The sequence below is a fragment of the Eupeodes corollae genome, chromosome 2 (genome assembly GCF_945859685.1).
Source record: "Eupeodes corollae chromosome 2, idEupCoro1.1, whole genome shotgun sequence".
Taxonomy (NCBI): domain Eukaryota; kingdom Metazoa; phylum Arthropoda; class Insecta; order Diptera; family Syrphidae; genus Eupeodes; species Eupeodes corollae.
The window spans coordinates 103,899,311-104,043,489 of record NC_079148.1 but is presented as its reverse complement, the minus strand read 5'-3'; the positions used below and the strand labels follow the sequence as shown (position 1 = coordinate 104,043,489).

At 34.6% G+C, this 144,179-nt stretch overlaps 4 protein-coding genes across 4 annotated transcripts in view; 2 read left to right on the top strand and 2 right to left on the bottom strand.

The window, feature by feature from the left end:
- Positions 1–25,768: 25,768 nt before the first annotated feature.
- LOC129945518 (neurotactin) lies at positions 25,769–105,747 on the top strand. The gene is made up of 4 exons (XM_056055304.1): positions 25,769–26,346; positions 102,222–102,841; positions 102,909–103,180; positions 103,253–105,747. The coding sequence occupies exons 2-4, from the start codon at positions 102,274–102,276 to the stop codon at positions 104,879–104,881; spliced, it is 2,469 nt and encodes an 822-aa protein (XP_055911279.1). The 5' UTR covers positions 25,769–26,346; positions 102,222–102,273; the 3' UTR covers positions 104,882–105,747.
- Positions 105,748–117,736: 11,989 nt separating this feature from the next.
- On the top strand, positions 117,737–118,782 carry LOC129946590 (collagenase-like). The gene is made up of 3 exons (XM_056056838.1): positions 117,737–118,010; positions 118,078–118,334; positions 118,410–118,782. Exons 1-3 carry the CDS (start codon positions 117,790–117,792, stop codon positions 118,700–118,702), a joined length of 771 nt encoding a protein of 256 aa, XP_055912813.1. The 5' UTR covers positions 117,737–117,789; the 3' UTR covers positions 118,703–118,782.
- An 8,557-nt stretch (positions 118,783–127,339) lies between these two features.
- LOC129947438 (serine protease 3-like) lies at positions 127,340–128,422 on the bottom strand. The gene is made up of 3 exons (XM_056057993.1): positions 128,059–128,422; positions 127,739–127,995; positions 127,340–127,680 (listed from the first exon to the last, which is right to left on the bottom strand). Exons 1-3 carry the CDS (start codon positions 128,298–128,300, stop codon positions 127,379–127,381), a joined length of 801 nt encoding a protein of 266 aa, XP_055913968.1. The 5' UTR covers positions 128,301–128,422; the 3' UTR covers positions 127,340–127,378.
- A 9,720-nt stretch (positions 128,423–138,142) lies between these two features.
- Positions 138,143–144,179, bottom strand: part of LOC129945152 (uncharacterized) — a 12,248-nt gene continuing 6,211 nt past the window's right edge. The window contains exons 5-7 of the mRNA XM_056054812.1: positions 139,013–139,296; positions 138,678–138,934; positions 138,143–138,520 (exon numbers count right to left, since the gene is read on the bottom strand). Coding sequence (XP_055910787.1) covers positions 138,228–138,520; positions 138,678–138,934; positions 139,013–139,296 — 834 coding nt within the window. The 3' untranslated portion in view covers positions 138,143–138,227. The remainder of the gene's footprint in view (positions 138,521–138,677; positions 138,935–139,012; positions 139,297–144,179) is intronic.

Sequence of the window (144,179 nt, the reverse complement as noted above, 5' to 3'; positions counted from 1 at the left end):
TTAGTCTTAGTCTTAGTCTTAGTCTTAGTCTTAGTCTTAGTCTTAGTCTTAGTCTTAGTCTTAGTCTTAGTCTTAGTCTTAGTCTTAGTCTTAGTCTTAGTCTTAGTCTTAGTCTTAGTCTTAGTCTTAGTCTTAGTCTTAGTCTTAGTCTTAGTCTTAGTCTTAGTCTTAGTCTTAGTCTTAGTCTTAGTCTTAGTCTTAGTCTTTTTAGTCTTAGTCTTAGTCTTAGTCTTAGTCTTAGTCTTAGTCTTAGTCTTAGTCTTAGTCTTAGTCTTAGTCTTAGTCTTAGTCTTAGTCTTAGTCTTAGTCTTAGTCTTAGTCTTAGTCTTAGTCTTAGTCTTAGTCTTAGTCTTAGTCTTAGTCTTTAGTCTTAGTCTTAGTCTTAGTCTTAGTCTTAGTCTTAGTCTTAGTCTTAGTCTTAGTCTTAGTCTTAGTCTTAGTCTTAGTCTTAGTCTTAGTCCTTAGTCTTAGTCTTAGTCTTAGTCTTAGTCTTAGTCTTAGTCTTAGTCTTAGTCTTAGTCTTAGTCTTAGTCTTAGTCTTAGTCTTAGTCTTAGTCTTAGTCTTAGTCTTAGTCTTAGTCTTAGTCTTAGTCTTAGTCTTAGTCTTAGTCTTAGTCTTAGTCTTAGTCTTAGTCTTAGTCTTAGTCTTAGTCTTAGTCTTAGTCTTAGTCTTAGTCTTAGTCTTAGTCTTAGTCTTAGTCTTAGTCCTTAGTCTTAGTCTTAGTCTTAGTCTTAGTCTTAGTCTTAGTCTTAGTCTTAGTCTTAGTCTTAGTCTTAGTCTTAGTCTTAGTCTTAGTCTTAGTCTTAGTCTTAGTCTTTAGTCTTAGTCTTAGTCTTAGTCTTAGTCTTAGTCTTAGTCTTAGTCTTAGTCTTAGTCTTAGTCTTAGTCTTAGTCTTAGTCTTAGTCTTAGTCTTAGTCTTAGTCTTAGTCTTAGTCTTAGTCTTAGTCTTAGTCTTAGTCTTAGTCTTAGTCTTAGTCTTAGTCTTAGTCTTAGTCTTAGTCTTAGTCTTAGTCTTAGTCTTTGTCTTAGTCTTAGTCTTAGTCTTAGTCTTAGTCTTAGTCTTAGTCTTAGTCTTAGTCTTAGTCTTAGTCTTAGTCTTAGTCTTAGTCTTAGTCTTAGTCTTAGTCTTAGTCTTAGTCTTAGTCTTAGTCTTAGTCTTAGTCTTAGTCTTAGTCTTAGTCTTAGTCTTAGTCTTAGTCTTAGTCTAGTCTTAGTCTTAGTCTTAGTCTTAGTCTTAGTCTTAGTCTTAGTCTTAGTCTTAGTCTTAGTCTTAGTCTTAGTCTTAGTCTTAGTCTTAGTCTTAGTCTTAGTCTTAGTCTTAGTCTTAGTCTTAGTCTTAGTCTTAGTCTTAGTCTTAGTCTTAGTCTTAGTCTTAGTCTTAGTCTTAGTCTTAGTCTTAGTCTTAGTCTTAGTCTTAGTCTAGTCTTAGTCTTAGTCTTAGTCTTAGTCTTAGTCTTAGTCTTAGTCTTAGTCTTAGTCTTAGTCTTAGTCTTAGTCTTAGTCTTAGTCTTAGTCTTAGTCTTAGTCTTAGTCTTAGTCTTAGTCTTTGTCTTAGTCTTAGTCTTAGTCTTAGTCATAGTCTTAGTCTTAGTCTTAGTCTTAGTCTTAGTCTTAGTCTTAGTCTTAGTCTTAGTCTTAGTCTTAGTTTAGTCTAGTCTTAGTCTTAGTCTTAGTCTTAGTCTTAGTCTTAGTCTAGTCTAGTCTTAGTCTTAGTCTTAGTCTTAGTCTTAGTCTTAGTCTTAGTCTTAGTCTTAGTCTTAGTCTTAGTCTTAGTCTTGTCTTAGTCTTAGTCTTAGTCTTAGTCTTAGTCTTAGTCTTAGTCTTAGTCTTAGTCTTAGTCTTAGTCTTAGTCTTAGTCTTAGTCTTAGTCTTAGTCTTAGTCTAGTCTTAGTCTTAGTCTTAGTCTTAGTCTTAGTCTTAGTCCTTAGTCTTAGTCTTAGTCTTAGTCTTAGTCTTAGTCTTAGTCTAGTCTTAGTCTTAGTCTTAGTCTTAGTCTTAGTCTTAGTCTTAGTCTTAGTTAGTCTTAGTCTTAGTCTTAGTCTTAGTCTTAGTCTTAGTCTTAGTCTTAGCTTAGTCTTAGTCTTAGTCTTAGTCTTCTTAGTCTTAGTCTTAGTCTTAGTCTTAGTCTTAGTCTTAGTCTTAGTCTAGTCTTAGTCTTAGTCTTAGTCTTAGTCTTAGTCTTAGTCTTAGTCTTAGTCTAGTCTTAGTCTTAGTCTTAGTCTTAGTCTTAGTCTTAGTCTTAGTCTTAGTCTTAGTCTAGTCTTAGTCTTAGTCTTAGTCTTAGTCTTAGTCTTAGTCTTAGTCTTTTTACTTAGTCTTTTACTACTTTTCAATTCAATCCAATACTCGATCCCTTAAACCAATACAAAATAGGCCACAGAATTGAGTGTTTTTCACAGATTTTGGATTTGCTTTTTCGCTAAATTGGGTCCTCAGGCACGGGACATATCTGCTGAATGTTTTTAATACTAAATACTTTTTGTCGAATTTATTTCCACAAGATTAACTATTGGATACAATTAATTGGGGAATTGGGTAAGGTGTTTAACAGCACTCTGATTAAGTGTACGAATAGCGCTTCCGTAACTGAATAATTTAAGTAACTATTAACCTTTTAAAAACTGCACAAAACTTATGTCAAATCGGTGACATGTTAGATATTAAGTTTTCTGATTGAGTTTGTATTTAAAGGGAAACTTTTCAAGTGAGTACAAAGCTTAGCCTGAGCCATTTTTGGCTTCATTATCTGGATCGTAAAAATATCAAGTTAAATAAAATGTTAAACAGATTCTTTTAAATTTTTTAGCTTAACGCCATTATTGACGCTTGAGTTCAAGAACCCTTATCCATAAAGTGCAACACAATCTTATTTTTGTACAACAATACAATGGTATTCCTTTTTATATGTTAATATTCTATTGAATGTATGTAGATACAGAACCAACCCTTTTTTGATATTTTGACAATGGAAGGGCGCATGTTGTTGAAATGTGCTACTTTAAAGAATAGGTATAGTTATACATTATAAAAGAACCCATGGCTATGGTGAAGAAAAGTTTTATGACCTGCTCTGGAATCCTTTTGATGCCAAAAGATTTATGATTCAGGAATGTGGTTAAATGAGTGAGCATTAGAAGTCCTTCAAGGAATAAACCTTTTCTTATTTTTTTTTTCTTTTTGTTTGAAAAAGTTTTGGAAAACATGTTAAATAAGAAACACATGCCGTGGGATAATTTCTACAGCTGCTTTTAAAAAGGGTTAACAAGCAATTATAGAAGATGATTTAGAAGATTAAAGCCTTGAAATATATTATTTGAATCGATTACACTTAATTTGTTTTTGTTTTTTAGTTTAATAAGTTCAACATCGTATATCTAGGTTTTTCAAGGTTAATAACACTTAGACATTTGACTGAAAACTAGTTTGGTTATCGAATCTTCAACCTACTGATAGAAAGACTTACTTACTTGTTTATTTGACAATTCGAAAGCCTTCTGAACTGAATGGATTCATTTAACAAAAAATTACATTTAAGATTCTGAAAAAAGAGATCTTTGTTTTTGTAATTTAAATCAAAAACTAAATCATAACTTTTTAAAAAAATGTATGGTATAACTTCCTTTCTTCTTTTTTTTTAATTAAAGGCAAAATTTAAACTTTTTCAAACTTGGTAAATAAATGCATTTTAAAAAGTGCCACCATTTAGAAATTCAACAATCCGATGAGCGTTTATAGCAATCCGAAAGTAGCATAAATCACGTTAAAATTCTCTTGAAACATTGGCTGCGGTCAATCTCAGACAGATAGGGTATCCGGATACCTTTTTGCAAGTGTTTTACGTATAAAATAACAGCTGATAAAAAACAACTGAGATGTCAAAAAAGGAATCCAAAGATACCGAAGAATTTCTAGGGTATGTATGTATGTAGGTATCTGACAGAACATCTGAACATCAAGAAACTTGAAAATTGATTTCAGTTTTTTGTATTTGTTGGTAAAAAACATACAAAATGTTAGTTGAAGTTGTATTTGAGGATGTGCTGTACATAATGGACGATGAAGAAGTGATTTGCCTCCGAATTTTAGAAGGTAATTATGATCTATTTTTTTAAACTTCAAAATTGACTTATTTTGTTCTCGCTTTGTTGATGACCAATTTGCTAAGTTGTTTTTATTTTTTGACAGCTTTCTCAATACAAATATCCAACTCGTTCAACAAGGTATCTAAAAATCCACCTATCCAACACGAGATTGAACGCAGCCATTGAAAGAATTTTGAAAATTAACAAAAGGAAAATTACAATGGGCAGGTTCAGACGACATAAGGGACTTGAAAGTTAGGCAAATTTCTAGTATCTGTTTGGCCAGCTGCCAAAAAATTAAATTCCAACTAAGACAATTTCAATGGAAAGCTGATTGGAAAGTTAGTGAAAAAAAAATCTCCCTAACTATCAAGTCAAGTCTACTTCTATCAAAATGACAGTTTATAATGTTTTTCCATTCAACTGAAAGCTGAACTTTTTTTATTTTCTGCCAAACTTTATTTAAATATTTCTGTAAAAGGGTTCCTCGTCAATTTGGAAAAGAAAAAAGAGGCTGGGTTGCGACCCACACTGATAACTTCCCATCCCGTCTGTCGATTTGTCTTGCTTAAAAGTTTGTCTATATGTACTCGTATCAATTTTTACCAAATTTGCGTACCATTTTTTGTAGATTTTATTTTTTATGAAAAAACGGACTGTTGGATTTTTATATAAAAATTACTGAATATCGAAACAATATTTTCTGTGAAATAAAAAAGTTTGAAGACAATATTTTTAATTTTTGAAAAGCTATTTAAATCGTAAGTAAATTTTTACCAAGTTTTAGTATTGTTTTTTTTTTTACAGTTTTATTTTTTGTAAAAAACTGTCAATTCGAATTTTTTTAAAAAATTTATTAAATGTTGAAAACAATATTTCTTATAAGATAAAATTAGTTTGAAGCCAATATTTAAAATTTTTGAAGAGATATTTGAGTCGCAAATCAATTTTTACCAACTTTTATTAATTTTTTTAGGTTTTTATTTGTTGTAAGAAAACTGTCAATTTGATTTTTCTCAAAATTTGTCCTAAAGTGGAAAACAATATTTCTTATAAGAAAAAATTAGTAAGAAGCTATTATCTCAAAGTTTTTAAAAGATGTTTGAGTCGAAAATCATTTTTTACCAACTTTTGTTAATTTTTTTTTGGGTTTTTAATTTTTTGTAAAAAAAACTGTCAGTTCGTTTTTTTTTCAAACTTTAACTGAATGTTGTAGTACCCGTGGCATGATGGTTAGTGCGTTGGACTGTCATGCAAGGGGTCTTGGGTTCAATCCCTGCCTGTGCCACCTTAATTTAAAAAAAAATAATTTTCGCGGGTACTGCCTCTTGCGAGGAATTGACAAATCCTTCAAGAGTAATTCTTGTCATGAAAAAGTGCTTTCTCAAACTAGCCGTTCGGATTCGGCCTAAAATTGTAGGTCCCTTCCATTCCTGACAACAGTACTCGCACACAGGAATGGTTGAGGTTGGTTCACAACGGACTGTTGCGCCACCCCATTTGATTTGATTTTTTGAACTGAATGTTGACAACAAGATTTTTTGAAAGATAAAAGTAAATTAAAACCAATATCTCAAAGTTTTGAAAAGATATTTGAGTCGAAAATCAATTTTTACCAACTTTTATACATTTTTTTTTAGGTTTTTATTTTTTGTAAAAAAACTGTCAATTCGATTTTTCTCAACATTTTTCAAAATGTTGAAAACAATATTGCTTATAAGATAAAATAAGCTTGAAGCCTAAATTTCAAGTTTTTGAAAAGATATTTGAATCGATATTCAATTTTTACGAACTTTGAGTAATGTTTTTTTAGATTTTTATTTTTTATAAAAAAAAACTGTCAATTAGATTTTTTTCAAAATTTTATCAGATGAAATCATATTTAAGTCGTAAAATTTTGGAGGTGACAAATTTTTTTTTTCAGTTTTATTGATTTATAAAAAAAACGTTATATTGATTTTTTTTCAAAAAATATACCTGTTTGGTATCACGTTACAGTATATTATATAAAATTTATTTCAAGTCTTTAGCGTTTTTTGTTCGTAAGATATTTAGGGTTAACCAAAATTTTCACCTTTTTTCAAACTGCTATGGTAAAAAAACCACACACGCAATTTTCTTGAGAGCCCTTTCTGCATCTTTCTGTCTTATTATCTGTATAACAAAATTTATTTGAAGTTGATATCTCTTCTGGTTCTTGAGCTATGGACGACGAAAAAACGTCGCGAACGTACGTACACACGCACGCACAGACATCTTTCTAAAAATCTTTTATTTCGACTCTAGGGACCTTGAAACGTCGAGAAATGTCAAAATTTACAATAACTTCCTATGGGAAGTTAAAACTAATATTTCTTTACAATACAAAATACAAATCGTAGTGGACTTCTAGCTTGCCTGAGGAGTGTTTTGAAGACAGTAATTGTGTTGGTACTTTTTGTACTATGAACTTAAAGTAGAGATTTGCGAAGTAAAGTTCTGAATTTGAAATTCATGACACTTGAAAGCCTAACTAGTTGCCTTGGTCAAAATTTACGTTCAGAGAATGAAGTTGACTGCAAATGAAGTCCCTTATGTTGGCTGAACCTGCCCAATCAGTTTAATTTGTGCTATTGTTTCTTAATGCCATTTTTAATAGATCGATTTGTAGCCTAATTACCTACAAAATGACAAGCCTTTGCCTAATAGACTATAAAATTCCATCATTTTACCTTTCATTAATTTTTTTTATTTGTGTTTCCTTTCCTGACTTTTTCTTACTACCGAATATGAACGAGATAAAATATTGAAACTTTACAATGAGTCGCTTTTGAAAAAAGTACAACGTACAAACCGTTAAAAGACAAAAGAGAAATTTCTTCGGATTTTAAATTCAGAATCAACAACAATTTTGCAAAATTAACAATATTTTACTATTTACAAAGTTAACATTAAAAATATAGGAATTTTACATTTCGTTCTTTAGAAAAATGTCAGACACTTTTTCTATCATAAAAAATAAGCTGTCACTTTTGCTTGACGTTCGTACACATAATTGCCTATTGCTTTGCTACAAGGAGTTTAGTTGTACAATCATGGTTCAATGCTTGTGATTTATCTACTTTAACTCACTGATGAATAAATTGTTCAGTGTAATACTACGTTTCCACCGGGCACTAAACCGAGATTTAGCTAGATTTGTCCAAAATCTCCATGAAATCTCACAGATTTACAATAGAAATTTTAATCTCCTCAAATGAAGATTTCAAATAAAACTCATTAAAATCTACTTGGAAACATTAGTTTGTCAAATCAAACAAACTTTTGTTTCGGAGAATAAAGGCCCAACTATAATAGGCATAAGCTAGCATATGCGTGCATAAGTAAACGTGCGAATACAAAGAATCTCAGTACGAGTGACCATAATGGAGTCCAAAAATACTCCATTTACCAAGATCGGAATCTTTCGTACGTTTCACTCTCCCAAACCTTTTGTTTACATTGTTGTGTTTGTAATTTTGACAATTAGTCCATGAATAGATGTGAAAACAAACAAAAAAAAACGATGCCGTGGGCTAGCGGCACTTTGCAAAGCAAAAAACAAAATGGGGAGGCTAATAAGTTTTTTCTTTTTACTTTTTTCGATGATAAAGTCAGTTTTAAGCTGTAATTTTGCAGTCATTTTGTTGATAGCAAACCAATATACATGTTTGCTTGAAAAAATCATGTTCAACATCATTTTATTGTAATTAATTCACTAATTTAGAGTAATCACTACGAAATTCTTTAAATTTCATAATTAACCTCGAATTATTGTATCAAAGATGCGTTCGAAGAACCATCAAATTAAGGGTGCGAGTGCAATTTTTTTGTATTGAATTCTAATAAATTTTCGTTAATGAACAGCTCAAATATTTTGTTTGCAAGTAATCAAAATCTGTATTAATTTAACTAATCCAAGTATATTTATAGTTTGTTTTTAATGATTTAAGCTTGCAAATATTCTTCAATTCCATTTTGATTAATAAATATTAAGTTTAAAAAAAGAGTTATAATCGAAAGATACCTTATCCATAACATTCTTGATTGATGGATGCATACATTTGTCTGCTATAAAAAAAACTTTGCATCAAAGGAACACCAATGTTTTAAAAAACTAATCAGAACCATTATATCGAACCTGTTGAATAAATGCAGAACAAATAAAATGAAAATTTTGACACATATCACAAAATGAAAACGTGAAAAAATCGTTCTAAATTAATGTACAACTCTTTCAATAGATCAAATAATCGACATCAATGTTTATTGTTGACGTAAAGAAGTTTTTTTTAGTGAATTCCCAGTTTTACGCAAAATATAATTTTCATTCATTCCGTAAAAATGTTTAGTTACCAAAGTTCATGTTAACTTATTATTGTTTAAAGGGTAGGTTTAATGAAAGTGCTGCTAATAATAACAAAATTAATGAGTTACGTAAATATTAAAAATGCTTTACACAAAGCAACTTATATTTAAAACATGGTTACCTCAAACTTGTATTTCAAAATTTAACTACAAACGAAATTCTTACTCTAACATAGTCCCTCAAAAAAAATTTTTCAGAAATATTCCTGCAACAAATTTGGTCATGCAATTAACGAACTGCTTAAATGATGAAAATACTAATCTAATTAAGGAATCTGAACTAGCTAAAGTTGGCAATGGAACTTCACAAGTATGCTTCTCGAAGCATTGTTTGTACAAAGAAATACGGAGGCATCCGCCTATTGTTTCCACCTGAACTTCTAATGTCGCCAAAAAAATGCTCTAAGCCAACTTCACCTGAAAAATTGTCTGTTTTGTTGTTTTACAAAGTATTGTGTTACACTTTTGTCCATTTCCAATTATACTTAACCAGTTGCAGCTCATATTGCGTTCGCAAATAATTTAAGTAAATAAAAACCAGCACTAATAAATCATTAAATATGTATTTGGTCAATTTTATTTAATTTTCTATACATTAACAACATTTATTTGGATTGAAATTAAAAAGCTATACAAATCTTCCAATTTAAGACCATGTCAGCACTTCAGATTCTGTTGGTTAGGATTGTTTAGTTTTTGAACGAGGCCATAAAACATTCAAAATAAAGCATTTATATGTGCCTGCAGACTATAATGCAGCATTTTGATGAGCCGGAACACTAAATGTGAGAATGTGTTTGGTTTTTGCATCATTTCACGCACACATTCTCACATTTCGTGTGTACTTAGCTTGTAGGCAAACCGAAATGTCAATCTGAGATTCCGATCTTGGTAATGGAGTATTTTTGATGGAGTCTAGCTCCGTTTCGTTCAATTTTTCTCAGTTTCGTTAACTTAAGCACACTTAAGCAAGAGCGACCCCAGTCGCTCGCCGCATAAGTAAAATCTGACATTTAGATACGTGAGCAAAATTGCATTATGGCTATGCAGTAATTTCGCTAACTTAAGTGAATTATCGTTGGGTTTTTGACATAAGCTTATGTTTGCTTATGCCTATTATAGTTGGGCCTTAAGACTATTATTGACTTTGAATCATTGTCGGGAATTAGTGAACAGACCGAATTTGGTAAAGTAACATAACTAAACCACCGTAGCTAAAAAAGGGTTGAGTTGAAGTCAGTTTCAATTTGACATTTACAGCTTAGAAAAATTTTAATGGATCCTTCTTAATTTCACGAAAATTAAGTTAGTGACAAATATGACTCCTCCTTCACTTAAGGTGACTCAAGCTTGCCTAAAGACCTCTTTGGAACATCTTCTCATTAGGGAAATATTAAAAATTCTTTAAGATTTATCATAGTAGCATATGTTAAGCTATTTATAAATTTTACACCCTCATTTTTTTGCATGAATAACGACATTCGAATTGGTATCATTTTTTCGTTTGACGTCTAAAAACATCACGTTTTTGCTAAGGATTGTGTGTCAATACCCATGAGGATTCAATTTCACACACACGTAATTCTTAAAGTTGAGTGACACCGGCAACCGGCAATCGGCAACCGGCATTTTGGTTTTTAGCTCTTCTGTAGCTCTATCTACATATTATTTTGTTATTATTTTTTTTGTTGGAGTTTCAACCCCTTGCGTTCTTTGCAACATAAATAATACCTTATATTCGCATTCATGATTCAGCAAGTCAGCACGCGGCGTATTTCTTAAATCTATGCTGTAGTGTAGAATATTATTCCAGGAATATAATCCGCTACGCACATTGTGACATTTTAAAGGAGAGTCTACATAGGAGGTGTATGACGACATGGTTTGGCGTTATGGTGACGGCTGTTCTTGAAAAAATCAATTTAGATACGAGTAGGTATTATGTATAATCAGCGGTGTCGTATTAGACCGATATAAATGGCATATATAAGGTCGATATAAAACTCTTATATGTAGGTTGGTAATTTATGTAAATTTAAATTCAAAATACTATCGAATTTAATCTTTTTTTTTGTGTCTGAGTCATTTTGTGAGGATTTTTGAAGGCGAAAGGATATACTAGACTATTTGACATTGGAAGAAATTTGTGTGTTTGAAAATGATTATTATGTTAATGAGGATATTTTTGACGTCATCCTCTAACGTGAAAACTGGTTACGATGAATCATAAGTTAAAGAAGCACTTCAAGGCAACTTGACAAAAATAATAAAAAAGATGTTAATGAGAAATTATTTTTCTTTTATCCAAAAATAGGTACCCAATTTGATTACAAAAACTTGAAGTTTTTGACAGTTGCAAGTATTCATTTAAGCTGATTTCGTCTTAGTTTGAATTTGAAAGTAAAATTTTACTAATCAAGCGATCGTTTAGTAAACAAAATCGTTTGTGTTAATAATAACTTTAAAAAAGCGTAAGAAACTGAAATAAAAAACCAAAATATATCTACTAAACGCAAGACGTCAAATAACATATAAACACTATTTCAACTCAACTTAAACTTGTGTTATCAACTTAAATGACCAAAAACTTGGATCGAAAATCCAATCGCATTTCAACTTGAGCTTTTTGTAAACGTGGAGTAACAGATTTGTTAACTTTGGATTTTAATAAAGCCAAATGGAGTGTCTAATAGTCTTTTCACCCCAAACCCTAAACCGTGTTTGCGGCAAAAAGTTTTCGAAAGAAAATCGTTCACACCGAACATTTACACGTTTTCATTTGACATTTAAATTTGTTTAACACCGGCTGTCAAATTTGTATTTATAATTAAAACAATTCAGAATGAGCCGCCGAACTTTCGATATACTCTGCAATGGACTAATCAAGCGATCGTTTAGTAAACAAAATCGTTTTTGTTAATAATAAGTTTAAAAAAGCGTAAAAAACTGAAATAGAAAACCAAAATATACTAAAAATATGACTGCAAATAACATCTAAACACCATTTCAACTCAGCTCAAACTTGTGTTATCAACTTAAATGACGAAAAACTTGGATCCAAAAACCAATCCCATTTCAACTTGAGCTGTTGTAAACGTGGAGTAACAGATTTGTTTACTGTGGATTTTAATAAAGCCGAATGGAGTGTCTAATGGCTGAAACACAAACACGCTTTAGCTTCGGCTTCGCCTGACGTTTACGAGTTCAGCCATAGGAATACAATGCATGCTATCACAATGAAGCTTCGACCTCACGTTTCGTTTGACAATCGTAAGAAAAAGAACGTAATGTAACATAATGTGACTCCAAACGGAAGCTCTAGTTCAATCATCTGTACAAAAATGTCAACAAACAAAATATTTGCTCTTTGGAGGGATGAAATAATAGAAATGTCATTCAAAGCAACCTCGAAGGAGGCCTAACGTAACGCAAACGAAGCCGAAGCTGAAGCGTGTATGTGTTTCAACCATAATAGCCTTGGCCAACGGACGCCTTAAACGTTATTTTGGATCTTCTACCAATCGACCTTTTTATTAAATACATAGTTTCCTACAGCACTATTAGGCTGAAGGAATCAAATAGCTGGTTGTCAAAACCTTATGGTCACACCAACACTACGAAATTGATTCCCTCAGATATTATCTCGGTAGACACTGATTACTGCACGCCTACTTTGAACCTTAGTAAGGGTTTTAAGGTTATTTTCCCATCGAGAGAAGATTGGGAGGATGACATCGTGTCGATAGGTTTCGACACAACCATCTTTACTGAGAGCTCAAAGATGGAGTGCGGAGTTGGTTCTGGGATCTTTTCTGAGTCCCTAAATGTAGCTAAATCCTTTAGGCTTCCTGACTTTGCTAGTGTTTTTCAGGCTCAATTGCTGGCAATAAGGGAGGCATGTAAGATACTTAAACCAAAACCGAAATGCGGCTATCTTTGCAGACAGTCAAGCAGCTGTCAAAGCCATTAACTCGGCCACATCCTCATCTAAATTGGTCCAGCAATGTCGCGATGAGCTTGCGAACCTGAATGGAACAATTTACCCAACTGCATTATATCTAGGAAGATATGGCCCACCTATAACAAAACCCGTACAAACGATCTTCTATGCAGGCCAAAGCAAGACATAGCCAGGATTGTTGCGGTTTGTACCGGACATTGGCCTATAGGAGTTCATGCACAGGAGTTAGGTATCTCTTACAACACCTTTTGCCGTAGCTGTAGTGACCAAAGAGAAAGTGAAACCATAATCCATTTCCTCTGCAAATGTCCTGCTTTGGCAAACATCAGAATAAAATGCTTGGAAAAACATTCTTTCAAGAACTTGATGAGCTATCTGAGACAAAGATAAGAGACCTAATCTTTTTTCTCAATGCGACAAAATGGCTCTAACATAATCGCTATGAAGCTTCTCTATCAATCTATCCCTTTCAATCAAAGATCAAACGAGTTTTTGGTATCAAAACGGCGCGGCGCACTACAACGCCAATTAAATCTCAGGCTAGGTTGCCTTGAGATCGCCATTTCTACCTACCTACCTCTAATAGCCTTTACACGCCAAACCCAAACCCGGGTTTTCGGCAAAAAGTTTTCGAAAGAAAATCGTTCACACCGAACATTTACACGTTTTCATTTGACATTTAAATTTTTTAACACCGGCTGTTAAATTTTGTATTGATGAAAAAGTTATGAGTAGTGTGACTATTTCTTCTTCGCAAATTATTTGTGAAAATAAAATTAATTCTAACAATATTCTCCTAAGGATTTGACTTTGCCGCCCACACTTTTCTGTGCTGTGATAGAGCAGCATATCAGCGCAGACAAGGCCGTAACATTAGCCCGTCGCGGAGAAAAGTTTAAACTGAAGTTCTGGGGTCGGGTGAATGGGTTCACGACATGAACCAACAAGAACTACAAGCTCGCTTGACTGCTGATATCCTCTTTGTTCACTTCAACCCGTCCAAAACAATTCACTAAGGACAAGCTTATTGTCTAGAAAATATATCATATATTCAACAATAAACAAAACTATTACAATAAAAATTAATTTTATTTAAAACATTTTCTTCTTCATTCACAACACATTTAATCCAAAACACTGGGCTTACTGCTTCTGTTGGCCAAATGGGCCTTCAGAATTGACATACATTGTTTAGGTCCCTATGACCGGAGCAGAAAAGGTCAATTCCTAGTTCCAGATTCGTAACAAAATTTTACTCATCCAGAGCGATCACTGAAGCTGTTATGATGGTCTGCAATTTCTCCATGACTATCTCTTTGGTTTTTTCCTGTGAGGACTCACCTGGCTTGTTCAAAGGACTGTGGATCTTCTTGATGTTGGTATCGCTGTCCATCAAGGAGCCCCCTGTTGTGGTTTTATTTACTGGGACAACGATTCCCATATTGCCTCCACCAGAGATTGTCTTTCATACTTATTCTCCTCCACAAAAATGAACTTATCGCCTTTCTCAAATCTCCCAAACAATCTCCCAAACCATTGTAATTGAACGGAGTTACCGAAAAGTCTTTCTCCAGGTAGTAAGCGAAAGCGTCGAACATATTTGTGGCAACGAGTCCGAAGACGCATCCCTTGGAAACGTTATTACCAACTATGAGCAAGTCTTCCTCTTACTTGGGGTATTTCAAAATGAAATATTTGTTTTGACAGCAGCCATCAGCTGTTTTGTTTACATTAATTTGAGCGCTGGATGTTTCGAAAGGTTTGTTTGTTTAGTTCAACTTTGAATTGCTACTAGTTTTCGAGAGGTTTTATATAAAACTTGTGGTTTACCAAAAATGTATGGGAAAACTTGAGTTTTCGATGTAGGTTTTCGGGCAAAACCTATTATTTTGCGAAAGCCGGATCTTGGAGTTGGTGTAAAAAGCCTATAAAACAAAACAAAAAACCTATGGGCCACAAATGCTGTTCGGTACACAATGGCCACCTATCACAGTCAACATGCAAATATGATTTTTGAAGAGATTAGCATATTGTTCTGAATCTTTAATAGTAGTTATTCACGTATATAACAATTACTAGACATGTTCTCTTATGAAAACATAAAACATTAATTCGGTTTAGCCCTTTCCTATACCATATTTAAAAACACGGTAGGAATAGGTCCCTCAATACTTTTTTTTCCCATAAGCGCAAGTGATGGACAAGTTTTTAATGCCTTTAATCCCAAGAAGCCAAATGCATGTTAAGACAAAAAAAAAGTTATAAACTTTACACTGCACAAACAGTGAAATTATTCATTATACCAACCCAAGTCATACCTTTTTAAATGACACAAAAAGGGGTTGCTGGATAGCAGCAAGCGCCCTCTTTCATCTTTATTTCATTGCAAAGTAAACACTAGTTAGTACGTCAAATTTGAATGACGAGAAAACAGGAAGGAATACCAACAGAAAAAAAAGAGAAAATACTCACCTTCCTACGTCAAATGTTTTCATTTCCCACCATGTTTCAGTGAAAATTCACTGTCACGGTTGTGTTCTCATCATTTTGATATTTTTTTCTTACAAACAGTGTAAAGAATAAAAATTCAACAACAATTGCAGCTTTTTAGGGGTTAAATCTCGTCACCGTTGCTTATATTTTAACTCTTCTTATTTTCATTCCATAAAAGAAACATTTTCCATGCTTCTATTTCTTTTATGTAAAGGTTGAAAGTCATTTTGAAAAGGAAGGCTGACATGGCTTCAATTTTTGAATGCATAGTATATATTGGTGGCGGCAATATAATAGAACTAATGTAGTGGAGAGCCTTGGGCCAAAAGTCTTTATATTCGTTGTATTTTTACAGAGACAAGAAGGTTGCACTGTATCCCTCTATCACACAAGTGCCTAGTGAGAGTCCTTAACATTTTGTATGTTATTCTTCTGGAATTGTGGCGGTGGTGGCTCTGATGTGAAAGCCTGGCATCCTTAGGCCTAGTTTTGGAATAGATAACTATACCTACATGGTATCGGTTTGCCAGAAGAAAATCCTCAATCCTTATGCAAGCTTTGAGCCTTGACAACACAAAAATATAATGATTCTTTTGGCTACTTAAAGTGCAACAAAAAAGCTTCCACGGTTTTTCGTCTGAATTTTGTTTGTTTTCCGCTAAGGTTAGTGAACTCATTCCCTCTTCTTTTTCTGGTCTGGTGTGTCTCGGTATTATTTGGTTCTTTTTTCTTCATAAAGAAGCTCAAAAGATTGGGGGAATATGCAAATTTAAAAGATATATTTTTGTTGATATTCTTGTCAGGATTTTGTACTTGCAAACGATTGCACATGATTGTGCACGTTCAATTGGAAGGGACTGTAATAAAGTTGGTTATTTTATTTTGCGATCGGGACTAGGTAGGTAGGTTTGCTTGATGATGATGATGATGATGATGAGTTTGGTATAAGGAAGGTAGGTACTTGAGTTATACACACAAGGACTTACGACTTGAGGTAGGTTCGATAGGAGAAAATAAAGTTTATCTCTTCACTATGATTTTCAATTAGAAGAATTTTTATACATCGTAGGTTAATACATGTATTAAGTTTCTCAAGGAAAATTAAAGATGGGGTAATCTGTCTGTTGTGTGTCGGTTTGCTTATGAGGATAGGTCAATTTATTTACGTGTTTTCAACCCTGAAATAGAAATGGTAACTAATATTTTATAAATCATGAACGTCAAAACTCGTCTTCAGCTTGACTCTCTGGGCTACTCTTTTTGACGTTTCACCATTTTACCCACACCTATTCATTTTTAGTTAAATTACAGAATTTCTACCAGGCATCCCAAAATCTTTCAAATCATACCAATAGTACTTACTTACTTACTTAAGATGGCGCTACAGTCCGGGGCGAACCTGGGCCTCAACCAACAAGCGTCTCCAGCCAGCTCGGTCCCTAGATAGCTGTCTCCAGTTTCGCACGCCAAGTTGGTTGAGGTCCTCTTCCACCTGCGTGCGCCACCTGAGTCACGGTCTTCCTCTACTGCGCCGTCCCTCGGGATTGGATTCGAAGACCTTCCGGGCTGGAGCGTTGATGTCCATCCGCTCTACATAACCTAGCCATCTAAGCCGTTGGGCTTTAATTCTGCTAACTAGGTCATTGTCGCTGTAAAGCCCGTACAGTTCGTCGTTATATCTTCTCCTCCATTCTCCATCTATGCGCACGGGACCAGAAATCACCCGAAGAATTTTTCTCTGGAAGCATCCTAAGACGCTCTCATCTTTCTTTGACAGGGTCATGGCCTCAGCGCCATTAATAACAATCGGGATAATGAGTGTCTTATAAGTGGTGAGATGGTCTAGAGAGGACTTTACTTCTCAATTGCCTTCTAAGTCCAAAGAAGCAGCGATTTGCAAGAGTTATTCTTCGTTTGATTTCAGCGCTGGTGTCGTTGTCTGTATTAATAGCGGTGCCAAGGTAGACAAAGTCCTTAACTACCTCAAAGTTATAGCAGTCCATGGTGACGTTTTGTCCAAGACGTCGTCGTTCAGTGTCCTTTTTTGATGACAGCATTTACTTGGTCTTGCCCTCATTGACCACTAAACCCATCTTCTTCGCTTCCCTCGCAATGCTCAAAAACGCTCCACTGACATCACGCTTTGATCTTCCAATTATGTCAATATCATCTGCGTATCCGAGTAATTGGATGGATCTTTGGAAGATTGTGCCTCTAGTGTTGACGGTTGAGTTTTGCACAATTCTTTCCAGAACGATGTTGAAGTAGTCGCATGACAGTGCATCGCCTTGTCTAAAACCTTTTTTGACATCAAATGCATCGGTAAGATCTTTTCCGACCTTGATAGAGCAGCGTGCATTCTCCATCGTCATTCTGCACAAACGGATAAGTTTGACAGGGATGCCAAAACTAGACATTGCTCGGTAGAGCTCTTAATTATAGATGCTGTCATACGCGGCTTTAAAATCGATAAAGAGATGGTGGGTATCGATTTGAAGCTCCTGGGTTTTTTCCAAGATCTGCCGTAGTGTGAATATTTGGTCGATAGTGGACTTTCCTGGTCTGAAGCCACACTGATAAGGACCAATCAGGTTGTTGACGAATGGCTTCAGACGTTCACATAATACGGCAGAGAGGATCTTATACGCAATGTTAAGGAGACTGATGCCTCTGTAGTTGGCGCAGTTTAGACGGTCTCCTTTCTTATGTATCGGGCAGACTATGCTGAGATTCCACTCATCGGAATCCAGCAACTTTGTTTGACTTAAGTTTAGATATAGCTATCTTCACTTCGTCAAGGTCGGGTAGGCGGAATTGTTGATCTGCGTCGCCGAGGTTGAGTGGTTCTATCTCCCTTAAAGCGGAATTCGGTTCGTCATCGCCGTTATATAATTTGGAGAAGTGATCTTTCCATATTCTCAGCATCGACAGTGGTTCTACTACGATGTTCCCCTGATCGTCTTTACAGGCTTCGGTTCGTGGGTGGTACCCTTGGGAGGTTTTTTTACCTTTTAGTAAAATTTACGAACCTCATTCCTGTTGTGACATCCCTCTATCTGCTCAATCGCGCGCTTCTCATGCTCTCTTTTTTTTCCATCTAAGAAGCCGGTGTTCCTCTCTTCTCTTCTGCTCGTAGAGCTCGCGAGCAGCTCTAGTCCTTTTGTGCAGTGCCGTTTTGTATGCCTCTTGTTTCGCTGCGTGCGCTTGCCGGCATTCGTCGTCAAACCAGGGGTTTCGCTGTGGTGGCCATGTGAAACCTAGCACTTCAGAGGCGGCATCTCTGATGGCTGCAAGGCAATGTTGCCACTGGTTTTCAATGCTTAATGCAGGAAGCATAGGACTCCTTAAGAGGTTATTAGAGACTCGATCGGAAAAGGACATGGCAGTCTCTTGCGATTGTAGCCCTCTAACGTCGAATCTTCTCACAGTACTTCCTTGTTTTGGCTTGGATCGGGATATCCGTAGCCGTTCCTTGGCTACAACGAGGTAGTGGTCCGAGTTAATGTTGGCCTCTCGGAATGTTCGGATATCCTGGATACTGGAGAAGTGTCGTGCGTCGATCGCAATGTGGTTAATCTGGTTGACGATTGATTGATCAGGAGATTTCCATATCCCCTTGTGGATATTGAGATGCGTGAACTGCGTACTAGCTACCAGAACGTCTCGCCCCGCAGCGAAATCGACCAGCCTGAATCCGTTGTCGGAGGTAGTGTCGTGCAGGCTGTATCTCCCGATTATCCCACCAAAGATGTCTTCTCTTCCTAGCTTGGCATTAAAATCTCCTAAGACAATTTTAATGTCATAGCCAGGGCACTGCTCATATGTCTTGTCCAAGAGCTCGAAGAATATGTCTTTGGTGTCTTCATCTTTCTCCTCTGTTGGGGCATGCGCGCATATTAGGCTTATGTTGGCAAATTTAGCCTTGATGAGGATTGTCGTGATGCGCTCGCTCACACTGTTGAAACTCAAGACTTTTTGCCTGAGCCTAGTTCCAACAACAAATCCACACCCAAATAGACGCTGTCTTTGCTCTCGGTAGCAGTCGCCGTAGTAGATATCGCAGTCTTTTAGTTTGCGTTTGCCCGGTCCATCCCATCGCACTTCTTGGATGGTTGTAATATCTGGGCTTCCGCTAATTGTTCGGCTGCACGTGGTCTGTTAAGGGACCTAACATTCCACGTACATATCCGAAGTTCGTTGTCCTTATTTCGTTTGCGTGGGTTGTCAACAGTGAATCCGTTCGTATCCGAGGCTTGTTGGTGCTTCGAAACTTAAGGTACCAATACTGGGTTCATCAAATGTCAAATATGCTGGATGGATATCTAAATATTTTGCTGTTTCGACAAGCTTATTTGTGTTTATGTAAGGAAAAAATCAGGATAACTATCACTATAATGAACAAATTATTATTTAAGGAAAACATTTGTAGACTTCTATTTGTCAAAAATATCGATAATGTGAACCCTTTCAATGTAAACATTGCCTTAAATAGGTCTGTTTGTTTAGTTCTCGTAACTAAATATTTCATTCCAAAGTTTCATGAACTCAAAAAAGTGCGTACCTAATTATAAAAAAATCTGAGTTTTAAAATGTATAAGTACACCATTCTTAACCCATTTTAAGTGTTGCTTAAAGATGTAATATTTCATGTTTTTGACCAAAAATATTGATGAAAAGGCTAAAACGACTCGGGATTTGGTTTAAGGCACCTTTTTACTTCACTATTCTCTGTTAGTTGGTTGGTGTGGAACTTCTCATTTGAACCAGATTTCTAGCCTTTTCTCACCGAAAATCGTTCACACCGATTATGTACACGTTTTCATTTGACATTTAAATTTGTTTAACATCGGCTGTCAAATTTTGTATTGATGAAAAAAATTGTGCGTAAAAAGGTTTGCTCTTTTCAAATTATTTGTAAAAATAAAATGAATTCTTACCTATTCAAAAAGATTTTAACGTAACACTAGCTCGTCTAGAAAAAGGACTAAAGTTCTGGGTTTGTTTGCTTTAAAGCAAGTTCTTACTCCGCTGTACTCCCGTAGTGTTGTTTATTATAAGCTCAAAGATAATTATGTTTATTTTGTACAATTTGGAGAAACGAGAACCTTACGTTCAAAAACTTGAATTTTCTTCATGTAGGTTACACTTGTTGTATACCATATAGGGAAATAGTAGGTTAGAATAGGACGAATGAGTTGCTTGTACAGCGAGCAAGAGCAAGAGGATTCCAAGATATTTCAAGCTTTGTTTGGGTCTTACTATAGTATTGTCAGGGAGGGTCAATGATAGTAGATTACATTTTGTTTGCTAAACCATTCTTTGATGCTGTTCTGAGACACGTTAGTTCCGTTTTGGAGGGGTTGATCTTAATTCCCCATTGGAGGTAATACTCCCAGAGTCTAAAAATGTGTTTTTTGATTCTACGTAGAACTAATTGAGAACTCCTAGAGGTACTGTACGTTACTGAGTCGTCACTGTACTCCCGTAGTTCATTGGTGTCGAACTTCTCACTTGAACTAGAATTATATAGGTCCATCGAATTAAAGGAAAGTCCTATGTGCCTATAATTTATGGCATCATTTCATGTTCAAATACTGAAATATGTGTTATTTCTTACTTCAAACTCAAGTAAGTTTTAAGCGCATGAACATTCCTATTTACATTATTCTTTATACAGCCTTCATGAAAGTTTTTGTCTCATTACAATAATACAAATACCACACACTCAGTGATGCTAATCCCCTAATTGTTTTCTTCCAAATGATTTACTAGACCACAACTGCTTCCTCCTTAATCTTTCTTTTTTTGTTCAATAAACGATATTAGAGAATTTCCAAAAATAACATAAAAAACCACATCTGTCAAACAAAAATTATGTGGCATCTGACTTAAGAATGGCACGATCACATCCATGCTATGGCATAAATGTGACATTTATTTCAAAGAAGTGTCAATAATTAAATTCCAAAAATTTTGAAGGGTGTTTATGTTTGTGAGAATAAGAGAGAGTGTGCCAGTCAATGGTTAAAAATAAAATGACACACGTCGCAATTAAAAGCAAATAATATAATTTTATAACACATTTTATATAAATTCCACACGTCCTTTAGACAAAAAAAATTACTATCAATTTCTTTGAAATGATCGAACAATCAATACACATACAGATGCACATTGACATTTCACTGATTCATTAATAGTGATTGTTATCGAAATATGTAATATCAATCGATTATCATAAATCAAAATTGTAATATGATGGCGTATCGAGTAAGGAGTAAGAAAATCACGGTTTATGTTGGTATACCTAATTGCATATATAATCCTCCTCTCTTCCCTTTTGCAAGGATGGGGGTTATAATTAAGCAAGGCCATTTTTTTTAACGAACTTACATTTTGATGCTTTATAAGATGATGTCGATAACGTCAACACTATTAATCAAAAAGATGTGCGTGACAGCGTGCGGCGTTAAATTGTTAATTGGCATTCAGAGAACCATTTATATTTTTGATGCCTATGATGACTCCGACGGAGACATCGACACACGGAGCGCCCGTTCGGAGACTGTGGGCTGTGGCAATGGCAACTGCATGAACATCAGCATCACCTAACCCAAACCCGGTATCAATAGAATTAGATGACTTTTTTATGGCCCCTACATCAAACATCGGATCGGACATGAGAAATTATAACGACATCAAAATAATCGGTCAGCCCCGGAGAAAATTTCTAATATTATTAATTGAGATTGTGCATCTCTAATAAATGTAATAGAGATGGTTTGAGTAATCGTTATCATAATTTGAAAAGTATATTGTAAGATGATTGCATATATTTTTGGTTTGGTTTTATGATACAAGCTTCTATACTTGGACTCAGAAAAGGCGCTGCGAGCATCGACTACTTTTGTTCAACTTGATAATCAAATATGTACATTGTACAAAGTATGGGGGCAGAGACAGAAGAAGTCTGAATGCCAATGCACACGACAGGCACTATTATTCAAAAAACAAAATTGAATTGAATACGTGAAGAAAATTTGATTTGATTAAGCGAAAACGAAAAAGGAAATTGGACAACAAAGATGTTCAGAGTTTTGGTTTATTTTGTTGTATGATTTGTTATTGTTATTTTTGATGGTTGCCCTTCTTAAGTTCGGGGAGGATGGGAGGAAGTGCATTTTATAAAGATTATTTTTTGAATTAACCCAAAATAGCTGTCATTGATTATTATTATTCATATTAATATTTGGGGCTTGAACTTTGAAGATTTTTTTATTTAAAAGCAAATGTTTAAAAAGATCAAAATATTCAGTCAAAGTGAAATTACATTGAAGTCCTTCAGAACTCTTTTTTAAAGAACAATTTACGTGTCATATTTCAATAGATTTACCATCGTCGCCTGGGGATGACATAAACAGCTATTCTTAGTTTTTGAAAATTTCAATTTTGACAACCTGTGCAAATCTTAGATTTGTTTGAAGTAAATATTTTGTATAACCTTTGACAGAACAAGAATTCTAATTGGTTGCGTGTTGGATAGCATATCCAACCCTTCTTAAGTTCAGAGAGGACGGGAGGAAGTGCATTTTATAAAGATTACTTTATATTATTTATATTAATATTTGGGGTTTGCACTTTGAAGATTTTTGTATTCAAAAGCAAATGTTAGAAAATACTATAGCGTCGATCAAAACATTCAGTCATAGTGAAATTACATTGAAGTCCTTCAGAACTCAATGTTCTTTTTTAAATCAATCCTTTACATGTCATATTTTAATAGATTTACCATCGCCTGGGGATGACATAAGCAGCAATTCTTAAGGCCCAACTATAATAGGCATAAGCAAACATAAGCTTATGTCAAGAACCCAACGATAATTCACTTAAGTTAGCGAAATTACTGCATAGCCATAATGCAATTTTGCTCACGTATCTAAATGTCAGATTTTACTTATGCGGCGAGCGACTGGGATCGCTCTTGCTTAAGTTAACAAAATTGAGAAAAATTGAACGAAACGGAGCTAGACTCCATTATGTTCACTCGTATTGAGATTCTTTGTATTCGCACGTTTACTTATGCGCGCATATGCTAGCTTATGCCTATTATAGTTGGGCCTTTAGATCTGTACCTTCGAACTTTGACAGAGCATGAATTGTAATTGGCTGCGTTCAATATCGTTTTGGATGGGCTATCCTGGATACCTTATGGAACGAGTTGGATATTTTTATTAAGATAGCTGACAAGAAATAAAAACAGATTTCAACTGTTCATAAAAGTGAGACAAACATTTAGATTCCTACGTACTAAATGATTTTACAATAAAATTTGCAATGGATAACTTTGATAATTCACTGGATTTTTAACTAAAAACTTACAATTTTGAAATCAATTTTATGGTTTCTTCAAATTCGCAATCATAATGTTGAATCAGCTATTCTGTCAGATAATCACACATAACAGTCATCCAAGATAACTTTTTTGACATATCAACTGTTTTGGGTCAGCTGTTCTTTTACACGTATTACACTAACAAAAAGGTATCCGGATACCCTATCTATCAGAGGTTGAACGCAGTTGGCAATAAAATTTGAAACTTTAGGTAGATAGGTTCGTGTCTCATTCTAGTTCCGTAAAAGCAGGTCATAAACTTACAAGGTCCTAAGGAAAAAAGAATAGGTTCAAAATAATATGATGCATAAGTTGAGTAACAGTAAAAATTAGGATGTAAGATTTTGAACTTTCAAACTCAATATTTTCTTCTTTTGTGAAAGTTTAGTTTAGGTACAGTTTACAGTTGTAAAGAAATTAAATTACTGACTATAGTAAGTAAAGCCAAAGTCAATTAACTAAAATGTTTAAGTAAAACTTAAAACACGGAATTTGACTTTGACTTTTTACATAAAAGTCGTTTTCATGATTTGCGCTTGAAGAAGTTTTAAATGTCAATTTACTCAAAGACAATTTTACTACGGTCCCTTTGACATAGAAAAATTAAATAAATTAGGTGGCGCATCAGTAAGTTATGAACCAAGGCCTAATGACTTACAACTCTTAACCATTCCTGTGTGCGAGTACTGTTGTCGGGAATGGAAGGGACCTACAATTTTAGGCCGAATCCGAACGGCTAATTTGAGAAAGCACTTTTTCATGACAAGAATGACTCTTGAAGGATTTGTCAATTCCTCGCAAGAGGCAGTATCCGCGAAAATTATTCATTTTTTTTAAATTAAGGTGGCACAGGTGAACCCAGGACCCCTTGCATGACAGTCCAACGCACTAACCATCATGCCACGGGTACTAGATTTTGAACTGTGAAACTCAATATTTTCTTCTTTTGTGAAAGTTTAGTTTAGGCACAGTTGTATAGAAATTAAATTACTGACTGCAGTAAGTAAAGTCAAACAACTAAAATATTTAAGTAAAACTTAAAACATGTGATTGGACTTTGACTTTTTACATAAAAGTCGTTTTCATGATTTTCGCTTGAAGCCGTTTTAAATGTCAATTTACTCAAAGACAATTTTACTACAGCCCCTTTGACTTAGAGTCAAAGTCAAATTTTAGAGTCAGTAAGTGATTCAAGTGCCATCTTCTTACTTAAATTAATTGCTTTGAGTTAAGGAATTTATGTTGATTAACATTATGCCTGTACAATTGTGCATTTTGTAGACAACTTTATTAAAAAGCTAAATTCAAATATACCACCAATTACCATTAAGTGTTTTTTTTGGGTAGGAATTAAATAAAAATTAGACATTCAAATGACTTACTGGCTTCAAAAACTCAAAAAACGGAATTTAAATGACCTACTGACATTAAAAAATGTCTTGCATTTAAAATTGACTTTTTAATGACATTAAAGAGTCAAAGAGACTGCTGTCAAATTGACTTTCCACTTGTCAGTTATTTTGGAAGTGAAAAGACTAAAAAGAATTCAAAGTCAAAGGTTATAGTTTTTGCAACTGTTTCTTAGTTTAGATGAAGATGTCGAATTTCCAGAGCTCGGAAAAAAAGATCAAGCATTTTTAACGTAGCGAGTTAAATTAGTTGCTCTCAAAAATAAGGTAAACTTTTTGATCATAAAACAATTTTATGTAGTTTAATATTTTATTTATTTAGTAAATACTAATTTTTAGTATTCAAATGAATATGATTTTTATGACAGTATTTTTGTTTTCGAAAATTAAAGACATTTAAGTGCTTAATTATATTTAAAGCAGTCTTTGTTCAAAGCGTGTTGAACATGGTCGAATTCAGAAGAAAAAAAGAAAACCGCCTTTATTTCTGTATGATTTACCACTGTATCGGATTAATATCCACAACCGCAATCCACATCCATCTTCTCCAATCCCAATCAAAACTTAAATTTATTTCTCTTTAATTTTCTTGTAGCTTGTAGGTAGGCATATAAAATATAAATCTAGAAAAAGTGCAATGCACTGCACTCCCAGTTCCATGTTCTCTCTTTAATTTCCCAAGATACAGAATCAGAAAACAGAACGAACAACGAGGAATAAAAATGAAATCCAAACAAAGCGCCCATGGCCCATCGCATCACCCAAACCAAACAAACTAACAAACCTTCATTCCACTTCCAGCGAACCAGCAACATAAATTGCGGCATTATTCCCTTTATCCTTTGTGGAAAACACAAAAAAAACACACAATTTCTTGTTTCTCCTGCTACGCTTCCAACAGCACGAATTCCAGTTTATTTTCATCCCAACAAAATGCACTCACTGGAACCAAACACAGACAAAACTGGAATGTGGATTGGAAATACTGGAATCCGATGGCGACAAACAAAACGGCATCATGTGAAATTTATTCCATTTCTCCTTTCATTGCTTCGTAGATTCTTTGCGGTCTCGCGTGTGACTTCGCCTTGTGCTCAGTGCTTATTTTTATATGGAAGAAAATAATAAATAAAAGAAATAGTTAGACCAGTGAGTGGGATAATATTTTGTTTTCAAAATATTAATAAAATAACCGCTTCGATTACATTCGAATTCAACATCGACAGAAATAACCCAACTTGGACGTTAAACGAAAAATATTAAAGTTGAAAATTTAAATTTTCTCTAACAACAAACGAGGATATCCGAGAGAAAGAAAAAATCAGTTAAAGTGCAGTTTCGAATAATTTCCAAGTGAAACAAAACCTAAAGTAGTATTTTGTGAGTGCGGAAGAGTGATTGGGAAATTTTTAGGTATTTTCCTTTTGAAAATTTAAAAAGCCTGATAAAGTTGAGATAAACGAAACCCTTGTGAGAGGAGACACAAAGTAGTTGCACACACTTTTTTCTAAACAAATTTTGGATATAGTTTTTTTTTAACTCTAAAATTTTACATCGAATTTTTTTCGAAATTAAAAGAAACAAAATAAAAGGAAGTTTATAACGTCTTTTGACCAATAAGGTAAGTTTTCTAAACATACAAAATATTTTCTGATTCTCAATTCAATTCGATTCATAGCGTTTTTAAGTTTTGGTTTTGGGCATTTAGAAAATGTGAGATACGAGTACAGTTGTTGTTAAGTAAATCACCCCTGTTTTGTTGGGAAGAAAATGAGCGAGCCGCCAACAACCCTCAGCTTTAAGGGATAACCATAAATTACACATATTATGCATACATACTGTACCTACCTACTAAACATAAAAAAGAAGAAAACAGTTCTAGGTGTCGTTTTTATTGTTCGGCTAACTGGACATGCATTTTAAGGAAGAAAAAACTACCTACCAATTCAATATCAACCCTTGGCTGGTCGTTGTCGCCACTCGCCGGTGTACGGTACGACGACGGGTGGTGGTGTAGAGCCAGAGCGCTGATTTGCACTTTTTTGTTTTTGTCTTCATCCCTTTAAGTTTGTTGTTGTGATATCAGGAATGAAGAAGAGGGTAGCTAAGTTACATTGTTTTTGTTTTTTTCCGCTTTGAATAACCCATACGCTGGAATTGAGTAAAATTGCCTCCTGTCCTTTTTTTCGATTTTCAATGGGCGACTAGACGACGACGCCGGTTTTCTGCTAGGATTGATTTTTTTTCTTCTTTTTTTTTTTGAAAAATTTTAAATGAGCTGCTATTGCATTTTCCCAGTTTCCCATGGTGATTCTATTTCCCCTACAAATCCAAATTGTAAGGACGGAGAAAGGAAAGAGTGGTTAGGATTGAAAAAGTGTTGCCGAGGGAGAGCTCTGTTTGATTTTAGTGATTTTCTGATTGTTTACTAGATTTGGAGGCAAATACATTTTTTTGATTTTGAAGCTTTGCTATTTGCAAATAAATAATTATTATCGCAATTTAAGGGCATTTCTTATTAATTTTCAAAGTTGACTTTTTCACTTAAAAACCTAAAAATGGTTTATTGTTATTATTTTTTTGTTTCAGTGATGCCAAACTTGGGCTCAACTTTCCATTACCGCAGCACGAATTTCGACTCCCGGTTTTTTTTATTCGATAGATATGTGCAAATAAATCATAACTATTGCAATTTTAGAGCGAGGAAACATTTATTTCTATTTTTAATTAATTTTTAAAGTTCACTTTTTTCCATACAAAACACTCAAAAATGGTTGATTTTGACATTTCTTCCCTGTTTTTTGTTCAGTGTTGCCATACTTGTTTTTTTTTCTTGGTAATTTCTTTTATTTTAGTGATCAAATGGAAAAGTACTTTGCATATACCCAAACTCGCACCCACCACAAATCCTATAGTGACCCCAAGCAGGGGGGCAGCATGCCCCCCCTTACATACCTAGCTCTTAGTACGCCGTGCTATCAATTAAAAAAAACTTGTTTTAGGCTCAAAAAATGCAATACAAAAAAGTAGGGTTAAGTCCGAAAAAGAAAATATTTTTTTTTATGACTTAAAGTTGTTTCCTCGCCCTAATATTTAAAACATGTTCTATTGACACCCCTACCTAACTGTAAAAAAAAAATCAGAAGGAAATTCGTGCTGCGGTAATGGAAAGTCGCCCCCAAACTTGATTTATTATATTTACAAATTATTCATACATTTGCAGAAAAAATTTAACTCAGGCGCTTCTAGTAATTCTTGTATTCAAATGCCAAAGAAACTTTGCACATACCCAAAAACCTATAGGGTGCCCAAGCGAGGTTCCATACCTCTCTGTTTGTACGTTATGCTATAAATTTAAGAAAAATGTAGGGTTACCTCCGAAAAATGAGTTTTCTTGCCTTAGGCGCCAGTTATACTAGCTATCATTGAAATATGTAGATCCGGAAAAATGTTTGAATCGATATTTGACGGTATTTCCCTCTAATTAGAAATGCAAATTATATACTGATTGATCGGAAATCACACAAAGTGTAGCTGCACGTTTATTTTTCTTCAAAAATGTATTTTAATGTTTTCCGAACGGAAATTAATTTTTCTGAACAGCTGATAGGTACTTTTATGTTCAAAGATGAAACGAATCGTTCCACTGATTTGGATTCATATTTCACACAATTCCAATGACAGATTTTTGTGAGTAAACATTTTTCGATGAATTTCAATCAGGAATTTTTTTTCAATGACAAACATTTTTAGGAATAGCTATAAACGACCTGTCAAAAAAAATTCTAATGTTTGTTCTTAATGATTAAAACTAATGATAGTTATAACTGGCGCCTTAATATCTTAAACCTGCCAATGCTGACAACAGAAAGTGCCAATTTTGATCACTGGGCGCCTCCAATAAAAAGTAAACAAAGTTCTAAAAATTGTATACCTTAATCATAAACATGTAATTTTTATTTATTGCGCCTTAAAACTTAGAAAATGTTAAAAATTAAATAATAAGAAAAACCTAAAATTAATAAATAATAAAATGATAGATGAAATAAAATCACTTATTTACCAAAATTAACGAAACAGAAAAAAAAAAATAAAACCATCAAGCAATTTGTCGATTAAATCTTTGGGTGGTATGAATTGCTTCAATGTTTCATCTTTTTACTATTTTAGTAAACGACAAAAGCAATTTTATTACTTAATAACAGATTCAATTTTTTTTAATGGATTTTAATGTTATTTAAGCGTAAAAAATTCCTTTTAGCTCATGCACCAACATGTAGTAAAAGTATGAATATGAATTTTGATACATATTTAAAACCATTAGTTCTTGGATAACATGTCTTATTCTTCCTAAATGTTTCCAAAACTTTGTTGAACCTTTTGAAACTTTGACTGGGTTTTTATTTTATTGCAACTTCCCAGAGTTCAATTTAAATAATGTTGAGTTCCATAGTATTACTCAAATTAAGAAGTGCGAAAAGTGAATGATGGTGCAGTTTCTCCAAAACATAAATTTGGTGAAAAAGTTTATACAAATCACTTTTTAACTTTCAAAATTACCATCAAAAACTCAATTTTGTCTCTGGCCATGAATTCAAACATTTGAATGTAAAATGTAGGTTTAGGCTTGTCAGAAATCGTTCTCTTTATATCACCAATTTGTTCTGTGGCAAAAAAAAAACATAGAAGCATACATTATATTTCAAATAATCGAGACGAATAACTATGACAAAGGTAAAGGCACCAGAACTCGGAATTCTTAAGCATTTTCTTACTTTGAAATTAAATATAAATTCAGAGCAACCCATTATCCCGTATCCAAACAGTCTGTTTAAAATTTAAAAATGTACCTGCAAAAAAATGTTTGCTTTCAAAAATTTGAAAATCGATTGTGTATTTCTAATTGGGGCATATTCATAGTCATATTTTAAACCCGAGTCTAATTGAACTGGAGTCTAAATTTAATACATAGGTTAGACACAGCTGATATTCATAAAGAATTTGCCAGCTCTGTTTAGTTAGGAGCAAGTTTAAGGCATATTCTACTACAATTTTGAAAATTTTCACTAGAAAATGGATTATAAAAGGTAACAGAAAAATTTGCGTTAGCTGAAGAGCCAAAATCTTTGAAACGTTGTAAACTATTTTGTTTGCTGTTAGTTGAGAAATTTTATGAAGTCGGGCAGGTGGTTTTAATACTTGGAAGAATATTTCATTGAATTTCGATCTATAATATTTAGAAGGTCAATCATAAACATGACATTTCATACAAATAGTCTTCATCTATTTCAAAGGGGTCTAATAGGGTTAAGTAGAGCTTTCGTTTTTTGTTACTTGGTACCATTACAACATTCAGCAAAATATCGAAATATTAATATACGGTTAAGTCTTTTGACATTTTAATTTTGTTTTTAAATTAACAAATAAAATGTCTCGTAACTTACTTTACTCAATCAGATTGTTTATTTTTGATGTTTAACGGATTTAGAAACAGCTTAAACATAGGTTCCGTCTTGTTTATTTTTAGACTCCAGATTATCGTTTAAAAATGGTCTAAAATTGTCTATCAGTAACATTAACTGAAGTTTAATTTAGCAAAGACAAAATCAGAACTTATCCAGTAACCATGAATCTTACCCTTTTGTATATTTAGTATTTATGTATAGTATACTTACAGTGACGAGCAAAATTGGTCAAGTGTTTACAATTATTTGACTATAACTAAGCGGTTGAAATAAAATTTAAATCTTTTTTTTTTATTATTTAGATTTATTAATCCTACGTTTATCAATAATAATATTTTTTTTCGAAAAAGCATATTTTTTACAAAACAAAAATTATTCAATTAATTTTTCGACTTGTCCAATTGTGTACGTTTAAAAAATGTTTCTTTCTTTTAGTAGTAGTAGTTGTCCATACTTCCTTATTGTTTATTACTTGTGAGCAGTGCTTATAGGCATAATTTCCACAAATTATGAAAAAATTCTATTGGAATACGACTCCATTCCAGATCCATTCGTTGTCAAAGCTCCTGAATATTCGATGGGTGATTTTTATACTGCCCTAACTTTCGTTTCACAATTTACTATGAATTTTTAAATGGATTGATGCCAGGTCTTTGTGCCGGCCATGTCATCGTTATAACAAGTTGATTTCTTAACTATTCTGTCACAACTTTCGAATTGTGTTTGGGATCTCCGTTCTGCTGAAAAAAGTTATTTCACACTCATTGTACACTATGCAGTAAAAGTTGGTAAATTTGTCTTCAAAATATCGAAATAATTATACGTGTTCATGATTTTTACTTAAGTTACGATAAATTTACACTAGAAACAGCTTCAAGCCATCACCGAGCCTCCTTCATGTTTCACGGTCTTCTTAAGATGATGTTGTTGAAGTCCTTCTGCAGGACGTGATAAAAAGATCTACCATCCGTTCATATTCTATTGACCTTCGTCTCGTCGGACTAAATCACTTTTTTTTCTATTGGTCTATGGTCCATTGTCTGTGCTTTTAAGCAAAAGCTACCTTAACCTTAAAATTTTTTACTTAAAGGAGAGGCTTATTTTATTTCTCTTTAACCACTAATCCAATTCTTTTGAGCGGCCGGCGTGTAGTCCATTTACTAACTGACTTGTCTATGTTTTTAATTGCCTACTTAGGTGTTTTGGATTCACAACTTCTTAACTATTAATGGTACATCGATATTTTTTTTTAATTTGAAGTCAGTTGACCCAATGGTTTGGGTTGTTGGGCCGAGGACAAATTGACAGACGGACAGAATCGGGGTACCCACTTTTTTCGACTTATCTACCATCGCAATGTTATGTGTGATTAAAATCTCGAGATCGAAATTTATTACGAATAAATTCCTTGCCATTAGTTCCTGTATTGAAGTAAGTAAAAATTAATGGATGCTCAATATTTCAAATATTATCAAAAGAATCTTGGAACTAACCTCATTATGTCTCAGATTATAACGTTACCTTCCGAATTATGATGCAACGTGAAGTCCGTTTTCTTGCAAAAAAAGATAAAAAAAAGGAAGGGGAAGGAGGAGGAGAAAGTCCCACTGGAAGCTGATAACGTTATAGAAATACCTACGTAGGTACCTATACAAAATTATTAAATGCGCAATATTTCATCATATTTTTATCAACGTTGCCGGTTTTAAATTTAAAACTCTCCAGACTCCAAGAACTAAGTATCTACCTGCATACATATGAAGGTATACCTTTCTTCTCAAACAAAAATAATTTTCCTAAAGATTATGTAGAATTCCAATATGGATTGCAAAATGCGATGTGCTGCTGCATGCCGTTGCATTTTCCATCGGTTCCTTTTCTAGAGGCTCTTGCTGCTCTTACACTTCAAAGCGCATGTCTTTTTAAATGAATACCTACAAAAAGAGAAAACAACAAAAACAAGTAATAAAATACGAATTTGTGAAAAGGATATTTGGTAAAGAGGAAAATTGTCTGCGAACAAGGAGATAATGTCCTTTTTTCTGTCTCCTTTTTGTAATTCTTTTTTTTTTTTATATATAAATATGTATAGGCACATATACCTAAATACTTACATACCGGCTAGGTATGTATGTATGTACTTCCCTATACATCATTCCTATGTATTTACCTATGTAGAATGATCCATGCAAAAAGTAGGGTCATTTTTTATTTGTTCATCAAATCCAATAAAATAAATCACATTTTTTTATTTTACGATTCAGGGTGTAAATAATGTAAATATGCGAATACTATATTTCATTTTTTTTTTTATCGGAAAAAAGGACCAACGGAATTCGTGTGTAACTGGATTAAAAATCATTCCATGTCGTAAGTCATTGAAAATATCCTGTAGTCATAGAGTAGCCAGACCATACCCAATTTATATTTGAATAAAGAAATTAGGTAGAGGTTACATTTCGATTTTTCATCTTTTTTTTTTGTAATGTAAATAATTTTTGGCAACGGCAACAATCGGATTGGGATTATGTGGGCTTTTATTTTTTTTTTCCTATTTTCAATATTTATTGGATTTCCGAATGGCTTGTTTTTCTTTCTTTTCGTTGTTTGCTGTGAGTGAGACTAGATGGAAAAAATAGGGCGTATGAATTTGATGTCTTTTTTAAGTGATTTTGTTAGATTTTGTAAGGATCATGTGATAATACTTTTGAATATTTCAGAAACCAATGTCGTGAAATGTTCAGAGATGAAGATATAAAAATTCTACCTATTACCTAACCTATTGGATAATCTTGTTATCTAAGTTCTTTTTCTATAGGTTATTGACTTAATACCTAGAAGATTCTTGAAGGAAATATGTAGGTACAGTGTTGGCAAAAACAAAAGCAACTTTAATTGCCTCGATTATTAAATAATTAAAAAACACATTTAGGATGAAATTATTGTATATTTTTGTTTTTATTTTTTTTACAATTTCTAATGGAAAATAAAATATAGTTCATTGAATATAGCTCAATTAATTCAATATTAGGCTGGTCAAAACAAAAGCAAATTTAAAAAAAATAAATATACGATCGTATTTTCTTTAGTCTTAGTTATTTATAAATATTGCTAGTATTTGGTAGCAATCTCCTTGTTTTTAATCACTTTAGCATATCTTCGAGGCATGGAGTCAATTAAATTGCTTATTAAGCTGTTTTGGATATTTTTGCAAGCCAATTTAATTTGATTAAACAGATCATTTTTTTATTTTTACAATTAGTCCTAACAATTCATCGATCTACAATGTCCAATAGATTTTTTATGGGGTTGAGATCTGGGGACCGTCCTGACCATTGTAACACGGCAATCAGTTTATCTTGAAACCACGTCTTAACCGTATTGGAGGTGTGCTTTGGGTCGTTGTCCTGCTAAAATATCGATTTCTGAGGCGACTGATCCTCAACGTGTGACGGATTTATATTTCGCAAAAATGTCACGGTACGTACAACGATCCATTGTTCCATCTTTTGGTGAATCGGTTCCCTGAAAAACATCCTCACACCATTACGTTACCTCCTCCGTGTTTCACAGCAGCTTTGGTGTAACGTGGGTTTAGTGCCTCTTTGGCTGCTCTGCGAGCAAGACTGAAACCATCGGAACCCTTGAAATTGAATTTCGACTCGCCCGAAAAGAGTTCGTCCCTCCATTTTCTAACTATCTAGTTAATGTGATCATGAGCAAAATTTAATCTGCCCAGCTTGTTGTTGGTTGAATTATAAAAGGCTTTTTTTACAGCTTTGAAAGATTTTAGTCCACCATTAACAGCTCGTCTCCAAATTGTTCTCGCGCTTACGTTCAGGTCGAGTTGGCTTCGTATTTCCCTCGATAATATAAAAACGTCTTTTTTAAATGATTTTTTTATTGCAGAACACCCTCGCTTTGCATTTCTCCGATGTTTTAATTGGACTCATTTCACTGTTATATTCTTTTATTTCGTAAGTGTAATTGTTTCGTCGATTTTACAAAAGTTAGCAAAGAACACTGACTAACTTGCCCGTGAACTGAATAACTCCTAACAAATAGATTCAACTGCACTCGCTTGCCAACAGCTTTAATATGAGCAATGGACTTTGTAGTTAACGGACTAACTTTTCTCTATCAATAAGAAAAAGAGAGATAGTAATAAAAAGTTGCTTTTGTTTTGACAAACATAACATTGGGTTAACTGTGCTATTTATGTCATATTCAATGAACCGTTATGAAAACTATTTTCTTTTGTGGTTTATTTAGATGTAATGTATTAAATTTTGGAAATAAATGAACATGATTAGTTTGAGTTATTTATTTTTTAATGACATAAAAATGGAGGTAGTTTCTATTGCTAATTTTTTGGCCAACACTGTAAGTTCTTGGATGAAACTTTAAGCCATATGATTCTTTCGAGATAAGATGGTTGCTTTAGCCAACAGGGCTAGTTGAATATTACAGGTGATTTATGTTTAATGCATAAAGCATTATATACAGGTTTTTACCCTGCGCTTCAAATATCAGATTTATTATCATGCCAATGGAAATGTTAGCAAAGCACTTTAATTGCAACTATTCGAAATTTGATGTTAAATTCTGTTCGCGCATTTTCAAATGCTTTTGATTTGTGTCTGAATTTGATTACTTAATAATTAATGTAAAAATATTTTCATTTAGATACATTGTCCAATCAAATTTAACTGCATTTCAAATAACGCTTTACGTATGTTCAGTATGACATGTTGTGTCCTTGAAAACGCCAAGTGGCACATCTGCAAAAATTTCAAATAAATTAACTAAAAAAAGGCCGGTAGTTTTTTTTTTTTAAATTTAAGATTTTAAATTACTTCTAGCTATTGCAATGGAAACAATTGGGTACGAGCATTTGTGCCATTGTTTTTTTTTGTATTTAAAAAAAAAACTAAAAAAAACTGGTTCTTTGAATAGTAAATGCAGGTAAAAGGCACTGTGACTCAAAAAATAACGATTGATTTCTCGTAACATTAGTTCTCAAGAAACGGGTTCCCTTAAAAGAGAATTATGGAAATGCGAAATATTTGAATACCATCCAAAACATAAAAAAAGACATCTTAAAAATTCGGTATTGAAAATGTGCAGTTCAATAAAATATGTCATTTTCGCCAGCTGCCACATACAAGTTACGGATGCTTTTTAGAAGTAGGTAGGTACATACATTACTTTATTTTAAATGGTTTGGAATTTCAACATCAATAGACTTACGCTTTAACAAGGCGATGAAGCTCAATTTTGGTTGAATGGATACATCCATAAGCAAAACTGCATTATTTGCATATGTTGAGATACCGTTTTATCCTCAAAAACTGACTGTTTTTTGGTGTGCTTTAAGGAATAATTGGTCCGTACTCTTTTAAAAACTATGTGTGTTATTACACTCAGACTTTCTGTATGCTGCGTGTTTCGCATATTTTTCTTTTAAACACCCATCCTATCAATCTCTCATTATTACACTAGGATGTTTTTCAGTTGCGTGCTTTTGACACTTCTCTTTCATTTTTTGTTCTCATCCACAAAGTCAAAGTGTGAAAATAATTGAAGAAAACTGCACCTTTTACTCAAATCAAAAATCAAATGGGGTGGCGCAACAGTCCGTTGTGAACCAGGGCCTAGTGACTTACAACTCTCAACCATTCCTGTGTGCGAGTACTGTTGTCACCTTTTACTACATCAATGATTATTGACTGATTAATAATTTCGAATAATGTTTGATGTGTTAGAAATTTGTGAGGATGAATTGAAAATTCCCAAGCAAAAGAAAAGAGGGAATTGGATTGAAATCTGGAGAGATCCTTCACTTTCTTGACAAAAGAACTAAAATCAAAATAAAAACCATCGTTTTTAAGTTATATAAGGATGAATGAAGAAACTTTTAACCTGCTTTTGTCGTTCATTGAAAACGACATTTAAAAGATTACAACAGAAAAGTTAACGTGTGAAACATTCCAAAGCTTAAACTACCAAGCTAGACTCATTCTTTCTTTATTTAATCAATCATTCCTTTATTTAATTCGCTTATAAGGTCTTTGCTCCATTTGAATTTGTCCGGCCGAATATTTCTTGTTTTTGGGAAACATTAAAAGCAAAAATGAAGCAACGCCAAGAATCAAAGAAACGTCAAAAACCATCAAAGACAATCCTGTACACACAACTCTGTGGGTTGAGACTTTAAAGTATTTCTATTTCACCTACTTTTTCTTTCTCACTTATTTGCGCCTTCTAAGAACTTCCAAGTGTAATAACACACTATGCTGCAAAGAACATAACAGTCAATGGTGATTGTATGGTTTTAAAGCCATGATGATTGATTTTTTTGACAACCATGATATGCAGTTTCAACAGGATTGTGCAACATGTCAAACAGCTCGTAACGCAGTTGATTTATTGAAAAAAGCCACATAGTTTCACGTTACAGACCCTTAGGCCCTGATTGCGAAAAGCGAATCGAAATTTCTACTTTAAGCGAACGTTTAAAAAAGCCAATATAGAGCAAAATAAAGATGGGTGAATTTCGATGTTCAAATGGGTTAACATCTTTTTTCCCAAAAAAGTTGGATTTTGAAGTACATATTGAAATGATAACTAAAAAATGAGCGGTTTTAAAAACGTTCGCTTTCAGGGGAAACGTTCGATTTGCTTCTCGTAATAAGGGCCTTAAACTCCAAGATCGTGCGACTTAACGCCGCTTGACTATTTTCTGTTGGGATATGTGAAGTAACCATTCTACCCTGATAAGGCAGAAACGATTGCCGATATACCGCCACTAATGTTGAAAAAAGTATTCGAAAATAAGACCTCCAGACTAAGTATATAAAGGGTGATTTTTTAAAAGCTAGAGAAAAGCTTTTCAAAAAATGGTCCGTATGCATATAATTTAATGTTTCAAGATTATTTCATTCAAATATTGACCTTGACTGCGCCTCAAATGGTCCATCCGCTTGGTCTATTTTGGCACACTCTTTCCAACATTTCGGCTGGGATCTCACGAATAAATGCTTCAATGTTGTCTTTCAATGCGTCAATTGAAGCGGGCTTGTCTGTAAAGACATGAGCTTTACCATAGCCCCACAAAAAATAGTCTAAAGGCGTTAAATCGCACGATCTAGGCGGCCAATTGACCGGTCCCGAACGTGAAATAAAATGTTCAAAGAACTCGCCTCTCATTATGTCATGTATGTCATGTGTGACATGGGGCACCGTCTTGTTATCATCTTGATATCATCTCACATCAGCGCTCACCATTCACAGTTTCGTTACGATTAACATCATCTTTAAAGAATTACGGTCCAATAATGCCACCAGCCCATAAACCGTACCAAACTGTGACTTTTTCTGGATGCATTAGTAGCTCTTGCAATGCTTCTGGCTGATATTCACTCCAAAATCGACAATTTTGCTTATTTGCGTACCCATTGAGACAAAAATGAGCTTCGTCGCTGAACACACTTTTTCGCGCGTTGAACTTTCTTAACAGAGCACACATTTTGATAATAAAATTCAATAATTTGCAGGCGCTTTTCGTTTGTAAGACGATTCATAGTTAAATCATAGACCAAACTGTAGATGTTTGACAGTGAAATAAAACACGAAACGTGCGTCAGTGTTTAAACCAGTGTTGCCAAAAAGATAATAGCTAAAAAACACCCTTCACGCAATCGTTTGAATAAAGTACCTTACCTTACAGACATAAAAACGCTAATGATATTACCATAATTATGTATATGTATGTACTAATGAAGTAGCTTACTTACTTTCTTGTTTTTTGTTTATAAAATTTCTAAATTTTCAGTTAAACAAAAGAAAAGGAATTTCAAATTAGGCGGTTTTAAGTAGGTTTGACAGTACAATAATTATGATTAATACATATCAGATTCAGATTATTGTTCCCTTTATATAAAATACAAAATTAGGGACTCTGTAGGTAGGTATGTAGGTACTACATCAAAAAATAAATGTTCTGGTTGACGAGCCATGCATAAACGTGTAAACAAAGTGTGCAGGTCATTCTGTGTAATGTAAATTTCGGGTTCATAAAGAACATTCAAGTCGTAAATTTAAATTTATTCAATCAACACAAAAAAAAATACATAATTTTGAACCCCAATTTCAATGAACACACAAGTGAATAAAAAAAATATTGTGCATTCGTTGAAACAAAGAAGAAACAAGAACAACAGAACCCTCGATATAAGCATACCCAAAATTTATAGACCATACAATTTAGAAGACACGAATCAAAGTTATACCTACATAAAATTCAAAAAAGCATACCTACCTATGGATAGTTAACATAAAACTCACTATATGGAATACACGTCACATCCCACGAGCCTTTTGCTACAGGTACCTACCATAAAACATTATCACGTTTCAGAGAGAAACAAAATCAAGTTGCCTCAACCGTCAAGAAGGTTCTTATAATTTTATCTAAAACATCATAAAGTTGGTATGCACATGCACTTGCATTTTTAGATAATTAAACTACAAGTAGTACATGCCCGTAACGTGATGGTTAGTGGGTAGGACTGTCGTGCAAGAGGTCTTGGGTTCAATCTGTGCCTGTATCACCTAAAGTTTTTTTTTCATGGGTACTGCCTCTTACGAGGAATTAACAAATCCTCCAAGAGTAATTTTTATGAAAAGTGCTTTCTCAAATAAGCCGTTCGGATTCGGCTTAAAACTGTAGGTCCCCTCCATCCCTGACAACAGTACTCGTACACAGGAATAATTGAGAATTATAAGTCACTAGGACTCGTTTCTACGAGCTGTTGAACCACTTAATTTATACATACAATGACGGACAAAACAATAAGACCAGTAGGGATGCCTTAACAGTTAGCTATCTCTTCTTAAGATGAAGACGTTATACTTTTTTTGTGTGTAGATCACCGTTGATAAACGGTAAAGTTTTGATTCAAGCAAAAGAAATTGTTTATTATTGTGAAAAAATCAACCTTAAAAAAACATTCATTGGAGCTGGACGAAACAATAAGATCAGGTGACTTCTCTTTGAATTTATGTTGAAATTATTGTGATTTTAATAAAATATTTCATAGAACACCATTGTTGGATTAAAATTCTTTTAATTATAAAGAGAATTCATGAGGGAAATTATCCTCAACTGGTGCAAGATGGAAAGTCGCAGCGGGAAGTGGCCAAAATAATTGGGAGATCTAAGATTTGTGTATAATGCACTACAGCCCCAAAAAACAACAACGCAAAAACATGCAGACCACGGAAAACATCCCAAAAACTTGATGATCAAATGAAACGTTTATCTGGGAAGGACCCGTTTAAGTTTTTTGGGGATATTAAAAAGGAGCTAGACTTGATTATCTGCGAAAGAACAGTTAGAAGACGTCTTGAGGAGCAGCCTAAATAGAAGTCCTATAGGGAAGTACCACTTCTTACCAAAATACACCGCCAAAATAGAATTAAACTCGCCAAAGACCATTTAAATTGGGTAGACCCAGTTAATGGACAAAATTGGCGAAACATTCTATTGTCTGACTAAAAAAAAGTAAATTTAGTTGGATCAGACGGTAAGAGATGGGTACGACCGACGTCCAAAAAATACTGCACATCAACCACAGTATACTACAAAAACAGTAAAGCACGGAGTTGGAAATATCATGGTGTGGGGATGTTTTACGTGGTATGGAGAAGGTCCAACTTATCGGATCGAGAACAAAATGGACCAGCATCAGTACACAAAAATACTGGAGGAGGTAATGCTTTCGTATGCCGAGTATGAAATACCGTTGAGGTGAAAATTCATGCAAGACAACAACCCGAAGCATACATCTTGAAAAGTCATAAGCTGGACTGAAGAGAAAATGATCGATGTAATGGCCTAGCCTTCTCAATCTCCAGATTTAAATCCATTGGAAACTTATGGCGGATTGTAAAAAACACTCTGGTAAAAAATCAAGAAACAAGGAAGATTTGTGGAACAACTTTTAAAAAGCTTGGTATGCAATACCACAAAGTACCTGCAACAAATTTGTGGAGTCAATATAAAAAAGAGTCCAAGATGTGATATAAAATAAGGGTTGTAGTACAAAATACTAATTCCCAAGTGTGAAAAGTGTAAAAATACAAACAAAATAATGTATTAACTTAATGGTCCTATTGTTTTGTCCATTCAAACATAAGCCTTTTTTCTTTATTTTATGTTTTACTAATTAAGTATAAGCTTTGGAAAAAATTAATGAATTAATACATATACTCTTCACTCTTATACACACAAATTCTTGACGAAAAACAAAACATTTAAGTTTTTAGCGTGTTACTAAGAACTATAAAAATGGTGTCTTATTGTAGGAGCGGGAAACAGCTGTGAGTGTCAGACTTATTATAGAAAAAGAAACAACTTAAGGACCCACCCTTTACTAATGCAAAGAAAAAATCCATCAAGCTCAAGAAGTTGGCACCAAGAAGTTTCCAATATGTCAACAAGTCAACAAAGAAACTATTTGCTGCCTATGATCACTGTAATAGGTGCCATTCTAATTGGATAGCTGTGTGAGGTATGCCATCATAATCGATAAGCCTGAACTACCCCCAGACAATTTGAATCTTCCCAATCACATAGTGAAAACAATGATTTTCATCGAATAAACATGACATGGGCCTCGAAATGAATGCTATTAAACATCAACTTGCCTCGAAAAACCGCTCAAAAATATTTTTTGTTTTAATGAAGTGATACTTGGCTGAAACAAGTGTAAAAGGGATTTAAGCTTATTTCTATCGAATTAAGGTATAAATAAAGTATTTTGGATAAATGTGGTTCATAGTTTATTAATTTCTTCAATAAGGATGAAATGAATAGATGGAACTTAAAGTTATTCAGTGAAATCTTCCCGGGATTCTTCGTCATCAAAACATTACTCAACTGTTTCTTCATCTTCACTATCATTAGATGTATTATTAAAATTGTTTCATGTTGATGAATCAGGAATCCGAAAAATAAGCATTTCAAGGGATTATTTTGAAAATTGCTTATATGTTTTAACAGGCAAACATCTTAAACTGGCTATTAGAGGATCTGAACTTAAAAGTAACTCACAGATAGTATGAAAAATGGAATTATATATTATTTAACATTTCTAATAAAGTTTTAAAAACCTGTTAACTTAATATCAAAATTTAACCGGTATAACCTATAATGCTTGTTACGTGCTTCTTCGGATAGCTGCCCAATAGGTTAAAGAACATTTTGAATAACTTCCGGCCCATGTACAATAATCTAGTGCATCGTTGGAGTCATGGGATAAAGCTTAACATACAACCTTGCCGTATCAAAAGCAAATGCTTCAAATTTTGAACATCTATTTCAAATCCACTAGAAAGAACTTCCAATATCTAACTATGAGTTGCAAATCAACACCAGTTATTTCAGCAACTAGTTCTGGATTGCTAAAATGCCTTCGGCTTGTATTACCATCATAAGTACTCCCGAAACCAGATTTGGGTACATCAACAATAAGTCTGAGTTTTGATTTAATCTTTGGTATATCAGTTTTTCTTTCTTTTTTCAATTTTTCTATAGAGTTCTTAGCTGTCATTTCTTCAACGGAATCTTGTAAGCAAGATAAAGAATGCTCTCAAAAAAACGTATCCTCGCATGCTATATTGACAATTCAAGTTTTATCGCATCTTTATCAACTTGTTTTGAAGTAATTCCAGAAATATAACACTTCATTGTAGATTTTTTGTTAGTTGCATACTTTTGCATCGACCATTGTAAAAGCTAACGTGTGTTTTACTTCCAATGTTCTATCGCCTTCTATCACTGTTTTGTTCAATGTTCTTATCGTGGATTCAATATCAGCTATTTTACTTTGCGTTTTATCAAGAGATTCTTTCACAAAGCTAACTTTTCTTGGACGGCAATATCGTGGCGAGGATAGCGTTGGATTTTGCCAAATAGTTTTGTGGTTTGGACGCTTTATTGAATATATAGCTCTGAAGATGATCTAATTTGGCATCAAAATCTTCTTACTTTTCAACTCTATATTTTGAAAAACTGAGTTTTGAGCGGTTTTTCGAGTCAAATACCACAATGTGAGACCTCCAAGTTTCGTATCAAGCAAATATTTCTTCGGAACAATACAAATCTCACCCTATGATCATTGAACTTGGTAAAATCTAAAATCTATCAAAATTGAAGAAAATCCATTGAACTCTTTGCATCGGATGACGTACATTTTGTAGACATGGAAGCGATGACGAACGACGGTGATTGGCGTTGTTGGTGCCGTTGAGTGGGTTGTCTGCCGCCATCATAATATTATTTTACATTAATTCAAATATTCCGCCACGTAATAAAGTTTCAATTCAGGAATGTTAATTGTAAATTATAAAATGGTTTATATGTATATTTGTAGTAATCAGCACAATAGCCTAATGGGCAGATGTTAAACAGAAATAATAATCATAATTATTAATATAACCTCATCTGAAGATTTTATATTGGATAAAAAGCGGCAGCAGCGCTATTGAGAGTGCATAATGCCAATGCACTCATTTCAGACAAATTTTCCAATCGATCGTAATTATTTGTAAGCAATAAAGATATCCAAAGAGATCCAATGGTACTTTCGTTGTTGCTGCGGTGTCTTCAATTGTATCGATCATTAGCAACTTGATCGTCTTTGTAAAAATGAAAAAAAAAAAGAAACAAAAGCCAATTTTATGCCAACGATATATATTTACAGCGTGGGGAAAAAAAATTCTATACATAGAGGCTCCGGAGCTGATCGAGATTTTTCTTATCTCGAATTGAATTTTCAACTCTCCAACGGCCACTACCTCGCACTTGAAATAATAAAAATTATATCTTAAAAGTTAAATTTACTGGAAATTTTCAGCACCATCATCATGGTCATAGATTGTATATGTACAAACCTATGTATGTACATTGTACATAACATAAATACACGTCACGTATAGTAATGGTATAGATTGTATATCTCTGAGATTGTTTTGGCCTTCTTGTGAACTCTGTGATGGCTTTGCGGGGTCAAACGAATTTATCCGACTATTTTCTACCCTCAATATAGTCCAATTTTTATAATTTTTTGATTTTTTTCTTTAGTGTTTAATTAGGAAAATTTGTTGAAGATTTTCTTTGTTTTTGTTTTTTTTTCCTTTCCTGGAGTTCTTTTTCTCGGTCGAGTGGAGGAAGATTGGCGGCGGCGGCCGACATCTTAAAAGTTAGGTTGAAAGAATTACAACAATTTATGGAGTTTGTTGTTGTGGCTTGTGAGATGGATGGATGGTCGAATGAATAAACGTGAAGGGACAAAGAGATCTTAATCGGTTGGTTTTTCACGTCAAGCATTGTTGGATATGCCAAGACAAGACAAGACTAGTGTAATACTATAAGACGATTGTATAGAATATTACTTTGTTGTTCTTATTATATTTTGTGTGTTTTTTGTATATTTTTTTTTCTGTCTTTGTCATGTTATGTGTTTTACTTTTACATCTATGGGTCAAAATGGATGTAGGATACTAAAAAAAAGTTCAAGTTGTGAAATAAAAAAATGTTATAGGAAGAACAAGAAAATGTTACATGTTATTCAAACTTACGGTTTTGTTGTATATAAAGGTCAATAGGATAATTGAATGCTGTGTACTTACTAAAAGAATCATTTGGTTTTATTTAATAATTCTAGGTTTTTTGAAGTCAATTTTTGAGGAGCCTTGATCACAAATCAAGTTGTAGGAATTCATAAGTAGTTTGAACCTTCAGAAACTCCATCCACGAAAAAAAGCTAACGAGGCATCCAGAACCTAAAACTCTTCTACACAAGTAGAAGTCCATTGTAGCTGTGAAGTGTGACATGTAACGTGACTTGGAAGAACTTTATGTCCTTCATACAGTTTATCAATAGAGATTGCAGTGATATGATAGATTTGTTGAAAAATCTTTCGATATCGATAAAGCTATTTCGTCAAATCAAGCTTATGGTTTTCATTTCAGAAAGCCAATAAAGAATGACAAGTTTTTTCTGCCTTAATCTGGACCAATTAGTAAATTTGTGGAGAAAACGAATCATTGTTTCCTTTTTCTATTAATGTTGAAAAATGTAGAAATGGATATAATGAGGAATTCCTCCAACTTTGTTGCTTGCTTTCCTATGGAGCAATATCCTGGTACGCATTCATAAGAACGGGATTTATAGTTGCCATATACAGTACGTTCTCGATTAACGCAACTCCTCGATTTTAGCAACAGCTGAATTTTGTGTCGGCAGATATTTTACCGCTACTTTTTATGAAGTTGTATGAATGTAAATTTATGTATCTACAATGCAAAATGTTCTTCTAATTTTAATGAATTTTGCTAGTGTTTCGAAAAAAAATTTCCAGCGAGGTCCTTAAAGCAAAAGCGTGCCCATTGCATGAAAAAATTAAAGAGATGCCAAGATCTTTTAATGCGAGCAATGGTTGGATGACAATTTTTAAGAAAAGACACAGAATGCGCCTGTTAAAAAATTTTATAGAAAAACTTTACCGCCATCCATTCTTGATTAAATTTAAGGAAAAAGTCAGAGAGCTCGATTTGACTCCCAATTAAATTTATAACGGAGATGAGTCTGAGTTATTCTACCAACTTATGCCCAACAAAACCCTTGTAGATTGTAAGGAATGGACAGCTCCTGGACGAAAGACAAGCACAGAAAGAGAATCACGTTTCCCGATATACACAAAGTTAATCTATTCGTCATCGATAAATCTGTATACCCAAGATCATTTAAAAATGTTGGCCACATGCCCGTTGTATACAAGTCAAATAAGATTGCTGGATGACATTAGAATTTTTTCTAAAATGGTTCCATTCGACATTTGTGCCTGAGGTAATAAAATTAAACCGGCCACAGGTATGTCTTTTTAATACGTTTTTTTGTGTCTTTCAGGTACGAACAGAACAGAATTTAGCCCCTATTGTACAAATTTTGAGTCTTCAAAAACTTCGAAAAATGGCGTTTTAAAAAAATCTAAAAATCCAAAAAGTCCAATTTTTTACAAAAATAATAATTATGTTAACATATTATGTATCTACTTTTATATCTTATAATGAGTTAACTTATTTTAGTTTTGTTTCTTATTATTTATGTTGTCGTTATATAATTTTATATGTATTTTACTTACTTACTTAGGTCCTCAGACCTGTTAAGTCCGTTGGGAACCCCTTAAGGGACATATGACCTCTACTACGCCTACACGCCATCGTGTACGGTTTCCGGTGATGTGTGTCAGCTCCCTCCAACTTTTGCCTAGTGATGTTGATTCCGCCTCGACTGTCCTGCGCCATGTGCTTCTCGGTCGTCCAGCTCTTCTTCCTGCTTGTGTGAGCGGATTCCACTGCATTGCTTGGCCTACAATGCAGTCACTACATTTTCGAAGCGTACATATGCCGAATTCATTGCCACTTACGCCTTCGTATAATAGAGTCTATAGGTTCCTGGCCTGCCTTCTATGAAGAACCTCATTTAATATACGGTTTGGCAGAAAATCCTTAGGATGTTACGAAGACATCTATTCACGAAGGTTTGCAGTTTTATTGTAATGGCTGATGTAACCTTTCAAGTGCTGCATCCATAAAGAAGCACAGATTCGACATATGTGCGAAACAGTCATAGCTTTGTTCATAAGCTGATAGTTATTCCTCCAAATTTTCGACAACATACCGAACGCCGATTTTGCTTTACCGATGCGCCATGTGACGTCTTGTTCGGTTCCGTCTTCAATGGAAACGATACTTCCAAGGTATTGAAAGCTCTTCACTTTTTCCACCGGTTGCGAGGAAATATTTATTTGAGAGGATGGTCGGGTTCCGAGGCTGTTCATTTTTGTTTTGCAAGAATTGATTCTCAGCCCCACAACTTCGGCTTCTCTCTCCACACTTGTTGTCATTCGATGTAGATCCATGATCCTATGAGAGAGTAAGCAAACATCGTCCGCGTAATCCAAGTGCTTTAAATAGGATGTCGAAGTCCATTGGATACCTCCGCTACCTGTCAAAGCTGAGCGCAGAACATCGCTTATCGCCACCAAACACAATATTTGCGACAGAATACAGCCCTGTATGGTTCCGCTACGGATTTCAAAATCATCTGACAACCTACCATCGGATTTGCGCTTAAAATTTGTATTTAAAGGGAATTGAAACAAGGACAGATTGCTTCATTTCAAAAAGCCCTTATAGAGGATAAAGAAAAAAAAAACGAACAATCTGCACTAAAGAATGAATAATACAATTTCTTACAAATAATGTTTTATTCTCCGAAAATAAGTTTATAAAATAACAAAATGAAATAGCAATTATCTAGTTCCGATGAAAAAATTCTTATTTTTTCCCTTAGAGTCTATTTATATAGCCCTTGTTGTAATGCAACGCAGAATAAAGATAAAAATTACTGTCTAGATCAAATCACATTCAACAGCAATGTTTCTACAACAAAAAACACAAAAAAAAGCAACAAGACTGTAAAACAATTATGTTTTAATAGTTTTCTCAACTTAAGTACTACATATTGGGAAGCAGAGCAGCTGAAATTTACATGCATAGAGCAAACTTCTGTCATTCACTCAATTCATTATTCCTGCCACTGACTTGACTGTGCGCTGAGTCGGCCCAGCCGCGCCACCGCGCCGGACGGACACAAAGTCCAAAGTCAGGAATGACATAATGACAAAGTCATTATTATTCTTCCATCATAATTACACTGGCACAACCTAGTGTTCCGCACGCAGCTATCACACCGCGTCCCACCGCACTATACAATCACCATCACCACCACCACTACCACCTTCTTGTTCGTTTTTTGGTATCAAGATTATGGGCTGCGAACGTTCGCTTTATGTTCTTATGGTGATTCTTTTTCGTATTCACATGACGTCCTCTCTGTGGGCTGAGATGTGAGAAGTTTCTAGCGCCAATGATAGAAAAATCAACGGTGTGGTCAAGCTCTGGCCTATGCGATCGACCAACAATATATTCTTCTACCAAAGTCCGATGATGATGACGACAACAACAAGAAGAACAGAACACAGCCTACGGAAATTGCTTCTTAAATAGCGTGCGATGAGCTTCACAAGCAGCAGATTTCCTCTTTGGCCAACAACGTTTGTAGTTCTTGTTGTTATTGTTTTTCTTCTGATATTATTCTGTATGGCTGTGCAAACGTCCGGCAATCCCACGAAAAAGGGGTTCAATATATCTTTCTTTTTGTATGTTGTTCAAAAAGGTAGAAGTTGTACACTCTGCAGATGTGCGATACGAATGGGGCATTAAATGTATCTTCGACGGCTACTTCGGCTGCTGTAGAATTAGATTAGAAATTGATGTGCATGCGCTACTGCATGCTTTTTATCGCTGTCGCATTGTACAGTAGAACATTTTATGGTTAAATAAAGAAGAAGCTTTAAAAATACAAAATGCAATTAAAAAAATGGATTAAGTCGATATTATCGGCAGACATGAGAGAAAACATATAATTTTTCTACGTTATATTGGAACGATTGATTCTGGATTAGAACTGAAAAATCTAGTGTTGTTCCTGACTCATATCTGACTTTCACCAAAAATTAATCAGCTCTAAAAACAGACAACAAGTTATAATTATCCCACTGTTGTACGTCTGCCGCCGTCGCCAGGAGCTATCCTATAAAGATTGTCTATTTCAAAGCTTGTTATTGCGAACCGGAAATATGGAGTTCGTTTTATGTTACGATTATATCTATCTGTATCATCTTTTATTATTATTCTTTTTTTTTAAATACAATAAATATGTATGTATGTATAGGTATATGTTTTATGTTTTTCATTGTTTTCCAAAGGGTTATTTTTGTGTTGTAGAAGGTATAATAAAAGAATATAAAAGAAGCGAGTATAATAGACCTTTTCCTTGATCAAATTCCCATCACTCAATTATCAACGGTAAAAAAAAACTATTTCTCATCTCGTTTTTGATATTTTGAAAGGAGGGTTTTCTTTGTTGTTGTTGTTGTGTTTTTGACTTGGAATCAAAATCTGTAAATTAGGTTAATTGTGAAGGTACATTGACAGTTCAAATTATGGATGGTTCCTTCAAAAATGGTATGCACAATTTTCTAGAAACGTTTTCAAAAGGGATTTAATCCATTTCTCATTCACTTCTTGACTTCAGAAATAAAAGCAAAAAACAAAAAGAGGCTGGTATGCGACCCACACTGATAATTTCCCATCCCGTCTGTCGATTTATATTGCTTAAAAGTTTGAAGGTTCTCGTGTTGGGTTAAAAAAAAGTTGTTAGTTAGTATTTTTCATATAAAGCAATAGTTTAGTTTGAAAATCTAGTTTTGTTTAATAGATTTTTAGTCGAAAACAAATTTTTGCCAATTTTAGTAGCATTTCTTAAATTTTAACAAATTGGATGAATGAAATTCATTTGAGAGATTTCAAGAACCGAACATCGAGTTTTACCAAATGCGCGAACTATTTGTTGTAGATTTTATTTTTTTTATGAAAAAACGGACTGATGCTATTTTATAAAAAAAACTTCTGAATATTGAAAACAATATTTTCTGTGAAATAAAGAGAGTTTTTTTTTTATTTTTAAAGCTTTTTGAGTCGCAAGTAAATTTTTACCAAGTTTTAGTATTGTCTTTTTGTTTAGATTTTTATTTTTTGTAAAAAAAACTGTTAATTCGATTTTTCTCAAAATTTTTCAGAATGTTGAAAACAATATTTTTAAAAGAAGAAAGTATTTTAAAGCCAATAACTCAAAGTTTTGAAAAGATATTTGAGTCGAAAATGAATTTTTACCAACTTTTATGAATTTTTTTGTTTAGGTTTTTATTTTTTGTAAAAAAAAACTGTTAATTCGATCTTTCTCAAAATTTGACTGAATGTTGAAAACAATATTTTTAAAAGAAGAAAGTATTTTAAAGCCAATAGCTCAAAGTTTGAAAAGATATTTGAGTCGAAAATGAATTTTTACCAACTTTTATTAATTTTTTTGTTTAGGTTTTTATTTTTTGTACAAAACTGTCAATTCGATTTTCCTCAAAATTTTGCCAGATGTTAAAAACTTTATTTTTCGTAGCACAAAATTGTTTTGGAGATAAAATCAATTTGTAGTCGTAAAATTTTCGAGGTTACAAATTTTTAAATTAATTTTTTTTTCAGTTTTTTTTTTTAATTTATACAAAAAAACCTTAATTGGATTTTTTTTTTCAAAAAATATACTGGTTTGGTATCACGTTACAATATATAATAGAAAATTTAATTCAAGTCTCTAGTGTTTTTGGTTCGTAAGATATTTAGGGTTAACCAAAATTTTCACCTTTTTTTGAACTGCTGTGACACAAAAAAAAAAACACCCACGCAATTTTCTTGAAAGCCCTTTCTGAATTTTTATCTGCATAACAAAATTTATTTGAAGTCGATATCTATTCGGGTTCTTGAGCTATGGACAACCAAAAAACGTCGCGAACGTACGGACAGACATCTTTCTAAAATACTTTTATTTCGACTCTAGGGACCTTGTCGAGAAATAACAATTTCATTTTTTTTTGACAAATCGGACCCATTACAATAACTTCCTATGGGAAGTTAAAAAAAGGATCCGTAGGCTGTATTTATCTATTATACAGGGTCATTCGTTTCATGGTTTCCAAAGATAAGCTAATATTATATACAGTGCATTCTCGATTATCGTAACTAATTAAAACAAAGGTTAAATATTTTTTTAGGCTCAATTTGACATGCAAAGTGAAATTCAGAAAACCAACACTTATGTATGTACGTATAAGATATATTTAATGCAACATGAATAATAAGAAACAAAACTAAAATAAGTTAATTCATTATAAGATATAAAAGTAGATAAATAAGTACATAGTAAACATATATAATTATTTTGAAAAATTGGACACTTTTGTCTAGACTTTTTGGATGTTTCGATTTTTTTAAACAACCATTTCTCGAAGTTTTTGAAGACTGAAAATTTGTTGTACTTTATTTTGGAAGCAGGAATCTCAACCTCGGACCAACTTTCATTTGATATTTCACCTGTTTCATTGTCTTCGTCGATTTCCTCATTGTTGTAAAAGGTTTCGCGTACCCAATCATACGTTTCTTCATTCGAAATGGTTTCGTTGGAGGAAAAATCACTGAAGAGAATTGATATGGATTCTACGACCGCGTGTTCATTGATAATTTAAGCTCGGACTGTGGTTGAAGGTAGCTCATCTTCCCAATCATTATGAGAGGCCATCAACACATTCCAACATTTTTTTTTATTGGCTCTGCCTGCAATCCATTCCATGCGTTGGATAGATGTCAAATTGCACTTCGAACGTTAAATGCCTTAATATTTAATTCAAGGTCTAATCCCTCACATCCAACTAAGGACGCCAATAGACTTGTTTGTAGTTCAATGTATGTAAGTTTATAACGTTCTGGCCCATTGCGATTACTGCGTCAATGATAAAAATTCAGCTATTGCGAAAATCGAGGAGTTGCGTTAATCGAGAACGTACTGTAGTTTAGACTTTCATGCGAATTTCACTGAATTTCATTCATTCAATAAATTTACAAAATTTCTTTAATTTAAAATTTATTTATTCGTGTATTTATTGCGATTTGTCTCCGTTATTCAAATTTATTCAACTTCAAAACTTTATTATTCAAGCTAAGCATTAAAATTAAATTTGTTATTGATTTAATAATTAATTTCTTAATTTATCATGAAATTCTTTTATTAAAAAAAAAAAAAACAAATAAAGAACTTGTATAATACAGGGTTATCCATTTTCATGATATTTCTTTTTTATTATAAAACATGAATGTTGACATTATGTGCGAAACACTACATCATTTAATTGTTGCAAGCATCGATTGTTTTAAAGGTAATTTTCGATATCTTGTTAGTACATAATGGCTGTATCTTTCTCCTTCTTTCGCGTAAACCCACAAAAAAAAGTCCAGTGGTCTCAAATCGCATGATCTTTGTGGCCAGTTGATATAACCACGAGGAGAAATTACGCGGCCAGGGAATGTCGCTCGCGTATTGTTGGCGTTTGGCACCGTCTTGTCGAAACCACAAGTCATAATCTTTAATAGAAGGCAAAAGAAAGTTGGTTATCATATGACCATAGCGCTCTGTATCTCAGCCATAGCTCGACTAATGTTGGTTTTTAAGTTCTCAAGACTTAAAGGTTTATCTGTAAAAACACGGTCTTTCGCGTAAACCCACAAAAAAAAGTTCAGCGTTCTCAAATCGCATGATCTTTGTGGCCAGTTGATATCACCACGACGAGAAATTAAGCGGCCAGGGAATGTAGCTCGAGTATTGTTGGCGTTTGGCACCGTCTTATCGAAACCACAAGTCATAATCTTTAATAGCAGGCAAAAGAAAGTTGGTTATCATATGACCATAGCGCTCCGAATTGACGGTAACAATAGTTCCATCTAGCTTTTCGAAGAATTAATGTCGAATCACACCTCCTGACCAAAGCTTTCTTTGGTTTTTTTTCTAGGTTGAGGTCGATGAACCAGTGTAGGAAGCTGGTCGACACTTATTTTTGTTAAACATTTTGCGAACTTTGTAGAAATGCTCGGCTGCTGCCATCTTGAAGTCGAATAAAGGCGTGTACACGTAACTTTTCTTACGCCATAAAATCCATGCATTTACTACGCAAAGGTCCAAGAAATGGAAGAACATTTTGTTGGGCCATTTCTTCGATCGGATTCCGATCCGGTAAAGCCCAAAGTATCGAATCAAGGAGATCCACACCTCCCATGTATTTATTGTATACATCTATAACTTTTAGACAGTCATTTTCAATATCCTTTTTTTCCTTTCTCCAGTATAGTTTCTTTTTTGTTGTTGGATTACATCCCACAAAAGTTGATAGCATGTTTACAACTTTGTTGTCGTACCACGATACAAAGGATACTTTTTCACTATCGATATCTGCCACTCTCTCGGTCATATGTATATCCGCGACCCTTCCTTCGCATTTACTTTTCTGTGGGAGCAACAATATTTGGCACTCTGTTCAATCTTACCGTTCCTAATGGAAGCAGTCCCGTTTTGGTCAAATGTACCTGAAGCTTTGGGCTATTGAACCAGTTATCGAAGAAGATATTGTGGTTTTTGTGTCTGGGTGCAGTGGCAGTCTATCGTGAACAACATTTCCACTCACACCAACGTCAGGAGCATCTTCTGGATATGTACTACTTTGATTTCCAGCGAAAAGATCAAAGTCATAGCTGAACTCTGACACCCCACTTAAGACCAGATTCTTATAACCCAATTTGTGAAGTTTCTTTGGGTTGTTGTGCTGGCATTTTGTAGGAATTGTTTTCCCGTCAACTGCAAGGAATTCTTCCTTTGGAATAAGAAGAAGCCGAACTCTAATTTTACTAAGAAGAGGCCTTACATTAAAAAGTTTATCATGTCCGAGCAATCAGCGCTTTATAAACTTATCGTTGTGGGCAAAGTGGAGATATCACTTTTTGTCTTCCCATCGGTTGCATGTCATTGTCTCGTAAACAAAACTTTGACCAATTTCTGAGCTCCAATATCCTCTTGTTGAAGGTAATTTTCACCAAGGACATTAAAAGGCAAATATCAACAAATGTTTCCATTTCTTTTACCGTTATATTGGCTGGTTTGTTTATATTGCTTTGTAAAGCTTTTCGGTTAGATTCATCGACTATTATTTGAATCAAATCTTCGGTAAAAAAAAAAACCAGAAAAACTCAGCTGGAGTCTCAAACTGCGACATCTGGCAGTTCCCAGTTTCCTAAAAAGGGGAAAGCTTCTTCTTTGTACGTACCAAGATTTGTATCACTCCGAATTATGTTCTGCACAAAACTAGCTAAATGCTCTTCCTCTTCAGAGTCGAAGTCACTCGTTTCAGAAACCACCTCATGTGATTCCTTTTTTCTTCGTTATCTGACTCCAGTATTTCCTTTTTACTTTCCGAGCCCTCGTGAGGAAGTTTCTTGATTTTTTTTGTTTCTGTCAAAAATAGCAACTTTAAAACTAAAAAACATATATGGTGTTGTATGCACTAGAGGGTTAACATACCCACTGAGTGAGAAATGTGCTTCTTCGCTGAAGAAAATTTAGTTCGAAAAATCGCCGTCCACCGCCTGTTGTTTAAGCACCCATTCAACGTATCTATGACCCACGTTGTGTATGGTCTGCTGGCTTCAGTTGTTGTGTGACTTTATATGGAGGAATCGACGTATTCGGGTCTTCGGCAACACTTTTACGACGATACACAATTCTTACAATATCTGTAACCATTCATATTTCATATTCTTCATATTTCTTCACAATTTTGCCAAATGCTAGCGTAGTTCGACGATCATGTGCACCATAATCTCCTAGTAAAGCACGATATGTGGCTGTGGAAGAATCACCATTTTTGTAGTAGGTTTTAACAATTTCAGACTTTCAACTGCAAAAAAACTTAGTTTGACAGATGTCGAGGTCCAACCCTATACTTTTGAAACCGCATAATGTCTAACAATTTATATTTAGTAACATTTTTCTGATATTGGAAAACGCAAAATGGATAACCCGTTAGATTTACTACATTTTTTGTCTTAATTTTCAAGGCGGATAATACTTGATAGCCCAGTGCACTACTAAGTATAAAAGATAACAGTTGACTTTTTATGTATGTCTCAATAAATTTATAAACAATTATGTAGTTTAGTGATCAAATGTTTGCGACCAAACAAAGAACTTTACTATAATCTTATATCTATTTCTTCTCAGTCTTACTGATGGCGATCTTGGTAAAGAAAATCCTGTGCACAGTCATTTTCTTTCCTTTTCATCTTTGTGCTTCAATTGCGCTCCTAAAAAGTTATAAATAAAAGTTCATTATACGTTAAATGATTCTTCAGGCTATATGAAAAAAAAAACAGACAAAAAAGTAACAGTTTAAAAAACGATCTATGGGCAAACAGAGGGACCTCCACCTTAGGATAAACGAATGAAAGTTGAGTTTGAGACAGGGTGTCGTAGAAATACTGTTTTTTTTGTATTGGAAATAAAAGATGGCATTTCAATAAAAGTGCAGTTTTTGGGCAGTTGTCACTTTTGGAGTTGTTATTTTTGACATTTAAAATGTTGAAACTACGCCATTAGTAAAAATGGAACAATCTACGGTTCAATCTCACATAAAATATTTAAAATTCAGATCCTGACAAGCGACGAAATAAGCCCATTTTGCAAAAAAGGTTTTTTGAGTGTGTTATTTATCAAACATTTGATCACAATTGGTCGGCCATCGAGAACTTACGATTTAACACCTTTAAGGGCCTTGCACATGAGTGCGAACAACGAATGGACGAACAAACGTGATTTTACACATTTCAAAAAGTCAATTTCAAACAAAAACACATTTGAATTAAAAGAAACCAATTAACACTAATGTTAGGATAGTAAAATTTGCATTTTGTTCTCTAAAGCAAGAAAACTTTGTAAAAACAGTTTGGTAGTAACGAATTGCAGTGTGGTTTCTACGAACTGTCAAAGTCTATTCGCGTTCCACATACCATCCACACTGCAAAGAATGATCTGTTCGCGCTCAACGTACCTCAAAATTATATCACTCTTGTTTTTATTGTTGTGTGAAAGATCATGGCTGAGGAAAATATGGAGAAAAGGGTTATTCAATTGGTCGCTATCTGCAAATAGAAATAAAGGCCATTTGAAAGAAGTCAAAATATGCTGACATCCACAGTTCGCAGTTTTTAGGTCATGTGCAAGATGCCTTAGATTTTCTTTTTTGGGGCCGCGTCAATCATCCACAATCGAGACCTTTAAAACGAAATTCGTGAAATTATCGAGACTTACAGCATCGAATGTGAGAATTAGTCAATAAACCGTTTTATGTGGCGGTCATTGGACTAATATCGGATTCCATTGATCTTGACCTTGATCTTTACAATAAAATAATGAAACTTGCATTGATTTCTCTTTTTTACATTTAAACGAAAACTCTTATTGAAAAACCCTGCATTTTTTTTCTTGATTTTAAAAAACTTTGGAATCGTCATGGTTAACTTAAGCTACAGTTACTCGAGTGGATGCAGGTGTCAGCTTGAATCCGTCATTCATAATCAAGATTGCTTAGATAGATAGCCTTGATTTAAACTTGACTGACAAGAATGTCGCTGTCAAAAAATTGTGACAGATTACTGTATACATGTTTCCTGACACACCCTGTGTCTTTTTTTCAAGACATGAAACAATTCACTGAAAGTCACAATCTGGGCTTGGCTATAGAGGAGTTAACTTGTATGGCAATGATGATAGAAGTTCCTGTGTCTTCTCCTGCCCCTCTTTTATAGAGTTTAGCATGGCTCCTTAAATAGCGTTATTCATTTTCTCTGCTAATGCCGCACCATTTTGAACCTCGGCAGGAACTGAAACAAAGAAAGTTGCGAGGGCATCCTATTCTTTTTGTTTTCCTAAGGAAAGAGCAATCTTCAAGAACATGCCGGGTGCATCACATGCATTGAAAAAAAAACGGCAACACAGAAAGATCTGCATTGAACTGTGAGTGCACAGTGAACTTAAGGTTTGTGTATGTTGCTTAAGGAAATTGAGCTAGCAAACGCGTGCGTTTTAACTCGATCTACATTTATATGTGGACGTAGATGACGATCGCGATGATTGTTTATGTCTCTCATTCTATGTGTAGAAATCTGCGAATATGTGGGGGAGTTGGAAGCTAAGTCCATTTGGTCAGATCAAATAGTAGGAGAAGGAGAAGTAGAAGACCGAGGAGTAGAATGAAGAGGAGGAACCATCAGAGTTGCAAATGAGGCAACACAATGCCCTTAGCCATGACATTGTCACACAGTTGCACAGTTGTAGCTCTCGTGCTGTTCGTGGGGCAGAAAAGTCGTTCGACTTAGTGGCGGCAGAAAGCAGCCACCAGTAACTAACTGACGTGACGGGTCGGCCAGCTCAGGGACTACTCTATACCTATCTATACTTACTCTGGTTGCATTTATAATTTGATGGAAGTTTACTGCGCCGATTTGATTTTATGGCATCATTATTTAAGCTACGATGCACTGGACAATGTCGCCATGTCGTCGTCGTCGTCATCGTTGTCGCCGTCGCTTGTCGTTGCCGTAGATGTTATGGCAAATGTCATCGGGGCGCAGGGGAGATACATGAACGCAGCCAACAGGAAGTCTTAATGTTTGGTGGCAGTTGTGCGCAAAGCTATCATTTCACGCGACATCAAGCCATGGGGCATAGGTACCGAACCGAGAATATCATCGTTCTTGTTCTGTGCGTCGACGTCGATCCTCGGGTTAGAATTGCGTGCAAAATAATCAACACAAACGATTTTGTGGTGTTGCTTCCTACTCAAGGAACAACTCAATGTCATGCCATCTTTTCTCAAAAAAAATAAACAAAACCAAGACTTAACTTCCATAAATCATAAAAACACTCCTTTCTTGAAAAAGTATATGTCTTAAGACAAAACAACTTCAAACGCCCAAGAAGTCGTTAAGACGACCATAAACGTATCCTAGAAAACAGAATTCTTACAGGTCATGGTCGCCATCATGGTTATGGTGATATAAACGTAGTCAGTCAGGAAGAAGCACCAGTTAATGACTGACATCGTAAAAAAATCGTCTTTCTCCGCTTACAGAGCCCTACTATACCAACTTCCAAGTCTTCTGTGTAGTGTTTCGATGGTGCTGTACAACTCAGATGGGTTTTACACGTGATGTTCAACCAAGGAAGGAAACGGGCCATTCGAACAAGTTATTCGTGCAACCGTACTCCACCCTACGAGGAGGTTTCGTTTGTTTAAAAATAAACGCCCCTACTGAATTTTCTTCTACAATGTTTCGTTCCTTTTGGCTGTCCCAATTTCGCTAATTTCATGGATTTCGTTTGAACTATTTCTGGAAGCTAAACATCTCTCGTTTCGGTTATAATTTTAATTCTGTTCAATCCTCATGAGTGGGTATATGTACCTACTGCGCTGGTGATGACACCAAAAACACGCACAAAGAATGTTGTTCTTCTTCCAAATGTGCCATGAGGGCAGATTTTTTGAAAAGACGACAAGTAGCATCAAAACAAAAAAACCTAAAGAAAAGGCATTTTCTCTTAAGTACTATGAATATGGTGACATATATGCTCATTCAATGGACTAGGTTATCGCTTCGAATGAGAAGATTTATTACCAATTAAAACCAAACAAAAAAGAAAATGTCGCTTGTTTAACTCTTTACAAAACTGGTGCATTTTGGGAACATTGTAAAGAAGTGCATGTTGGAAAATTATTGATGAAAGATTTAAACAATTTTAAAGAAGTACACTTCAGATAAGAAACTATAAGTAAGAATATAGAAAATGTCTTAGTCGGTGGAGCGATTCAGTGAAATATTCGATAAGGCTCAGTTGTTTCAAACATTGTCAAGTGACCTAAAAAACAAAACATACACAGTATGACCAAGTAAGGAAAAGATTTAGTTTCTGGTGCGATAAGGGAAGATTATTGTGGGATCAAAATCGTCTTGTAAGTTTTTAATTTTGATATTTTTTTTTGAAACATTAATTGATCGATAATTAAAAAAATTATTTAATAGGTATGTTTTGTTTTACAAATGTTATTATTTTAGAAGTTGACATTCAATGGATGATTAAATTTAACAACTTATTGTGTTCCTCTTTTATAAAATATTTTTTTTTTCGAAATTGAGGTGCCCAAGGAATTATGTACTTATTCATTTGTGAGATATATTTACGTTCAAGCTAAAACTGAACTTGGGCACCCTAAACGACAACTTACAAATAAAATAAATTGGGTGGTGTAACAGTCCGTTGAGAACTAAACGGTGATTTTTTAAGAGCTTGAGAACTTTTAAAAAAAAAAAACGCATACAATTTGCAAAATCTCATCGATTCTTTATTTGAAACGTTAGATTGGTCCATGACATTTACTTTTTGAAGATAATTTTATTTAAATGTTGACCGCGGCTGCGTCTTAGGTGGTCCATTCGGAAAGTCCAATTTTGTGTAACTTTTTCGAGCATTTCGGCCGGAATAGCCCGAATTTCTTCGGAAATGTTGTCTTCCAAACCTGGAACAGTTGCTGGCTTATTTGTGTAGACTTAAGACTTGGCGTAGCCCCACAAAAAATAGTCTAAAGGCGTCAAATCGCATTATCTTGGTGGCCAACTTACCGGTCCATTCCTTGAGATGAATTGTTCTCCGAAGCTTTCCCTCAAAATGGCCATAGAATCGCGAGCTGTGTGGCATGTAGCGCCATCTTGTTGAAACTACATGTCAACCAAGTTCAGTTCTTCCATTTTTGGCAACAAAAAGTTTGTTAGCATTTAACGATAGCGACCGCCATTCACCGTAACGTTGCGTCCAACAGCATCTTTGAAAAAATACGGTCCAATGATTCCACCAGCGTACAAACCACACCAAACAGTGCATTTTTCGGGATGCATGGGCAGTTCTTGAACGGCTTCTGGTTGCTCTTCACTCCAAATGCGGCAATTTTGCTTATTTACGTAGCCATTCAACCAGAAATGAGCCTCATCGCTGAACAAAATTTGTCGATAAAAAAGCGGATTTTCTGCCAACTTTTCTAGGGCCCATTCACTGAAAATTCGACGTTGTGGCAGATCGTTCGGCTTCAGTTCTTGCACGAGCTGTATTTTATACGGTTTTACACCAAGATCTTTGCGTAAAATCTTCCATGTGGTCGAATAACACAAACCCAATTGCTGCGAACGGCGACGAATCGACATTTCACGGTCTTCAGCAACACTCTCAGAAACAGACGCAATATTCTCTTCTGTACGCACTGTACGCATTCGTGTGGTTGGTTTAATGTCCAATAAAGTAAACTGAGTGCAAAACTTGGTCACAATCGCATTAATTGTTTGCTCACTTGGTCGATTATGTAGACCATAAATCGGACGTAAAGCGCGAAACACATTTCGAACCGAACACCGATTTTGGTAATAAAATTCAATGATTTGCAAGCGTTGCTTGTTGAAATGTCAAAGCATACTGAGCATCTTTCTCTTTGACACCATGTCTGAAATCCCGCGTGATCTGTCAAATACTAATGCATGAAAATCCTAACCTCAAAAAAATCACCCTTTAGAACCTAGTGATTTAAAACTCTCAACCATTCCTGTGTGCGAGTACTCGTACTGTTGTCAGGAATGGAGGGGATCTACAGTTTTAAGCCGAAACCGAACGGCTTATTTGAGAAAGCACGTTTCATGACAAGAATTACTCTTGGAGAATTTGTCAATTCCTCGCCTACCCGTGAAAAAAACTTAAGATGAGCAGGGATCGAACTCAAGGCCTCTGGCATGATAGTCCAATACACGTTTTTTTAAATACATATTTATTACTTCAAACTTAAACCTATCTTAAACTTACTTACTTACTTAAGGTGGCGCTACAGTCCCGGGCGGACCTGGGCCTCAACCAACAAGCGTCTCCAGCCAGCTCGGTCCCTAGCTAGCTGTCTCCAGTTTCGCACGCCAAGTTGGTTGAGGTCCTCTCCCACCTGCGTGCGCCACCTGAGTCGCGGTCTTCCTCTACTGCGCCGTTCCTCGGGATTGGATTCGAAGACCTTCCGGGCTGGAGCGTTGATGTCCAACCGCTCTACATGACCTACACCTAGCCATCTAAGCCGTTGGGCTTTAATTCTGCTAACTAGGTCAGTGTCGCTGTACAGCCTGTACAGTTCGTCGTTATATCTTCTCCTCCATTCTCCATCTATGCGCACGGGACCAAAAATCTCCCGAATAATTTTTCTCTCGAAGCATCCTAAGACGCTCTCATCTTTCTTTGACAGGGTCCAGGCCTCAGCGCCATAAATGAGAACCGGGATGATGAGTGTCTTATAGATGGTACATGCTCGAGAGAGGACTTTACTTCTCAATTGCCTTCTAAGTCCAAGGATGCAGCGATTTGCAAGAGTTATTCTTCGTTTGATTTCAGCGCTGGTGCCGTTGTCTGCATTAATAGCGGTGCCTAGGTAGACAAAGTCCTTAACTACCTCAAAGTTATAGCTGTCCATGGTGACGTTTTGTCCAAGACGTCGTCGTTCAGTGTCCTTTTTTGATGACAGCATATACTTGGTCTTGCCCTCATTGACCACTAAACCCATCTTCTTCGCTTCCGTCGCAATGCTCAAAAACGCTCCACTGACATCACGCTTTGATCTTCCAATTATGTCAATATCATCTGCGTATCCGAGTAATTGGATGGATCTTTGGAAGATTGTGCCTCTAGTGTTGACGGTTGAGTTTTGCACAATTCTTTCCAGAACGATGTTGAAGAAGTCGCATGACAGTGCATCGCCTTGTCTAAAACCTTTTTTGACATCAAATGCATCGGTAAGATCTTTTCCGACCTTGATAGAGCAGCGTGCATTCTCCATCGTCATTCTGCACAAACGGATAAGTTTGACAGGGATGCCAAAACTAGACATTGCTCGGTAGAGTTCTTCCCTATAGATGCTGTCATACGCGGCTTTAAAATCGACAAAGAGATGGTGGGTATCGATTTGAAGCTCCTGGGTTTTTTCCAAGATCTGCCGTAGTGTGAATATTTGGTCGATAGTGGACTTTCCTGGACTGAAGCCACACTGATAAGGACCAATCAGGTTGTTGACGAATGGCTTCAGACGTTCACATAATACGGCAGAGAGGATCTTATACGCAATGTTAAGGAGACTGATGCCTCTGTAGTTGGCGCAGTTTAGAGGGTCTCCTTTCTTATGTATCGGGCACACTATGCTGAGATTCCACTCATCGGGCATGCTTTCTTACGACCATATTTTGCAGATGAGTTCGTGCATGCTCCGTACCAAGTCATCGCCTGCTGCTTTGAATAGTTCGGCAGCGATGCCGTCAGCTCCAGCAGCTTTGTTTGACTTAAGTTTAGATATAGCTATCTTCACTTCGTCAAGGTCGGGTAGGCGGAATTGTTGATCTGCGTCGCCGAGGTTGAGTGGTTCTATCTCCTTTACAGCGGAATTCGGTTCGTCATCGCGGTCCCGTTCGGACACTGCCCTACAGAACCGAAGGAGCTCTGCTCCGTCTTGTGTCATGACTTCCGATTGTACAGGAATCGGCTATCCACGGTTCGTCGTCTGACGTGGTAGATTAGCGGAACTGCCAATCTATCCTGTATCAGACCGCATCTATCTAAGAAAAGAAATGCCTCTGGTGGAATGAAGCCGCTCAAGCGTGCACGCTCAAAATACTCGTCAGTCGGATAGAACGCCCCAAAATTAAATTGTTGGTCGAAGACATAGCTGTTGCAATGTGACCTCGAACTAGTTTTATCAAGAAATTGTCAATTCTGTTGATTCAAGCCCCCTTGGATAGAACCTCGTTGGAATAGTAATGAACGAAGGAAGATTCGGCTGTTTGATATAACTTCGTAAACACTGCCGCTCGAACACCCGAAACTTTTCCATCTGGGAAGGGGCAACGTTGAACCACACAGGACAACCATAAACGATCATCGGCAGTATGAGGGCCATGTACCAAATTACCGTTTCGTCAGAGCAGCCTTTATATGTCTGTCGAAATATAAATATTGATCTAACCAGATACCGAGGTACTTCACTACACTTTTGCTCGTTAATATCTGCCCGTGATGATCAACAATGACCAATTCTTGCACGTATCCCTCGAGGCCCTAGCCAACGAAGTCCGGAACAGAAATTTCTCCGACTTCTAGACATTTATTTTCAGTTTCGAGTCGTCGCAATATCGCTGAATCTTGTCGAAATCACGCTGCAAGAGAATTCTAATAACCTCGAGCTTTCAGGCCGTTCTGTACGCAATTAGATCGTCGGAGTACGCAATAGTCCAACGCACTAACCATCGTGCCACGGGTACTACAACTAGACGACAACTGCAAATCCAATAAATTCTTTGTCCACTTCAAAATTTGTTTAAATACCAACTGTGTTTCTGTAATCGGTCGTGAGCGCTCGTGTCTTCAACTGTTGAAACTTTGAGTTGTTTTGTTTTTATTTTATATTAATACTAATAAAAAATATGATAGAGGGTCTTGCGCACATCGTGTCCAATCTGTAAAGGGATTTTTCATTGATAACGGTACTCTTCCCGTAAAATGACAATTTATTATGTAAAACTTTTACTTATATTCAAGGTAGTTTCCTGCTCCACGTCAGGTTTTTTTTTCACAAATTTTGACTCGACTCAGACCGGAAAGAATTAAAGACGAGCTTGAAGCTCAATTATATGTTACGAATTACTAGAATAGGTCCGTTCGCTTACGGTCTGCACTAAAATTCGTAAAAAGAGATATTTTAAAGAGTGGGGTAGAATTCTCTCACAAAGAGACAAAAATACAAAAAAGTAAGCGAACGGGAAAACAACACATTTTTCCAACTGTCAAAAAAAATTAAATTTTGAAACATCATCGTTTTATTTCGCGTTTAGAATTAATTTATTTTTTTGTAAATAGATAAATTAAGACAACATGAACTTTAAGAAATATCATGTGGTAATTTTTTTTTTTTTTTTTTTTTATATGAAACAAACTAAATTAAATTGAAACTTGGAAATTGCAATCTTGTTGGTGTTCTTTCGGAAAAGAATTTTTGATTTTATAAGTGACAGCAAAAACGAGCAATTTATTAAATTTATTTGAAGTACTATCAAATTTGACACTTTTCACAAATCAGCCCAAAGAATTTTCCTGGGCTAAAATTCGTAGTTTGGGGAAATATTTTACTCTCTCGTGAACACTCTCTTTTACGAAAAATTACGAAATTTTTGAGAACGCGAACAGGGATTAGTTAAATTTCGTAATTTTTCGTTAAATTAGACTGTTTTAGGAAGGTTCGCGAACGGACCTAATATAGGGTAATATACGTCTGTTATGTCAAACTTTCATATAAAACGATGAAAATTCAAACAAGATTGTAAATAAATAAGACAATTGGTGAGCAAATAACTTGAAATACAAAAAAATTGTTGCTGGAGCCTAAGAGAATTCCTCAACCTTTATAAACAAAAAACATCTACACTTTAAATCCTACATACTACATCATTAGCTGTTCTGTCATGTTCTACGAAGAATTCTTGACATCATAAAATAAAGTTTAAGTTATTCTTTTACTGTTCCCTATTGGACGGTCGGAACCTATGTCAACTTAATATCACGTACATTTATCTAAAATGTTGTATACGTAAACAAAATGTCATCGCATAACAAAACAAACATAACCCACGCGAAACTGTGTTGCTTTTTTTCGATAGATGTTCATAATATGTTCAAACATGTACTCAAGACTGGCCAATCATTGGAAAATCCATAACACTCTTCTTAACATGTTTCTTTCTAGCTTAAGGTCTATAACATTAATAACAAACAATAACGCAACGCAACGCAACCCCCTCATTTTGTGCGACAATGATGTGCATCAATCGTCCAAATAAGGACATGTCCCATTTATCCAACTCGAAAGAATATGCCCGCCAACATTTTCTTAAAGGATAAGTATAGTCACATCTATACAAAACTTTTATGGCAATACAATGTTGATAATAATCATCATATTGATCAGTACGTGAGAGAAGATGGACACAAGGCATCTTAGAGAAGTAATGGATGTTCAATGATGGGCAACGTGAAGAATGAAAAAAAAAGAAACAGTGAGAAAAACAACCTGTGTCGTCTAAAAATCACAGAAAGATTCACCATAATAAGCCAATCTTTTCGATGAAGAATCACGGAAAAATACCTGCGTGAGAATCAAAATACAAAAAACTAAAAAGGAAAATAATTGACCGAAACGCACCAAACGCAAGGGGAAAATGCACAAGTGATGAAAAAATAAAAGAAAACAAAACAAAATAACAATAAACAAAGCAAAACGCATTCAATTCTTATTTTTGTTTTGTTTAAAAAATTTCCTTTTGTGTGGTTTTTTATTTTGGTTTTATTTATCACATTGTAAACAATAGTGATGCGCTCTATGCATCTCTATACGTTGTCCCTAAACAAACAGAACTTTTTTTTTATTTTAAACAACAATATGTCAAAATGACGGATACACCAAGGACGGATTTATATAGTTATCTATCAAAGGCGATTGGAGTCGCTGCCATTTTTAGTCTGAAGTGGAGTTTAAATAATAATTTTGAGATTGTATTCATTTCTTACTTTCTTTAAACTTATAACACGATAATATATGGACCCAGGGCTAGACTCAGAATATATTGTCCAAATCAAATGAATTGACAGCTTTAATCAGGAATCATTAAAAACGTACGTCAAATTCATTGACTTTTCAACGTATTACCAAAATTACGAACTGAAATTTTTAAAAGACATTTTGATATGTCAAAAACGTTGAAAATAGTAACTCCTTAATTTACATATATTAACGTGAATTTCAACGAAACTAAATTGACAGTTTTGACTTATTTCTGATTTGATGATTTTGACAGCTCTAATCTATACAATTTGACGTCCATTTAAAATTAACAACGCAGTTGGCAAGCTTATATTTCTAAGATTTCAGAGATTTCAATCAATTCAAAAATTGATTTTTTTTAACACATGGAACAGAGCAGATTTGTGCTATCAGATAGAGTCAAATATAAAGCTGAACAGTTTTTTTTATAACTGCATTAATATTATTGCAAAGGGGGGTAAATCTGCCGAAAAATACAGATCTGCAGATATGACGTTATCAAAAAAAAATCAATTTATTTGACCCTTACATTTATGCTAATATCAGTAATAGGTCCGTTCGAATACCTTCCTAAAACAGTCTAATTTTACGAAAAATTACGAAATTTAACTAAATCCTGTTCACGTAGTAAAGCATTTCGTATTTTTTCGTAAAAGAGAGTAAATTCTATCAATTTACAAAAAAAAAATTCTAAACACGAAATGGAACGATAATGTTTCGAAATTTTTTTTTTTTGACAGTCAAATTGTGTGAAAAGTTTGATGTTTCCCGTTCGCTTACTTTTTTTGTAGTTTTGTCTTTTTGTAAGAGAATTTAACCCCCACTGTTTAAAATATCTCTTTTTACGAATTTTAGTGCAGAAAGTAAGCGAACAGACCTTATATGACATTAAAGCCAAATTAATTGAAATGTCAGGGCTGATGATTTTCATTGACCTTCATCTAATGGATAGGAACATTTTAAAAGTGCAACTTTGTGTACGTTTTAACGTGCGGTAGAGCTGTCAAATTTTCAGCTAAAAACTTTTTTATAACTGTGTTCGTATAAGGACAAAGAGGGTAAATATACCGAAAAATCCAGATCTGCCGATTTGATCTTAAATCAAAACTTTATAATTTTATTTTAACCTAAGGAATGCTAAAACAGAAAAGTCTCTGTTTTGACAGATCTAGATCAAAATTAAATCAATTTATTTGGCCCTTATTTTATGCTAATATCAGTAATATGATTGATGACTGATGATTTTCAATGACCTTCATCTAATGGATTGGAACATTGTAAAAGTGCAACTTTGTGTACGTGTTAATGTGCGGCAGAGCTGTCAAATTTCACCTAAACACTTTTTTTTATAACTTTGTTAGTACATGTAAGTACAAAGAGGGCAAATATGCCGAAAAATCTAGATCAGCAGATTTGGTCTTAAATCTATAATTTTATTTTACCCTAAGGAATGCTAAAACAGAAAAATCTCTGTTTTGACAGTTCTTGATCAAAAATAAATTGATTTATTTTACCCATGGAAACCCCCATAAGTTCTTCATTAATAACATTTTCACTTTTTAAATCCGCTCCTGAATAAAAGCATTATTTCTAAAGAAAACAACTCAAGTTGAAGAATAATGATGGTCAAAACAACAGAACACCTCACATTTCTGGTTGACTGATTTTGACTTTTCATGCTATGTATGTATGTATGTGTGTAGCATATTTCTAAATTGCTTGGCTTTATAATATGGTTGTCGTCCTGATGGGGGTTTGTGCTGTTGTGGATTTATTTATATTTACTACTATAGAAAAATATAAACAAAAAAAAAGAAGAAATCCCAATTAATAGAACCTGTGAAGCGCGAAGTGATTGTAGGTGTTGTTCATTTAGATACTTATCACACCCGCTAAAATAATGATTAACCCGCGCACAGCACAAACTCAAGCTGCTGGTGTGAAAGACGTACAATCTAGTCTTTCGTCGTTGTGTCAGTCGCTAAGGTTCTATTTCTGGAAAAAGAAGAGGAGTAGTGTAGTCACAGGTATATGACGGCTGACAGTTTCGTTGTCTCCTAAGTGGAAAAAGGAGATTTATCAGGCACACCCTGTGTTGGGTGTAGATATGTATAAAATGCTTTTTCCTCCACACTCGTTGTTGTCGTCGACGTCGTTTGGCACCAATTCCTTTTTTTTTTTGTTGGCTTTTTCGTTCGTTTTGTTGTTTTGTTTGTCAGTTTCCTGTTTTGGTTGCCATACAACATGTCCTCATCGTTATATCCGTATAAGGAGAAAATATACAAGGAGTGTGATGATGGTACCAAACCAAATCAAAAACAAAAACCAAAACTAACCCATCCACTCCTACGATTTGTGGCGGTTCTACTTGGAGAACTTTAACATAATCGTCGTTGTTGTTGTTGGTTATCGGTCGTCGTTCTCGCCGCCGTTTATGTCAAAGGTTCATTGCGCTTGCATAAATGATCAACAACAAAACGACTAAAAAACAAAATAAGAAAAGGATGCACATGATGGTAGACGACAGACACGAGCAGCCATTGCATTGTTTTGTGATGAGTTGTGGGTGGATAAAGAAAAGGACTTATGAAAATGTAATTTTCTAACAAAAGAAGTGTAGGTATATACTTGAAGGAACCTTTAAAAAAGTTTTTATGTACACGGATTCTAATGGTCTGAATCTGAAAAAAAAACAATGAACTAAGCTATTAAATTTTTGAGAACTTGACACTGCCAGACTTAGAAAAACTTAGAACTTCTTCTATGCATTTCCCATCTTAGTTCTTATTTTTACAATTATAAATTAACATTCTTTAAACCTGGGATCATGAAACCATTGCATCTAATATCGTATATCGATTGAGTTAAAATGTTAACTAAATTCTCTAGCAAGATTACGATCTGGCGTTTGGTTCTAGGTGGGATCAAAGTAAGCAACAAATACAAACAATCATACATAATGCTTAAAATACTTACCTACTTAAGGTGGCACTACAGTCCTGTCTAAACTAGGGCCGCATTCAACTAACTTCCCCATCTAGCTCGGTCCCTAGTCGTTGGACTTTTACCCTTCTGGCTAACAGCCCTATTCTGCTATTCACGTAGATCGTATATTCGATTCACCCGTTCGATTCCCTTTTACACTGCTTTTGCATTCTGCTATCCATCGGGTGAACTACATTATCCTAAACCAATTTGACATTCACGTAAACAGCTGTTCATGTGACAATCTTGAATTGTTTTGATTCATACAAAAATTAAGTTTAATCAATCCAATTGTTTAATTTGTGTAGTTTCTAGAAATGGACAGCTTTGGACTTTTTATTCCAATTGTAAACAGACGAAAAAGAGAATACTCAAACAAAGATCTTCGGAGAATTATTAGAAAGTAAAAAAAAACTCAGCCACGCCTTTTATAGGTGGTCCTAGGAGGTTGAGTCTATCTCTTAGGCTATTCCAAAATTCTCGGAGGTCTTCGGATCGGCGGTTTTCATTATTTTTTGCAAATATTCTAAACTATGCTGAGAGTCTTAAGGGCCTTGCACATTTTACACATTTCAAAAAGTCAATTTCACACAAAAACACATTTAAATTATAAGAAACCAATTGACACTTATGTTAGGATAATAAAATTTGCGTTTTGTTCCCTAAAACAAGAGAATTTGGTAAAAACATTTTGGTAGTAACGAATTGCAGTGTGGTTGCTACGAACTGTCAAAGTCTATTCGCGTTCCACATACCATCCACACTGCAACGAATAAATTGTTCGTGCTCAACTTAACCTCAAAATTATACCATTTTTTTTGTTGAAAAGGGTAATTATAAACTGAAATTCATCGCTATTTGCGAAGAGAAATAAAGCTCAGTTCACAGTTCGTAGCTCATGTGCAAGATGCTTTATAAAGCGACACTTTGGTCCCTCGAAAGAGGGATTTGCTACTCAATTGCTTTCTTAGCCCAAAGAAACACCGGTTAACGAGAGTTATTCATTGTTTGATTTCAGAACTGGTGTTGTTTTCTGGTCTCATAGCGACGAAGTCCTTAACTACCCCATAGTTACGTCTGTCGATGGTGACGTTTTGACCGATACGTCGGTGTAAGTCCTTTCTTGACGACAGCATGTATTTTGCCTTGCCCTTATTAACCGTTAATTCCGTTTTTGCCGCCTCTGCCTCAATACTCACAAAAGCCCCATTGACATCAAGCTGAGTTCCTTCGATTATGTCAATGTCATCAACATATCCTAGTAATTGGACAGTATTTTGAAAGAAAGTGTCTCTAGTGTTTTGTTGGACGAGTTTGGCAGGGATGCCAAAACTAGACAAAATCATAAAATACGGTACGTCAAATATTAAACCCTTTTTTTGGCCTGCTGCAAAATAGATTTAATTTCAACATATTTTATTCACCACGCTAGTACCAAAATTTGACAATTCTGACAAATATGTTCAACATTTAATGACAATTGACATCGACCTGTTCTTCGTAACAAAATCAGCGAAGAAAGCCATTAAATACTAGAATGTCTTATATTACTTTTCGATCGATTAGGTCTTAAATATTTTTGTATATTAAATAACAGGGTTATCCATTTTACGGTTTCAAAAGCAAACGTAAATAAAACACATACAATATTTGTTCATGATATTTCTTGTTTGAACGTTGAAATTATATTCAAAAAACTACATCGTTTGATTGACTACCACGCGAATTGTTGCAAGCATCGATTCTTTTGAGTAAATTCTCGACCCGTTTTTGATACAAATTGGACGGTAACTCAGCTAAAACTTGACGAATGTTGGTTTTTAAGTGCTGAAGAGTCCAAGGTTTATCTGCATAAAAACGATCTCTCACGTAGCCCCACAAAAAAAAGTCCACCGGTGTCAAATTGCATGATCTTGGTAGCCAGTTGATATTGCACCGATACAATAAAGCCATATTCGCTCGAGTTGTGTGGCATATGGCACCGTCTTCTTAAAGTCGTATTCTTCAATATCAGGCAAAAAAAGGTCGGAGCGCACTAAACAATCACTTTTTGTGCATGTAATGGCCTATCTTCAATTACTTGGAGATTCTCAGAATCCCAATCACGACAATTTTGTTTATTAAGAATTTGTATCAATTTTGCGATAGTTAAGAGATCCATTTTCGTAAATGTCAGACTTTCAACTGAAATAAAATGATTTAACAACAGATATCGCTTTCCAGCTGTGTACTTTTGAAACCGCAAAATGGATAACCCGTTATATATTTATATGACACAAGTCACGGCTTCTTACCTGATGTCCCATAGATGAGTTTTTTTTTTATCTTGAAAGTCTTTCATAATTTACAATTTATCTGAATCAAAATTTAATGCTAAGTATTTTCTTCACCCTTTTTTCAAAATGTATAATTCAATTTTATGCTTTTTTCTTCTCCCCCAAAAAAAGCTTGGCACACAATTCAAAAATCAGTCAGGCAGTGACATTATCATAAATTACTTAGGTCTTTTTTCATTTTGTCCTTATATCTATCCAAAGAACCATTGCCGGACTAAATTTTCAAAGAACCCCCAAAGAAAATGGAAGAAGATGTTCAATCTTGAAAATACTGCACTTGTTTTCTAAATTTACGGTCACAGATATTACAAAGTTCGAAATACCCTTTAGAACAACAAACGGCTTTCCATACATCTTTTACTTAACTACTCCCTGTGTGCCCCAACCTTATTCTCATTATGTTAATTTATTGATTCGTTCCTGCAAAAAAATACATATTCCAGCATACAAAATTCCCCCGAAATAAATGTTTACACGTCGCCCATAAATCTATATTTCCTCCCTTTTATTACTGCAAATTCAATCGGATATCTCTGTGATCTTACTTCCCCTACTTAAAATGCTCTCAGCTCTTATATTTTATGCGTATCATTTACATTTCTTATTGCCAAGAAATTTTGTATCTTGTTTATATTTATGTGAAATATTTGTTGTATGGAAATACATACTATATCAAGTGGCTTTCATCGTTTTGCTTCACATGCTCAGACTCACATAAAATAATAACAAATTTAATAGCAATTTTCCTTATAATAATTTTTATTTATTGTTTCTTTTTTTTTTTTCTTCTAGGTAAGGAACATCGATTTCTAGTATCCAAATTTATGTACAACGTTTTACCCTTTCAATGTGAGTATTTTTTTTATCACGAAAAGAAATCAGCACTTACGTACGTTTTGTTCTTTCCCCAAATTTAGATCTAATCTTTCAGTAAAAAATCATGCAGAAAAAGTACCAATATTCAATCTATAATATTTAATTAAAATCGTTTGATATAGAAAATGATTTGCTTCGTTAATTTTTAACATCGAGACGTGAGTATAATTTCTATATGCATCGACTTAATAAATTAACTCTTCACACCAACTTTCCACATTTTATTAAATTAGCAAATAAAAAAGAAGAAATGGAGTACCACAGGAAACACGGCTAGGACCAGTTCTATTTCCCATTGAAAATTGTATTCGAGCATCATTAACTCTTCTACCATCACACTGCAACGATGATTGCATTTAATTCTTTTGCACTTCTATCTATTTCCAAGAATAAATCAAGAATCTCTTAATTGAGACCATCATGATGAAAACTTGTATCTAAAACCACGTACTGTACATTTGCTCATACATACATTCACCTCAAGACTGGTTTAAAGCAATTGTTCAATAAATTAGCAAACATCTTGATGAGCTCGACCAATAGGTTTGTTGTGTGCTTTTTTTAACACTTCGTGCAATTCATTTGTAATTTAACATAATTTTATTCTCATTCTATCTTGTGGCATTAGTGCAATGCATTTGTCGAGACGGGACTAAATTACAATCTATAAGGACCACCCAGTTCTTGGTTCGATCGCTCGCTCTGTCGCTCGTTTGTTCCATAAATTCAGTCAACTATATAAAGTCAAAGCCAGGGTAGATACGTACATACCTTCTCGTACACAGTCATCATGACTCAAAAGCAATTTCCTTCGACTTTAATTGCCATCTAATCTTATTTTTATGTTCAGACAAAAATGAAAATCACGATGCCAGAGCTGAGGGTTATTGGGTATAGACTTTCCTTTGGATGGCTGTTAAAAATTATAAGCTACAGTCTCACAATCACTGCGATGCGACCACCATAATCATGATTATGGAATCACCCATTAGCTGCTGATCGATAAGTAACTGGTCCACCCTTCGTCTAATAAATCAGGGATTTTTGAACCCAATTCAGCTACTGTTTGAGATTTTTAACGAAATAATTTATTGCCTCTCGTTAAATGATGATCGTAAATTAAAAAAGAAGAAAACATCAGATATTATTTGATTGCAACATATTATGTTGTTGCTGGTTAGTTCCTTTGTTATACGCCCCTATATGGGTAGACAAAAAGAGCCATCAGATTATGGAGTGTTTTCCAAAATCAAAAAAAAAGAACAAAACAAGATCAAGAAATAACAACAAAATCAAGATCTTGTTGTGGCCACTCTGAATTATGTCGTCCGTGTCGGAGGCCTTAATCGGTGTGATGTGTTGCCCCTGGCAATGGTGGTAAACACAAGACACCGAACCGACCATATTCTTTCTTCCCCGTCCCCATTCTCGTCGTCGTTCTTCGTTGTCGTCATCGCCATCCTAAGAAACGTTTGCATCTCATAAAATTTGCGGTTAAGCATCAACCGTCCGCAACCGAAACAGATGTGCGCGGATTTGATTTCAATATTAAATTCTGTGTTATTTGCGGTTAAAGTTGTTGTTAATTAAGTGGCGAGGATAATTGGATTTGAATTGGATGTAGAGTGGTGGAGTAGAGTAATGCGGTTCTTTTGGCAATTCTTAATGCGAATTTTTTTGTTGCCTTTGTTTTGAGATGCAAATTAAATGAATTGATGCATTTTTATAAAGGCTGAGATAATATTTGGCTTTCAGTTCCAGGGACAAACAAAAATGTTTGTGATAGTTCATATTGTAAGTCACCATATTCTGAGTAGAAAAATTTGCTTTAGAAAGTCTTTTAACAACGTTAATTTAAAAGTCATGGAAAATATTTTCGACAGGGGCCCTACTTTGTAATGCGTTTCGAAAGCCAATCCGATTCGAATCTGATATTCTATTCGTTTATGAATTCGTACTCTGTAAAAGATTCGAATCGAGTAAAACAATCATCTAGTACTTTTTATATTTATCGAATAGATTTGCCGAGTCTCGAAGTATTTCTTATGAGATTTGTCAAAGCAAAAAGTCATTATCACTTGAGAACTATCGTAATGACTTTTTTACAATTCGCTGCTTTGAAATAGCCACATCTCTCTTTTTAATTCAAGCTTAGAAAGATTAAGCTGATTTTTAGCATAGCCATTTCGTTTTTTGTGTTGAAACTTGTCTTTTGTCAAGGTACAGCGTCATACTAATTCCACCATAACTTCAAATTGCTTTGTTTGGTACGCACATTTTTCGCTGATGATTCCCTGTAATGGAATTTATATTTTATCTGTCATTTAAAAACGACCTTCGAATTGCAATTCGTTACCTCTCTTAGTGTATTACAAATTACATTCGGAAACGAAAAATCTGAATCTGATCTGTCATTCCGTGAGTACTAGATTTCTTATCCGCATTAGAAATACAGAGTACAAAATATTCTTTTTCGAAACGCATTACAAAGAAGGGCCCCAGGTTTGTCATCACAAAAGAAAACAACTAAAGCTATTGACTATTTTAGGCTTGCTCATCTCATGGTGAAGTAAGTAAATAAACAACATATTCGTATACATTTAATAGCATCATGAACTTGAAGTGAAATAAAACATGTTTTATTTTCTATCATTTACATTCACAGTGCAAAATCATTCTCACCATTTGTTTCAATTGAAGTAAAATAAAGAGACGCCAAAGTGAGTAATAACTGTCAAAAATCATATGAATTTTTTAAATTTGTACTTAAAGTACCTTCATCTAAATCTGTAACGTTTATTTTTGGCTTTGCTTCTATCTTGCCTACAAACGTCAAATTGTTTTTTTTATGTTCGAGACAATTTATTAAAGTTCTCCCAAAAATTTAGTACATATTGATATTTACTTGTGATTACTATGCATGTAAATGATCGAATGGAAACAAAGCATTAAGATGAACCCATGCCACATCTGAAATATGACCCCTACCCAATTTATGACATTTGCTTCGGATAGGCTTAATAATATCATTAAAACTTTACCTTTAAGCGTTTTGACATTTAGAAGCGATAGGTTTATGCTAAGCACTATTCACATGAGCACGACCAACGAATGAACGAATATTCGTCGATTTTGACATTTCTTTCACATGAGAGTTTTTAATTAGTCGCAAATCGGAAAATCAAAGGAGAATATGTTTCCTTAATAAGACTGCTGGAATAATATCCAGAACTATCTTTACATATTTTAGGATGTCAAAGTAAACATTTGACTACATTTTGAGCGCGAGTGTGGATAATGAGGAACGCTAATAAAGTTTGACAGTTCGTATCAACTACAATTTTTTTCGCGACGAATAAATTTGTTTTCTTAAATTTATTAATATATGATATTAAAAAGTAAAAGTATGCACTACAAATCAAATAGAAACTATATTGCTACTGTTTTGTTAAGAATTTGTGTGGAAATATCTCTTCAAACGTATAAAAACTCACATTTTGTAATTCATTCGTCGTTTGTTAGTCGCGCTCATGTGAATACTGCTTTAGAGTTTTTAAAATGTAGAGTGATTTCCAATTATTGTTTTGACAGTTCTTGTCAATTCATATTCACACAAGGGCATCAAATTAGAAATATAAAGTGACAATTTCACTTCGCCACAATTTATAACCATGTCACATGTATTTTTGTAGATTCTCGTACCTTTTTTCAAATTTAATGCTATGTCGCAAAAACAGTAAATCAGATTTTGTTTTCTGAATTAAATTCCAAGCCTTGAAGACCTCAGCCATATTCAACCAATTCAAACTATTTCTAATCGATATTTTTCTGTCATTGTTATATATGTATTTGATATATGATTAAGTTTCATAGAAATTTTATCTGCTCTTTCGTTGTTCCTTGGCAGTTGATCGTTCCGTCATTTTTAGTCTACAAAAAAGCAGATGTCTTCCTAAATCCCTGCATTCGTCACACTACCCTCCTCGTGCATCGTCAATTCAATGAGATGCAATACAAAAGGGGCGACACATGACTTAAAATAATGAAATATAACCTCTCTTCACTCGCCCCTTTCTCTACGAACGTGCCCTTGTGACGTATTTTTTTGGTTTGCTACGTGCGCGTCCTTTCACAAGGGCGTTGTTTCCTTCTTTCATTTCAATTTCATAGTTTGGTGGTGTACTCGGTGCCGTTCCTTTTATACGGTGGCGTTGCGCTATGCATAAAGCAGCGCAACAAAACTTTTGAGTATAAATCTTACTCGTACTTACCGATCATCGAATACACCAAATCCCGATTAATAAGTTGGCGAAAAAGAGATGGAATACTTCGCGCAAATCTCATAATAAATGGACTGACTATGATGATTTCCCAGGACAGCATCAGAGAGGAGAGCCCTCTGGTATCTGACACACAAATTCATGAATCTGAATCCAAATTTTGTAAATGCGTTTTGCTCGGATGATGGACTTTCTCAACATCTGTCGACGGAATGTTGGGAATGGGATGTGATGATGCACGCGGGATTTTCACCACTTATTTTTTTCCCCTTTCAATTTTCAGTCCTGGATGAATTACTTTTTGGATGTCTGCGTGTGGTGTTGTTTTTCTTTTGCGCGAAAACTAATGATAGAATATCCCTGCCTTGGATTGCATGTGAGTAGCGCATCATTGGCAAGCGTGTAAATCAGAAAATGCATACACGTGTTTGATATAAGCAACTAACTCCTACCGACTGAGTCAATATTTATCTGAAGGGACAATCGAATTTGTTTGCACATTCGAAAAGATGTAATGGGTTTTAAAAACATTTGAATTGGGAATAAATGTGGGCGAAGTGTTTGTTGTATTGTATAGTTTACCCTCGGCTCGTGCTGTAGTTTTTTGGAAACAAAGTACCCAAGCTTTAAGAATAGAAATCTTTTATCTTTTCTATTTGCTGATGCACATTAGATTACATAGCAAATATAATTAATGTATATTTTAGCGCTGGAAGTGCGAGGGCTGAATCACCTTATAGCGAGCTCGAAGATTGTTAAAATGTAATCGACGATGCATAGATTCAGATTTGCGATTTACATGAATGCGTACTTACCTTAAGTTTATTCGTTACTTGTTCCTTTGATGGAAATATATGAAATAAAGTCGACGTCCTTGTATTTGGCGCGATAGTTACAGTATGATAGCTTAATAATTGGCTGTTACCTTCCAACAAATTTAAGGGTTTATGGCTGAAACACAAACACGCTTCAGCTTCGGCTTCAACTGCGTTGCCTTGGGCCTGCTTCGAGGTTGCTTGGAATGACACTTCCAATATGACATTTCTAAAATGGCACTTCTGTCATTAGCAGATGTTATTTTTAAAATAAAAAAGAAATGAGTTTTGCGATAGAAAAAATTAAATTTATCTTGGAAGTAGCTTACACAGCCTCTATTAACCAATGGGAATCCCTCCAAAAGCAAATGTATTTTGTTTGTTGACTTTTTTACAGCTGTTGATCTGTCAGACAAAGCAAATTTTCAGCAAATATGAACTAGAGCTTCCGTTTGGAGTCACATTACGTAACATTACGTTATTTCCTTACGGTTGTCAAATGAAACGTGAGGTCATTGTGATAGCATGCATTGAATTCCTATGGCTAAACTCGTAAACGAAACCGAAGCGTATTTGTGTTTCAGTCATTATTTGAAATATGAATAGAATAGAGTTTCCAGACGGTCGCAATTTTTTGTTTTCATTCCATTTAAACCATTTAAGAAATCACCATGTCGACCAATATTCTGACAGTTCTCATTGAATTGTATTGAATAACGTTACAAATATGATAATGGGCGCATTCACAAAGCTAATGACTACGTATACTAAATTCAACTAGCTTTGCCAATGCAAAATTGCACTACAAAGCTAGTCAATCCGGAACTGTCATATTAATGTCAAATACAAATATATAAAAAAAGAAACATTTGTGTTTTCAGAATTTGAAATAGTTTTAAATTCAATAAAACCAAAAAGAAAATATAATGTCATTGAATTATATATGTTTTTTATTTTGAATTCTTGTGTCCTTACCGAGCAGCTGATTGTGAAACGTCAAAACCAGTGTGCACTAACTTCGTAGCCGATATTTTTACACTACGTCGGAGGGGAAATTTCAACTACTTTTGTAGTTGGATTGAGCCAATCAGAATCCCTTGACTACGTAGTCACTAGCTTTGTGAATGCGACCAATCTCTTGCATTCACATTTAGTTGTCAAAAATATAACAATCATTTAACAAGTTACATGATATTGACAGATATGACACAGTTCACTACTATTACTGGCAGCTCATTAAACATCTTTCGTGCTTGCTTCCCTCTTTTCATTCTTTATCTTCTAGTCCTATAGTTTGTTTAATGTCACATTAGTATTTTCAAAGAAGTTCAAAATGTGTGTCTCTTACTCTAGTTTCTAATTTTTCATTTGACAACTAGATCTAACACTGACACCACGCTGACAACCTCATTAACGCACACTGTCGTTCATATGTCTCATTTAATAATAATAATTAAAACTATACCACATAAACTTATGCCCCTAAACCAAATTTCCAAGTTTTTTAAATGGAATCCCTTAATTAATAAACAAAGCTATGTGACTTTAGAGAACTTGAAAGTCGAAACACCTTCATTTATATCGTGAAGAAGAAGAAGAAGCCTTTTCACTGTGGGCTTACACCCATCGGAAGTAGTTTTTTTGATCGAGTTTCATTCCTCACATTTACACACACTGCGCAGTGACTCTTGGGAAAAGACAAATTTCACTTGACATTGAAATGACATAAGTTTCCGGTTTGGTTTTCTATATAACGCGATTAATGAATATTCATTTCATTAATTCTTATCCAAAACTCAAATGTTCTGCCATCAGATATACTCGGGGAAAATCATCAATAAAAAGGGAACTTCTATATACATATATGTAAGTCCTTGTGCATTTTGTATGCAAGCACTGAAGGTGCTTCGGGCACGTTTGCCATAAATGTCACTTGAACGTTGTAGTCGGCGGAACCTAATTTTTTGTTGTTGGTATTTTGACACTTGATTCCTCGCGTTTAGTTAGCAAGTTTGACGTTCGTCGTCATTGATCCGAAACTCACTGTTGTCGTCGAAAAAGTTACGACGCACGTACTATGGACTTAGTCGCGTAATCGGATAGAAAGAGGATCGGCCAGAGGGAACGCATTCGAACATGATTTGAATACGAAAATCGATTGTGCATCTGTTCGATTCTATTTGATTCGATTCACTTGTGCGTCGTGCGTGAGGATGGTTTGTGTTTTTTTTGCGCTGTTGTTGTTTTTAATTCATCAAGCTTCATAATATCGAGGGCACACGCATGAGTTTTCTTCTTCTTGTTCAGTTTTTCAATTTGGTCGGTGGGTCGTTTCGTGTTCGCCTTGCGTTTTTTGTTTGTCCAATTCAATAAGACCGATGACGATGACTAATTCTTTTAAATTCAATACAATATGGAGGTCGTTTAATTTCTTTCATCAGCAAATTTTCACACGTCAGTCTTCTTAGTGGATGGCGATGCATGCCGGCTCGGTTTTGCTAAATGAATGGTGGGACTTGGGGCTTTTGTAATTCAATTTGTCCTCATCGAACAATGCACTTCCACTATATATACAAAAAAAATGAATAAAACAACTACAAAAAGATATCATTAAAGTATCAGCTTGGGGTGAAACATCTCTCCTTCTCGAAACTGATGGAGGTCGAGAATGCGAGACTTGTATGCATATTCTTCTTTTAAGCAAAACGAGTCAATGAAAAGTGAAAATGTCTCTCTCTTATAATTTGATAACGTGCGAACAATGACACCCTATTGAGACTTCCAAGAGGATATGCGACATCTTTTTTTTTCTTTCTGTTATGTTGGTTTGTATAAAATGTAGAAGAAGATGAACTTGCAATCAGTATAAGTGGTCCATGGTAATGGAGGTATACATACAACCTTCCCTTCTTTGTAAAGTCTGTAATTTGAAGTATTCACCAGACGTTTCATTCAAGCTGTTAAACATCACTCTGGCACTTGTATTCGCTTTCAAAAGGAAGGCTCTAGTGTTATTTTAAAGTTAATTTGTGTTTTTTCTGCTTGGATTCAAACAGTCTTACCCCAAGTCTCTGGTTGTTTGCCGTAATCAACCAAGACCAACTCTTATATTAAGGAGTCCCCCTAGATCCCAAAGAGAGAAACAAGGAGGGAAAATTAGAATGTAATGTAATTTAAAGGAATGTAATAGAATTTAAAGGAATGTAATAGAATTTAAAGGAATGTAATAGAATGTAAAGGAATGTAATAGAATTTAAAGGAATGTAATAGAATTTAAAGGAATGTAATAAAATTTAAAGGAATGTAATAGAATTTTAAGGAATGTAATAGAATTTAAAGGAATGTAATAGAATTTAAAGGAATGTAATAGAATGTAAAATAATGTAACAGATTGTATTAAAATGGAGTCTGCTCCATAAAAAAAAAATAGAATAGAATAAAATAAAATAGAATAGAATAGAATAGAATAGAATAGAATAGAATAGAATAGAATAGAATAGAATAGAATAGAATAGAATAGAATAGAATAGAATAGAATCGAATAGAATAGAATAGAATAGAATAGAATAGAATAGAATAGAATAGAATAGAATAGAATAGAATAGAATAGAATAGAATAGAATAGAATAGAATAGAATAGAATAGAATAGAATAGAATAGAATAGAATAGAATAGAATAGAATAGAATAGAATAGAATAGAATAGAATAGAATAGAATAGAATAGAATAGAATAGATTAGATAGTTGATTGAAGGACTGTTATAGTATATCAATCCAATATAACAAATTTATAGTACCCTATGGAATTGTCAATTTCTTAAAGCTTCCAACTTACAGGCTAAAATGCTTTGAACAAAATTGTAATTGTAATAATATGTAATTGTAATTGTTCGATACATTCAGAAACCTACAGTGCTATAAATGGAAAAGAAAACTTCAAATTATTTTCCTCCCTATCCCCAAACCAAACAACTTAAGCCGCAAGCCAAGTGTGTAGGCAGGGTACCTATTAAAAAAATACTTTCAATTATTTTCCATCGATATTCAAAAGTCGGTACTATACCAAATACCGTAAACACACATTTCCGCTATGGCTATTAAATTTGCTCTATTTTCTTTTTCTATATAACAACATTAAATTCTTTCTAACCGCCTTTATAATAGAGAATGCATCAGTTGGTATATAAGTTTGTCTAAGTTCTTTGTACAACTTGTTGTCCCACATGCTGACAGCTTGGTACAAAATCCCATAGATTCGTCATTAATTTAATTTCACTGGCCAGTTCATGCGTTGTGAAAGTGCATGTACAAAATTGTTATACTAAAATTCCAATATAACACACATTGACCATAGTTGTAGGTAGTCACCTTAGGTACATACATATACTTTAATTCATGTTTCGAGAGGGTGCATGGGTGCTCCTGTGTGACTTGACAATTCCCTCTATCGCGCCTCGACTTGTCAACAACAACCTACAATAACCAATAGACATCAATGATGACACCAAATACAAAGTCAAAATGAGGAATGAAAATTTAATCGGATCATGAAATGAAGTTTATTTTTGAGAGGTTTCCTTCTTTGGGACTTTTTTTTGCTACTTTTCTTTAAGGGATGTGGTAGGTATAGTGAAATCGATAACAACTTAACCAAACCCTCGGGAAGAAGAATGTAAAGAAGAAGCCACTTTCATGATGTTAGGCAGGGAAGAAGGGAGTGCGACAAGAAATTGAGTAAAGAAGGGTTAACGTTCACCGGGTCATCACCGAAGATCCAGCAGAATCTAAGAACCATATGCTACCTATATTCATCAACACCAGCGCAGAGCCAGCAGTATTTGCTTTTTGTCTGAGTTTGTGTAGCTTTAAGGTGAGGTAAGCCAAATACTGCACTATTCTGCTACTTCTTCTGCTTTAAATCTTCCTACATAGTGATGGTTTCCCCCATTTTGAATTGAAGAAGTTCCCCCATTCCCTCGGTGAATAAATACATATACACTCAACTGCAGCTCTCACTCCCGAATTGGATTATAAATTGTAGCCCCATCCATGGTCGGTCGTCGAGAAAATCAACCTAAAGGAGTTCGCAAGAGTTGAGACTTCGTCGTCTTCTTCGTAGTCAGCGCTGCAAGATTCAGCTGTGTTCGGCTGGAATGGTGATGGAACACCGAGCAAACACCCAACACTGACTCACGACATCGGACAGCCGATATATAATTGCCTGCAATAGATTGTGAGGCAGAAGGAGCACTAGAAGTCTTTCCACATATCCCCCACAGCTGGTTGGGCCTAAGAGCAATAACTAAAGGAACGAAGAACGTTTGGTTTGGTCTTTGTTCCAGAGCAACCATCACCATCAACGACCACAACGAACGTCGTTGTCGTCGTCGTCGTTCATCGAGGAGGAAAAGCAAACGTTGGAAATTATTGTATGAAATTATTATGGGGCAGGCATGAGGTTGTACATTCGAATGCATGTGATGGCAGTATAGCACCTTCCTGCTTGTGCCTCCTGCGTCGCGTCATGGTTAGATTAAGTGTTTTGATAGACCAGCATAAGCTATGGATAGTAGAAGCTCTCTGAACTCTAATAGAGCGAAAGAGAGGAAAGTGTGCCTAGGCTATTCTGGTATAATGTTTGCAGGTGCTTCAATATATAGAAAGGAAGTGTAGCCCCCTTCTTTTTGCACAGTTAACAATCGAATTCACAAAAAATGAAAAACTGAAAAATAAATCTGGTGGTGCATACACAAAACATTTAAGAGAAAGGGTTATGGCGCACGTGATTTTGTTTTATCACGATTTTTTTTTCTTTGCTCGTCGTTATTTTATTGTTAGATATTATTTATCGTACCGTACCGCGCACCGCCCTATACAAATGTACAGAAAATTAAATGAGTCATTCAATTGGGTGAAAAAATAAAAAGGTTTTTGTTTAGTCAAGTAAGACTTAAAATAATTGGTGAAAGTTTTTCGATATTGAAATCTTAAAAATTGCAAAATTTGAAATCTTAATGACATGTTATTTCTCTTTCAACTTTCAAGTCTTTATTGAGATTAAAATTGGGCTCAGACAACATAAGGGACTCCATTTGCAGTCGAGTTCATTTTTTGAATGTAAATTTTGGCTAAGACAGATAGTTAGTTTTTCAAGTGTCATGAATTTCAAATTGAGAACTTTACTTCACAAACCTCCACTTTAAAGTAGTATTCACATGAGCGCGACTAACGAACGACGAATGAATTACAAAATGTGAGTTTATATACGCTTGAAGACATATTTCCACACAAATTCTTAACAAAACGATGGCAATATAGTTTCTATTTGATTTACGATACATACTTTTACTTTTAAACATAATATATTAATAAATTTAAGAAAACAAATTTATTCGTCGCTAAAAAAATTATAGTTGATACGAACTGTCAAACTTTATTCGCGTTCCACATCATCCACACCCACAACGAATAAAATAATCGCGCGTACTTAACCTAAAAAATCGTTCTTGTTTTGGTTTCGGTCATAGAGGAAATATATTATATTATTATATTATAATATATTTCCTCTATGGTTTCGGTGGTGAATGGTGTTCGGCTGTGGCTTTATTCGCGACGAATTAAAAAAACTCTCATGTGAAAGAAACGTCAAAATCGACGAATATTCGTTCATTCGTTGGTCGTTGGTCGTGCTCATGTGAATAGTGCTTAAGTTTATAGTACAAAAACTACCAAAATCATTATGGTTTACAAAGCACTCCTTAGGCGAGCTACAAGTCCACCACGATTTGTATTTTGTATTGTAAAGAAATATTAGTTATTGCTTTTCCAAATTGACAAGGAACCTTTTTACACAAAGCATTAAATGAAGTTGTGCAGAAAATAAATAAATCAGATTAATGAAGTTCAGCTTTCGGTGGAATGAAAAAACATGACCAACTGTTATTTTGATAGAAATAGACTTAACTTAATGTAAGGGAGAATTTTCTTGACTAACTTTCCAGTCAACTTTCCATTAAATCAGATACCAGAAACTTGCCTTACTTTCAAGTCTCTTATATTGTCTGAACCTGCCTATAATGTCAAAAGGACTTTATTATAGGAAGATCATTTGCCAAGTTGATATTTCTAAAATGTGTGAGAATTTACTCAGCCGGAATGCAAAATCAGGAGAATATATTTATTAAAAACGTTAAATGCTAACGTAGCATAGTTTACAAACAATTCACTATTCATTCCCATCTAACAATCATTTAACCTTGAATTTCTTTTCATCCTTTTTGAATTAAGCGATAGAAACTTCTGGAGAGATCAAATCACAAAAATTCTGTTCTCAGATTACTGACAGCAATTTTTTTTTAAAAAGTGAATGCTAAATTTTGTTTATATATCTGAGAACATGGAAATCTCCCCGAAATTTTAGAAATATAAACAAGCGAAATGGCTGAACATTTATATACAGTCCTATGTGGGCCTCACCCAACAAACTTCTCTATCTAGCTTGGTCCCTAGCTAGATGTCTCCAGTTTCGCGTTCCAAGTTGGGTGAGGTCACTTTCTACTTGTGCGCGCCACCTGATTTGCGGTCTTGCTCTACGGCCCTGTTCTGAGGATGTGGATTCGAAGACTTTCCGGACCGGAGCATTTGTTTCCCTGCGCTCTACGTGACCCAGCCATCTTAGTCGTTGGAGTTTTACCCTTCTGGCTAAGTCTACGTCGCTGTACAGCCAGTACAGCTCGTCGCTTCATCTTCTCCTCCCTTTCGAAGCATACGGGAGCGTAGATCGTACGAAGAACTTTTCTCTCGAAACGACCCAAGGTGCTTTCATCTGTGTTTGTCATAGTCCAGGCTTCAGCTTTGCGTGCCTGTTGTTTGGCTGCATTTGCCTGCCGACATTCCTCATCAAACCAGGAGTACATTGTTGGTGATTTCTTGAAACCCAGCACATCAGAGGTGGCTTCTCTGATTGCATTTCGGCAATGTTGCCACTGGTTTTCGATACATTGTGTTGGCGGCAGAGAACTTCGAGAGAGGTTAATTGTAACTTAGTCGGAAAAGCTTTTGGCGATCTCTTGCGATTGTAGCCGTTCGACGTTGTGTCTTCTCCCAGTTTTCCCTTGAGTCTGGAAACCCGAAGTGCTACCTTGGCTATAATGAGGTAGTGGTCCGAGTCAATGTTAGCTCCTCGGAAAGTTCGTACATCCATGATGCTGGAAGCGTGTCTGCCGTCAATCGCAATATGGTCAATCTGGTTGACGGTAGATTGATCTGGAGAAGTCCGAGTTCCTTTGTGGATGTTGAGGTGTAGAAAACCCGTACTGGCTACCATCACGTTTCGCCACGCAGCAAAATCTATGAGCCTGAATCCGTTGTCGGTAGTGTTGTCGTGTAGGCTGTTTTTCCCGATTATTCCACCAAAGATGTCTTCCCTTCCTAGCTTGGCATTAAAATCGCCCAGGGCAATTTTAATATCGTAGCTAGGACACTGCTCATATGTTTTGTCTAAGAGCTCGAAGAACATATCTTTGGTGTTGTCATCCTTATCTTCTGGGGGGGCGTAGCTCAAGACTTCTTGCCTAAGTCTTGCTCCAATGACAAAGCCGGTTTTCTCGGTAGCAGTCACCATAGTAAGTATCGCAGTTTTCAATCCTCTTTTTGCCCGGCCCATTTCATCGTATTTCCTGGAAGGCGGTGATGTCTGTTTTATAGCAGTCTAGGGCCTCCGCTTATTCTTCGGCTGCGCGTGGTCTGTTAAGGAACTAACATTCCACGTGCATATTCGAAGTTCGTTGTCCTTAATTCGTTTGCGTAGGTTGTCAACAGTTCATTCGTCCGTATCCGAGGGTTGTTGGTGATTCGCAATTCTGAAGTTTTTACGTGGCCAGGAAGTCACCCTGACGGCACAACTCTAACTCTAAAGATGGGGAGCCGGATAAAACCGCTCCTTATAGGCCTGGGCTCCGAATATGTCATAGAAGCCCCACAAGATGCTCACTAGTAGTTACTGGAACTGTAGACGCCACCGTTGATTCCATCTCGGGAATCCCTCCGCTGTCGTCTGGATAAGGGGAGGTGCCTTAATGGAAACACCTCTTCCCCTCTCACTCGTTTCCTGTCCCCAACAATTTTCCACTGGGGTTGGAACCCAATCTCCAGTTGAGGTACTAGGCACCCGATGTTCACCACGGGGAGGAAAGAGTAGGAGTTGATAAGACAGAGGTATGGGTTTTGAGAAAAACCTGAGGACACTTGTGTCCTCTTGAATGCACATTTCTTCGATTTGAACATCCAAAGTACATTTAGATTAAATAAGAAAATTGAAGAAAAGGTACCGAAAAGATAAAGCATGTTATCGGTGCCATCAGTTTTAAAGCTTGCAGCTACTTTGTGATTTTTTGCTGGAGGCAGCTACCAAAAGGGTGTATGCATTGACTTCACATTGGGGAATTGCACAACCAATGATGAGCCTCATTCTCAAAGAATTACTCGAAATTATGGAAGGACAAATATTTTCCCTCGTTGAATAAATCCTCTCTATTTAGACAAAGAAAAAAAACATGCTTAAGCTTTTTTTTATGAAGGCTGGGATTCCGGGAATAATTGGACGTGTAGATGGCAGCCATATAAAAATTCAAGCACCATTAAAAGATGAACAACATCGTTACAAGAGGAGAAGCTTGCATAGAGGCTTTCCCCTTTTTAATAACACCATTTAGATTCGCCCAAGAAGGAAACGGTCAATGAAGTTTTACTTTAAAGTTGTCATGAAACCATACCTTTTGCAACTCTTTTACCATTCTAACCAGTGGCCCCCAAGGAATTGAGGATATTTTCAACTGATTCCCAATTGTTTTTTTTGTTTTGTTCTGTTTGGGGGGCGCCTCTCCTAAAATTTGTTGCCAATGAAGGATTTCATTCCATTAATTCTGGGAGCCTTTTCATTTCACCGGGATTCGTAGGAAAAACTTGCATTTTTATTTAAAGTGGCGTTTTACTCGTCAAAAAAAGGAAATTTAAACGACAGCTACAATAGTGATGAGAAGGAAATTTGTCGATCAAAAATTTGGATTCCACTAACCGCCAAATGTCAAGTAGCGTAACGCTAAGTAAAACGCTCTTATAACGCCTTTCGCAATACAAATTTGCTTGTGTGACAATTGTTATTCAAATAAAACGCCTACTTCTGTAAGGGTGATTATTATGACGTTTGAATTCGAAGTTTCCGTTTGGTCTTACTAACCAAGTTATAGCCAGAACACTCAAATGGAATATCAATAGCAAAATAAATCCAATATTTTCAAATCGTTCTATGACTTCTAATTTGATTTTCCCCATTTTGATTAGATTCTCTTTAGAAGACTGATCTTGACGTCTCGTCACTTTATTTTATTTTTTTAAATGGGGGTTTTAATTTGGTTATTTTGACAGAAAAATTTTTGATTCCTGAAGTTTTCTATATCGATAATATATGTAAAGGAAAGTAATTAAGACAAAGGAAAAACACCACTTCTTTGTTCAATCCATTTCTTTTTTTATTATTTATTAGAATGACAAGCAATTCTATGACTGCCTTGTTGATCCTGTGGAACGCATCTGCAACTCCAAGGTATGTTCGGTTTTCCATTTAGCATCCCTGTGTGTTCGAACACTAAAAGTTGACAGATATTGCGTCTGCAGCTTTTTTCTACTGTGAAGTTAGCTTCCATCTGAAATTTTAACTTTTCAAATATTTCAAATATTCAAGTGAGAAAACCCTTCCTACATGTTTTCAACAAATGTATTTACGAACGTAACCTGCAATTATTTACACAAACTTATATCAAAATCCCCTTTTCACTTTTATTCTTGCTTTCCTAGAAACGTGTTATATACACGCTTTAAAAAGAAATAAAAACATTCATCCCATAAAGAAAACACTATAATTTTCAAAAACAACAACACCCAATTCGTTTCAAAAACTTACCATATACAGTGTTTATATTTTTTTTTTCTTTGCGGAACATCAAATTACTTCTTTTCACTTCATTTGTTTATCTTCTAACCCTCGTATTTATGTTTGTATATCCATAAGCGTTTAAGCGTTTAAGCCTGGGTGCTCAAAGGAAGAACAGTCATACATCTGCTCTTTCTTTAAATTTAAACAAAAAAAGTAGGAAGAAACCCCTCTATAAAAAAAAACAACACTAAACCCCTTTTTTGGATAGGTTAAATTACTCAATAAGTTCCGTGTCCTGGATCGCGTCCCCTCTGTCAGCATTTTATAAACAAAACAATAAAAATACAATGTTCCTCATGTCCCAAAATGAGGTGTAAAATAAGAATCAATTGTTTATTAAAATTATAGAAAACAAAAATATAAAAATAGATTTAAAATGTATCGAACGACAATAGGTGGCGGTGGCGGCGTCAACGGTGCGACAGCGCTGCGACGGACGGATACATAACGAAAACGATGTAAACAAGATTACACCTATTTTTGTAGGTCAAGTGTGTACTTTATCCAAACTCAAACTCATGTTTCATTTCGACAAAAATTCATCTCTCGAATTTGTCTGTCACTTCCTGTGGTGAAAAGTGAATCCAAACAAAATAAACAAGTTAAAATTGGAATAAAATTGATGATTGATATTTTGAGAGGGGGAAATTCGATTCGATTCGAGTCTTCGTTTTCTTTATTTTGGTATCCTCTACAAACTCTAAATTATGTTCCATTTGTGTATTTGTTTAGGGCACTTCAAGGGAATCACAATATGTTTTTGACATTGCGATGCCAATGCCGACGAAACGACACAGGGATATAATTTTGTTGTTGTTTACAGTGGGACGTTATACGAACCTCCATTTTTTCAAACGATTCATCTTTCACATTTGACATTTACAACCTCTGTACAGTACACCTACAACGAGATCCCGTCGATAAGGATTTGTTTACACTTTTTTTCGGTTATTTTCGTCGTTTGTTAATTTGTTTTAGGGGATTTTTAATGTTTTCATGAAATGAAATTATGTGTAATTATGTTTGTTCAAGGAAAGTAAGAAAATTCACGGTCATATAACCACAAAATGTGCAGCATGCCGCCAGAAAATCCAATTTTAATGTTATGTCTGCCCAAGTAATCAATTGAGCGGCACGAGAGCATATTATATCAATTTGGTTTTCTTTTTTTAACAACTTCATGCACTATGCAAACACTTAAGGGTATGTCTCCCGCAGAAGCGAACTCAGAACTCATGTAAATGAATTTGAATGTATTAGTGAAAGATCGTTACTCTCTTCATTATCAAATTCAAAATTTGAATTTCCAATTACTCTATATTTGCCTCTTGATCTTTTTTGTCTCTCAGAGCGAGGGCTATATTTCCGCACAAGCAGCCAATCAAAGAAATAAGAAATAGAACAACGTTGCATGATAAACCGGTTTTTTTTGGTATGTCTAGTTAGGTAGATTTGTTGTTGTCTTTTGCATATGGTTCGAATTTTATAAAGCAAGTGGGTATTTTGCTATCGAAGGAGATGTTTTTTTCTTGAATTTACTTTTTTGGTCGACATTTTCTAATTATTGAAAATACCTATTTTATTTTAATATTTTTTTACTTCCCATTGGAAATTATTGTAATGGGTCCGATTTGTCAAATTGAAAATTTTGACATTTCTCGAGGTTTCAAGGTCCCTAGAGTCAAAATAAAAGGTTTTTAGAAACATGTCTGTGCGTGCGTGTGTACGTACGTTCGTACGTTCGTACTTTCGCGACGTTTTTTTCGTCGTCCATAGCTCAAGAACCAGAAGAGATATCGACTTCAAATAAATTTTGTTATACAGATAATAAGGCAGAAAGCTGCAGAAAGGGCTCGCAAGAAAATTGCGTAGGTGTTTTTTTTACCATAGCAGTTTAAAAAAAAGGTGAAAATTTTGGATAACCCTAAATATCTTACGAACCAAAAACGCTAGAGACTTGAATTAAATTTTATATAATATATTGTAACGTGATATCAACCAAGTATATTTTTTGAAAAAAATCCATTTAACGGTTTTTTTATAAATCAAAAAACTGAAAAAAAAAATGTGTCACCTACCAAATTTTACGACTAAAATATGACTTTATCTCCAAAACAATTTTGTGCAACGAAAAATAATGTTTTTCAAATCTGATAAAATATTGAGAAAAATCGAATTGACAGTTTGTTTACAAAAAATTAAAAACCGAAAAAAATTAACAAAAATTGGTAAAAATTTAATATCGATTCAAATATCTTTTCAAAAAGTTGAAATTTAGGCATCAAACTTTTTTTATCTTATAAGAAATATTGTTATCAACAATGTTGAGAAAATTGAATTGACAGTTTTTTTTATACAAAATAAAAATCTAAAAAACTTTACTCAAAGTTGGTAAAAATTGAATATCGATTCAAAACTCTTTTCATTTCATTTTTATATAAAAATCCAACAGCCCGTTTTTTCATAAAAAATAAAATCTACAAAAAATAGTACGCAAATTTGGTCAAAATTGATACGAGTACATATAGACAAACTTTTAAGCAAGACAAATTGACAGACGGGATGGGAAGTTATAAGTGTGGGTCACATCCCAGCCTCTTTTTTGAAATAGTTTGACAGGATTTTTCTTGCTTAAAAGTTTGTCTATCAATTTTTAGCAAATTTGCGTTTTATTTTTTGTAGATTTTATTTTTATGAAAAAACGGACTGTTGGATTTTTATATAAAAATAACTAAATATGGAAAACAATATTTTCTGTGAAATAAAAAAAGGTTTGAAGCCAATATTTTTAATTTTTGAAAAGCTATTTGAGTCGAAAGTAAATGTTTACCAAGTTTTAGTATTGTTTTTTTTTTAGAGTTTTATTTTTTGTAAAAAAACTGTCAATGAGATTTTCTTCAAATTTCTATCAAATGTTGAAAACAATATTTCATATAAGATAAAATTAGTTTGAAGCCAATATTTCAAATTTTTGAAAAGATATTTGAGGTGAAAATCAATTTTTACCAACTTTTGTTAAATTTTTTTTAGGTTTTTAATTTTTTGTACAAAAACAGTCAATTTGATTTTGTTCAAAATTTGACTGAATGTTCAAAATAATATTTCTTATAAGATAAAATTAGTTTGAAGCCTAAATTTCAAATTTTTGAAAAGATATTTGAGGTGAAAATCAATTTTTACCAACTTTTGTTAAATTTTTTTTAGGTTTTTAATTTTTTGTACAAAAACAGTCAATTTGATTTTGTTCAAAATTTGACTGAATGTTCAAAATAATATTTCTTATAAGATAAAATTAGTTTGAAGCCTAAATTTCAAATTTTTGAAAAGATATTTGAGGTGAAAATCAATTTTTACCAACTTTTGTTAAATTTTTTGTAGGTAGGTACAAAAACAGTCAATTTGATTTTGTTCAAAATTTGACTGAATGTTCAAAATAATATTTCTTATAAGATAAAATTAGTTTGAAGCCTAAATTTCAACTTTTTGAAAAGATATTTGAATCGATATTCAATTTTTACCAACTTTGAGTAAAGTTTTTTTAGATTTTTATTTTGTATAAAAAAAACTGTCAATTCGGTTTTTCTCAAAATTTTATCAAATTTCAAAAACATTATTTTTCGTTGCACAAAATTGTTTTGGAGATGAAATCATATTTTAGTCGTAAAATTTGGTAGGTGACACATTTTTTTTTTCAGTTTTTTGATTTATAAAAAAAACCGTTAAATGGATCAAAAAATATACTTGGTTGATATCACGTTACAATATATTATATAAAATTTAATTCAAGTCTCTAGCGTTTTTGGTTCGTAAGATATTTAGGGTTAACCAAAATTTTCACCTTTTTTTCAAACTACTATGGTAAAAAAACCACCCTTGCAATTTTCTTGAGAGCCCTTTCTGCATCTTTCTGCCTTATTATCTGTATAGCAAAATTTATTTGAAGTCGATATCTCTTCTGGTTCTTGAGCTATGGAAGCCAAAAAAAACGTCGCGAAAGTACGGACGTACGAACGTACGTACACACGCACGCACAGACATCTTTCTAAAAATCTTTTATTTCGACTCTAGGGACCTTGAAACGTCGAAAAATGTCAAAATTTTCAATTTGACAAATCGGACCCATTATAATAACTTCGTATGGGAAGTTAAAAAAATGCAATAACCAGGAGTGATAGTACGCAAAAAAAATCAAGAAAACAAAATATAACAACCACAAAACTTGCCGAAAGTTGAACCAAAAATCAAATTCTGCGTATACGATTGACTACGTAACACCCAAATCAAGAGTCCATGACCTTACATCATACCACATACTAGAAAAAAAAAAAATTTCTAAGCAAAGTCTTTTTTTTTGTTGTATTTTCTGTTATTGTATACCGCAAGCAAAACAAAGAATACAAAAACTAAATGAGCCATGAGACCAACAACAAAAAAAAAAATCTGAGAGAGGATGGGCGGGCGAAATTCTTTTGCAAAGAATTCTCTTCTTGAGCGCTGAGATGCAGTGGCATTCTTGGGAACTGGAAACTTCATTGTGTGCGTTTACAAAGAAATTTGTTGTTAAAAAATGCAAAATAGACCTCTTTTATAAAAATTAAATTAAATAAACAGTAGACGCAAGAACTTTTTACTTTTTTAAATAGAATAAACAAAATGCCAAAAAAAAATAAAAAAAATATTTTGCAATTATATAAACTCCCAATCCCTCACAATTGCACCACAAATGTTGTTATATTGAAATGCATTTTTAATTATGTTGCGACAAATATTTTTTTTTTTCAAAATCGATAGTAAGAGTAATATATATGGTCCTTTTTTTTAAAAAAAAAATTAAAACTAAAAAAAAAAAAATCAGCTCGCCCCATGAATTCGCAAAAAATATTGGAAAAAAAAGAATGCATTTTGGATTTTTTGTCTAAAAAAGTTACTATAACTATTTTTTAAAAAAAAAAATTAAAAGCAAATATCTGAACATATATTTAGAATTTGAAAAAAAGTTAAATTGACTTAGCTAGCTGTTATACTTTGGAAGTTTTATCAAATATTGCACCTATGCCACAATGCAAATTTGCCCTATTTTTCATAGTTTTCTACAATTTTTCTTGGAATAAATAAATAAATTAAAAAAAAAAGAAAATCGATACTATTTATAAAAATTTATTGTTTTTTGGAAAAAAATATAAAAAAAATAAAAAATTATATTTTACACACTGCCCCATTGATTTTCGCAAGTAACTACCTGAATTTAATGATTTTTTAGTGATTCTATTGCTGTTAAGGAACAAACAATTTTTTTAAATTTTTTATTCCTTTATACATATTTAGCCCAATATATTTTCAATCAAAACCCGTTTATTTCGTTTAAATATTTAAAAAAATGTGAACGCTACAAAGCTAAGCGCAAAGCACCAATCAATTTTTTTGCATGCGACATGCCCTTAACAGTCACATTAGTGTCATCGAATTCGATTCGAGGGTTATTTGTTGAGACTCATTAGGTGTTCATTTGATGAGACTTAAGTTTTTTTTTTAACAGGGGCCGACGACGACGACGCACAAAACGTATATTGACGAAACAAACATATGTATATGAACCTAGTTCGGGTTTTTGTCATATACATAAAAAAGATTCAGTCAATCGTAAACCATTTTGAAGCAGCTTGAAGAATTTATAGGTTTAGGAAGTGGTTAATTAGAGAATGCATTGAGAACTGTCAACCTCTCACTCAAGAGCTAGATTTATTATTGTATAAACAATAAATTAATAAACAACAAGATCTTGATTAATGCATGTATGAATGTATATCTTTTCCAAAGAAATCAATTGTTTATTCGTTGGCGTTTTGAATATTTGGTTTATACAAAATTTTGATTATTATTCTGTTTCTATCGCTAGAAAGTATTTCCGATTAAGTCTTGCGTTAAACTTTTTGAAGCTGTTGACAAACTAAAAGACAACTTGTTTAGTGGTAATGAAACTGATACGAATGGTGACATACATGACATTTAAAAAGTTGAAAAGTCAGAATTCGTACATAGTAAAAAAAAATATCATTATGACGAGACGTGTGATTCATTTGTGACATTGTCATATAACTTTTTCTTTGTTAGGGCTTAAACTATTTTTTTGACAGATCAAATGTCAGATTCAAAATTTATCAAGCGCGAGCCAATTGGCGTTCAGAGCAGAGCTCGAACTGTCAAAAAAAATAATTGTGTTTCTTTTTGAGCTCTTATCGTTCAGAGCTTCAAATTTGTGTTTCTTTTTTAGTTCTGACATGTTCAGAACGCGCTCTGCGAGCTCAGAATCAAATAACAGAGTAAACGGAGTAAAATGCTTAACGCAAACAATTTGATATTTGAAAGCCGGGAAATTAAAACAAATCATCTTCATCGTCAAAACAATAAAAATGGCAGAAGAAGCTGATCACTCTAGTGCAGAATGTAAGATAATTAAGACAAACAAAACTAATTGCATATAGCATTTGTATGAATCAAATTTATTTCAGGCATATGGACCAACGCTATGACTTTTTTTGAAATCATGACAGTTTAGTTGTTTCATAATTAAATAAGAAGGCTCTGAACATACTCTGTTCGCTCAGACTCTGTTCAGTGCTCAGCTCTGAACTAAAAAAGAAAAACGCCAAATGGCTAAGTTCAATCTCAGACAGATAGGGTATCCGGATACCTCTTTGTCAATGTTTTACGTTTAAAATAACAGCTGATCAAAAGCAACTGAGATGTCAAAAAAAGAGTCCAAAGGTATCCAAGAATTTCTGGGGTATGTAGGTATCTGACAGGACAGCTGATTCAGCACATGGTTGAATTTCAAGAAACTTGAAAATTGATTTCAGCTTTTTGTATTTGTGGAGTGAGTAATTTTGCGGTTATAATAATAATGAATAGGGTTTCGTTAAGGTTGTTTTTAGGTATATGGCAACCGTCAATTGCACCAACAACTCCTGGAATATAGCCTCCAGATTTTTTTTTGGAACGCCTATTTTGGAAAATAATATCTTCGGACTTAACAATTTGATTAAGTGATATTGATAATGGGATATTACTTGAAATATATTGTTGTAATGTTTAACAGTTGGCCATTTATTATACTCTCCGAGCAATGAATTGAACAAACCACTTGTAGAATTTAACTGAATACAAAATGAGCAGAACTCTTAGCTAAATTGAACCTGTTTCCAGCTGATAAGAAACTTTCTTGCTTACTCAAGAATCGAAATTCAAACTAAAAACAACTGTTTTTTCTCCAAGTTAAAAGTTCTTTTATTTTGCTGCACTATGTGCTGCACTATTTGCTGCACTATGTGCAGGAGATCCTAATAATTTCAAATCGTTAATAAGCAATTCATTATAGATATCAAGACTAGTTTGTTCACATTTTATTCGCTCAATTTGAATGCAAATTTGACAGCTACCAATTTTCGTAGCCAGTAACAAGAAAGCACAGCGAAAAATAAATAAAAGGTAATTGCATCGTTTGGATGACATTTTTTTCGTTTCTGTTTTTTTCTATGTTGCAAATTTCTCTTACCTAACACCCCTTCCCCCTCTTCATCCAAAAACTTTAAATGTTGTTTCATTTTAATTAAAATTCATCAATGGAAGACCAAAAAGCTTTAAAAATAAGTCGATCCAAATAAAAGCACAAAAATTGAATAAAAACTCAAAACATCTGCCTCGAAAACGTTTGCCCTATCAAAATATGGTTTATAATCCAACTCCTTCCCTTCTACATAAATATATGGATCAATTAATAACTTGAAATAATTATTTTCTATAAATAACTTATCATCTAGCACACCAAGAGCAAGAGAAGAAATACACGTACAAATGGTATTAACAATCGGAATCGGAAAAGCGAAACAAATTTTAAAATTAGACCGAACACAGTCCATTTCGATTTAATACGCATCTGACCGCAATAAGGGTCACCATCGGTCGGTAGCCCGACCAATTAATTAAAAAAATACAACAGATGCAGTTTATAGAACACAAATTAGTTGTACACATTGTACAATAGAAATTATATAGCCTTACGATCAATGGAGCATAGTTTTGACATAGTAGGGTATAGTAGAGTGCAAGGGTGAAAAAAGAGGTACATAATTACATTTCCAAAACGGAAACACCTCGTACTCTTTTCTGTGTTTTCCTCCTTTCATTTTTTGTTTTCTTTTTAATTGGAACTCAAACTCTTATTATCGATCTGTCACTGTCAACTACTGATGATGATAATAATGACTTGCATTAGCAATTTGTCCAAAGATTAGATGAGGCACGAAAGTTTATTTCATAAGACATCAAACAATAACATGTGAAACCTCTTTTTTATTTTATTCTACCAAAGAAATAAGTCCCTCTATATGAACATAATTATATCGACTAAGGCTTTTTAAAATGAAAACCATCAACTGAATTATTGGCTTCTGCTTTCTTAGCACATTGACCTGCACTTAACTTGGTCTTTGGACATATTTATAAAGAAAGTAGTTACATGAAACTTGATCCAGGAATTTCCCCTGTATAATATTCGTTACTGGGGGCGTTTTCAACCCTTAAAATGCAGTTTTTAGTTGATTTTATCATTTGCAGCTCAATTAAGGAAAATTTAATGTCATTTGCGTGTTCAGGAGTAGATTGGAATTAACCGTCCGTCATATAACACTTATGTGAATTTAAGGTATCTACCTCTAAATTTAGTATATAAAAGCAAACTTCTATGCCATCAAGGGAGAACCTAAGTTCTTAAAGGTCCCTCATAAAATCATAGCATACACTCTTGATAATGTTTAACCATAATATATTTTTTATCGTCGTTTTGATTAACATGCAATGAGTAAAGAACATTGCATAGGACAGCCGCATGCATGGACACTTGTCATAACTTCTTAATAGACTAAAATTAAAAAAGTACCCCTCTGTAGATCTTTATTTTTTCTGTCCAGCTTTTATGTGAAAGATTAATTCAATTTGATAGTGCGTTTGTGGTAAAGAAAGTCGTAATTTATATGAAATCAGTAAACACTTGCATATCAGAGTCTAGCCAGGCTTTATTATATCATTCTCAATTTTGTTAAGAGGGCTTCTTTTGGTAGTTTTATAATTACAATGGGTTTGCGTGTTTTTTCTGATCTGTCTAAATCAAGGAAATTACCACCCCATGGCAAACGTACATTTAATAGACACAAAATATAGAAATTGTGTGTTTTTTTTTATGGATATAAAAACCAATTGTTTACAAAACACAAACAAGAAATAAAGTGCAATAGATAGTTTTTCACACGATTTTGAATCTGTTTTAAAAACGTGCCCAGACGGAAAGTTTGTATATATTGTTTGTTTTTCTTTCTTTTTTCGTTTTGATTTAGAAATTTCGGCTGCATGCAATCAATTTTGTTTGGAAATTATAAATATTTTCCTCTTGCAACAATAAAATAAACAAAGATTTTAAGGGAAATTGTATTTTTTCCACTTGTTCTTTTTGAAAAATCGAAATCAGGCAAAACTTTTATATTGTTTTCAATAAAATAATGTACCCTATGTTTTGTATTCATTTGTTTAAAGGGAACATGAACATTTAACCCATGTTTTTTGTTTTAGACCAAATTTTGTTGAAATTTCATTAATCTCAATTCTAGCTTACACACTCACAACAACAACACATTTCATTACACATATTGATCACCTTGATCAAATTTTTTTTATTGATGACGTGCCACAGGGCTCAAATTTGTCTCCGGCACTCTTCCTTATATTAATGATAGATCCCTAATTTGCCACTTATAATGCATCAATAAATACCCTCAGCTTTTTATATTCGTTTCTAGATTCATATCCTTGTCCTTCGGATGTGGAACTTCAACGGCAGCGTATGATAAGCTCTTTGGAATTTGATCTTGACAGCGTTGTCAAATGGGGAATTATTAACAGTGTAGAATGTAATGCTTCAAAATCTAAATACTGTCTCTTACCGAATCGTCAAAGCCTAACAAACTCTTGCCGTAATACTCGCCATTCCAGAAAATCTCATAAGCTTACCCTTGAGCTTAATTTCGGACGTACTGTCAAGTATAGAGATTCTTTATTTAACCGCATATCTAAATTATGAAATGCTTTACCCAACATCCAACAGACCAATCCTTATTCATTCTCTATTTTCCTGAAGCTCACACTGTGTTTCATCTTTAACCTTATTTGGGACCACCATTATTTGACTTGCTTATTAATGATTTTCTGTCAGTTTTATCGACAGCCAACTGCTTAATATTTGCAGATGAAATACACATTTTTAAAGTTACAAATAGTTATAATGATTGTGTTGCATTTCAGCAAGACATTTTAAAGTTTAAAAATCTTGAACTTAAACTGTCAAAGAGTTCTGTGTTAACTTACAAAACCTCATAATTATGATTATTTCCTTAAAGGAATCAAACTATTAAGAGTTCACGAGATTAAAGACCTAGGCGTAGTATTTGATGGGAAACTTAACTTTATTTAACATGTGTGGGGGTTTTGGAAGACGAATTCATAACGACTTGCTTCGCTTGAAGGATATTTATTTAATGATCTGACAAAGCTGTACATCGATAACGAGAACTAAAAAAGAATAACTTTTGGTTGAATCATTCGATCATAAGGCCCAATCATAATTTTAAACAACGATTTCTACGTACATTGACATAAGTAAATAACGAGTGCTTGCAGTTAGGCATAGTGCGATAGAAAAGTTTACTGACTATTTTGGAATAGTATGCTACACATGTCGTCTCCTACATTGTTTCAAAAGCTAACTCTATGTTAGGTTTCCTTAAACGGAATTCTTCTGATTTTAAGGACCCATACACACTGAAAGCTATTTTTTGTTCACTTGTTAGACCATTACTGGAGTATTGTTCTGACATTTGGAATCCTGAATCCTGATACTAAAAAGTTGATTACAAGAATTGATAATATCCAAAAGAATTTTTTGAGATTTGCTTTAAGAAGTTTTGAGTTGAAATGCTTACTCAAATCTTGATTATAAATCTAGATGCCTTTTGTTAGGCATACAAACTCTTGAATCAAGGCGTAGAATGTTTAGTGTTATGTTTATTCATGATATTCTTTCAAATGACATTGATTGCGAGTTTTTGCTTTCTTTGATTTAATTTAAAATTTGAATATCCTCATTCTACAAATTTTGACCAGCGTTAACCTATTTCCCATTGTTGTAAATTTTTTAATATGTAGTATATTGAAGTAGATACATATCTTAGAAGAAATCAATTATTATTAATATTTTCCATAATAACTTCTCTTAATTGTTCCTATTTATCCAATTCCATGTCTTCAATGTCAGTAAAAATACCTTCTACAGAGCAATCACTTTGAAAATATGTAGAACTTATTTTGAAATATAATATAACTTATTAAAGGGTGCACCATCTAACGTTTTTTTTCTCAACTTGTGCTTATTTCGTGAATGGTAACACTTAGCTCATGTCTTATTCGACAGATAATTAGTTTTATCCTTCCTCTGAACTAATATAATTGTGTATACGCATAAACAAAGCGTGTGGCAGCATTACATTTTGCAAAATGTCAACTCGGTCCCTTGTACCATCTATTTGAAGAATCGGTATCAGTGCATGCCCTGAAAAACATTCCAACACCATTACGTTACCTCCACCGAGCTTTACAGTAGCTTTGGTGTAACATGGATTTATTGACTCTTTTGCTAGTCTGCGAACAAGACGGAAACCATCGGAACCCTTGAATTTAAATTTAGACTCTTTCTTAAAGAGTACTTACCTCCATTTTCTAACGGTCCAGTTGACGTGGCAATGAAAAAAATTTAATTCGATGGCTTGTTTTTGGTTGAAATAAAAAAATTAATAAAAAAAAAATGAACAGCTTTGAACGATTTTAATCAACCATCAACAGCTCGTCGCTTTTATTGTTGCGAAGTCTGTTCTTTTTCTTGGTCTGACACCTCGATGAATGACTTTGGATTTGTAAAATTTTATTAATGGAAGACTTGTCTGATGTTTAAAGAAAAAGAGAGATACTAATAAAAAGGTACTTTTGTTTTGACCATCACAAAATTGTCAGAAATAAGAAAATTAAAAAAACCGAAAAACAAAGAAAACTTTTTTTTTGTTAATATAAAAAGCTTGAACAATGTTAATACGGTATATTCCAAAAATTAAAAATGTTCTTTAAAAAATGTCCTTAAGGACTTTTCAGATGAGATTTTTAAAAACTCAAGACTGTTTTAGGATGAACAGGTTAACATTTTATTCATGACAGTTTGCAATCAGTCAATAATCAGGAATAATAGAGTCTTAAATAAATTTACTTATATTTCTGGTCTAATAATGAGAAAACAAAGAATAACGATTAAAATCTGTTTTTTATTTTGAAATAAACGCTGCAAAGTTTTACATTGAAGAACTCAGCCGTTGTCTCACTTTTAATTTTTTTTACTAATCGATGCCTTGATTCTTATTTCTAGTCACTTCCTTCAAAATATATAATTTTGTATTCAAATTCTCGATCAGACATTACCATCTCAACATTTCAGCTTAAACTCCAAATCCAACTTATGTAGACATAATGACTCTTTTAACATTTAAATTTAGTTAATTCAGCGAAAGGAAATATGTATGTACATAAGACACGAACTTCTAAAAGTCATCATCATCATTACATTAACATTACCATTATCCAACTCAACCATCCATCAGAAGTTGAAGTTTGCTGCACTTCCTTCCTTTTATACTAAATCATTTGCAAACAACAATAACACCAAGTATAGTGCAAAATAATAAAAATAAAAAAATAAGGTAAAAAAGGTGTGCAATAAACCTGCGTGTCATTGTTACATCCAGTGGATACTTACAATGCGCTTAATTGCACAGGAAATCTATTTTCAATGATGGAACACAAATTCGCATTTTGTTATTATTTTTTGTTGTTGCACTGCTATTCGGCGCCAGTGTTGATAATAATAAATCCTAGAGTGTCGTCGATTGTTACATTAGTTTCTTTTTTTTGTATTTAAACTGTCATTATTAGAAGGTGCTCGTATTCCGTATGTCGTTTGTCGTATTGTAGAGAGCTCAAGGCCTATTCGGCTACGACATGCAGACACAGAGAAGATAAAAGATTTATATCTACTTTTGTTCAAAACGCAATTACATTCTGGCACTTGATTGCATTGGAATGGAGAGTAGACGGAGGATGTATTAACTGTTTAAATACTATACTATTCACATATGTTGTCTATATATACATAAGTATGTACATATATACGGGAGGGTTTTTGAGCTGAGTGTGTGGTACTTTCAAAAAACTGTCATTTGAAAAAAAAATTCTCATTTCACAGCTTAGTGAAGATAGAGTGCTACTTGAAAGTTTATTGCACTTCTTAGATATTTTTCATTTGAAAACTAACACTAAAAAAAGAAAAATAACTTCAAGAGCAGGAGGATTAACTGTGAGATTCTACCATGACAATGATTTTGTTATGGTAATGACTTTGTTGGAGGTATATAAGCTGTACGTAGGCTTGAAGAAGTAATAGATAAGTTTGAGTGTTTTTTAATTGAAAATATGTACATTATAATGTTGTAGGAAAAGAATATTTTCAAAACAGCTTAAGATAAAAACACAGACCTTTTAATAAAATCCTAAAGATACTGTTGAATACTTAAACCCACCATTAAATTTTCAGATGCTCAGAATGCTACTGTCATGACTCATGTTTTAAATGCCTAAGATTTGCCCCTTTCGTAATTATTCTGCTTTACAGATATATTTTATTGCCTTTGAATTGAAAAATGATTATAATTTTCCTCCAAGTGAAATTTTTCACTTTGACATTAAACAGAAATACATCTCGCCAAACAGATTTTGACTGCATAAAAGTATCGTCCAGAGGTCATTTTCACATTCTTAACTAGATGCAAATATATTATTCCACTAAAAATTAGCCCCACATTCCTTATTGATGAAAAAGGAGCTTCTATTTGTAAGGACAAAGCTTTTTAACTCGCTCTGCTTAGATTTTAATCGCGAATGTTGATCTGATAACAAATCTTCACAGATAATTACCAATCTGAAAGTCTTCGAAAAATTCGACTAAAAAAAGAGCTACGACGATGGTGGAGCGGAGTAAAGACAAACGCAAAACCAATTTAAACTTTATAGTACGGTGGTCCATGTTTGAATGCCAGATACTTCTTTAATTTTCTTCTTTCTCTTTCTTGTTTTTAATTTTAGTAAATTTTTGTTACAATAAAAGATGGCCGATATTTTTTAGTGGCGGCAAATTTGAAAAGTGAGAATTTTATCGCAATGATTTTTTATTTAAATTTTAGAATTTTAATTCAAATTCAAGTTTAGACTTAAAGTTTTACATTTAAATTTAAGTTTAAGTATTCAAAATATCAAATTGAAAATAAATTTAGTTTTAAGTTAAAAGTTAATTTAAATCTAGATTTATAGTGAATTCAAAAAGTGAGTTTAATAAAATTCAATAATAGGTTGATGAACTGCTTGTGCTTTTACACTATTCATATTTTACTGATAACACTGTTCGAGTTCTCAGACATCGAAGGATTGTACTTTATTGACACTTCCAGCAACCTAAAAATACTAATTTTGAATCACACCTTCATACCAAAAGCCTATCATGTTTTAAATACTTCTTTGATTTGCCTTCTCTCCTCTAGTTGTAGGTTTGTACTTTTATGGACTATAAAATTTGGATTTTCAGAATATTCAAAAAAATGCTAGAAATATAAACTTAATAAACGTTTTGAAATAGTATTCATATTATAAAAAGAAATAATAATGAAGCTAAAACCAAACAATAGAAATGATATTTCATTTAAATCTCATTTCTATTTCATTTAAATTCAAGAAGTAAAAGGACGATTTTTCGTCAAAATTCCATTACATGTGGTGAAAACATGCTTCCTAATTTTCTACATGTACAGTTTTTCTTAGAACAAACTTATAAACTGGAATTTTTGTGTTTTCTATAATCCTAAACCCAATCTTCGTCCAAGAAATTTGAAATGTTTGCACAAACTATCAAATTCATCCTTAAATTCTACCTGCTGACCGTGTTTTTAAATTGCTTTATTGATTCAGGTAAAAGTCTTTGGAAGGCGTAAACGTGTTTTTATTGCTTTTTTCCCGTTCAAAAAAGGATACATTTACCTGATTGCTTTGCTTTCACATTCTCTATAAATATGTCGTCCTTTTTTGAAAAATCTTTCAGAACTAGTTCAAACTGTGCCAAAGAAAGATCCTAGATCCATACATAGCTATTAAGGTTCTTACAACAATTGTCTCTTGTTTAGAAAGCAATCTAACGAATTCCATTTTTTTTTTTTACTTTTTCAGAATTTCTTCAGAAACAAAATATATCTACAAATAACAGATAAAGATTTAGGCGATGGGTGAATTAGAAGAAAAAGAAACACCTCCAACAGAACCACAATCACATGATCATCATCCCGAAGCTGAAGAACCTAAAGAAACTGACAAAATGCTCGAACAAAAAAATACAAAAATTGCAATAGAAGATGCGTTGACAAAACGAAGAAGTCCCACACCAGAAAAAGAAAAGAAGACTCCCAATGGCGAGGAAATAATCAATATACCCGAGGGAGCAGCAGGAGCGGGTGGCGGCGGCGGCGGAGATGATAAAACAAATAATTCTTCAAATGACATCGAAAATAATAAACTCAATCCAGTCACAAAGGAGGGCCGAGAAGTAAAACCAAAGAAAATCCCTATCGGTGGCATCAAAATGCCAGGATTTTTTACGAAAGCAAAGCCACGTGGTGATGGGGATGGTGCTGAAGGCGAGCTATTAGAAAAGGAGCCCAAGGAGACATCGCCAACGATTGAAGAGAAACCCATCAAGAGCGATGAGAAACAAAGACCCGGTTTGGGTGACAGAATTAGAAGTTTCTTTGTGCGAAAACCTAAACCATCCGCTGATGACACAGCCAAAAGTGGTAAGTTATTGAGAGGTTTGCATTGTTCCGCTGGACGTGTTTTAAAACTATGATTGTTTGTTTTTAGATTTAACTGCTGAAGCAGCTGATGAAAATAATGGACCACCGCAAAAGCGCGGACTTTTGAATGCAATCAAACTCCCAATTGCCAATATGATTCCAAAGAAAAAGACTGACGACGACGTCGAACTCGGCAATGGTCCAGGCACCAAAGCTGGACTAGCTTCAATGGAAACCTTAGATGATTCGTTGAAAGACCAAGATACCGTCGATAAAGCACCAACAAAGAAAGACGATGATGTTAGTAAAATGAAGGGAAGCCAAGAGATTAAAACTGAGGTAAGTCAACTATCATAACAAAATTGAGGACAGAGATCCTAACTTTAATTATTCTTTAATTTATTTTTCCAGAAATCCGAAGAGGAAGAAGAAGTAATCTCATGCTTCGATCGTATTCGGTCATATCGTTGCTCTGTAGATGATGCTCTTATAACACTGGGAATCCTGCTCATAGTGGTTATGCTCGCCGTCATAGGCTATGTATTATCCAGTGACTCACAATCATCTCCACCTCTGAGAGAGGGCCGTTATATCGACGCTGTCACAGGATGTGGCATGGTTGAGGGCTTGAAAGAAGACGGAGCATTCGCTTTCCGAGGTATTCCCTACGCACTGCCACCGATAGGCGAGAACCGATTTAAACCGGCCCAGCTTATCGAGGGTATCGACGATTGCTGGAATGGAACATTAAAAGCCCACAATGCCACAGAAGTTTGCTCCCAAATGCTCAGCAATTCAACAATCGTTGGTGTAGAAGACTGTTTGACATTGGATGTTATCACGCCTCACATTCGCTATGACAATCCTCTGCCAGTTGTTGTGCTCATTGGTGCTGATTCATTCACTGGTGGTTCACCAGGAATTCTTAGACCATCTGCAAGGTATGCCCGCTCACATGATGTCATCTTTGTTCGACCAAACTTCCGAATGGGTGTATTTGGTTTCCTAGCTCTGGATGTGCTCACTAAAGATGCATACCCAAGGACGTCGGGAAATTATGCCCTTACTGATATTGTTGCTGCTCTAAATTGGATTAAACTGAACATTGCTCACTTTGGAGGCGATCCAAAGTCTGTGACACTGTTCGGACATCGAGCTGGAGCAACGATGGTATCAGCGTTAGTTACGTCTCGTAAAGTAAAGAATTTGTACACTCGCGCCTGGGTAACATCTGGTTCGGCGGTAATGCCGGGTCGTGGTCTTATGGAATCCGAACGACGCAATCAGGATTTCTTAAATCAAATTCAATGCACTGAGATCAAATGTCTTCAAAATGCTACCGTAAATGAAATATGGCAAGCTACTCCAGATACCTGGTTGCACTTCCCCGCTGATCTGCCTGGCAAGGATGAAAACACCACCGCCCGTCATGAGTGGCTTGTTCTTGACGGAAACATTCTCCAGCAACATCCAGCTGACATTTGGAAGGAACAAATTTCCGGAAAACCAAAACTTGTCATGGGAACAACAGCACATGAGAGTCACACCGAAAAGCTCCGCATGCGTCACTCGAACTGGACAGAGGAAGAAGTTCGCAATTTCATCGAAAACACCAAAATCGGGGCCCTTAATCTTACTGACGAAGCTATTAAACGATACAATGCCACCTATCAAGGTCTTGTTGCAATGATCTCGGACATCAGAACAATTTGTCCTCTATTGACGAATGCCCGACTCCAGCCCACCGTACCATTCTATGTTGCCACACAAGGAGAGGGTCCTGATGGCCTGGCAAAGGTTGATGTCGATGTTCAAGCGATCTTAGGACGCTATGAGCCACATACAGTTGAACAGCGAAGGTATGTCTCATCCATGCAACAGCTTTTCTATTATTATGTCTCACATGGTGAGATCCCGCAATATAATCAAGGAAAGCGAGTGTTGAATATGGGACAGGACCCCCTCTCACAGGAGGACTACCCTAATTGCAATTTCTGGATCAGCCACGACATAGTGCCGCGGTATGCGCGAATCGATTAGACATTTTCTCAATAATGTTCTCTTCCTCAACTCTCTTCTATCCCGCTCTCATTAGGCTCTCTTTAAAAAAATAATTTTTAAAGTTATTAAATATTAAAAAAAAATATATAAAATCCAAAAAAAATCGTACGGACACAAAAAAAGAAAACAAAATATTTTATACTAAATATTAGCATTTTGAAACTGTATTTAAACTTTTTATGTATTTATATTTAATTAAGGTTTTTTACTTTTATAGTTTCTTAGATCTTAGTTTTTTTTATATACGTGGTATAAAAAAATTGTCGTTCTATTTAAAATTTTTAAAAATAATAAATGGTTGACTAAAGTGTATAAAAAAATTAAAATAATAATAAAAAAAAAAAACAAAACAGTGAAATGTTTAAACAAAATATTATTAGTTAAAAATTAAATAAAAACAAATTAATCTTTTTTTTTAATTAAAAAGAAAATGATATATGTGTATAACGGAGGCAAAAACTTTTATAACTTTAATGAAATTTGAGACTGGCTTCGTTAAAAAAAAATTAATATAAATATTTAATATTTTAATAAGATTTGTTTTTTTTTGTTAATAAAAAAACATCAAAAACAACGTGAAAATAAAACGCATTTTTTCATTTAAAATCTAATGTCAAATGTCTTTAAATTTTTGTGTATTCCATAAAACAAAAGAATACATTCTTGTTAAACAATATCAAACAACATTTAATTTTAATAATAACCATATTGCATTTTTCAAAATAAATACAAAAAGAGACAGGCATGAAAATGAACAATTTACGATATACATGACAACAATAAAAGTAATTTTTATGTATGTATAATATTATCTTTAATAAATTAAAATAATATGAAATGAAAAATTCCAAGAAAAAATAAAATATAAAATAAAATAAATGGTGGATAATATTATATTGAATATTTAAAGATTTAATAAAAAAAAAAAATAAGAAAACAAAAATGTGTTTTTACCTTACTTACCTTTTTACATCAATTACTTGTCCAGGTCATCATTTTCTGCTTCCTGAAATGTAGTTTGAGCTCTTCTTAAATTTGTTCATGCTTTTGAGATACTTATCGACTGTTCTGTGCAAATTTTTCTTCGGCCTCCAAATCTTCTGCCATCTTGAATAAAACGATCCCACTCACCGACTCCATTGAATGTCTCGAGATAGGTGTGACCAATCCTCTACCAGTTTCTCTTGCGAATAATGATGTTAATATAAATTTGACCATTCTCCGATAAGGTTTTTTGGTTGGGGATCACATTCGTCAAGAAACACTTAAGGATCTTACGGAGACTACTATTCACGAATAATTGAAGTTTATCAGCCCTATTCTGCTATTCATGTGGTTCGTATATTCTGCTATCAATCGGGTGAAATTATCCCAAACCAATTTGACACTCACATAAACAGCTGTTCATGTGAAAACTTTGAGAATTTTTGATAAATTGTTTTGATTCATCCAAAAAAGAAGTTTAATCAATGCACCTAATCACAATTAATTGTTTAATTTGTGTGATTTTTGGGAATGGGTAATATTGGACTTTTTATTGCAATTGTAAGCAGAGGACTAAGAGAATCCTCAAACAGAGACCAAACTAGATATCAAATGAAAAATCCGCTACATTTCATATGCGGACCTGAATTGTGTAGAATAAATACAGTAGGGTAGCCCAAGGTGCTAAATCGGATTTACTCGAGCGTCAAAGAGACCTATTGGATTGCGAAGCTTAGATGATAAGAATAAAAAAATGTCATATCATATATACACTCTCATCGGTGGGGCAAAAAAACAGTTGCATGGACATACTCGAGCGCGTCAGATATTAATAGCATCCATGTCCTACGTATTTTTGAAAATATACGTATGCTAATGTGATTGTTTCCATGATGGCGGTGGTCGTGCGTAAGGGTTGAAAACGGAAAAAAAATTATCGAGCGTGTCAGATTTTCAAAGGGGATGTTAAGTGACCCTAAAAGAAGGCTCTCTGACGATTTGGATGTGACCCAAACTCGTGGCTATTATTAGAAATTGCAAAAAAGAATCGCCATTTTGAAATACTCGAGTGTGTCAGATTAAGATATATATGGTTTATTTATATACCCTAAACGTGCCGTCTCATAATCTGACGATTATCTGGAGGGATTCGCCTAATCTGACAATGGCAAGAATTTTTTCACCACAAAGCACACACTTTACATTAATGCAACTCATAGTAACTTTTTTTAAAATTTTAATTCACATAATAAACATCAAAATCGCAGGCGTTACAAATACGTTGTCAACGAAAAAACAACTGCACGATCAGCTGTCATGGCAACAGAACCCACAGTGGGAACAGAGTGAGAGAGTCATAGATAGAGTGAGAGGAATAGAAATGCGGGAATCATGTACCTGCACGCATTAAACTTTATCGATTATTTTTCCTTCGGCTTACGGAAATCGTCAGATTATAATATTATATGTGAACGTTGAGTTATTGCCTTCCAAATAAAAAAAAAGTTAGCCACGCTCGAGATAGTCAAGAGACGGTTTTTTTTACAAGTTTGTAACCCTGCTTTTTATCGTCAACAGAAAATTGTCAGATTAGTGGAATATAACTAACTTACGCTACCTTAATCTGACGCGCTACAGAATTTCAGATGATTAAATTTCTGATCCCTTATCCTTTACACGCGGCCACATATACTTGGTGGAGATATTCAATTGGGTACTAGGTACCTGTATATTAATCTGCCGCGCTTTAGTAAATCTCAAATTCCCCTCTTGGGCTCCCCTACTAATACGTTCACGTGAATAGAAGAATGCTGCACAGTATTACTGACATAGACAGATTTCCTTCGAATGAAGTGATTAGTGAAAATTCAAGAAAAATTCCTCCCGATGAATTTAAGAATATGGCTGGATGTGTGACAGAGTCGCTTTATTTACCATGTACGAACTCTTAGACGTTAGAGCAGAGAAGTCGGGGCTAGGTCCTCTTACTGTATACGTTACTCTTCGACAATTTGATCAGCTGTACCACCAACTTCTTCGAGACAGCTTTCCACCTCTTCAACCTGCTGCCCTGCAACGTAAACTTGGGAAAAGTTTCCACAAATGTTGAGGATCTTTGCTGTTCAGTTGTTGAGCCTTAGCACGGCTTTCTTCGCTTGGCTTTACATCTAGAGGAAATCCATGATGTTGTTTGAAAGCAAGCAATTACAGTCTGCGAATTCAAGATGGTTTTAAAAGGAAAGCATCGTATTTCCCTAGGAATTTTTCGCTTCCCGGGAACAAGTTCCTTTCTACTATCGGGAATTCCCTACGGAATTTCTTTTTTTTTGGGAATACATTTTGCCAACTTGAAAATAATAATTTAATTTTAGAACATAGTTTTGGAAAGATTTTACAGTCGGTTCTGAGTGAAAAAAAACTGTTTGTTTTCGTCCTAGACATAATCCTTAATTAAAAATGCAAAGAATATCCTTTTTATTATTAACCGATGAAATACAACAAGAACAACACATTTAACAAAGATCAATTAGGCGAAGTGTAAGAGATCATTCAAATCCATTAGAACTACCACCGTTACTGCAAGTAAAAACATTTATAGATAGAAATAATATATAGATTTCAATATCTTGTTCCAAAGCGACGACGTCACAAGTTATGCGTTTATGTGGAATTTTTGAAGGACGAGGAGTTGAAGTTCGGTTTTCTATGTTCATCTGGGAATCATTCGTTTTCTTTCTTACTTATATATATATAGGAAAATATATATTATAGGAAAACAAAAGGCGATTGCAAACACCCCTGTCGAACTGCACTAATGATTTCGAAGTCTTCAGATGTTTGTCAATTCTATAAAAATTTGCAAGTTACGCCTTTGTAGGTAGCTTTAATAATGGCGATATGCTTCTCTTGTAGAAGAGTTAAAACCAGATGATCCTTGGTTCGTTACTAAAATATTTTCGCCATTATCTTAGCCATTGCAGGAAGAACACAGCCCTTCTCCAGTTGTCGCAATCCCTTTTTTGACAGTTTGATGATCGTCCCTTTTTTCCGCCAATTAATCAGGGACACTTTTGTTTTCATCCTCACATTCCAGTTTTATAGAAATTTATTATTGATTAAAAAAAGCAGGAAATTCGCAAGAGGTTAATAGTCGTTCCATCAGCGCATCAGAAAAGTTATAAAGCTCTTGCCCCTGGTTAAACGAGGTGTTAGGATTTTTTTGTGCAATTTTATTTGAAACAGAAAATAGATTTATTTTAATTTTATGTAGATTTTAAAAAAAGAATGCTCTAACCAATTGCCGATTGAAGTTATGTCTAATCCAATCATACATATCTTACAAAAGAGCTTAAATCGCAAAGTTGATGCTAATTGTCCTTTAAGCAAAAACTAAAAATAATATATTTATTTCTTTTCCTTTTACTATGTTATTTGTATTAATATTTATTATTTGTTTATTGTTTATTAACCTGACAGACTTATTATTTATGACATTTTACCCTTTCTAAAGCATTCGTATAAAATTGATATGATCGCTATTTCACTATAATCTGTGTACTGACTTAGTTAAATAACTAATTTAATTATAGATAAGTTATCTGTTCTTGTGAACATTTACTAAGTGTGTTTTACCCTTTTTTAATAAAAAAACAGTTGTTTATTTTGTTTAACATAAGCTACTTATCTTATTTTCATTCACATTTTCCTCTGATATGAAAAATTAATTATTGTTATTACTTTTGTTAAACAATCTTTCGTCAGACGATACGGGCTAGAAATGAATAGCTACAGTTTAATGAAAAAATAATGGCAATAATAATAATGAAAAAAAAGGCGTTATAAAATCGTTGACATAGTCATTTTGGCGGCTAAGTTGTTTTATTGTGGAACAAAAATCGATGCAATTGAAGTATTAAAAACATTTTTTTAGAGAATAGGTAGAGACATAGCACTTTGTGGATGGTTAAGTTATCCTTATCTCCAAAATTTAAATGAAGTACCTATACTCAAAAACGATATCTTCTAATATTATATAAACTTCTCACAGTCACAGTGTTAGTTGCCATACTCCTTCGAAACAGCTTAACCAATTTTAATGAAATTTTGCATATACATTCGGTAGATCTGTGAATAGGTTTGTATCTATTTTTTTTTATTCCTAAGTGATATTGTTTTATTGCATCAACATCGTACACGGTGCAACGATCTTACGATAGTATTCAGTGACGCTGCATCTGATTTAATAGACACTGAATTGATTAGGGAACTACAATACAATATTGTAGAAATGGCAGTGGTTGATGCTCGCAATCTCCCACAAGGAATCATTTGTGACCACAACATGCTCGCAGTTTCGGCAGGACAAAGTGGATTCTTTTTTTGGATGCACCAAGGGGAACTGGCAAAACATTCCTTATTTCGCTAATTCTTGCTAAAATACGATCAAATAATGGTATCGCATTGGCTGTTGCATCTTCTGGAATTGCGGCAACTTTATTGGATGGAGGCAGAACAGCTCATTCAGTATTTAAACTGCCACTTAATATTCAAAATAACCAGACGTGGTGTGCAATATAAAAAAAAACAAGCATCCATGGCCACAGTGCTGAAACATTGTAAAATGATCATATGGGATGAATGCACACAAACATTCGCTTGAGGAGTTGAACAGGACATTGAAAGATATGCAAAACAATGACAGACGATTTGGCGGAACTCTGTTACTCCTTTCAGGTGATTTCAGACAAACACTTTCCGTTCGAATGCTTCAAAATCCATCCGCTGAAGCATTCTCAAAATAACTGGATGGGAAACTTCTTCTTTTTCGTTTCCGGCTGCTAGTAGCAGCACTTTAACTCCTCCTAAAGCATAGGGCGGCAACCAGTTCCTTCCATCTCTCCTAGCACGATACCTCAGCTGTCATGTCATGTGATTTTTTAGCATCGTGCTTGAAAGAATAGTGCAGAGCTCAAACGTCAACACTAGAGGCACTATCTTTCAAAAGTCTGTCCAATTACTAGCATATGCTGATGACGTCGACATGATTGGAAGAACTTAGCCTGATGTCAATGGGGCTTTTGTGATTATTGAGGCAGAGGTGGCGGCAAAAATGGGTTTAACGCTTAATGAGGCCAAAACAAAGTACATGAAAGGACATACAACACCAACGTCTTGGTCAAAATGTCACCATCGACAGACGTAACTTTGAGGTAGTCAAGGACTTCGCCTACCTAGGCTCCGCTGTAAACGCAGAAAACAATACCAGCGCTAGGTCACGTAGAGTACATGGAAACAAATACTCCGGCCAGGAAAGTCCTCGAATCCATGTGGTCCCTCAGCTGGGACCACATCTCCAACTGAGCTTCCTTCATGACAGATGATCTCTATGTTTCTCTTGGTCTTCCAGGACGCCTTTTACCTTGATTCCATTGAAATCGCTGCTTTGCTATGTTGTCGTCCGGCTTCCTCAATGTATGGCCAATCCATCAATAACTTTAACTTGGTACGTAGCGCTATTTTCCTGGAATTCCACACTTTGGAAAGCATTCCGAATGCACTACTGGCTTTATTTATTCTATTGGTGACATCCAAATCCGTTCCACCATCGAGTGCCAATTAGCTTCCTAGATAGTTGAACCTAGGTGACCTCTTCTACTGCCACTTGTCTCACAATAACCTGTTGTTGTTGGTTTCGGCTGGTGTGCATTAACTTAGTCTTACTAGTATGAATCCTTAAGCCAGCCACCTCACCATTTTGGTATGTCGTCAGCATAGTCCAAACAGCTTAGTGTTTCCTTCAGGAGCCATTGGATACCCAGTCTCTCGTGTTCACCCACCGTAGCAGTCATAACATCATCAATAGCAAGCAAAAACAGAATCGGTGACAATACACCACCCTGTCTTACTCCCTGTCGCAATTCAAATGCATCGGAAAGCTGTACAGATGGGAAACTCGATGCAAAAAATTACCGGTCGATTTCTTCAAGATTATTGATTCACAAGATGCTCTCATTGACCAGATACCTCCCAATGTACAAAGACAATATATAAATCATGAGTGGCTAGTAGAAAGAGCAATTTTAGCAGCAAAAAATGTGCATGTCAACGAATTAGATCTCAAGATACAACATTTGTTACCAGGAGACTTGGTGTCATACAAATCTATTGATACAGTATGTTAAGCTTACTTACTTACTTAAGGTGGCGGTACAGTCCGGGCGGACCTGGGCCTCAACCAACAAGCGTCTCCAGCCAGCTCGGTCCCTAGCTAGCTGTCTCCAGTTTCGCACGCCAAGTTGGTTGAGGTCCTCTCCCACCTGGGTGCGCCACCTGAGTCGCGGTCTTCCTCTACTGCGCCGTCCCTCGGGATTGGATTCGAAGACCTTCCGGGCTGGAGCGTTGATGTCCATCCGCTCTACATGACCTAGCCATCTAAGCCGTTGGACTTTGATTTTGCTAACTAGGTCAGTGTCGCTGTACAGCCCGTACAGCTCGTCGTTATATCTTCTCCTCCATTCTCCATCTATGCGTACGGGACCAAAAATCGCCCGAAGAATTTTTCTCTCGAAGCATCCTAAGACGCTCTCATCTTTCTTTGACAGGGTCCAGGCCTCAGCGCCATAAATGAGAACCGGGATGATGAGTGTCTTATAGATGGTGATTTTACATGCTCGAGAGAGGACTTTACTTCTCAATTGCCTTCTAAGTCCAAAGAAGCAGCGATTAGCGAGACTTATTCTTCGTTTGATTTCAGCGCTGGTGTCGTTGTCTGCATTAATAGCGGTGCCTAGGTAGACAAAGTCCTTAACTACCTCAAAGTTATAGCTGTCCATGGTGACGTTTTGTCCAAGACGTCGTCGTTCAGTGTCCTTTTTTGATGACAGTATATACTTGGTCTTGCCCTCATTGACCACTAAACCCATCTTCTTCGCTTCCGTCGCAATGCTCAAAAACGCTCCACTAACATCACGCTTTGATCTTCCAATTATGTCAATATCATCTGCGTATCCGAGTAATTGGATGGATCTTTGGAAGATTGTGCCTCTAGTGTTTACGGTTGAGTTTTGCACAATTCTTTCCAGAACGATGTTGAAGAAGTCGCATGACAGTGCATCGCCTTGTCTAAAACCTTTTTTGACATCAAATGCATCGGTAAAATCTTTTCCGACCTTGATAGAGCAGCGTGCATTCTCCATCGTCATTCTGCACAAACGGATAAGTTTGACAGGGATGCCAAAACTAGACATTGCTCGGTAGAGCTCTTCCCTACAGATGCTGTCATACGCGGCTTTAAAATCGATAAAGAGATGGTGGGTATCGATTTGAAGCTCCTGGGTTTTTTCCAAGATCTGCCGTAGTGTGAATATTTGGTCGATAGTGGACTTTCCTGGTCTGAAGCCACACTGATAAGGATCAATCAGGTTGTTGACGAATGGCTTCAGACGTTCACATAATACGGCAGAGAGGATCTTATACGCAATGTTAAGGAGACTGATGCCTCTGTAGTTGGCGCAGTTTAGAGGGTCTCCTTTCTTATGTATCGGGCACACTATGCTGGGATTCCACTCATCGGGCATGCTTTCTTCCGACCAAATTTTGCAGATGAGTTGGTGCATGCTCCCTACCAAGTCATCGCCTGCTGCTTTGAATAGTTCGGCGGTGATGCCGTCAGCTCCAGCAGCTTTGTTTGACAAGGTTGGTTGTGCAATAAAAACAAGGAAGTCCTCTCCGGTTCCTCTTTGGTAACAATCACGATCGGCAAGAAACCGGAGTGTTGCAGCTAATTGCAATACATTTGGTATGAAATTGAAACTTGGAAGGTGAGGATCGATCTCTTCTAATACATATTTGATTGCGTTATTGTTCAAATGATAAAGAAGCTTGAGCCTGGCAAATTTTGTAGAAGCTTTTTTTTTAATACTAGATGGAAAGGATTTCACTTTACTTACGATGCTTGAGAGATGACTTTACTTCTCAATTGCCTTCTAAGTCCAAAGACGCAGCGATTTGCAAGAGTTATTCTTCGTTTGATTTCATCGCTGGTGTCGTTGTCTGTGTTTACAGCACTGCCTCGGTAAACAAAGTCCTAAACTGCCTCAAAGCTATAGCTGTCCATGGTGACGTTTTGTCCAAGACGTCCCTGTTCAATATCTTTTTTTGATGATAGCATATACTTGGTTTTGCCTCATTGACCACTAAACCCATCTTCTTCGCTTCCGTCGCAATGTTCAAAAAAGGTCTGCTCGACCTTCAACGTCCGATATTCGGGTGGGCTCGTTGACTAGCTGAGTTAGGTGGTTCAATTCAGCGAAGATTTCTGCACACACTCCATCGGGTGTTGTCTGGCCTGAATGTTGAAGCCATGAAGAATTGTGTACATTGAAATCACCCGTAACAACGATTTCAGTGCGAGGATAGGACGAAACAATTCTTTGGATGGAATCGGACAAAGCATCAAATTCACGAGAAGTTGATACTCTGTCTAAATCTGGGCTTCGATAAAGGAAGCAGTAGTGAATGATTTGCTTATTTACGGAGAATTTAAACCACATATAATTAAAAAAGGAATTGGTGCAAAGGCCATATTGTGGTAAGAGCTGATAAGCAACATCATTCCTAATGCATATGGCGAGGCGAGTAGAATTTAGGTTAATTTTTTGGTTATTTTATAAATAGTTCAATCACTTAACTGCATTAAGATATACGATGAACAACGCAAAAAGGACACATGTAACCGCTTCATTATATTCGGTTTTTTGTTAACAGGTTTAAGAGTATCGTTAGAATTAAGTGTTGACTAGACGTTTTCATACATTTGTAAAACAATTTATTGTAAGATCGTTTGGTTTTATTTTAAAAGTTAATCATGGGGCGCAAGAGAAAAAATACAAGCCTTGAAAAAAGAAACCTTGTTATTTTCACCATAATAAAGGTGAAACATACAAAAAAGTGCTGATATTTTAGACATGAAGCCAAAAACTGTTGGTGATATTGTTCCAAAGAAGCAGATGGGTCAACCAAAAAGGGTGACAACGAAAGGAGAACGGTTTATAGAAAGACAAATTAAAGCAAATCCTCGTTTATGTGCACCGAAAATTGTGCAAGAAGTTTTAATGAAATGCAAAAAGAAGGTATCTGCATCAACGGTACGTCGAACCGGATACAAAGGTCGTGTTGCCCGAAAAAAGTTATTTATCAATATGCACAACAGAAAAATTCGTGAGGGAACACAAAAATAAGGATGCAACTTGGTGGGATGATGTAATATTTGCTGACGTGAGTAAGTACAACATCTTTGAATAGGATTGGAGAGTTATGGTGGGGCACAAGCCAAATGAAGAGCTTAAATAAAAAGCCAACAGTGAAGCATATAGGCGGGCTAATCATGGTTTGGGGGTGCATTTCGGCAAAAGGCATGGGAAATTTAGTATTCATCGACGATATTTTTAAGTAAGGAATACTATTTGAGGATTCTAAAAGAAAGTTTAAAGCATAGTACTGGGAAAATGGGCGTTTTAAGGAATTTAAAATTTTACCAGGAGAACGACTGTATAACTGTCCAAAAATGATCAAATACCTCCACAATCAGACCAGACCTTAACCCAATCGAAAACTTGTGGGATGAATTGGACCGCCCAGTTCGCGAAAACCCTGTTTCGTTTGTAAGTGCCCTTAAGACTCTTAAGACGGCTTCATGAAGAATGGATCAAAATAGGAATTGAATAAGTTCAAAAAATTATACAAAAATATGCCCAAGCGACTGGATGGAGTTTTATCCAATCAAGGGTATCCAACAAAATATGTGAAGCAATGGTAAGAAAGGTTAATTAAAAAATTAATATTAGTATGTAAAAAAAAACGAATATTAATGAAGTGTTATTTTTTGAGTTATCGTTGTGCTCACATTTTATTAGGTTGTCAATTATTTAGAGAACGGAAATTCTTACAAAAAAATTACCATGTTACTTGCATCTAATGTTCTTTCGTTTTCATATTAGAGACTTTGAAGGTATACCCTACTTTTCCCAGTAAACACCTATTATTTCAAACTCTCTGGATATAGAGTATTCATAAAAATAGCAGTGTTTTTGATTTTGTAGTTAAAAAGTGTTAAAATTCATTTTTTTTTATTTTTCGTTAGCTGAATATTTTACTATATAAAGTTCTAAGTATTTGTAACTTACTACCATATAAAAAATTAATAAATATTAGCTCAAAAATAAACAATGGGACGGTCAAGATACTGCACGGAAGAAATTCGTAAATTTATTCGAAAACTGCGTTTGGAGGAAAAAACCTACCAAAATATTCAAGACATCGTAGGCTGCTCAGCAAAAATAGTCCGTAACGTCTTAAAATGGCAAAATAAAACGAAAACGCGATGCCCAAAAAGGTTGGCTACTGAAAGAACTGAAAGAAAAATTGTTCAGTTAGCAAAACAGAACCCTTCCATAGGCTCTAGGAAAACAAGAAATGGACTTCAACTGTCTGTTAGCGCTGTAACATTACGAAGACGTCTTTTATAAGCGAAGTTACCAGCCAGAAGTTCACGCAAGGTATCATTCTTGACGAAAAGGCATGTGGCAAAGAGAATGGAGTTTGTTAAAGCGCATAGAGATTGGGCAAAAGTGAAATGGAGGAATGTTCTGTGGAACGATGAAAGCAAAGTCGTCCTTTTTGGGTCCAATGCTCGTCGAGAATATGTGAGAAGACCCTAAAATGCAGCATACGATCCACGGTACACTATTAAAACAGTGAAGCATGGTGGAGGCAAAGTTATGATATGGGCTTGCTTTTCATATTACGGGGTCGGGCCTATTTATCCCATGGGGGTGTAAGGGATGCAACCGAGTATGTAAAAATTCTCGATGTTATGTTACACTATGCTGAAGAGAAAATGCCGTTGGTTTGGGTATACCAACAAAGCTATGACCCAAAGCATAAGTCAAAAAAGGCAAAATCATAGTTTTCGCAGAAGAAGTTATTCGTTAAGACTAATTTATAAGATATCTATTATCTTACTGTTATAAATAAATAAACTGAAACTGAAACTTATGGAGTGGCCCGCTTAATCCTCTGACCTTAACCCCATTGAAAATTTGTGGCGGGATGTTAAGAACGCACTTCCTAAAGCAAAACCCAAGAATTCGAAAAAAAAAATAGTTGGAACGCAATACCAGTCGAGAGGTGTCAGGTTTTAGTGGACTCGATGCCTTGTATTTAGATGCTGAGCATCATAAAAAACAATGGTTATACAACAAAGTTCTAATTATAAGCTAACACTATTTGTATACTTTCAAAAAACTTATTACAGTTTTCCTACTTTGTCATGCTAAGCTAAACGCGGGCTTTTCAAAAAAGGATTTACGAACTTTATCTCTAACGTAGGGATATAGTTCAGTTAATGTTAAAAAATGACCATTAAACATTGGATCATCGCTTATCTTCTAGTTGTTCCAGTTCTCTACCGATTATTCTAATATTCAAGTCTTTAAGTTCATAAAACTACAAAGATAAAGCGTTGATTTCAAGTGGTACTTCAAAAACAAAAATTAAATAATTTAAAAAAAAAAGAAAAACTAACGTAAGAACAAGATTACGTAAAAATGTGGACTCATTCCGAGCTTTGAGTCCCATACACAAAAAATCAAATTAATTGTTTAAAGAATAAATCAAGATCAAATTATCAGTTTAAGAACACAAATTTAAGAAACGATATGGAGAATCAATGATTGATATTGTCTAATCAAAACGGTTTTTCCAAATATGTACTGTGTACCTTCTTTATTAAGTAATATGTAGTTAATCAATATTTGCTTCGATTTTTGGTATATAAACCAAATGGTGGGCCTCAGAAGTCGTCAGTTTAAGTTGTCTACGCAAAAACAGTTGACTAAACCAATATGAAAGGTTTCATTTTCGTAGTACTTTTGGCTGTTGCCCTATCGTCTGCAGGAGCTGCTAATCCCAGACCTCGCATCACCAATGGCCTTACAGCCAAAACAGGACAATTTAACTTCCAAGTTGGTTTGGAAATGAGGATGAGCCTTTTGACTGGCCAATGGTGTGGAGGATCCTTGATCTCTCCCGAATGGATAGTAACCGCTGCTCACTGCACTGATGGGTAAGAATTAATTTTTATCTTCTAAGGACACAAAAATCTTATATTGATATTAATATCTTTTATACAGGGCTAAATCCATTAAGGCTTATTTGGGAAGCACCCATCAGCGATCGGGAGTAATGGTTAAGGTCTTAGAAACAATCATCCACAGTGGATGGAATGAAACCACTGTTGCCAACGACATTTCCCTTTTGCGCATTGAACCTGTCACTTTAGGGCCAACAATTAACACCGTCAAATTGCCTGCTGTATCCAATAGCTTCTTTACCAACAAATACTTGAACGAGAAGGTCATTGCTTCCGGTTGGGGCATGATCAACGACGGTAAGTTTTCTCTTCTTTTATTATTATCAGATATTTCATTTAGCTTTTTTTTTATCAAATTTTGAAAATATACAGAAGGAGATTCTAGTGAGGATCTGCAGTACGCCGAAATGCAAATCGTTCCGAACTCCGTGTGCCTTCGTTATTATGGTTATGCTATTAAATCTTCAAACATTTGTGCCCAAGGACCAGTTGGAACATCTACATGCTCAGGAGATTCAGGTGGCCCACTTGTTACCGAATCAACTAACACACTTATTGGTCTAACTTCCTTTGGAGCTGCTATGGGTTGCACTCTTGGTTTGCCAGAGGCTTTCACTCGCATCAGCAGCTACAGATCATGGATCTTGGAGCAAACTGGTGTTTAGACATGATGAACAAATTTTGAAATAAAAAAGTGAAATTGAAAATGCAATTGGTAATGTAAATAAACTGATATAAATTGAAATTCGAAAATAACATTTTTAAACATTTAGAAAGTGTGTGCAAGCCTCAAAATAATGAGGAACTTCATTCAGGGATAGGATTTTACTAACTTTTCCTATTTTTGGGTTAACGGAAGATGAAACCGACTTTTGACAAACATGTTTAGAGCCCTGGTGATTGCAAATATATGTATTTTATTATGCCTTCTTATATCATAATTGCCTTTTCTGCCTTTCTTACTTTTTTATTAAATTTTGTTATTGGTTTAGCATTTAAAGCAATGGAAACATTTTCCCATACCGTTGAGAATCTTTAGTTTAAAACACAGTTTTTTGAAAATTTAATGCGATTGTTGTGGCCCGATGAGCTTAAGAGAGAAAAGGTTTTGTTTTTTGTAACAGACACTGCACTGTATATGAAGAAGAGTGGCAAAACTCTGGAAACGTTGTAATCGAAAATGGTTTACGTAACTCGTTCACGGTGTAAACACAGTTTGTGAAAGCATACGCAGTCACTACTCAAAAGTTGACGCTTTTGTGTGGAACTTGAAAAAAGTGAGTCCATCTCGGTCCCCTAACAGACCAAGTGCAGCCGAACAATTAGTGGAAACCCTAAACTACTGCAAGGCAGATATTACCGCCATCCAAGAAGTGCGATGGGATGGACTGGGCAAACGTAAACTAAAAGACTGTTATGTATACTAAGGCGACTGCTACCGAGAACAAAGACTAGCGTCTATTTGGGTGTGGATTTGTTGTTGGAACTAGACTCAAGCAAAAAGTCTTGAGTTTAAACAATATGAGCGAGCGTATCACGACAATCCTCGCCAAAGTTGTAGGCAAGGTACGGCTACGGATATCGCGATCCAAGCCAAAACAAAGAAGTACTTTGAGAAGATTCGACGTTAGATGGCTACAATCGCAAGAGACTGCCATGTCCTTTTCCGATCGAGAATCTAATAACCTCTTAAGGAGTCTTATGCTTGCTGCATTAAGCACTGAAAACCAGTGGCAACATTGCCTTGCAGCCATGAGAGATGCCGCCTCTGAAGTGCTAGGTTTCACTCGACCACAACAGGGAAACCCCTGGTTTGACGACGAATGCCAGCAAGCGCACGCAGCGAAACAAGAGGCATACAAAACGGCGCTGCACAGAAGGACCAGAGCTGCTCGCGAGCTCTACGAGCAGAAGAGGAGAGAGGAACACCGGCTTCTTAGATGAAAGAAAAGCATGAGAAGCGTACGATCAAGGAGATAGAAAGATGTCACAACAGGAATGAGGTTCGTAAATTTTACCAAAAGGAAAAAAAACCTCCAAAGGGTACCAGCCACGAACCGAAGCCTGTAAAGACGATCAGGAGAACATCATAGTAAAACTGCAGTCTATGTTGAGAATATGAAAAGAACACTTCTCCATATTATATAACGGCGATGACGAACCGAATTCCGCTGTAAGGGAGATAGAACCACTCAACCTAGGCGATGCAGATCAACAATTTCGCCTACCCGCCATAGACGAAGTGAAGATAGCTATATCTAAACTAAAGTCAAACAAAGCTGCTATAGCTGACGGCATCGTTGCCGAACTATTTAAAGCAGCAGGCGAAGACTTGGTAGGGAGCATGCACTTACTTATCTGCAAAATATGGTCGGAAGAAAGCATGCCCTATGAGTGCAATCTCAGCATAGTTTGCCCGATACATACAAAATGAGACCCTCAAAATTGAGCCAACTACAGAGGAATCAGTCTCCTTAACATTGCGTATAAGATCCTTTCTGCCATATTATGTGAACGTCTGAAGCCGTTCTACAACAACCTGATAGGTCCTTATCAATGTGGCTTCAGACCAGGAAAGTCCACTATCGACCAAATATTTACACTACCGTAGATCTTGGAAAAAACCCACGAGCTTCAAATCGATACCCACCATCTCTTTATCGATTTTAAAGCCGCGTATGACAGAATCCATAGGGAAGAGTTCTACATAGTAATGTCTAGTTTTGGCATCCCTGTCAAACTTACCCATTTGTGCAGAATGACGATGGAGAATGCACGATGATCTATCAAGGTCGGACAAAATCTCACCGATGCATTTGATGTCAAAAAAGGTTTTAGACAAGGCGATGCACTGTCATGCGACTTCTTCAACATCGTTCTGGAAAGAATTGTGCAAAACTCAACCGTCAACACTTACTCGGATACGCAGATGATATCGACATAATTGAAAAATCAAAGCGTGATGTCAGTGGAGCGTTTTTGAGCATTGTGACGGAAGCAAAGAAGATAGGTTTATTGGTCAATGGAGGCAAGACCAAGTTTATGCTGAGATCAAAAAAGAACATTGAACAACAACGTCTTCGACGAAATGTCACCATGAACAGCTATAACTTCTGACCTAGTTAGCAGAATTAAAGAACAACTGCTTAGATAATTGGGTAATGTAGAGCAGATGGACTTCAACGCTCCAGCCCAGAAGGTCTTCGAGGGACGGCGCAGTAGAGGAAGACCGCGACTCATGTGGCGCAATCAGGTGAGTGAAGACCTCAACCAACTTGGCGTGCGAAATTGGAGACAGCTAGCTAGAGACCGAGCTGGCTGGAGCTGCATGTTGGTTGAGGCCCAGGTCTGCCCCGGACTGCAGCGCCACCTTAAGTAAGTAAGTAATTAACCTGAATTGCAACTGCCACCTCAACCAACCAAACCTCAGGGCTCTCGAAAATGATAGAAGCTGTGTTGCATTTGCAAAAAAAAGTTATTTAAGATGAAGAACTGCAAGCACAGCTTGTCAATCATAAAACAACATATTTTCAAAGACCTACAAAAAACAGGTATATTTGAGAGTCTGTACCAACTTATAATTTAAGCTAACAATATTCTCATCAAGGAACATCAATTGGCAAAGTGTAGCCTCTTTTGAAAGACATTGAAGAAAATTTTAAAAAAATCAAAAGGGTCCATTGCAGAGGATGTCTTGAAGAAGTTTACTGCCGTTTTCAATGTAAACACAGGGCTAAAAACGATTGAGTAGATACATTCCGTAATAAACGGCGACGTGGATTCCAAACTTCCATGAAACATTGAACTGAATAATGTTGTAAGATTTAGATGGGCTCCACTCGTTTCAGCTGATGTTAAGAATTCATTTAGCTACTTCTAAGGAGCAACCGAAGAAGATTGCTACCTGAGAACTTTAAAAAACTCTTGGTAGTCCACTGCTACCATAATTAAAGTTATTTTTGTTTATTTTCCTAGTATTTTTTAATAAATGCCTTTTCTTGCCTTTTTTAATTTTTAGGTCAAAGTTTTTAATTAGGGGTACTTCGTTTTACCAAGATATTCCTGAAATATCTTTTATTCAACTAAGATAGAAAGTAATTCGTGAGAAACCGTCAGGAAGACCAGCCTCACAGTAACCAGCTCCAAATATAGTAACACCGAGCAGTTTTCTAAAACCAACGGTCCTCCAGAATCATCAGAGCACGTAGCTCCAGTATTCTCTGTACTTGTGCACATAATTGAAGGGTCCTTGGCATTTGATCCATAAACATTTGCGCAATCTTGTGGGTCGATAACTGACATAAATGGTGTACTTCTTAAAATTTCCGTCCCATCCTGTAGCAACAACTCGGGCACCTGTCCACAATTGCTGATAGCCATTCGAAGATGGCATAGAGGCTGGTGCCATATTGACTTTGTATCTTAACATATCTTGCCATAGTTCGGATGGATATGGGTTCGATAGCTACAGGTTACCCTTAAGGGTGAATCAAATTTAACACTTCCCAGGCGCACTTCGATTGTTTTAGCTCTATAGGAAATATGTTGTAAACATTATGTGACTTATTTATAAAATGTAAGTTAATTACCCGCTAGTACAATGTGCAGCCGTTACTATCCATTCATTCCCGATAAGTGTTGCACCACAAAAGTCATACAAACCATTTCCGAAACCAACAATAATCGAAGCATGATAAGGATATTGTAATGGCAACCAAATACGTTAAGACACAGATTAAGTTAATATAAAATTTTAAACTAAGACTAAGTCATTCGTTATGAATCTTAAGTATTTATAGGCTACAGAAAATTATTTAAAAAAAGCCTTTAAAGCAGACTTAACAGATAACAAAAAAATTGTGTTGATTAAGTAGGTAAATTAACTAAGTTACATTGGTTATTTAATTATAGATTGAATTTAATGAAGCTATTTTTAACTTTTAAAGTTAAAGGCTTACAAAGAAAATTAATGAAAAGATTCCCTACTACCACAATACTACCATATTCATATTTGTTTATTAATTTATAAGTTCTTCAGTTACACATTATTATTTGTTTCTAAACGTATTAAGTAAGCGCATTTGACACTTCTTTAAATAAAAAAAATAATAAGCTTTGTTCCTTTCCTTAATATAAGATAAAGGGTTTTTCAATTGACTCGGGTAGATTTTGGGTCATTTTGTTTTGATGACATCTGTCAAATATTTTCTTTTGTACTGAGTTGTTTATGCCAAATCATCATGACAAGATACACGATTGAACAGTATTTTCAAATGATAAAACCTTTTTATCAAAATGAGTGTTCGTTAACGCAAACGTTGCGCGCATTGCGCCCATTTTACGGTAGACGTAGACGTGGTGGCTCTTCAAAGTCGACTCTTCAACGTTTGGCGGCCAAATTGGAGACGACCGGTTCAGTAAATAATCAGTCAACACCCGTACGTTGAAGGAACGCAAAATCGGCCGACAACATCGCCGTGGTCCGTTAAAGTGCACAAGAACTCGACCTTTCGCAGACTTCAACTTGGCGAATTTTGCGTCGGGGCTTGGGCTTACACTCGTAGAAGATCCACCTGACCCAGGAGCTCAAAGATCATGACCATAGGCAATGCCGTTTTTCCGCTGACTGCGGTTCGAATTATTTGGAAGAGGACCCGGCCTTATTGAAAAACCCTTTGCAAAGGTTAATTAGTGATGCTAATTATAAAAAGTATTTTATATTCATACCAAATCACGTAGGGATGTGAAGGCACCCATATCAACAAGTATTTTAAAGACTGATGCATACTTCAAACATCTCTGTTATATCTCGTTAAAATCAGACCTGTACACTAAACGGTTAAGTACAAGTACTTGTACAAATCCATGGTACTTAAATATTTTAAAGTATATCAGCACAATTCTTTTGATACTTGAAAATATCAATTGCCAATACCGGAGCTTGTACCTTTACCTTTTGATTAGAAAACAAAAGTAGGTACAAAATTAAAGAAAAAAATTTAAAGTAAAAATTTGTTGGTGGATTTCAATCAGGAAATTATTTTCAATGACAGAATTTTTTAATGATAGCTTGAAACGACTTGTTAAAAAATTCTAATGTTTATTTTCAATTATGAAAACCAATGATAGCTATAAATGGCGCCTTATTGGTTGATTTTGTTAATAATAACCAGAAGTTGTCGAAACTTAGTGATCATTTGGAGCGATTAAACAAATGTTATTTACTGATCATTTTGTCCATATCAATGGACAATTTTAATTCAAGGAATAATTCGTATTCCATAGCTTAGTAAGCCCGTGAAATAAAGTTGAAATAAGCATTTTGTTGATAGGGATAGAATTTTGAATAAACGAAAACAACGTATCTACCTAAAAGTATGCATTAAAATTAGTGTAAAGAAGACCAAGTAATTATACAGTGGTGGACACGAATTTAGCACATTGAAAAGAGTACAAATATTTTTCTACTTTTAATTATTTATTACTTGCAAGTAACTGTTTATTTTTATATTGTTACTATGACTACCTTATTTGGTAATAAAAATGTGTAAATTATTGAAATATAAAATACCGTTTTGCGAAAAATGAATATTGTTTTTGATTTGCGTTGTTTTTAGCTGGACATAAATTTGGTCCGTTTTGCAATCAAAGAGTGTATTTTTAATTTTTGTGATTTTTTAAAAAGAAAGTAATAATCTGCTTTCAGCAAAGCCTATAATATTGATAAGCTAAAGAAGGTTCAGAGAACAGCTTGCGTGGGCACCATAGGGGCCATGCGTACTTGCCCAACGGATGCCTTAAAAGTTATTTTGGATCTTCTACCAATCGACCTTTTTATTAAATACATAGGTTCCTGCAGCAGTATTAGGCTGAAGGAATGAAACAGCTGGTTGTCAAAACCTTATGGTCACAGCAACACCACGAAATTGATTCCCTCAGATATTATCTCGGTAGACACTAGACTACTGCACTCCTACTTTGAGCCTTAGTAAGGGTTTTAAGGTTATTTTCCCATCCAGAGAAGATTGGGAGGATGACATCGTGTTGATAGGTTTCATCACAACCATCTTTACTCACGGGTTTAAAGATGGGGGGCCGAGTTGGTTCTGGGATATTATCTGAGTCCCTAAATGTAGCTAAATCCCTTAGGCTTCCTGACTTTGCTAGTGTTTTTCAGGCTGAATTGCTGGCAATAAGGGAGGCATGTAAGATACTTAAACAAATCCCAAACCAAAACCGAAATGCGGCTGTCTTTACAGACAGTCAGGCAGCTGTCAAAGCCATTAACTCGGCCACATCCTCATCTAAATTGGTCCAGCAATTTCGCGATGAGTTTGGGAGCCTGAATATTAACGTCGGTGTCAACCTGATCTGGGTTCCGGATCATAGTGGTATCGTGGGAAATGAACGGACTGACGAGCTAGCTTGGCAAGGATCGGCCCTTCATAGCTCACTTGTGGAAAAGGTTAACATTCCTCTTGGTACTACGAAGGGAAAAATCGTTTCTATCTACCAAACTGAATCAAACCGAAGGTGGAGAAATTTACCCAACTGCATTATATCTAAGAAGATATGGCCCACCTATGCAGGCCAAGGCAAGATATAGCCAGGATTTTTACGGTTTGTACCGGACATTGGCCTATAGGAGTTCATGCAGAGAAGTTGCGTATCTCTTACGACACCTTTTGCCGTAGTTGTAGTGATCAAAGAGAAAGTGAAACGATAATCCATTTTCTCTGCAAATGTCCTGCTTTAGCAAACACTAGAATGAAATACTTTGGAATAGCATTCTTTCACGAACTCGATGGGCTAACTGAGACAAAGATTGGCGACCTAATCTTTTTACTCGATGCGACAAAATGGCTCTAACATAATCGCTATGAATCTTCTCTATAAATCTTTCCCTTTCTATCACAGGTCAAACGAGTTTTTAGTATCCAAACTACAGCGCTAATTGGATCTCAGGCTAGGTTTCCTTGAGATCGCCATTTCTACCTACCTATCCTATGAAGTCAAGTTTCATCAAATGGCTTATAGGTCCTAACAAGGTTGATTCGGATTTGCAATCTAGAAGAGGAACAGTCATTTCGTAATACGATTGGAAGCTCTATTTTTATTGCTAAGAAAGTCAATTTGTACATAACCGGTTCCGAGGAATAAGGGCTTAAGTCCACCAAAAGTTATTAACATCAAGAAAACCTAGAGAAACATAACGTAAAATCAACTTTACATACATACATACATGTGTACATAAAATGAAACATCAAATTTAAACTTTTTCGATTTAATCCGATACGTTCAAATTTTTGATAATATTTAATATATTTTCCCTTATTAACCAATTGTTACACAAATTTGTCCATTTAAGGTCAGGTATGCATTTTAAAACTCGTTAATCTCATTTTTATACTTTTTAAACACTGTCATGAATTTTTAATAAATTCATGGAAAATTGATCGCAACTTTTGCAGCGTGTTGTAAATTGATCCTAACATTCTATGTATAATTTAAATAAATATGATTTAAAATCATGAAAATGAAAATAAACCTGCATAGGTGTTCATATATGCGTTACGCCCCGATGTAATGGTTGGGCTCATCAGAAGATGACCAGACCATTACACCTTGTCTTGACGCATATTTTCTCGAATAAATCGAGATTCCATATAATCTGAGCTGCATAGAGCAACTGTGAATTATACAGTTGCTACAAGTCTTCAATGAAGATAAATTGTAGCTATTTTTATTGCCTTGCTATGGGACTTTTGAAGATGAAATATTTGACTGTTAACAGTCGAATTGTTTTTTCTATGTACGCGTGTAAACTGACACTTCAGCTTGTAGGGAGACCAGACAATTTTGTAAAAGAAACTTTTTAGTTGCCTAATTATAACGGGCTTATTCTAAGGTTGTGATACTCACAAGTCACAATTTTGTGTGATGGTTTTTGTGAGGTTTCTTAAGAGATTTAACAATTTTCTGCAAAATACCTCATAAGAACTTACAAAAATTCACCACAGCAAGAGATTAATTTGGATTCTCAGAAAAATTGATAAATAATAATAATGGAATCTATTGGTACGTAATTCGAAGAAATGTTTATACATTATATTTTATTAATAATTAATTTTTATTCTAGATGAACACAAAAATAAAAGAGCTTCGCGGGAGCAGCTTGAATTTAAGACTGAGCGTGCTAATATGCTATTGCTGGTATTATTGATCCAAAAACAATACCAACAGCTCCACTAAGGTTTTGTAGTCTTATACTTTACAATAAGCAGTCAAATTTTAAAGCCGATGTTTACATGAATGTAAGCGTATAGCTAAAAAAATCAGTTCTAAATTCCAGTTTTGTCTAAAATCCACGATCTGTAGCTAGTTATTCGAGTAAAAGCTGTTGGAGATCCAAGAGTACATTTCTTAGCACCAAACGACGTAATTCCAACAAGTATTTTATCAGTTTCTGTAATAAGTGGACCGCCAGAATCTCCTGAGCATGTTGAAGTTCCTATTGGTCCTTTGGCGCAAATAATGTTCGAATTGACATCTCTGCTCGTATAATCTCTGTAAAGTTCCGAACACTCTGAATTTGATGTTATTTTTAATAGGGCGTATTGTAGATCTTTACTAGTCTCTCTTTCTGCATTAAAACAATAATTTATTACAATGCTAATAGCATTTTTATTGAAAAGCCTTACCGTCATTTATGTAACCCCATCCGGAAGCAATGACATTCTCGTTTAAATATTCCGGATAGATACTTGAACTCGATAGCGCAGGCAAGTCGACAACATTAATGCTAGATCCTAACTTGACTCGGAAAATGCGTAGAATTGATATGTCATTGACAGCTTCCGTTCTATTCCATCCCTTGTGAATGATTGTTTTTAAAACCTTAACTTTTTTTCCCGATCGTTTTTTGATGCTTCCCAAATAAGCAGTTATCGATTTAGCTCTATAAAAATTGGTAATATAAAATATGTTGTTCGTTCCCCAGTTTACGTCAAGATGTTCTTACCCATCAGTACAGTGAGCAGCGGTTAAAATCCATTTGGGTGAAATCAAAGATCCTCCACACCATTGAAATGTCAAAAGGCTCATCCGTATACTTAGCCCCACTTGAAAATTAAATTGATCATCCTCGGCAGTCAGTCCATTAGTAATATATACCTCGGGGTTATAAGGAGCGGTATTGTTCCTCAAGTCATAACCGGAGGTTGAGGCAACCACCAAAAGTAACACAAAAAACAAAGCGCTCATAATAGGTATTACTCCCGTATACCTACTTCAAACTAATAACCTGCATCTTAGGTTACGATTTTAATTTATATACAAAAATGGAAGTAAATTATTATGGATTTTCAAATTTATGTTATCTAGTAATTTTGATCATGATTTTGATATAAAATGTATACAAGTCTTCTATTCATTTTATTGGTCTAATCTTTTTTTTTATTGTTTCTAGTTAAAGTTCAAATTCTATTCCTGATGTTCATGAATTGTGTGCTCTTTGGCAGCAAAAATTTGTTAGATTGTGATGTACATAAGTAAAGTAGTGACTGTTTGATGAATCACCAGCATAACTAATTTCTTTCGTCTGACAAAATTTTTAATCAGTTATGTCATAAAATTGAACTAAATTATTTAAGTGATAAGAGTAATTCTTATGACGACTTTTAATGGCGTTTACTTTGCAAATGTCTAGAGGCCATCAAAAACTGACAGTTTGTCGATAGAATTGGAGTGGAAGTGCTCCTGGATTAATATTCAGAACAAAGACACTCCATGTAAAGACCGGAAACCAATCTGTCATATTGGTATGCCTACAAGCGGAAACGTCAACCCCTTGAATAATGTCAATTCACCACTGCTAATATCAATTTAACAATGTTAATATCAATTCACCACTGGTAATATCAATTCACCACTAATTGATGAGAAATTCATGAAAGTGTTTGAAAAGTAAAGACAATTTTGATAGGAAAATACAAACATTGGAATTCACTTACAAGTTTTTTTTGATTTTAACTTTTAGATAAAAGCAACACACACACTATCATATTTTCTATAGTCAAATTGACTATCATTTTTATTCTGTCTGTGTAAAACTATTCAACTCAGTTCAATTCGATTGAACATTTTCAGATTCAAATTGTCAAAATTCATTGTTGCCATGGTGAAATATCAAATTGGCAGTGTTTGTATTTGATTCTTAAATTTTTGATTTTGTTTGAATCTCGTAAGCTTTGTCATTCACAGGAATGTGTTTTTTGAACGAAAATCGCTAACAAAAAAAATGTTCCAGTTTAGCGTCTGGTAGCTCTATTCAGAATAAACATATTTGTTTGAAAACGACTATCACATTTTTGTTCTGACAAAGATCAAATAACTTTATTTTGATTAACAATTATCAACAATCAGCTTAGCCGATTCCACCCCAGGACAATGGACAAAAATATATGAGAGCTGGTCTACCTAGTTCCTGAGACTTATATAAATTATTAGGTACTAAATAGTGTACAAGCTTGCGAGTATTTACTAATCAATAGGAGTTGATTAAAATCAAGGACCAAAAATAAGAACAACACTACAATGAATGTTCATCACTATTGTTTGCTTAGGATATTAACATGTCGGGGGTAATATAAATGCCACAAAATTAATAGGGGAATTCACGATTGGGTGTAAATGGTCTTGCATCAGTGCATGTGCATATTTTTTGTGCATACAGATGCTCTACACTAACAAAATATATGAATATGCACATGCTTTACTAGTGCAAATTTACTTCGCTGAAACCCTAAAGTATACAAATGCACAAGTATGAGCAACACTGTTTTGCTTTTGACAGCAATAAATCAGCTCACATTTAAATAATCAACATGGCTGATCTAATTAAAATAAATAAAAAAAGAGAAAAACCGAATAAAAAGTGGTCAATTGACGAAATTAGAATAGTTTTAAACTATATACGGGATAATCCGGACTTGGAGGTAATATAAATCAACAATATTTAACATTTGTTTACAAGTATTTGCTGTTTTTTTTGTAGCTACCAACAGCACAACTTTATTATAAAAAGAACTGTCAAAAATCGTTGCAAGAACACCTTGCTTTTCTATTTGCTTTTAGGGCGTTCACTATGTTGTGCATATATTTACACTCAAATGCAATTCCCAGACTAAATGCACTAGATCGTGAATTCCCTTAATATGATTTTCAACATACCTAACCTACGAAAACTAAAACAGTCTTTGAAGAAAGTTGGAATGTACTTTGAGTACATAATTGATGGACAACTTAACAACTACTGAATGAAGGTTGGTTGAAATGGGCGGCCACATTCAAAGCAAACAAGTGTTTAATATTTCACATGACTCGCAATTTTTGAAATTTATTTAATTATAGAATAACCAATTTTTAATCAATTGATTCTATAAATATAACACAATTAAAATTTTGCATAAAGCTTTCTTTAAACAAAACAACCCGTCGAAGACCGTAAAATCGAATTGTTGTTGGATTTCAAATTATTCATGGACCTAATGTTAAAATCAAAAATACAACAATGTAAACAAAAGGGTGCTGGAAGGTCAAAAGTACGAAAGATTCCGGTCTCTATATGAAGTGTCTTTGATTCAGTATTGACCATTAGCACGGACACTACTGAAAAATGTCAATTATTATGAAATGAAACCGAGGATTACAAATATTAAATTACAAAACTTTTAGAATCAATCAGATATTTTTTATCATTATAAAAATCTAAAAAATCGTAGAACTGTTTACATGGCATTCTTAAATGTACTCAGTTTTGTTCAATTAACCATTTTCATATGTCATAGATTTCAAAATTTATCGTATATGCTGTAAGAACTCTAATTCGATTTCTCACGTATTCTTTATCACACAATTAAAAAAGGAAGATAATTGGGGCTATCGGGAGTTGTGTTTCCCATGAACTTTTTCCCATATTCGAAAAATAGGTGTCGTGAACATCTTTCGAAATTAGGGAAAAATTCCGAGAGAAAAAAGGTCCAATTCTTCTAATTTGAAGCAAATAAAAGGAATTTTATGTTTTTCATAAAACTTTAAGCTTGTTTTCTTTTTTTCTTCTTGAGTCATTTGCACCTTAATCCATAATGGGCAAATTTTGTTCTCATAGATATCTAATACATTTGAAAGGACTTCTGAAAATGAAAATTGGGCCAACCCAACCTCATGGTCTTATCCCACCTTCTGCAAAGAAACGCAAACACGAACTTATCTTAATGAAAGGAGGAATAGCGATAGGCTTCTTTGACTAAGGCAAAAAATCAGACACCATATCTATCAAATGTTTAAACAATGGCTTGTTAGCTCTATTGTAACGATGGAATCTGTAGATAGAAACGGTATCAAAAATGTATGAGTCAATCAAATGTTTCAACTTAGATACAGTGGTTCTGGTAGCTCTAAAGGATTTGAATGATCGCTTAAACTCCGCCTTATAATTCTCTGCTCATTTCGTCCTCTCTGTTCTATCTCGTCAATTAATAATAAAAATGATATTCTTTGAATTTTTTATCACTTTGTTTATAATTTAAGCACTGCACAAAATAAATAAACTTTTGTTTGCTTACTGCAAAATCAAATGTCAAAATCTTCGAAAACAATATTCGAATTTTTTTTTTCATTTTCTTGTTGGTAAAAGTTGTTCCCAGGGAAAAGCATTCCATGGGAAATTCCCGTTAGAAGGAATGCGTTCCCGGGAACAACAAAATTCCATGGAAAAAATATTTCCCAAGGAATTCCCGATTGGGCCAAATGAATGCAAATTTAATTTTATTGTTAGGTGAGATGAATAGTACATTTTGTTTATAAAAGGTTGTTAAATTTAATAATTTAATAAAACAGAAATTATTTGGGAATTAATTGTCATTTCTTGTTATTATGATAATATTGGTGTTGTTCAATTATTTATTATGAAATTATGTATGGAACAAAATATTGGCCTCAACTTCTATGGCACACCTTCATCCGATGATGGCCCAAAATTTCGATGATGCTGATGCATAATTGAGTTTATATGCAGTTAATGTGTCGAAAAATCTCATTCTTTAGCTCGTGAGTTGTTGATGGCTTATCGACGTACACCGTTTATTTCAAATATGCCCAAAGAAAGAAGTCCAACGGTGTCAAACACATGATCTTGGCTGCCAATTGACATTTATCGCTCTTACAAATCCGGTTTTCTCAAATTTGTGCATGATTTTCCCGATCGAATCACGAAGTGCTCGATATGCATTTTGATTTCATAATAAGGCTGAATAACTTTAACGCATTGCTCGACAGTGTATCTTTCAATGTTTCAAATTGAGTTAGGGGCCGGTTATAACTATCAGTAAAATCCTTCAATAAAATGTTTGTTTTTTTTTAGTTGTGGAACATGTTACAGATTTATTTCTAGCAAAAGATAAATGCAATAAGATGAATCCTATATTGATATTCATATTAATAAACAAATCCAATTCGTTTTACTTATAGTGTTCCAATTTTGTACTGTTCCAATCACATAATTACAAATTTTACTAATGAAAGCAACAGTAAAAAAATTATCTGATTTATTATCTGAATTATCTAACAAAATAAAGAAAAATGAGTAGAAAAAACGAGTTCGAAACAACTCGAATCCCTCAATCAGTGAAAAATATTCGTATCTTCCGAGCATGAAAAAGTGGGTGTTCTTGAAAGCGTCTTATTTTTAATAATCTCTTTTATTTAGTAGGTATACTTAAAGCTGTTGCAATCAATACATTTTTTTATTTTTTGCACGACCCTTAAAAAGATCAACTTAATTTTACAGAAGCACAAACGAAACAAACAAATGAATAACAAAACAATCTCTGTAAATAGAAACTTCAAAGTGACATTTAATTTAATGATGTAAATTTACTGACTGCTATAAACGCTCGTCAGGAAAACATTTCAGATTCCTCCTGTTTCAAATCTTACTGATAGATTTTATAGCCTTTTCACACAAAGTCCAAAACCCTGTTTTGGTGAAATTATCGGTTTTCGCCGAAAACCTACATCGAACACTCAAGTTTTCCCATACATTTTTGGTAAACCACTAGTTTTCGTAAACCACAAGTTTTATATAAAACCTCTCGAAAACTAATAGCAATTCAAAGTCGAACTAAACAAACAAACCTTTCGAAACATTCAGCGCTCAAATTAATGTAAACAAAACAGCTGATGGCTGCTGTCAAAAAAATATTTCATTTTGAAATTTGAAATAAATTTGATCATGGAAATTAATATTATACATACAGTGCCGCTCACTTGAATAGCGCCCCCACTATGCAATATGTAACTGTATAGAATTCGGGTCTTTGAGTCAGTATACCGTTGCAATATTTGTATATTTTAATTATCTCTTAAATTGCTCTCTCTGTGACCGAATTCATACATTGGAAATGTTCCGTTAAATATAGTTTTTGTTAACTTTATTGAAACTACTGTGAAAAACGTGGTTTTATTTAGGTTCATTTGAATAGCACCACCCCCTATTTTATCAGTTTTCGTGTGGATTACAAGCCAGGTAGTTATTAAAAAATATTTGTCCATGTCTTTTAGTCATTTTAAGATAATTTCAGTCAAAATGGGTCGTGGTAAATCATTGGCAGAGAACGAGAAATCTAAAATTAAAGCTTAGCGCGAGTGTGGCCTGTCTATTCACCAAATAGCTAAAAAAACGCAACGAAGCCGCAAAGTTATATCCACATTTTTACGGAACGAGTCCAGCTATGGTAAAAATATAAAAGGCCGAACGTCTAGTGTCGTTAGCGCTGCTGACAAAAGAGCAATCCTGCGACTCGCATCAAATTCGCATGATTCTGCCCCCAAAATAAAAGAAAAAAGTGGTGTCAAAGCAAGTGTATCTACCGTAAAACGGGTAATTTCTAATGCTACACACTTAAAAAGATTAAAGCTTAAGAAAAAACCACCGCTTAACCCGTCCCGTAAAGAGCAACGCCTTAGTTTCTGTCGTGCTAACATGACATGGAGTAAGGAATGGTACCGTGTTGTTTTCTCTAACGAAAAAATTTAATTTAGAGGGGCCTGATGGATTTAACTATTAATTCCATGATTTGCGGAAAGAGGAACATCATTTGGATCGTTTACACAGCCGAGTGGGCGGTGTTATGGGTTGGGGAGCCATTACTTATTATGGAACTTTGGAGTTGCAGTTTTTGACTCCTCGTATGAATGCGCAATCATACATTGAGGTACTCGAGGAGGTTTTTCCTTCGATTAAGGAATTGTTTGGTGACTTGTCATGGAAATTGCAGCAGTATAACGCACCCATCCACAATGCCAGAGTAGTAAAACTATTTCTAGAGCGCCAAAATGTCTCATTGTTAGATTGGCCACCATATTCGCCAGACCTAAACATTATCGAAAATGTTTGGGGGTGGCTTACTCGAAAAGTATATGAATCTGGGAAACAATATGGTAGTAAAGATGAGCTAATAGAAGCCATTAAGTGTAGCTGGGCCTCGATTTCACTGTCCTATATCAAAAACTTGTATGATTCCCTACCGAACAGGATGTATGAGGTTATTTATAATCAAGGCGGGACCACCCATTACTAATTTTTGTTTTTATTCATAAAATTAATGTTAATAATTGTGTTCCTTATAATTTAAATTTGTTTAAAAGTTTGAAAATATTAATAAATAAATTTTAAATGAAGAGGTTCTATTCAAGTGAGCTAAAATTTGATTCAAATTTTTATAGTCACATCACTTTAAAATGTACAGTGGACGTCCAGTATAACGAATGATATAATGTTCGAGGTCATTCTCTATATCGAGAGCGTTCGTTATATCGATCGACTTTTCCATTCAAAAAAATTTAAGTAAGTGGTTGATTTATTAATTTTATTAATAATTTTGCCACACGGAATTTTATTGAAATTTCCTTAAGTGAAACGCCTTTGTTGCACTCATCAATAATTTTGACTTTGTCCTTTAATGAAAGCCGAGTACGTTGAGATTTTGTATTCATTTTAATAATTTGTACACAAAACTAATTAACAAAATTATTACGGAGCGTTTTAACCATACGAGACTTTTAACAACAAAAACACTATTTAACTGCTAACATTATCTTGCCGTCGTGTCATTGAATATGTGTGTGTAAGACCGTACATAAAATTCAAAACTGCAATAAGAATTCTAACAAAAATGTTTTAGTAGGCGATGCGAAGACTAAACGAAAAACAGAAAGCTTGTTATAGTTTTGAACCTTTGGCGCACACATATACATATGTACGAGAATAAACTTATGTGTTGACATAAAAATATATGCACAGATCACAATGGCAAGAAAAAAAAATCATTTTAAGGCAATATATATACGCGTTCGTTATATCGGATAGCAAATTTTTATCATCGTTCGTTATTTAGAGATGTTAATGTAAATTTCAAAAGCGTTCGTTATATCGCAAATTCGCTATATCGGGCATTCGTTATATTGGACGTCCACTGTATATAAAAATAACCACTGTAAATATACATTCCATTCTTTCCCTTTTTTTACAGAACTTAATAAACTTGATTTAAAAGAAAAAAAAAGAGTCATTTTCATTACTTGTTTTAAAGATATTGAGCTTTAAACTCGAATTAAAGAAGGGGTGCTATTCAAGTGAGCGGTACTGTATATACAAATACAATTTCCTTACAAAAAAGAATTATTGTTTTTGTTTCTTATTTACAGAATATGGAAGAGAAAAAAAAAAACAAAAAAAGGAAACTTAAAGTTAGCTGCGTGACAACAGAAAAAAAATGTGAGAAAATTTGCCAACTTCGAAAATAAAAGCCTCGATGACTATTTGCGGCACTGGCGGTTCTTTTATGATACTCCAGAGCTTCAAACGCTCTTAGTTAAGCGAGGAACCGGAATTCACTATGGCGATAAGTTCATTTGTGGAATAGAATAAGTATGAAAGAAAATCTGTGGTGGAGGCTAAGTCACAGCGGGCTAAGAAAATTTGAGCCAAAACATTAAACAATGTGTGAATCGTTGTTCCAGTGAATAAAATCACAGCAATGGGCTATCGCAAATTGATGAACAGCCTGCCAACATCAAGAAGATCCTTAGTGCATTGGACAAACCAGGCGAGTCCTCAAAGGAAGAAGCCAAAGAAATAGTCATGGAAAAATTGCAGCCTATCATAACAGTTTAAGTGATCGCTCTCGATGAGTGTGATTTTGGCACGAACTTGGAACTAGGAATTGACATTGTATATATATTTGTTTATATGCAAAGGAATTGACCTTTTCTGCTCTGGCCATAAGGGCCTACACGAAATCGTTCAGAATCTTCTCAACCCCGCCTATTAGTTGCTCGGACGGCCACAATATATGGCGATTCTGAAGGCGCATTTGGCCAACAGAAGCAATAGTCACAAGCTCAGTATTTTGGATTGAATTTGTTGTGAAAGAAAATGTTATAAATAAAATAAATTTGTATTGTAACAGTTCTGTTTGTTGTTGATTCTATGATATATTTTCTACACAATTAGCTTCTCCTTAGTGAATTGTTTGGACCGGTTGAAGTGAACTAAGAGGATAGCTGCATCCAAGCGAGCTTGTTGTTCTTGTGAGCCCATTCCACCCGTCCCCAGAACTTCAGTTAAAACTCTTTTCCTAGAATTTTTAGAACTCATTTTATTTTCACAATTAATTTGAGAAGAACAAAACTTTTTACTCCCAAATTTTTTCATCAATACAAAATTTGACAGCCGGTGTAAAACAAATTTAAATGTCAAATGAAAACGTGTAAATGTTCGGTGTGAACGATTTTCGGGTTTTGAAAATATTTTTCCGAAAACCGGTTTTGGTTTTGGTGTGAAAAGGCTATTAGTCTTATGAAGATGAAATGTTTGACTGTTAACAGTCGAATTGGTTTTTCCTGAACACCGTTTAATTTAATAAATATGATTTAAAGTCATGAAAAATTAATATAAAATAAACCAGCAGGGCTCCTCAGAAGATGACCATTACACCCTGTCTTGACACATATTTTCTCGAATAAATCGAGAATCCATATAATATGAGCTACATGAAATGTTTGACTGTTAACAGTCGAATTGGTTTATTTTATATTCATTATTTTAAATCATATTTATTAAATTAAAAGGTGTTCAGGAAAAACCAATTCGACTGTTAACAGTCAAACATTTCATCTTCAAATGTCCCATAGCAAGGAAATAAAATAGCTACAATTTATCTTCTCTGAAGACTTGTAGCAACCGTATAATACACAGTAGCTCTATGGAGCTCATATTATATGGATGCTCGATTTATTCGAGAAAATATGCGTCAAGCCAAGGTGTAATGGTCATCTTCTGATGAGCCCAGCCATTACATCGGGGCGAAACGAATATATGAACACCAAGCTGGTTTATTTTATATTAATTTTTTATAATTTTAAATCATATATTGAGAAATGTCAAATAAAATTCAGAAAAAACTTGACGTTTAGGTGTGGTTCACATTAAACATCGGACCTTAACCAACCTTTATTTCACTATCCGGCTCTCTCAAACTCACTGAGGCCTATTCATAATTTTGTACGTTTACCGTAAATGCAATCTGGACCTCACCCAACAAACTTCACTTTAAAGCTCGATCTCTAGCTAGATCCTGAATGTCTTCAGCTTTGATGTACTTTAACGGTTATATAGAAGCTTTAAGCTGTCATCAAATTTTTGACCTGTCATGCTTTAAGCTGTAGTTTGTTTAGAAGTTATATTATTAACAGATCAAGTGTCAGTTCAGATGACATATTTCAATGAATTAAGTTTTTGTATAGCTCTCACATCAGAGTCAATTCAATTTATGTTTGACAAATCCAATTTTGACAACCTGTTAAATACAATACTTTAGCTTTGTGTTCTGTGGGCTTAAAAAAACGATTCTTCGATTCGATTTTACTTCTTCGCTACTTTAAATTCAAATCAAGTTCATTTAAACTTAACACAGCTTTGAAAGACGAAGGTTGTTGTCGTTTCCTAGTAGTCAGAAAGAACATTATAAACAAACTCATTTCAATTTAGGTGCAAGATTGATAAATTTATAATTTCATGACAAATATCATTTCTTATAAACTTTAAATAAATTTAATAAAGCAATCAATTTAAACTCCAGCTTTTTCCTTGATCCATTGCCTGTAGCTGGTAACTCGAGTAAAAGCGGCTGGCAAGCCCTTAGTACAACCAGCAGATGAACCGAAAGATGTAAGACCAATCAAAACCTTGTTACTCTTTAGCACAAGTGGGCCACCGGAGTCACCGTTGCAGGTTGAAGTTCCACCAGGAGTCGATACACAAATATTTGATCCCTTGATTGTCGATCCATAAGTATTGGCACAAGCGGAATTAGTGATAACAGTCAGGGTAGCACCTTGGAGAGTACTTGCAACTCCACTTGCTGCAAATAAAAATAAAAACTTAGAAGGAAATCATATATGTAGCTAGAAGTTTTAAGAAGTTGTCGTTAAAACAAACAGTCCTAACCGAACACAACAAAAAATCAAACGCGAAGGTAAAATGATTTGAATTGGAAGTTAAATAATGCAAAAACTTACAATCACTTGTCTTTCCCCATCCAGTAGCAATGACAGAATTGCCATTGTATGTGGAATATGAACTGGAAATGGCTGGAAGGGCGACAGGTCTGATGGTATTCGAATAACTGACAGCATCGATTTGGATCAAGGCGATGTCATTGAGCAGAGTGTACCTATTCCAACCGGAATGAACTATAGTGCGCTTGGCGGCCCTACGAGTTCCTCCTTGCCTTTGTGCACTTCCCATAAACACAGTAATACTTCCAGCTCCAATACTAAAAACAAAACAAAATTATTGCAAGAGTGTTATAAAAATATTTCAATAATATTTGTATTTATGTAATTTATATTACCCATCAACACAATGAGCAGCAGTAAGAACATATGTTGGGGAAATCAAGGATCCACCACACCAGCCTCCATTCACATTTAGACCAACTTGGTATGGATGATCGTTAATGCTGACTGCCTTTCCATTGGTAATACGTGACTCCATATAGAACTCCGGAATGGCAGGTTCCATATCAACAAAAGTCTCAAAGGCAGAAACCGATGAGGCAATGGCCAAAATCAAAGCAAAAAGGATTTTCATGGTTACAACTGATGGTTGTTTTCCAAACACCAAACAAACTTGTATTATGATGCATTTTTCGAATTACAAGCGAGTTTTATAGGAAATTTCCTTTCAAATGTGAACGCAACTTAAGTGCTCTTCTGTTTAATCAACCAATATTATTTGCTAAGGGTTTTAAATTAATCTCTTTTAATGCCTTATTGAAGTTTCGTTTCAGTTGCAGTGATTTAGTTTTAACAATTTATTATTAGTAACGTACGCCATAGGTAATAAAATACTTTCCCATATTGCGAATGTACGTATGCAGCTTTGAAGTGGCCAGAGGCGTTAAAAAGTTAGAATTAAGTTCGCTGGGACCTATCAGTAGGAAAAAAGCAGTGTTTTATAACTTACAGACAATTTCAAGTTCAGATTTGACTCAATAGCAATCAAAAACCCCACGAAATGTTATAAGAACTTATGTGTGGTTATGTTTCTTTAATGGAATAATTAAATACTAAGAACTTACAAATTGTCCCTAGTATTCAATTATTATTGGCTTTGGAGATATAGTTCGATTTTCTTCATCATAAAAAAAACGTACTCCCGGGATGTGACAACCGATTTAAGTGAACCTTTTGTCAAAAAGTATCCTTGGACATCAATTACCTATAAAAATGCATTTCTGTTGGACAGGTTTCTTTGCAAATTGATCATCCATTGGCTGCGTTCAATCTCAGACAGATAGGGTATCCGGATAACTTTTTGTTAGTGTTTTACGTGTAAAATAAGAGCTGAGATGTCAAAAAAGGAATCCAAGGTATCGAAGAATTTCTGGGGTATGTAGGTATCTGACAGAACAGCTGATTTACAACATGGTGTTGAATTTCAAGAAACTTAAAAATTGATTTTAGCTTTCTATGTTTGTTGGTAAGCAAAAATATACAAAATGTTAGTTGAAGTTGTATTTGAAGATGTTCTGTACATAATAAACGATGAAGAAGCTATTTGCTAGGTATTGCCACTTCGGAAAAGTCCTTGTTTTTGTTAGGATAGTTTTCTGTTAAACGTAAATGGTTTAAAACCGTAGATTTCGCAAGTAAATTAGTAAGTATAGAATCTCAATGTAGCCAAGAGGAAATGTAACAAAGATTACAGATTAAGGTTATCTCTTATATATTAAACTGTTACGCCCCTATCAATTCATCAACGTCCGACGAATCAGTTGAATTATCCATTAAATGTTTTATTTTACAACCGTTTTGACTTCGAAGCTTACATGTTTCTCTGCTTTTTGTGAACAGCTGAACATTGAACATTGTTTTTATTTTTTAACAGGGATCTCAACACAGGTATCCAACTCGTTCAACAAGGTATCTAAAAATCCACCTATCCAAGATACCCAATCCAACACGAGATTGAACGCAGCCATTAAATGCCTTCCCCCATAAAATGGCAGCAGCATAGATCCTTCGTTAACTTGACAAAGAAAGTTAAATCGAGTTCGATTCGAGTCGAGATTTGACAGATAATCCAATTGTGTTCCATTTTCGCTGTTACCCTTATTCCTTTGTATTTACATTGGTCATAGCCTATTAGATCGGCCTGCACAGGACTTCCATTAACTTGATTTTGGCAATATAAGACTTCACAGCTTAAGGGGCCAATTATAGCTGTCATTGAAACTTTGTATATATATATTTGTAAATACATATATATATACAAAGATTGAAATCAATCCGGAAAGGAATGTTTCCAATGATATGTGTTCTAATTTCTGTCAGTAAAGATTCGTCGGTGGACTTCAACCAGGGACATTTTTAATTAAAGCTATAAAGACAAATTTCAAATGATTGGTTTCAATGATGATCAACGTCGACGGTTGCTCTCTTTTTGCCTACAAGCTGTGATTTGCAAACCAATTTGCATATGTCGTCGCCCTAATATTGGGTTGCCGTAAACACCAAAATTCACTTTTTGAGTTTGGTATGCAGTTCTATGTTTTCGGGGTAGCTCTTTCCAAATCTTGTATCCGCTTTGCTCTATCTCTTTCCATTGCAAAGATACACAGAATGGTTTTGACGTATATCCACCCAATTCAAAAAGTTCACGTATTGTTTTGACCTAAGCGCCAAAATCTGGCATTTGCGTCAAATTTTCCATACAATTTAAGCAGATTTGTTTTTAAGAATTGTTTTGACGTACGTCTTATTGTCCTGCAACGTACGCCATCAAAATTTATAATGCCTGTTCAGTATTGTTTTGACTTATGTGCCTACAATATACAAGGTAACGCTATTTAATCGTATGCACTTACGTCATTGTTGTAAAAAATATTTTTGTTTGGTTTTGCCATACGTGCATACAATTTTACTGTGCCCGTAAAAAGTATAAATAAAGTTCTCTTAGAAAAAAAATCAGTTGCTTCCCATCTCTTGTCGTAAAAGGACCTCATTAAAAGATCATAAAAATGAATTCTCCAGTACCCATTATGGATGAATCCCTTCTTCCGTAAGAACTTATATTCTATAGGTACACGTATGTAGGTATTAGATTTAATTTATTGTTTCTTATCTTTTAAGTTTATTGGACGAGCTAGTCCCAAATGAGATAGAGTTCAGGGAAAAAACAAATAGTGCTTCCTCAAGTTCATCGGGAGAAGACTTTGGTAAAAAAAATGAATTCATTTAGACTTTCTTTTTCTTAAATAACGTCGTTGTTTCATGTTTGTAGGGTCAGATGATAGCGTAAATGACCCTGATTATGTTGATGAACCGAATTTGCCACAACTTTTAACAGAGAGTTTAAGAAGTATGCCATCAGAGTGTGATACTTCTGGTAAATAAGATCTTAAAAGAACATAAGAACTACATATACTTACATGAAATATTTTTTAATAGGAAGTGATTTGACTCCAAAAAGCTCTACTCGAAAAAGACAAAAGAATCCTGAAATGTGGAAACAGCACCTTAGAAAACGTTTGCGAGAATCTGGAAGGGAGTACATGAATATTAAAGGAACAAATATTAAGGAAAGGAAAGTGATGGAACCGTGTAAGCATACCTGTTTTCATTTGTGTACAAAAATCTTTTCTCCTGAAGTGAGACAAAGCATATTCAATTCATTTTGGAGCTTATCTGACATAGAAAAGCCAACTTTCTACTGCAAATTTGTAAAGCAAGTTCCAATTAAGCGTAGAAGAAAAATTGAATCTTCAAAAAAAACACAAACTTTTAACTTCAATTTGGAAACAGATAACATAATTCATCAAGTCTGCAAACAAATTTTTTTTAAATACTCTCTCAATAAACGAAAAGAGAATATACTATTATTTTAATAACCTCAATAAAAACAGAAGCCACAAGTTTTACAATAAAGGAAAAAACACTAAAAAAGTGACCCTTCGCGGAAAAATAAAAGAGATTCATGATCACATTAGAAGCTTCCCTACAGTAGATTCCCATTATTGTAGGGAGAGCTCAGATAGAAAATATTTGGAGCCTCACTTAAATATCACAAAGTTGTACTCCTTGTATAAGGAGTCTACGAATGACCCTGTCAAAGATTGCATATACCGCAAGGAGTTCAACAATGCATTTAACTTGTCTTTTTACAAGTCAAAAAAAGACCAATGCGATCGGTGTTTGGCTTTTAAAGCTAAAGAAAATCCTACACGTAATGAAATTGCAGAGTTTAATGAGCATAAAGATGACAAAATATTCATGAAGACCGAAAAAGACTTAGACAGAAACAACTTGGAGCCAAAAAACTTGATAATTTGTTTTGACCTCCAGAGCGTGTTTTCTCTTCCCAAAGGAAACGCTTCCTCATTTTATTACAAACGAAAACTAAGTGTTTTTAACTTAACGGTAACAGTTTGCCCCGCCTACAAAAAACCAAAAGTAACTTACTGCGCTATTTGGAGTGAAGTAATAGTGGTCGCTCTGGTGACGATATAGCCAGTGCTCTGATTAAAATATTACAGAGCGTCTTAGCAGATCATCCTCATGTGGAAATTTTGACATTATGGAGTGATTCTTGTGTCCCACAAAATAAAAACAAGATAATGTCAACAGCTTTAAATACGTTTCTTCACAACTCACCTAACCTGAAAATGATATTACAAAAATTTTCTGTGCCTGGACACTCACTCGTACAGGAAGTTGACTCTGTTCATAGTGCAATAGATAAGCATCTTAAGAACATTGAGATACATAGTCCATTAGCACTTCTCAGGCAACTTAAGAACATACGCTACGAAAAGGTAAACCTGAAATTAATTCAGATGCAACCATCAGATTTCAAAGCGTACTCTGCCAAAGCAAGTCTCTTAAATTTTGCAACTATGCCTTTTTCTAAAATAAAATTTATTAAGTATGAGGATCCTCACTTGTTTCAACAATCTTTTAGAACAAATGCTATAGAGATGTACATTATAAATCGATTTCATTAATTAAAAAACCTACTAAAACTACTCTAGGAACACCGAAGAACTTATATAATCAAAATGTTAGTACCATTCAGAGAACAAAAACTATATCAAAGGAAAAAATTAATGATATAAAAAGTTTGTATACTTTTATATTATCAGAGGACAAGAAGTATTTTGAAGCTCTTTTCAACCAACTGAAATAATAGTAACATTCTATTATACTTTGTAAAATCTAATGTGAATTTTTGTTTTTAAGTTATTTATTTTATTACTTAGTTATTTTTGTCGTAAGCAAAAATGTATAAAATGTTTGAAGTCATATATTTTATTTTTTATTATTTATATTCTTTTTCATTGTTTATTATAATAACGCAAGACTGTGTGCAAAACAATAACTGTGATTTTGCTGTATACAAACAAATAAATAGTTAAAAACTGTGTAGTTTTCTACTTTATGAATTTAATTACTAAATAAATATATTTTTTCATCCCAAAAACTTTCTTTTTTTTTGAAACAAAAAAACTTGTGTTATAT

Coding starts and splice junctions, on each gene's coding strand:
- LOC129947438 (XM_056057993.1), bottom strand. CDS start 128,300: ATGAGCGCTTTGTTTTTTGTGTTACTTTTGGTGGTTGCCTCAACCTCC. Junction 127,996..128,058: donor GCTGCTCACTGTACTGATGG/GTAAGAACATCT, acceptor CAATTTTTATAG/AGCTAAATCGATAACTGCTT. Junction 127,681..127,738: donor ATGGGGTTACATAAATGACG/GTAAGGCTTTTC, acceptor GTTTTAATGCAG/AAAGAGAGACTAGTAAAGAT.
- LOC129946590 (XM_056056838.1), top strand. CDS start 117,790: ATGAAAGGTTTCATTTTCGTAGTACTTTTGGCTGTTGCCCTATCGTCT. Junction 118,011..118,077: donor GCTGCTCACTGCACTGATGG/GTAAGAATTAAT, acceptor TCTTTTATACAG/GGCTAAATCCATTAAGGCTT. Junction 118,335..118,409: donor TTGGGGCATGATCAACGACG/GTAAGTTTTCTC, acceptor GAAAATATACAG/AAGGAGATTCTAGTGAGGAT.
- LOC129945518 (XM_056055304.1), top strand. CDS start 102,274: ATGGGTGAATTAGAAGAAAAAGAAACACCTCCAACAGAACCACAATCA. Junction 102,842..102,908: donor TGATGACACAGCCAAAAGTG/GTAAGTTATTGA, acceptor GTTTGTTTTTAG/ATTTAACTGCTGAAGCAGCT. Junction 103,181..103,252: donor GCCAAGAGATTAAAACTGAG/GTAAGTCAACTA, acceptor TTATTTTTCCAG/AAATCCGAAGAGGAAGAAGA.